This window comes from Sarcophilus harrisii, chromosome 2 (genome assembly GCF_902635505.1).
Source record: "Sarcophilus harrisii chromosome 2, mSarHar1.11, whole genome shotgun sequence".
NCBI classification, from domain to species: domain Eukaryota; kingdom Metazoa; phylum Chordata; class Mammalia; order Dasyuromorphia; family Dasyuridae; genus Sarcophilus; species Sarcophilus harrisii.
In genome coordinates this window covers 148,921,165-149,065,343 of record NC_045427.1, presented here as the reverse complement: position 1 = coordinate 149,065,343, position 144,179 = coordinate 148,921,165, and the positions used below count along the sequence as shown (strand labels likewise).

General features: G+C 33.9%; 2 protein-coding genes and 2 long non-coding RNA genes across 4 annotated transcripts; 1 reads left to right on the top strand and 3 right to left on the bottom strand.

The window, feature by feature from the left end:
- The first annotated feature begins 31,331 nt into the window (after window positions 1-31,331).
- XRN2 (5'-3' exoribonuclease 2) lies at window positions 31,332-133,193 on the top strand. The gene is made up of 30 exons (XM_031951037.1): window positions 31,332-31,557; window positions 61,203-61,330; window positions 65,093-65,204; window positions 67,319-67,430; window positions 69,610-69,668; window positions 69,744-69,833; window positions 73,256-73,328; window positions 73,420-73,470; window positions 74,623-74,780; window positions 75,648-75,722; window positions 75,813-75,946; window positions 76,041-76,098; window positions 76,185-76,292; window positions 79,570-79,614; window positions 82,440-82,571; window positions 86,301-86,419; window positions 88,373-88,508; window positions 89,924-90,031; window positions 90,126-90,215; window positions 90,840-90,912; window positions 93,166-93,249; window positions 94,945-95,042; window positions 95,124-95,203; window positions 97,862-97,918; window positions 107,503-107,571; window positions 107,689-107,820; window positions 112,002-112,126; window positions 123,695-123,758; window positions 128,617-128,752; window positions 130,804-133,193. Exons 1-30 carry the CDS (start codon window positions 31,483-31,485, stop codon window positions 130,864-130,866), a joined length of 2,844 nt encoding a protein of 947 aa, XP_031806897.1. The 5' UTR covers window positions 31,332-31,482; the 3' UTR covers window positions 130,867-133,193.
- On the bottom strand, window positions 131,858-135,190 carry LOC116421446. The gene is made up of 3 exons (XR_004231813.1): window positions 134,841-135,190; window positions 134,312-134,502; window positions 131,858-132,109 (listed from the first exon to the last, which is right to left on the bottom strand). It is a non-coding gene; the product is annotated as an uncharacterized LOC116421446 (long non-coding RNA).
- Window positions 135,191-135,506: 316 nt separating this feature from the next.
- Window positions 135,507-137,100, bottom strand: LOC116421445. The gene is made up of 3 exons (XR_004231812.1): window positions 136,961-137,100; window positions 136,818-136,879; window positions 135,507-135,708 (listed from the first exon to the last, which is right to left on the bottom strand). It is a non-coding gene; the product is annotated as an uncharacterized LOC116421445 (long non-coding RNA).
- A 62-nt stretch (window positions 137,101-137,162) lies between these two features.
- Window positions 137,163-141,395, bottom strand: NKX2-4 (NK2 homeobox 4). The gene is made up of 2 exons (XM_031951036.1): window positions 140,895-141,395; window positions 137,163-140,350 (listed from the first exon to the last, which is right to left on the bottom strand). Exons 1-2 carry the CDS (start codon window positions 141,388-141,390, stop codon window positions 139,680-139,682), a joined length of 1,167 nt encoding a protein of 388 aa, XP_031806896.1. The 5' UTR covers window positions 141,391-141,395; the 3' UTR covers window positions 137,163-139,679.
- Window positions 141,396-144,179: the final 2,784 nt, after the last annotated feature.

The following is a 144,179-nucleotide window of genomic DNA, read 5'->3' as shown; positions in this document are numbered from 1 at the left end:
TTTTCAATGGGATGAACCTTAAATATTACTCCAGTACAAGATTTCCAAATATTACTAATAAAAAGATCAGAGCTTAGTAGAAATGTATTAATACACATACAGGAGTAAATATAGACATAAAAAAAGTCAATATAAGTGAGGTACTAGAAAGTATTTCATAAAGATGAAGTGTACATTGTAATGAGGAGTTGGGGCATGAGATAAGTAACCCTTAAGAATTGTTAGGTCAGTAGGAGTCATAGAGGAAATCAAAATGTAGGGCCTATGAATGATTTTTGTTATGTTGTCATAATAACATAACATCTTAAAAGGAGAAAGGAAAGAGGAAAGAAAGATACAAAAGGAAAAAAACTAAAGGGGAGTACTTATTTCACATAGTCAAAGAATGAAAGTAAAATTGTATTTAAATGAGCAAAAAAGAGTATCACTTTGAACTGATACAGAGAGAAGTTAGTATATCATCTTGCCCAAAACTAAGGCTTTACCTTGTTTTGCCATCACTACCCAGAGTCTCCCTCCCCACTGATTTCTAGTTCCCCTTTATTTTCCTCCATTAAAAATTCTTCCTTGAAAACAGGTAATTTTGCCTCGTATTTGTAGAAGTACTATATCTGGCACATCTTGTTTTTCAGACATTTTAGTACTATGGGCTTTTGTCCATGGAGTTTTCTTGGCAAAGATACTGGGATGATTTGCTATTTCCTTCTCCTTGTATCTGTTTTATATGTATTCTTAATGTACCTACTGTGTTCATGTTGTTTCTTGTTAAAATGAAAGATCCTTGAAGATAGGGGTGATTTTTTGCTTTTCTATTCCCAATACCTAATACCATCCTTGGCAACTACTTAATAATTACTTGTTGTTTGATTGTATTATCTTAATTTTAATGGTCAGCCAGAAAATATAATTATTTCAAAAGAAAAAAAAATTTATGAAATAGCCAGATAAGAAAAGCAGTTAAGTAACAACTACTCATTTCCCCCTAAATCTGGCAGTCCATACCTTTTGATGCTGCAGGATCACTTATGTGTTTTGGTAAGGATTGGCTTCCTCCCTTATGGTATCTGCAGGATTTTGTTGAGATGGGGCTGTAGTCTACACCAGACATTGCTTTGCTAGATGCATAATTTTTGCCACATAATCCGTTGCCTCCAGACTCTGGCTCAAATGAAATCCTTACTAATCTTTTCCTTGGGGAAATATTGAGTGCTGCCCATACTCTTTCAGCCTAGTTAGAAAAGATAAGACATTCTTGCCTAGGACAAGCAAAAACAAAGCAAACAAAAACAAAATAAAAAACTCTCCTCTCAAGTCCTTTCTTGTTCCCTTAGTCTTTACTACTAAAATCTTTTTCTCTCTCCCCAATAGATTGCCAACAACAGGTGCTAACCTCTTCACAGCAAAAGTGCAGTTCTCATAGCCAGCTAATGACCTCATTCTTAGTCTTGGATTATTCTATCAAAAATCTCACTCTAGTTTATGATGAACACTCCATATATCTGCCAAATTTAATCTCTGAAAGCTAGACTATAAACCAGTTTATGGTCATTACACAGCCCTAGGTTTGAGATTCCCCAGACTTTTAATCTTAATTCTTTTCTTTCATATATGAGTGACTGCACAAAAAGCTAAGAATAAATACCAGGCCTTGGGTGCAAGGTCATTGTTTCCTCTTCATACTCAGATTTTTTTGATCCTTTTATATGCAAATGTGGCCAGCAAGCACTTACACATTTTTTAAAATCTTATTTTTAATTTATGGAATAAAACAAGCAACTCCATAACATAGTATATTTTTTAAAAAGATGATTACACATGAAACTGCAAAAATATTATATACAACTTGCTACTTCTTTTAAATATGTAATAAAGTTATTTGTAATGTTTGGGCTAGTTCTCTGGATGTCCTTCGGACAGGCCTTGGTCTCAGTAGGATAGATAGCGTAAGAATGGTCAGGAATAGTAGAGTATTCTGGCCCAGTCTTGAGCATACCGATTATGTGTGAACTAGAGAATCATTACATCATCCTGCTAAGTACTAAGTATATGTATACTAGAGAACCATTATCTTATCAATTCCACTGAGTTAACACCTTGTGAGTATACTTGTTTCAAGTATACTTTTCCAAAGTTCCAGCCCTCTACAGTTATTGTGTACATTTCTTTTTTCTTTTTTTTAAGATAAAGTCTATGACTTTTTTATATCTTCCCTCTTACACATGTTTCAAAAATTAGTCTCTCAATGAGAACCCTGACATGGATTTCCTTCATGTCTACTTGGAGTAGAACCCTGAAATAGTGTTGAGGGACCTGGGATCCCCAATCAAGGGTAAAAATAAAAAGAATGACAAAGAATTGTTTAGCCAGAAGTCACAGTTGTCAGTTACAAGAAACTATGAACAGCATTAGGCTGCTAGATAGGTGTATAGATAGATGAATGGAAGGATCGATAGATATATAAATATATAGATGTATTAATTAATTAATTAAGACTGAGCTCCACTCCAGCTAATATTTATGGACTCATCTTAGCTGTGAGCAGTGGATTATAGCCTGGGCTATGAAAAAAAGAGCTGTCAGTTTGTTCTTGCCAGGACGATTCCTTCTATTTGTTGTACCGTAGCATATTTTAATGAAGAGGAAGTAGATGGCCCTAAGCAGATAAAGCATGGTAGATTACAACAGAGATCACCTTGACAATTAAAGAGCCCAGAAGAAAACGTATGATACTAATGGGAGCAGAGAAGGCCCACAAAGAGAGAGACCTAACAGAAATGACAAGACTAATGGAGAGAATAAATGTGACACCAGGAGAGAGGCAGTGGGAGAGGGAGAGGGAGAAGAAGAGAGAGAGGAGAGAGAGAGAGAGAGAGGAAGAGGGAGAGGGAGAGAGAGGGAGAGGGAAAGGGAGAGGGAGAGGAAGCTTTGCAGCTTTGGAGTGACAGTAATGCAAGTTGCTTGAGCATGAGTATATTCTGAACAAAATTTTACTTGTGAATGTCCCTTCTCTCCATTCACCCTAACTAATATGTTCTGACCATACAGGCTTCTGGTATCAGCCTCAAGTTTCTCCCTACCACAATCAACCACTAAAGTGATTTTCTTGAAATATAGATCTATCCAAACTCCCATCCAAACATATACTTGATAAACTCCAATGGCTCCCTCTTGTCTCCAGGATCAAATTAAAAATGCTCTGTTTGATATTCAAAATCCTTCATAGCAGAGAGAGAACTATGGGAACTGAGTGTGGATCACAACATAGTATTTTCACTCTTTTGGTGTTTGTTTGCATTTTGTTTCCTTTCTCATTTTTTTCTTTTTGATCTGATTTCTCTTGTATAGCATATTTGTAGAAATATGTATAGAAGAATTGCACATGTTTAACATATATTAGATTACTTGCCATCTATGGGGAGAGAGTGGGGGGAAGAGAGAGAAAAAATATGGAACACAAGGTTTTGCAAGGGTGAATATTGAAAATTATCCATGCATGTGTTTTGAATGTAAAAATAAAAAAATTAGCTTTAATAAAAAGATCCTTTATAACTCAGTCGCTTTCTTTTCAAGTATTCTTTTACCTTACTCTCTACCATGTAGTCTTTAATCTAGTGATACTGGCCTTCTAGCTATTCCATAAACCTAGAATGTTCTCCTTCATTTGCTCTTACTACTGACCTCTCTGCCTTCCTTTAAGACAATGGTGCCTTCCCTATTTAATTATCTCCTATTTATACTGCATATAATTTGTTCTGTATGTATTTTTTTGTGTGTGGTCTTCCTCATTCTATTGTAAGCTCCTTAAAAGCAAGAACTGTCTGTTGCCTCTTTTTATTTCCTTGATGCTTAGTATAATGCCTGACAGAAGAAATGTTTAATAAAAAAAATTTTATTGAGTGTTTCTTTAGGCCTATGTATTCTCTCTTTTCTTAGAATGCTGTGACATATTTTGTATTCATCTATTACCAGCCCATGCTTGATCTTCTGTAGAAAGCTTTTAAAAATTTAAGTTGGTTTGTGGATTCCCTATGCGTGTACATTAGTCTTTTCAAATAAATTATGTTTTCTTCTTCATCAAAAGTTTCTTTTTGTATATTTCAAATTCCAAGTATTTACCAACTGGGGTAAGTACTCAATTTTTTTGTCTCTTTATTGTGCTAATTGATTCGTATCTATTCATTCAGCTTCTTTAGGAAATGGTGATAATCTGGTAATATCTAGTTTTCTGAATTTGACACTTTAAGGGGAATAACCAACTGGTTTAAATAAATGTAGTTAAATTTGCTATAATTGCAGAGCATATCTTCTTGTTTTTGTTGTTTCTTTTAAATTTCATATTTATTTTAATCTTTGCTCTCACAAGTTAGGGATCTCTATATATAGAGAAGTGATTAAAATGACTCACATGTCACTTATTCATATCCTGTTAAAACAGAATCAATTTTATATTTGACAATGTTATTTAGTGTTTGCCATGTCAAGCACTTTTCTTTTCAAAAAATTATTGATATATGGATACAGAGAAAACATGTGTCATAGGGGGATAGAGAAACTAGGATCTTCTGGATTCAAATCCTATCTCTGATTCCAGGGGTCCTCAAACTTTTTAAATAGGGGGTCAGTTCACTGTCCCTCAGACTGTTGGAGGACCAGACTATAGTAAAAACAAAAACTTTGTTTTGTTGGCCTTTAAATAAAGAAATTTCATAGCCCTGGGTGAGAGGGTTAAATGCTCTCCACTGTCACAACTGGTCCGCGGGCCATAGTTTGAGGACCCTTGATTATAGACTGTGTGGTCTTGGATTTGTCAATTAATTTCTCAATGTTCTAGGCAGTTCTCTAAAATGTTAATTTGCTAAGAAGGTGGTGACTTATATTGGTAGAAGAAGCCTCCTTACTTTCTCATCCCTGCCAACTGCTTTATTCGCTTCATTAGAGAGAACTTGTGAACCATCTGTCCACTTAGCTATTACTTCCTTTTGTCTTTTAATTGTATTTATAGAAAGAAGATAAAAATTAATATAATTTAGTTCCTTTAATGTTATTTCTGTTTGGGAACTGGACAAAGTTTCTACATTTAGAGTCAAGCTAGTGTTAGAAATGTCTTAAAACTGTAATTCCTAAGACTCTCTTGTCTTCTTTTCTGACATCTCCACAATCATTGAAGAAGTGAAAGGAGATTTCACAAGACTGAGGGCCATTTTGTATTCTTCCCCCCACATTGCTACAATATAGTATGGCTGTTCTCATCAAAAGACTAAATATGGAGGGACTTAAGCCCAGAAAGTTAGCCATTTAATTAATTTTTTTTGTTATAACAATCCATGAAATGAAATTAAGTACTTAATAAATATTTGTTGAATTGAACTACTCTTTGTGAAATCATTAATTATCTCATTGAAACATTTCAAGGAACCATTTGAGATAAACAATATGCCTTAGCTAGAGCCACCAAGACGCATACTCCAGATCTCTCCCGACCAGAACTTTGCCTACGAAGGGAATAAGCATTTATTAAGGATTTAACATATGTCAAACAATGTGCTAAGTGCTTTATAAATATTATTGCATGTGATTGAGAACCAGGACTTTAGAAATCAGGCTTAATGCTAATTCAGATCCTCACTACCTATTACATGGACATACAACTGTTTTTTTTTAATAGTATTTTATTTTTCCAATATATAGAGAATTGACTCAAATTTATAAGAATACAATCCATTCTTCAAGTGGTAAATGGTCAAAGGATCCTGAACAATTTTCAGATGAAGAAACTAAAACCATTTCTAGTCATATGAAAAAATGCTCTAAATCATTACTGATTAGACAAATGAAAATTAAGACAACTCTGAGGCACCACCATACATCTCTCAAATTGGCTAAGATGACAGGAAAAGATAATGATAAATGTTGGAGGAAATGTGGGAAAACTGAGTCACTAATACATTGTTGGTAGAATTGTGAACTGATACAATCATTTTGGAGAGCAATATGTAACTGTCCAAAGGGCTATAAAACTGTGAATACTTTGATCCAGTAGTGTCTCTACTGGGCCTGTATCTGAAAGAGATCATAAAAATGGGAAAGGATCTATATGTGCAAAAGGTGTTTGTAGCAGCCCTTTTTGATTTCAGAAAGACCTGGAGAAACTTACATGAATTGATGCTAAATGAAATGAATAGAATCAAGAGAACATTGGAGGAAGAAATTTATGGCCAAAGAAGAACTAGAGAACCATTTAAAATGCAAAATGGATAATTTTTATTATTTTTTTACAAACTGGAAACTGAATGATGCCCATCAGTTGAGGAATGGATGAATAAGTTATGGTATATTAATGTTATGGAATATTAATGTTCTATAAGAAATGATCATCAGGATGATTTTAGAAAGGTCTGGAGAGATTTATATCAACTTGTAATGGGCTGAAACTCAGAACAGATGCACTGGAATCAGACAACTGAGCACTTAAGGCTAATTACCTATTGAACAATACTCTGTTAGCATATGCTTGGAAAATGGCCTTTCTCACTATTCTGTGCTGGCTTGATCTTTTGGTATATACAGATAATTGTAGGAGGGATTAGGGGGTTGAGTAAGACAAGCCGGAGTCACTTTGGCAGTGGAGGAAGAGAAGGGAGGTTGTGGAGAGTTTGTAGCAATCTTGTCCATCCCCTTCACTTCTCCCCCTAAAGACCAAGAATATAGACCAAGGACTTTTGCTTATCCTGAGTCTGGCTGATTCTGAGGCCTCCAGGGAGCTAACCTGGACCTCACATTTGGTGCCCAATGTGTGAACCAAGGACCCTAATTTCAGTGAAGAAGTCCCCGGTGACCAGGAAATAGGGTGAGTATTTTAATAGACAAACAGGGAAGTTACTTTGTTAAGGGCTAAACTAGTAATCTTTTCTAGCTGAAATGGGGCAGATATTAGGAAAAGATTCTCCCTCTCCATCACCCCCACCCCCATCCCCACTCCCAACCCCACTCCAAAGGAGATCTACAGGAAGCAGACTCAGACTGATAAAGAGACAGGATTTAATTATGACTTGGGAGCAGACTGATGATTCCTGGATATATTAGAACGTACGTACCCTTGGTTCTTCAAGGAAGAAGAAATAGAAGCAGATAATTGGAAACTAGTAGGAGATCAACTATGTGAATACTACAACGATAAAGGTCCTGATTCAATTTCCAAGGAAACATTCTATATATACAACATAATACAATTGGCCTTAAAGAATCCTGAAAGTTATAGAAAAAAAAAAAATTTTAAGAACAGCCAAATGAGGAAGTGTGAGGAAAAAGAGGAAGACAAAGGACAGATGAATGGCAATATCAACAGAGGGTATGAGAATTTAAGTGAAGTTGAAAGTTATGGTAATTGTCACTCTCACAAGGCAGCTGTAACTCTGAAGCAGGTCCTTGACATGCCCCCATCAACTCCACCTTCCAGGATGGAGGGAGGAGGAGTAGTGGGAGGGGCAGTGATACCACCAGCACCTCCCCCCCCAGGAACCACCCTCTCCTATGACTAGATTGCAAAAGGCAGTACTTAAAGCCATAGAAGAAGGGCAGGATTTAGTTGATTTGAGAATAGGTATGTATCCTGTGATTCAACAGTTTAACTCTTCACGTCAAGAAAGTAGAAGATATAGTTCTTTTGATCTAGAAATCCTCAAAGACCTGAAAAAAGCTTGTACTCTTTATGGGGCTACATTATCTTATGTTAAGATGTTATTACATAATATAATAAATAGTAAACAACTGTTGGATAATTGTTTACACCTTAGTTTCTTAATCTGTATAAAGTATAAAGTATCTGTATAAAAAAAAAAAGATGTTATTACAGAATTTGGCTTATGAAGTTTTAACCCCTAAGGACTGAAAATCAATAGCAAGGACACGCTTAGAACCTGGACAAAAACTTGTTGTGGCTTTCTGAATATAGTGAGCTCTGTAGGATACAAGCCCAATGAAATAGTCATAGTAGAGTTAATCCTCCAATCACCTGTGACCAACTAACAGGTGTAGGCTCTTATGCAGACATTTCAGTACAGATTAATTACCCCATAGCAGCATATGAGCAAATTGCTGCTGCTGCTATCAAAGCATGGGGTTTTATCCCAGGTAAATAGGACAAAGAAGAGGCCTTTACAAAACTAGCACAAGGGCCAAATGATTGCTGATTTTGTGGGACGTTTGCAGACAGCTGTCATACGAACTAATGGTGAAAATGCAGCAACAGAAATTATGATAAGGCAACTTGCTAAAGAAAAAGTAATGAGGTTTGTAGAAGAATTATACTAGGATTATGCAAGAATGTTCCTTTAGAGGAAATCATAAGATGCTGTGCCACAGTGGGCACAAATGCCTTTTATAGCCAGGCTATGATGCAAACTTCCCAAGATCCCAACATGGGAAGACAGGGTCCCTTCTGGCAAGGGACTTCCAGAGAGAGACTCATCAATGCTTTCAATGTGGTAAAGTAGGGCATCTGAAAGCTCAATGTTGGCATAGAGACAGAGTGAGAAAACGGAGTGGGAGAACAAGACCCAATACCCCATATCCAAAATGCAACAGAGGCTTCCATTGGGCCACAGAATGTAGACTGATTCAGGAAAACGGGATGGGGGCCCAGCCCCAGAGCCCAAAACAAAAAACACTTGGAGCATGATGGCAGCCCAGAGAGTGCCTAGAAGTTCAGTACCCAGACATGACCAATCAGCCAGGAAGCCATATGATGAGAGAAAGGGATTACAACTGGGGAGAAGAGTTGTATGCAGTTGGGACAACTGAGATACCCCCTGGAGAGGTAAAATCTGTTCTTCTCCAGCCTATGGATCCCTTGCCTCCAGGCATAGTAGACTTGACCATTTCACCTCCTGAGAGTACAAAACTGTCCATTCACACACTGATGTGGGAAACTGGGGAATGTGTAGATAATATCCCAGTCACTAATACAGGTAGACAATGTGTTACTTATCACCTAGGAGAAGTAGTAGCATCAGGTTTACTGATATAAACTCCTAGTAAGCAACCTGATGATAGTCACCCAGATTCTGACTCCAAGCAACAAAATCCAGGAATATTTTGGACTGCAGCAGTTAGAGCTGACCATCCTATGCTCATGATCTATATAAATGGCCTACCATTAGAAGGATTGGTAGACACAGGTGCAGATTGTACAGTTATTAGAAGTGCCAACTGGCCCAGTCACTGGCCAAAGATTAAGGCAGACACCTACATGTCTGGCGTAGGAGGATCAATAGCAGCTGAAGTTAGTGCTACCCCTTTGAGATGGACTTTTGAAGGCAAAACAGGAATTTTTACTCCTTTTATAGTTGAAAAAATCCCTGTCAATCTGTGGGGAAGAGATATTTTATAACAGGATTAAAAATGAGCACTTCGGTTTTTTTAGGCAGGGCTGCTGTTGAAGGCCTGCCAACACTTTCACTTGTTCCTATCCAATGGAAAACTGATACACCAGTGTGGATAGAAGAGTGGCCCTTAGGTAGTGATAAAATTCAGGCCTTATTAGATATAGTACAGGAGCAACTTGACCAAGGACACTTACAACCTTCTCTAAGTTCTTGGAATTCCCCAGTGTTTGTTGTAAGAAAGAAATCTGGAAAATGGAGGATGTTGACTGATTTAAGAAAAGTAAATGAAGAGATGGAAACTATGGGAACTCTTCAGCCTGAACTTCCATCTCCTACTCAGTTGTCTAGAGAATGGCCTCTTTGGGTTATAGACATTAAGGATTGTTTCTATTCTATCCCTCTAGATAAGGAGGATATGAAAAGATTTGCCTTTTCAGTACCCAGTGTTAATTTAGCCGAGCCCTATAAAAGATATGAATGGACAGTTTTGCCACAGGGAATGAAAAACAGCCCTATTATGTGTCAAATGTATGTATGTTGCTACTGCTCTTATTCCAGTAAGAAAAGCATTTCCAAAAGTAATGTTATTACATTACATGGATGATATATTAGGATGTGCACGTGAGGAACAAATGTTAGAAGCATGTCTACAAAAGACCATAGAAACACTAAGATACTACAAATTGCACAAAGCTCCAAAAAAAAAATCAAAGACATGCTCCTTTTCAATATTTAGGATGTGAAATATACCCTAAGGTGCTTATAGTACAAACACTGTCCTTAAGAACAGAGAAGCTAAACACCTTGAATGATTTTCAGAAATTGATAGGAGATATCCAATGGATGCAACCAGTGTTAGGCCTGACTACCTATCAATTGCAACCATTATATGACATTTTAAGGGGAGACAGTGCTTTAAATTCACTACCCCAGCTTACAAAAGAAGCTCAAGAGGCTTTGAGAAAAGTTGAACTGGCTTTATCCAATGTGGTTGAAAGAGTCACTCAAAAACTCTTGGAAATATCAGTTTTTGCCACACAAGAGGCACCCACAGCAGTCCTTCATCAAGGAAACAGTGTGATAGAGTGGGTGAACTTCCCAGCACAACCAGAACAAAGCTTTACTCCTTACCCAGTGCTTGTGGCTAGAATTTTATTAAAGGCCATTAAGCAAGCAGTACAATTATTTGGGATAAAACCTGACAAGATATACACCTTTTATACTAACGCACAAATTAATGTATGCTGTGAAACCATCCCAGAGTAGCAAATTTTATTAGCCATGGCTCCAAATTTTACACATGGGTCTCTATTAAAGATAACCAGACTATTACATAATTGGCGATGGGTTCTTGAAGAAAAGATTTCTAAAGTTCCTCTTAAAGGACCAACTATCTTTACAGATGCATCCATACATAATATTTGTGCTGTATACTCTCATGACTTAACTATAAAGAGAGTAGTCAGAACTCCTTTTCAGTCTACTCAGCAGAATGAATTGGATGCCATCATTGTAGTTCTTACTTATTATCCAGGAGATATAAATATAATATCTGATTCAGCCTATTCAGTAGGTGTGGTACAAAGAATTGCCACAGCCCAAATAAAATTTGTAGCCTCTAATATATATCAGCTCTTTAAGGAACTTCAGGAGCAAGTGAGCAATCTTACCATCCAGGTAAGATTTATATCTTGCATGTCCACTCTCATAGTATACTTCCAGATCCTATTTTTGATGGTAATTCAAAGGCAGATAGACTTCTAACTATGCTGGCCAATACTCCTTTGTTTTAAGAAGCCCAAGAATCTCATTTTAAATATCATCAGGCTGGTATTGCAAAAGTGATTCCTGAAAAGGTGTCTATCACAACATGGATAAAAGACAGATGACCAAAAGATTTATAATGGGATCCATCCATTTGCCAAATTTCATTGGGTCTCAAACTATGAGGGTTCTTCCCTGGAGAGAGTGTAGGAGTGTGGCAAGGAAGGCAAGCTGTACAGGCTTTTACTATGCTCCTCTTTTATTACCCCAAATTGTAAAAGTAAAGTCGAGCAGCCTGATGATATTTCCATATTTGTCACATGGTGCAAGAAATATTAGATCAAAAGGGAAAAAATACAAGAAAGAAAAAGCAAACAAAAAAAGAAAAACAGACAAAAAAGATGAAAATACTATGATACTATGGTTTGATCCACATTCAATTTACATAGTTCTCTCTCTGGACGTGGATAGCATTTTTCATCCTAAGTTTATTGTAATTGTTTTGATTATTGAATTGCTAAGAAGAGCCAAGTCTATCACAATTGTTTTCCTGGTTCTGCTTGCTTCACTTAGCATCAGTTCATGTAAAGCTTTCCATATTTTTCTGCCATCAACCTGCTCATCATTTCTTACAAAACAATAATATTCCATTACCATAACTTATTCAGACATTCCCCAACTACTGGGCATCTACTCAATTTACAATTCCTTGCCATTACAAAAAGAGATGCTACAAATATTTTTGCAAATATGGGATAGACATATTTCTATTATCCCTGTTAGCAATCATCTCTTCCCATCTAAACTCCTTGAAAAAACTGTCTGTACTTAGTACCTCTATTTCCTTTCCTCTCACTTACTTGTAAAACTTCTGCAATAATGTTTCTGATCTCATCATTGAAATGAAACTGCTCTCTCCAAAGTTAACAATATTCACTTATTTGCCAAATCTAATGGTTTTCTCATTCCTTATCTTTCTTGGCTTCTGCAACATGGACATTGTTGATCACTCTTTTCTTTTAGATAGTAGGAGACATTATACACTTCAACAACAATACTGTATAAGGATGTATTCTGAAGTGGAAATCTTCGACAAAGAGAAGATCTAACTCAGTTCCAATTGATCAGTGATGGACAGAATCAGCTACACCCAGACAAAGAACACTGGGAAATGAATGTGGACTATTTGCATTTTTTCTTTTTGTTCCCAGGTTATTTTTATCTTCTGAATCCAATTTTTCTCGTGCAACAAGAGAACTGTATGGTTCTGCACACATATATTGTATCTAAGATATACTTTAACATGTATGAGACTACCTGTCATCTAAGGGAGGGAGTGGAGGGGGGGAAGGGAAAAGTTGAAACAGAAGTGAGTTCCAGGGACAATGTTGTAAAAATTATCTATGCATATGTTCTGTCAATAAAAAGCTATAAAATAAAATAAAATAATTCTTCCTTATACTTGTGATGGAGAGAGCCATCTGTATTTGGAAAAAGGACTATGGGAATTGAATGTGGATCATAATATAGTCTTTTCATCTTTTTGTTATTGTTTGCTTGCTTTTTTATTTCTCTTTTTTGATCTGATTTTTCTTGTTCAGCATAATAAATGTGGAAATACATATAGAAAAATTGCCCATTTAACATATATTGGATTACTTGCTGTCTAAAAGAGGGAATGGGGAAAAGGAGGAAGAAAAATTTTGAACAAGGGTGCATGTTAAAAACTATCTTTGCATATATTTTGAAAATAAAAAGCTATTATTTTAAAAAAAAACATTATTTTCTGTTTAGCTGGTTAAAAAAAATTTCTTCCTTATTCCTAGTATTCTACCATCTCCCCTAGTCATCAAGGTTAACAAACTTGACCTTCTTCTTATTTACTCACTCTCACCTGACATAGCCAATCCAGGGATCAACATTGTCATTTCTATATTCACATCTCTTGTATATAATTCCTTTTCTCCTCTCACATTGCCACCATTCTAGTAAGGTCCTTATCACCTCTTACCTGGACCTCAATTCTGACTACTTCAACATATCCTTCACAAAGAAGCCAAAATGATTTTTTAAAGTTTAGGTCTGATCATTTCATTCCTTGATCAATAAACTCTAATGGCTCCTATTATCTTTATTATCAAACATGAAGTTCTTTGTTGTTATTTAAAGTTCTTCACAACCTGGTCCCTTCCTATCTTTCAAGTCTTCTTGAGAGACATTTCCCATCATGGATTTTGTGACCCAACTATTCTGACCTGTTTACTATTGTTTACATATTATATACTCCATCACCTATCTCTGTGCCTTTGTATAATCCCCAGACTTAGAATGCTCTCCTCACCACCACCTCTTAGAATTTCTGGCTTCCTTCCAGATTTAGCTCAAATGTCATCTTCTGCAAATGCCTTTCACAGCTTCCTCAGCTGCTAAACCTTGCCCTCTAAGGTTACCTTCCATTTGCTGTGTATGTCATATATATGCCTTTTTACTTACAAGTTCTCTCCCCCATGAGAATGTAAATTTCTTGAGTGAAAGGACAGTGTTTTTACCTTTATTTTAATATTAGTACTTGGCACATAATAAATATTTAATAAAATTCTAGTTGATCGTTTAAATAGTTCCAAAATGATCTCCTTACTTCTAATATCCCTCTTCAATTCATGTTCTATACTTTTGCCCTGCTTATAGTCCTAAATGTATATCCCTTGTCTTGGATTGAGACAAAGGAACTTCAATAAGGTTCTAGTGTAATTCAGACCATTGAATATGCAATCACCAATTATTGATGAATCCCTACACCTAACCTGAGCTTCTTTTTGGATTAACCTCTTTTCTCTTTGCATTTGAAAGAATATAACTTACTCTACTCCATCAGGAGGGGACCCTATATGCTTAGAGTTCCAGTTCACTGACATGTACTTTGCTACCTTTATGATTTTATTCCCACATTTGAACCCACATGAAATTTCTCTCTTTTTTTTCTCTTTGGTTCAGTCCAAATTCTGTTTCCTCTTATCACCGAAGTGCAGTATTATGTCTTGTTTTTGCATCTTTCTTATACTTATTATTACTTATACAATCTTTTATAATCAATCAATAGTGGCTTATGCTATCTCTTCTACAATTGTCGACTGCTATTCAAATCTTTTACTTCCAAGCTACGTGGATTTTCATTGTAAGGACTTAATTATTATATTATTAAATAACTTTTTTCCCTTGCATGGTATTCAACAAATTTTGATTTATGATATTTAAAACTTAGATTGCCATAAAATGGGATTGAGAATATTGACTCCTGGAGACAACATAACTTTCTGTCACCCATATTTCTAAAAAGCAAAAGAAAGTGCTAAGGGACAAAGTGGGAAGGTATTTAAATATCATTATGAAGTATTTAGTCTCTTTCTTAAAATTCCTCATTTGGAAAGAACAAAATTTGTGTCACATAGGCAATACTTTCTTTAGGAAATATCCTCAATGAGAAAATATTGATATTTAGTAAAATAGAAGTTAGCCAAAGATTTCCTTTTTTTCCCAATAGGAATTTTAGCCATAGCAGCTAAATTTGTATTCTAGGTCTGCCAACACTCCCCAGAAATTGGGTCTCAGAATAAAACGCACCTTGACAAGTGGATTATAGATGTTCTAGTGAAAGGCAGATAAATGTCATTCATGTCACTATAAATAAAAGCCTGGACTTGCTTATCAGCTTGTAGGGTTGAGGTCTTACCTGCAACACTTCTCAGAGTGCTTAAAATTTTGTTATCCTCAAAATGATTGCTTTCCCCTACCTCTTTTCTATCTATGCCCCAGAGGAAAATTATTAAAAATTCTTTGAAGTATATTATCCTTATAACTATGAAATATAAGTTCTATGAAATTTATGTCTTTTTCCCCTTTAGATGATAATCCTATCTGATGCCTTAAATATCAGTCTTCACTAGGATTTTCTCAAAGACCACATTTAAAGTTATGAACCCCTCTACAAGGTTGAAATCAATGGAGAAGAGTAATATCAAAAAGTGTAATGGCAAGCTTTTATTGTAAGTAATTACATTTTGGGGAACAATATTTGACCCAATCCACATAATGATAAGCACTGTTGTAATAGGATGCTATTAGAATGAGTAGAACCACGAGCATAACTTAACTCATATAACATATTTATTAAATCTAACTTAAAAGCTGGGAAGAGTGATCATCAAGCACTATATCATTATATTTATTAACATTAATGTTTATCAAGCCCTTTTTAGAGACTCTGTGCTACATTGTGAGCCTTTATATATTGGGTCCATAGCTGAACATATCTGTTTTGTATTTGCTATATAGTGTAATGCATATTTGTGTACTTAATAGTACTATCTACTATTCAATACATTATAATATATTGATTAGCTTGTTTAAGCCAGGGGTTGAGAATAAGAGGAGTTTACAACAACTCCTAAAATTAACTTGATTCCTTCTTCAGCTTTAGGAAGTATAATATATGTGAAAAGTTTTGAGCTCAGGCACAATCACTCCAAAGTCCTAGTTAGGAAGGTTCCAAACATTTAGACAGTGGTTAGCCTCACTGCCTAAATTTACATTTACGTTTATTTCTTGTTAACTATTGGCTTCTTTGCAGTTATGGCACAAAAAAAAAGTTTACTTGGGTAACAAAATAATAAATTATAGTATTGTATCTGAGTAGATGAGCAATGGGAGAAGAAATTTGAGAAAAAGTCAACTTGTGAGGGAGATTTCTTTCAGACTATGTCTCATACTCAGAATTGCCCTGTAAAGTCAATGACATGCATCCATTTATCCCTTTTCTGTTTTTGCTATTACTTCTATAAACCATACTCTTTGTATTTCTCCTCATTCCAAAATACCCTCTTTTTTATAAAAATTCCTTAGGGTATGACCCAATCTCATACTATGGTTTTGATTGTTTCAAGAAGGTGTACAGGCCCTGTTCATATTTTGTTCTTATTCATATTTAGTTTGATTCAATCAAAAAGTGTTTTTATTTAACAAAAGTGATTATTTATGAGTAGATGGGGTAGCCAATTAAGCCCCACCCTTACATATAAGGGATATCTAATGTGTTAGGTGACAGAATCAGAATCCAAAAAGATACTGAAAGGCTAGATCATTAAGCTGAAACTAATAAGGTGAAATTTAATCACCTTATGAATAAATGTAAGGCATGCAAAATCCAACTTCACAAGTATAATATGAGGAATATATGGTTAGATAGTAATTATCTGAAAAAATCTGGAGAATCAAAATGAATCAACAATGTGATAATCAATAAAGCCAATGCAAACTTGGGTTGCATTAAAGGGAATAGATCTTAAAGCAATAGTCTGGTGATAATTCCACTGTCTTTGTTTTCACCAATTTTCATCTGGAATATTGTGTTTGGATCTGGTTGCCAGAGTTTAAGATAAAATTGAGAGTATTCAGAGGAAGGTAACTAGATGCTGAAAAATCTTGAATCTTATGAGGATAGGTTGGAGGAAATAGAGATGTTTAGATTGGAAAAAGGAAAACTAAGTGTTCAAAGATCTATCATGTGATTTGATTTGTTTAGCCCCAAAGAGGAGGACCAGGAGTAAGAATAAAAATTGAAACAACATAAGTTTAGCCTTGATGTCAGCAAAATATTCTTGACAATAAGAACTGTCCAAATGCAAATACCAAGGCAATGGAGAGAATTTCTATACCAAGAAATCCCTATTCTGCTTTAATCATGTATCTGGAATGAAAAAAGAAATTTGTGTTTAGAAAATTTAACCTCAATCAAAACATGTATTTCATATGAAAATACACTTTAAAGTCTAAAGCATTACATGAATGGAGATAATGAAAGTAAGACTACTGCAAACTATTGTCAGTTTTAGTCAGTCAGGCAGTTAGCATTTAGTAAGCAGCTTCCATTTTCCAGGTACTGTGCTAAGCACCAGGCATATTTAATAAAAAAAAAAAAAAAAAAAAAAGGAAAAAGGTAGTCCCTGTCCTTAAGGAGCTCACAGTCTAATGGGGGGAAGAAAAAAAGCAAACAAATATGCTCAAATATACGAGATAAATAAAAAATAATTAACAGAGGAAAGATAAAAGAAATGAGAGGTTAGGAAAGGCTTCCTGTAGAAGATAAAAGTTTAGTTGGGACTTAAAGTAGGTGAAGATAAAGAGAGAAAGAATTACAGGAATGGAGGACAAAGAAAGAACATGCCCAGAGCCAAGATATGTAGTGTCTTGTTTGAAGAACAGCCAAAGACATCTGTATCCCTGGATCAAAGAGTATGTGGTGAGGAATAAGGCCTTAGAAGATTGGAAAGGTAGGGGCGAGGTTGTGAAGGACCTAGAACATCAAGCAGAAGATTTTACATTTGATTCTGGAAGTAAAAGTAAACCATTGGAATTCATTGAGGGGTTGGGGTGACATGACTGGACCTTTAATTTAAGAGAATAATTTTGGTGAGTGGAGGATGGACTGCGAAGAAACTTGAGGCAAGCAGACCTGCTGGCAAGCTAATAACTTGGAATATAGTATCCTCTCTGAAATTATATCACTTTACTCTGTTGTTTATACATAGTTGTTTGCTTACTCTCCTCCCTCTACTTGAGACTATGAGCTCCTTAAAAAAGGAACTGGTTTCTATTTGGTTGGTTGTTTTTGGCTTTATATATATATATATATCTGGCACTTAGCACAGTACCTGGATCTGGTATAATGGCAGTATGTGAAGAAACAAGGGAGAATTAAATTATTTATTATTAAGTATGACAAGGTTATAAAAGATCTCTCAATAAATGATTGACTAAACTTTTCCTTAGCATTTACTAAGTAATGTGCTAAATATTGAGGATATGAATAGAAAAGTGAGACAAGTAGTACTCTCAAGGAGCTCCCATTCTTATAGAAGGAGACAAAACATAGGAAAGTTCAGTTGCAAGAGCAATTCCAAAGACTGTTGGTCATAGTATCAAAATTTTAGAGCAACTTTAGAAGTTATGAAGTACAACTCCTTCATTTGACAAATGAGTAAAGGGAAGTATAGAGAGATTGTTACTTGTTTAGAATCACATGACTGGTGTCTGAGGGATGATTTGACCTCAGGTCTTCCTGATTCCACATCTAATGTTCTATCTCCTATATGTTTCCTATTAGGGTTCATCTGTAAGGTTTGCCCTGTGGTTACAGAGGATTCATCATTATGGAACATAGCAATGTCAGGGATCTGAGCAATGTCAGCATGATAGAAAGACCCCAGCGTGCAAAGGATGCAATGGAACCATGTTACAATGGTAAAGATGAGAATGCTCAACATGTTCAATGATGTCCAAGATGCAACAGAAGAGTTTTTTTAATTTAATCTTCTAATTAATAATAACAAATGAGGAATAGCTAGGAATGTGTCTATCTTTACCCACCTTTCACCTGTGATCCCAAGAAGCTGTAGCGTGCACATATCAATACCCCGATGAACTATTTAGATAAATGGGCTAAACCAAATTGATGGTGACCAACAGACCTCAGGAGTCTGTCAGTGAAATAAGGGGATGTTTACCCTAAGCATGTGAAGACTTTCTGGAAGAATGAACAGATAAGAACAATTTGTTCCAGTGGCCATGAAGGAGACTGAAGCAGGGACTGGAGAGGGCTTAGAGCTTGATTAGGCATCAAAGATGCCCCTGCATCCCAAACCATCACCAGTTGTCTTGACTTTTGTTCTGATGCTGGACTTTGAGGGCTCAGAAAGAGACAGTGAGGCTGACAACTTTAAGCAACTCTGCCTCACTTAAATTCAATGTACTTGCAAGTCATTGGTTCAAACAACAACATCTAGCACAATACTTCAGTCAGTCAGTCAATCAATAAAGCACCTTCTATATACTAGGTACTGTGCTAAGAGCCAGATATATAAAAAAAGCCAAAATAAATCAACCAAATGAAAATCAGTTCCTATTTCATAATCTTAAATAGAGGAAGAGGGTAAGCAGAGAACAACATGCAAACTGTGTATGAACAACAGAGGAAATTGACATAATCTCAGAGAGAAGGCACTAAGATTTAGGAAGATGAGAAAAGGCTTCATGTAAAAGGTGATAATTTTTTTCTCTTTTCATTCATTTAATTATATAGATATATATTTTAATTTACAAAGCATATGCATGGGTAATTTTTCCAACATTGACCCTTGCAAAACCTTTTGTTCCAAAATTTCCCCTCCTCCCTACACCCTCCCCCAGATGGCAGGTAGTCTAATATACGTTAAATATGTTGAAATACATGTTAAATGTTGCTGCACAAGAAAAATCAGATTAAAAAGGAAGGAAAAGAAAAACTGAGAAAGAAAACAAAATGCAAGCAAATAACAACAGAGAGAGTGAGAATGCTATGCTGTGTTTCATCCTCTGTTCCCATGGTTCTCTCTCTGAGTGTAGATGGCTCTCTTCATCACTGAACAAGTGGAACTGGTTTGAATCCTCTCATTGTTGAAGAGAGCCATGTCTGTTAGAATTGATCATCGTATAGTCTTCTTGTTGCCATGTACAATGATCTCCTGGTTCTGCTCATTCACTTTGCATCAGTTCATGTAGGTCTCTCCAAGCCTTTCTGAAATCATCCTGCTGACCGTTTCTTATAGAACAATAGTATTCCATAGCATTCATATACCATAACTTATTCAGCCATTCTTCAACTGATGGACATGCACTCATTTTCCAGTTTCTTGCCACAACAAAAAGGGCTGCCACAAACATTTTTGCACATGTGAATCCCTTTCCCTTCTTTATGATCTCTTTGGGATATAAGCCCAGTAGTAGCACTGCTGGATCAAAGGGTGTGCACAATTTGGTAACTTTTTGAGCATAGTTCCAAACTGCTCTCCAGAATGATTGATTCAGTTCACAACTCCACCAACAATGTATCAGCGTCCCAGTTTTCCTACATTCCCTCCAACATTCGTCATTATCGTTTCCTGTCATCTTAGCCAATCTGACAGGTAGTGGTACCTCAAAGTTGTCTTAATTTGCATTTCTCTGATCAATAGTGATTTGGAGCATCTTTTCATATGACTACAAATAGTTTCAATTTCTTCATCAGAAAATTGTCTGTTCCTATCCTTTGACCATTTATCAATTGGAGAATGGCTTGAACGATTATAAATTTGAGTCAATTCTCTATATATTTTAGAAATGAGACCTTTACCAGGTCCTTTAGATGTAAAAATGTTTTCCCAGTTTATTGCTTCCCTTCTAATAAAAGGTGATAATTTAGTAGAGATCTGAAGGAAGTCAGGGAAACTAAGAATCAGAGGTAACAAGAAAGTGTGTTGTTCCAGACAGTCTACCACTAGTAAAAACGCCCACAATTGGGAAAGGGACTATCCCACCCAATCACATGGATTTTTTGGAGCTATTGATTTGTATATTCCTTCCAAAGATGTAGACTGCAATCAGTCCATGACTGATTTTCCATATAAATGTGTTCATGTATTCCCATACATTTGACATAGTGGGTTCACCCCATGTGCTGGAGATCTTAACTTTCCTCCCCACATTGCCAAGATAGCAATAAGACTTTTATTATCTTCCTGTCATTCATTCCTTTCAGCATATGACAAGCCCATTTTATTTTTTCAATCCCTTATGTTTTTTTTTTTTGACTTTTGTTAGCATTTTTACTCTTATACTGACAGTAGTTTGCTAATTGATGCACATAAATATGAAACTATATATCATTTTTCTTGGCCTCTAAACATCTCTCTGGCAATTTTATTGGGACAGTTTGAAAATTATAGTGGCAGACATAATCATATTGATGTTATATTGTTTCTTTCTTTAATCATAAAGTAATTATTAGGTTTTTTTTATTTAATAGCCTTTTATTTACAGGATATATGCATGGGTAACTTTACAGCATTAACAATTGCCAAACCTCTTGTTCCAATTTTTCACCTCTTACCCCCCCACCCCCTCCCCCAGATGGCAGGATGACCAGTAGATGTTAAGTACATTAAAATATAAATTAGATACACAATAAGTATACATGACTAAACCGTTATTTTGCTGTACAAAAGAATCAGACTCTGAAATATTGTACAATTAGCTTGTGAAGGAAATCAAAAATGCAGGTGGGCATAAATATAGGGATTGGGAATTCAATGTAATGGTTTTTAGTCATCTCCCAGAGTTCTTTCTCTGGGCATAGCTGGTTCAGTTCATTACTGTCCATTGGAAATGTCAATCCCTTATCTGTAATGACATCTTATTCCTGTTCTTTGAAGTTCTTCAACTGTTACATGTTGTTACTTGTTCTTATTTACCATATACCTTCCCTTTGTCCTAAGTACCTAGTAATTGTTTTTCCCATTAGGATGAGTACTCCTTGAAGACAGGGACTGTTTTTAACCTTTATTTGTTGTTTTTTTAATACTCAATTTTTTTTATTATACTTTTTATTTACAAGATAAATGCGTGGGTAATTTTTCAGCATTGATAGTTGCAAAATCTTTTGTTCCAATTTTTCCCCTCCTTCCCCACACCCCCTTCCCCAGATGGCAGGTAGACCAATATATGTTAAATATGTTAAAGTATATTTAACCTTTATTTGTATCCTAAGATCTTAGCACAGTGCCTGGAACATAAGTTCTTAATAAATGCTTATTGACTAAATGTAATATTCATTTTTCAATTCTTTGTAGCTGTTTTATTCCATTTCTTACCATCAAATAGTTTTTTTTGTTGTTGTTGAGAAATTGGAGTCATTATAAGAGCACTGGAGTTTCCTGAAGGCAATTGAATTACCTGATCTCCTCCTATCAAGAGACTATTTAGTTGGTTATCCATTTTTATCATCTGTCCTAGATATATACATTGATATACGAATTCTATAAGTTGCCAATCCAGCTGCAAGTCATAATCTGCACAATGCATCTTCAGCTAGGTCTTCTGTGTGTAATTGTTCTGTTAGGGTTTTGGGATTTGATAAAAATAGTATAATGCAAAGAGAATCTCTTTGTCTTGGATTCTACACTGGTTCTTCCCCTACACAGAGGTAAAAATTTTTGGCGAGTACATACATTCCTTTCTGCTTTGCTTCATATATCAGTTAATCATCAAATGAAGTTATCTAGGTTGTAAATGTTATTATATCTTTCAAGAAATCTTGGTGACTCAATTATGCTTGGGAAATAACCTTGTGCAAATGATAAGGTCTAGATATGGAGTACCTAAATGAAATTAGGGTTTGAGGTCTAGTGACAGGTTTGGGGTACAGGGAGTCAAATAGAGCTCCCCTGCAACCCCCTTGGATTCGGCACAAGGATAAGGCGGTAAATGGAGTCCAGTAGCGGCGTAAGTCCCCAGTAAAAGCATTTATGGGCCCGAAAGCTAGATTGATAAAAGAGATTTATTATGGGGTTTAGAAGTAAGGAAATAGGTAACGGTAGCGATAAGAAGGGCACTGGACAGAGAGTCCAGTGGACAGAAAGTCCTGACATGCCAGGTGTAAGGCTGCCATGTTTGAGACCGCTGCAAAGAGGGGGTCCCAGCTTGACCCTTTTATAATGGGAGATTTAGCTAGAGGAGCCTTTGGGTGTAGCCCCGAGTTGGCTCAGATCCAGATGGGAGCTGGGCAGATTCCGATCTTCTATTGGAATTCAAAGGGACCAGAATTTGTGAATCAAAAGGTAATTACATTAACTAGGAGGGGCTGGGAATCACAAAGAAAGGAATCTTAAAGGGATCACATCCACATCACAAAGAGAACTTTTAAGATGGCATTCTATTATATTGAACTTGTTTTTTTCATCAATAAACAAAAAACACAAAAGGATCTTATATTTCTGTATCTGTCAATCAATTACATGATGGCAAAGATTTTGCTCATCACAGAATACTGCATGTGAGACCATCTTTGTAATTAGGGCACATATAGATGAATCTCATTAATGTCTAGACAGGAAAATAGTCATATAGGTTAGTCATTGTTGATGTTCTCTGGGCCACTTTTTTCAATATTATTGTCTGAATTTTTTTTCCATGCCTTTGATATCTTCTTCTCCTTTTAATATCTTGGGAATAAAACCATTCATAATCTGATTTAAATCTACCTAAGTTTATCATATATAGTCTTCCTTTCATTTTTTCTATGATACAGGCAAATTGGCTTTCTTGCTTTTGCTCACAAATAACATTGCACCTCTCATCTCTGTGCCTTTGCACAAATTGTTGCCCTCCATCCCCATTCCCCCAATCCCTTTATGCCTTAATTTCTGAAATGCATTACTTCTTCACCTCCATCTCTTGGGATCACTAGACTTCTTCGTGGCTGAGCACAGATGATACTCTAAACTTAGTTTATAACATAAGTTCCCTGTAGGGCAGAGATGATTTCATTTTTTTGTCTGTGTAACTCCAGAAACTAACATAATACCTTGCACATGTAGGTGCATGTGCACTTAATATTTGTTGAATTGAAATGAAGGCCAAGGGTGGTGTCACACACCTGTAATCCTGCTTCAAGGGAAGCTGAGACTGCTGAATCGCTTAAACTGAGTTTGAGTATTGAGCTGCAGTGAACTATAATATTTGGGTGTTTGTATTAAATTTATTTTGGGGGGAAGGGGCATGTGAGGCAATTGTGGTTAAGTGATTTGCCCAGTCATACAGCTAGAAGTGTTGTGTCTGAGACTGGATTTAAATTTAGGTTCTTCTGACTTCAGGACCAGTGTTCTATACATTGTATCACCTAACAGCCCTTTGTATTAAATTTAACATTAATATGATGAACCCTCTGGAGGAGTAGCCACCTGGGTTGCCTAAGAAAAGGTAAACTGATCCAGAAGGTCAGAAGTTGAGCAATTCACAGCTCCTATGTCAAACAAAGGTGGGATCAGGCCCATATGTAGCTCTTATATTTCCAGCCTGAGCAAAATAAAGATATGCAGTTTTACACACACACACACACACACACACACACCTGTTAAAAATGAATTGAAGGGAGATGGGAAACATAACTGGAAAAAGTATTACAAGATGAATGTGTGAGAAAGGTACAAAACATTTCAGACCTTATTCAATAGGTAAAATTCTTGTATGGTGTTTAGCACAATGCCTGACATATAGTAGGTACTTAACATATATTTGTTGATTATTGGTTGGAGGAAGAATGTAGAAAATTTGCATGGATAAGGTGGCATATAAGTTAGACTTTATAGGAAGGGTAGGCATTTAACAAATGAAATAGGAGAAGGAAGAATATTCTCAACATGGGGAAGGCACAGCATGTGTTAGGGGAATACATTATAGTTCAGATTTTTTTTTTTTTTTTTAAGGAAGAGGGAGCTAGGTTTGCAGATATCAGAGAAGGAACAGGTAGATAGCAAGGGACTGAAGCTTGTCATGAAAAAGGGAATGAATTGTGGAGGCAATCTGCTAGAGGAGATGGGATCAAACATATTTGTATAGGAAAGAAAATTAGTAAGTAAAGTAAAATTTATATTTATAATTCATCTTTATGAATATAAGGAGAGTGAATGAGCTTCACAAAAAGAGAATATGAGTCAAGATGACTCTAAGAAACATTATGATTATTTACCAAAATTTTCTCTCGGCTTGTTTCCTTATTAGTAAGGTGAAGGCTTTGCTCTTAATTATATCTAAGTTACCTTTTTGTTTCAAAATTTTATGATTCTATTATTAAGACTCTATCGGAGGTTCTATTCAGTAAATGGCTAAGACTCAAGTTAACTTGCTAGGCAAATATAATCTGAAATGTGTGGGTATTCTTTTGGTCTTGGCCTGTGATTTCATTGGTGTAGGAACTGCTGAAGAGGAAGGAAGCCTTCTTCACCAATGCCTAGTCATTGAATTGTCAGTGTCAGCTCAAGTGATTTGCCAGTTACATTCACATGGCTGGACTTGAACTCTTTTTTTTTCTTTTTTCTTTTTTTAATTGATGCAAGGCCAGTGCTCTAGTCACTCTATCACTCTATCTTTCATAATCTTTTTCTATGATAGGTTCAAGCAAATTCTTGCTTAGAGATAAAATTATTTTTAATACCACATCACTATCCTATAAAATGCTTTTAGAAGCTTTATAGTTTAAAATAGTATGTCTAATAAACATACTAAAAATCTCCAATCAGTTATCAAAAAGTCAAAAAATATTCCTTTATTATAAAAACCATAGAATTAAAAACTACTAAGTATGATGATAGTTAAATGACTTCATCTGCTTTATATAAAAATTAATGCTCCTTGCAAACATATCAAGACTTCTTGCTATAGTCTTATTAGAGACTATAGAGAAAAGGTCTCCATGGTTACAGGTAGGCTTCATATTAAAGAATTAATATTAGCAGGAAAAACTGATGTTAAAGGTTAAAACAGATGCCATAGAATTAAAATGCATATTCTTAATTCTTTTCCCTTCACGTGAAAATACATTAAAGAAAAATGACAAAAGACCAAATGAGACTATGAACCAAACCATTTTGGAACCAAATGGAGAAAACAATTATCCATAAATCTTTAATTAAATTAAATGTTCTGTGACAATAATTAAACCGATGATTCCTGCAATGAAATTCTTTTTACAAAACCTCTTTGATACCTCTTGAAGGCATCATATATGCAAGTAAGTAATAACTTCAGGAAGATTCTAAAGAAACAGTTAAGGCTTACAAAAATTAAAATCCAAAGACAAATTTTAACCAAATTTTCTTTATATAACATTTGCTGTCAAAACCTTTTTTAGCATATACAGTTAGATTGTTGGAACCTTTATAAAAGAGATATGTTGAGAACAGCCTTAGAATAACAACAGGAGAAGCAGCTAGGTAGTGCAGAAGAAAGAGCACCAGCTCTGAAGTCAGGAGCACCTGAGCTCAAATCTGGCCTCAGACACTTAACACTTCCTAGCTATGTGACCCTAGGCAAGTCACTTAACCCCAATTGCCTCAGGGAAAAAAAAAATGGATAACAACAGGAGAAAAAAAGGCCAATCATAGTTAATCATTGCTGTTTTTACAACCCATCTCTTTTGGGAGAAGAAAAATTTTATATGATGTACATACTTCATTGATCTGAATTCTGATATTTATTTATTATGTATCCATAACTTCTCTGGGAGGTGAGTTTCTTATCTGTAAAAGGAATTTAATATATGTACTACCTACTTACCTCATGTACATATGCACACATACTTATATATACACAAATATATCATCATATATAGATTGAATTGGATTTTCCAGCCTACACATCCTCCTTGAGTGAATTATTTCTTATCTTATTAAAAGATATAACTGCTTTAACATTTTCTTTTAATAATACTTCAGTAGAAGCTGAGCAAGGATCTAAAGGAGAATGGCTTCTAAAGAAAGCATCTCCTCTTTTAAAATTTTGTTTTTTGATTGCATTTTAGGTTTTGAGTTGATTCCCTCCACATTGTTAATCCTGCAATAGAGAAGACCAGCATTTGACACTGATATATATGAGAATCCATATAATATATACTTCCATATATCAGTTCTTCCTCTGGAGGTGGATAGTATCTTTCTTCATAGGTCCTCTGTAGTTAATTTGAATATATATATATATTCAAATTAAATTTGCTTTTGTGATTAAAAAAAATTAAAATGCAGGGCAGGTATGCATGACAAAAAAAAAAAAACTCCGAAAAATCTACTTTTTAGAAATTGCAAGCATGTTTGCTTTTCTAGCCTAGTGGCTTAAGATGGTGACACAGTAGTGGGTAAGAACTTTCTAAAAACATTGTTAAACTATGATTATGAAGCTGGGTGATACAGTGGATAGAGCACTGGGCTTGGAGTCAGGAATATCTGAATTCAAATCCAGTTTCAGAAACTTACTAGCTGTGACTCTGGTCAAGTCCATAACTTCTGTTTGCCTCAGTTTTCTCATCTGTAAATAAGAATAATAGCACCCAAGATTCCCATACCATTGGTGTAAAGATGAATACATGTAGAGAATCCACTTGATTAGAAAACATTTGTAGGAAACATGCATGTTGAGGGAAAGACACATAAGGTAACTCAATTCTGAAGATATTGTTTCTTGTTTCCTACAAAGCTGCTAAGTATCTTTATTTTTATGGCAGAGCGAATACATTAAAATGGTTATCTTTCTAATAATCAAGTTTGATAGCACATCTGTTTGACCCAAAGATGCAGAGTTTTTTGTTAAGAGTTTAATTCTTATTTAGAACTCTGATTTTACATTCTAAAGTATGGAAATATCTATACCTTGAAATTAATTCAGAGTTCTCATTTGCATATATAGACTGACATTTAAGGTAACATGCCATCACTATAAAACACTATTCTAACACAAAATACTGCAAATTTAATCTATAGGAATTCTATTCTGTTTGTTCATCCTTCATAAAGCTACCAAAGTAGTTTTATGAATACAAAGAACTTGTTTACACTACTCTGAAACCTTTGTTGGTTTCTTATTTATAGGATTAAAGCACCTATAGATTCTTTAAGAACCTCTACAATCTAGTTCTAATTTTCCTTTCTTTTAAAACTTTAAATTTTATTTTGTTCTTTATTTCTGAATACATTTTCTTTTCCCTTTCCCAGCGAATTTTCCCTTATAACAAATATTTGAAAGGAAGAGAAATGCAGTTCACCAAAGGCAACATTTGTGTCTGACAACATAAGCAATATTCCACATTCAGTGTCCCATTTTTATAAAGAAGCTGAATTTAAATTAAATTCTTCATCAGGGCTAAGATCAAGGGGTTCTGTTCAGTTTTATTCTTTCCATTTACATTGCTGTACTCACTGTGGATACTGGTATTTTTGGTAACTTTTCTTGGCTTGTTTCACTTTACTCCTCCACATATTTTTACTATTTCATCAAATTGGACTTGTATTTTTCAGTCTTGTTATACTTGCTTTTAATTTTACAAGACATCTACTACTTCCAGAATGCACTCCTTTCACATCCTGGAATGGTGAGAGCCTCTTCTCCAAGGTTAAGCTCAGGTTGTACTTCCATCAAAGTATCTTCTCTGAAATTCCCCAAATGTTCTTCATTACTCTGCATATTTTCCTGGAATACTTAAATCTAGATCTGTCCTTGGCCTATTATAGTCTATTTTGTATCATATTTATCGGTATAATTGTGGTATGGTATTCTCCTTTTCTTAATCTTCATCCATGACCTCACTGCAGCCTTTAAAACTTGTTGATCACTCTTTTTCTGGGTATTCTCCTCTCTGTAAGTTTCCATGACAGTATTCTGTCCTAGTTCTTCTTCTTGTCTAATTACTCTTTTTCTCTCCTTTGCTGGACACAATAACTGCGAATCCCAAAGTGTCTGTTTTGGATCCTTTTTGTTACATTCCAATTGGTAATATCATCAACTCTCATGGTTCAATTATCTATACTGATGCTTCTCAATCTACTTATCTAGCCCTCCCGCTTTCCAACTGCCTAGTGGACATCTCAAACTCAATGTTAACTTTTTAAACTTAACATGCCCAAAATTAAATTCATTATTCTCCATTCTAAACCTTCCCCTCTTCCTCATTTCCCTATTATTATCAATCACCACCATCCTATCAGTCACTCAAGCCCCCAACCTGGATGTTATTCTTGACTCCCAGCTCTCTCTTACCTCATATTTAATTAGATACAAAGGGTTATCATAGGTTTCATATATGTTTCCTTCTCTCCTCTGACATTATCACCACCCTCATATAGGATGTTATCACCATAAACTAGTGTAATAGCCTACTAGTTGGTCTCCCCACCTCAACTCTCTCCTCCCAGTCCAGTCCATTCTCCACTTAATTGCTGAACTGAGCTTCCTAAAACACAAAAGTGACTGTTACCTACTATCCCTTTATCAATAAGTTCTAGCTCCTTATCACTTCTAAGAGCAAATAAAAAATTTCATTACTCAAAACCTTTCAAACCTATTTTTCTACCCTGTAAAGTCTTATCACACTTTATGCTACCAACCAAGATCTTGTGATCTAATGACACTGCTTACAGGTCCTCACACCACAATACTTCCACCTCCAAACTATGACATTTTCATTGACTTCCCTCTTGCCTAGAATGCTCCCCTTGCTTTCTATCTTTCCTGAAGTTGCAATTAAGAAGTTTTTCCTGAGTAGTAAGTAGTAACTAGTAGTAAGTAGTCACTTACTAGCAGAGTTCCCTCTGCTATCTTCAAAAGGTCCAGTGTATGTCTTGATACTTGCTGATTGACAATATACATTTGAATGATTGTTATCTCTTTTTTTTAATCTATCACTAGAACCCAGCACAGAACTTTGTATATAAAATGCTCCTCTTCATCTCTTTCTACCTTCCTTCAAGTCTCCACTAAAATCCTACCTTCTATATGAAGCTTTTCCCAATCTTTTTTTAATCCTAGAGCCTCTTCTCTTTATATTCGTTTCCTATTTATCTTGTATATAGCTTGTTTGCACATATTTGCATCTTTATTTCAATATAATTATTCATCTTTTTAATCTCATGCATTTTATATTCATATGGTTTCATATTTAATTTAATTTAATTCATATTTAATGAGAATTGGCTAAACTTAAAATTAGAACTTAAAGGAGGACCCCCAAAAGGTTCAGTTCTTTCAAATTCTAGTAATAAGCATTCATATTGATTTTGAGAAGGCATCAATGTATAGTTCACCAGTCTATCTGTCAAGATGGTCCATAACAAACCAAAGTTTAAGAACTCTTTTTTCTAGGTACAGAACTGGCCTGTTTCCTGTAAAATAAAGGGAGGTGTCCTCTATGATTTTAAATTTCCTTCCAATCTTAACAGCTTAGGCTTTTAATAGCCTATTTAATACCGGGTTTACCACGCATTTTCTAAGTGTATATTAAAAAACCCACTTCAGAAAGTGTAACGTATTTTAATTAACATAAATGAAAGAGAAAACATTTGTGATGGGTTAAAATGTATCTTCTTACCATAAAAACAAATATAAAAGGAACCAGTCATTTAAAAGTCTAAAGAAATTTTAAAACATTACATTTTTTTGGCCCAAACATTGATACCCTATGAATATAATTGTTCCTTGAAGATGAAAATTAATGATACAGCAGTTTTCGTGAGTGGGAAAAAGAAAATGTTTTCAAATTAGACTTGTTGCCATCAAACATGATTTAAATCCCAGCTCTTAGTACCACCACATATAACCTTAGGTAAATCACTTAAGTTCCTTGGGCATGTTTGCTTATTTTTTATGAAGGAGCTGAACTACTTATTCTCAAAGATGGTTTCCAGAGATACTCAATGCTGTTCAAAGTCTTGGTCCCAGCACCCTTTTGCATTCTTAAAAATTAGTGATTCCAAAGCACTCTTTGTTTATGTGGGTTATCGTTATCGATATTTAACCTAAAACCTATTATTGTGAAAGTAATGTCGAATTCCTAGACCTTCTGGAAGGGCCTGGGAGTTGGAACCCAGACCCAAACTTGAGCCCTGCTATAACTTAGGTGCGGCATTTTCCCCAAGTGAAGGGCCACAGAAAGGGTATATCCACCGCGCTATCTTGGACTTGGTCCACTCAGAACCAAATAAAAGCGGGAAACCTATACTTTTCATTTTAAATGAGTTCATTATCCTAGCGAGAGCACAGATCCCTTAACGTAATTTCTTAAAGGCTCCAGGTGTAACAAGAAGGGAGGCCACACGAAAAGGAGAGTGGGTTCCGGAGCTTTTAACACTCGCGCGGGCGGGCTAAACTGACGGACAAAAGACTACCCTTTCATGGCTCCTCCCCAAAAGCCAGATTCCTCAGCAGAGTTTGGTCCCACAAAGAAATTCCCTGCATTCGATGCGGGGTTCCAGCGAAGGCCTCGACGATCCCCGGGCCTCCTTCCCACCTGCGCCGCTCAGTCAGCGGCACGAGCGGGGAACAACTGACGCACTGGGCGTCGGAGTCGAGGTGCCCCAAATAGGCCCCGCCTCACCTAACGGGAGGCCTGGGCGCCAGGAGGCCTCTGCCCAAATGGCTGGGGGTGGGCGGCTCCCAGACTCCAGGCGGTCCTAGTAGTGGAGCGCAGCAGCGTGCGCCCGATTTCACTGGCGTGCTCGGCTCAGCAAGAGCCCCGCCTCAGAAGGATCACTTGCCCCGCCTCCTCGGTACCTTTTTCCCGCCATGCTCTGCAGCGGCGGCCGCGTGGCGTCACTTCCCCCCGCTCGGCCTTAAGGTGGGCGGAAGTGCCTGCCCTCCGCCGCCGCCGCCGCCGCCTGTCTCTCTGGTTACGCTTTTTCCCCCCCCCCGGGTCCGGGCTTGCCGACTAAAAAAGCGCCCGGCCGAAATCATGGGAGTCCCCGCTTTCTTTCGCTGGCTGAGCCGCAAGTATCCGTCCATCATCGTGAACTGCGTGGAAGAAAAGGTAAAGGAGGAGGTCTATGAGGGGTCGTTCGAGGCGTCCGAAAGAGGCGGGGGGCTCCAGGCGTGACTAGGCCTTGTGTCTCCCGCCGCCCCAGTTCCGCCTGTTGTCGAGTCTGAGTCGGGGCCCGCCGGCACCCCGGAGTCCTGAGCTGCCCGCGTGCGGGAGACTCCCCTCACCCTTTGGTGTAGCCCGCTAGAGAGTCCCCACCCCCTTGGGGATTCCCCGCGCTGAGACACGCGGTCGTCCCTTCTAAGTTCCACGGGCCGGTGGCCCTGCAGTGGGAGAAAGTAGCGGGCTTGCAGGAGGACGAGAGGGGATGGTCGGGCTCCGGACTCGGAGAGGCGGCGTGTCCTGTCTCCGCGCTGGCTCTTTTGGGTTAGCCTCGGGGTTGAGATCCACCCCCACACCCCCAACTTCTCCACCCGCGGCCACTTCCCGGTGTGCGGTTGTTACTTCGTGGGGGAGGCGTGACTGTAGGAGCCGGGAGCCTTCCGCGCCCTCCGCGCGCACGGACTCTTTCCTGTTTCTTCCTCTTTGCTGTGACTTACTGTAAACAGTCGTGTGCCTGAAGTGCACGGACCATAGGCCCGTGAAATCGGGAGTTTGTCGTTTTCTTTTGTGGTTACAAGGGTTGCGTGAATCTTGAGTTAAGTTTATTTTTTTGTTCAGTTACTGAAAATCTAACCCCTCTCCCCCGTCTTCCCGCGGGAGAGAAAGCAGTGCTACAAATATACAAAGTTAAGACCATAAACACCGTGCTTGAAAAGTAAACTTTTTAATCTGCCTTTTGAGTCTTTTGAAGGTGGGTAACAGTCATTATCATCTCAAATCACGATTGGTCTTGTCATTGAAGAGAGTTTTAAGTGTTTAAGAGTTGTTTATCTTTCCAGTGTGGTAGTTATTTTTTTTTCCCTTTTTTTTTTTTCTTCTCTTAATTCTTTTTTTTTTTTTTTTTAATAGCCTTTTATTTACAGGATATATATGGGTAACTTTACAGCATTAACAATTGCCAAACCTCTTGTTCCAATTTTTCACCTCTTACCCCCCCCCCTCCCTAGATGGCAGGATGACCAGTAGATGTTAAATACATTAAAATATAAGTTAGATACACAATAAGTATACCTGACCAAAACGTTATTTTGCTGTACAAAAAGAATCAGACTCTGAAATATTGTACAATTAGCTTGTGAAGGAAATCAAAAATGCAGGTGGGCATAAATATAGGGATTGGGAATTCAATGTAATGGTTTTAGTCATCCCCCAGAGTTCTTTTTCTGGGCATAGCTGGTTCAGTTCATTACTGCTCCATTAGAAATGATTTGGTGGATCTCGTTGCTGAGGATGGCCAGGTCCATCAGAACTGGTCATCATATAGTATTGTTGTTGAAGTATAGAATGATCTCCTGGTCCTGCTCGTTTCACTCAGCATCAGTTCGTGTAAGTCTCTCCAGGCCTTTCTGAAATCATCCTGTTGGTCATTTCTTACGGAACAGTAATATTCCATAATATTCATATACCACAATTTATTCAGCCATTCTCCAACTGATGGACATCCATTCAGTTTCCAGTTTTTAGCCACTACAAAAAGGGCTGCCAGTGTGGTAGTTATTGTACAAATGATTCTCTGGGTTCTGCTCAGTCTTATTTCGCATCAGATCGTACCTGTCTTTCCAAGTTTCTTTGAAGCCTATGTTTTCATCATTTATTAATGAATTATGATGATGTTCATAAACCCTTACGGATTTGGCCATTATCCAAAAAGATGAACGCCTCTCTAAATTTGCACTACAAAAAGAGCTGCACTAATTATTATTACTTTTTTAAAAGATGGGTTTTCTTTTTTTTTTAGTCTTTTTGGAGTTTGGGCCTTCCTTGGTAAAAGCATATGTCGTTTGGTAACTTTGGGAACATGATTACAGATTGCTTTCCAGAACGATTGTACCAATTAACATCTCCACTGACCATGTATTATTTTTACGATTCTTTGGAAACGTATCTGCAACTTGTTCTTTGATGCTTTTTTGCAAAGTTACTTAAGATTATTCTTGGCTGAGAATAAAGAAAAGTTAAATAATAGGGGGAAATAAGATTTCTTTAAGATTTTGAGTTGGAATCTTCAATTTTTTGAGTAGGGAGAGTTAAGCAGCCTCCCTTTGTTCCCCTCACCCTCATTTTCATATTTTGAATTTAGATAATTTTCAATTTTTTTTTTTTTTGCATTTTTTCCCACTGCATATCTGTGTTGCCAGACTTTTTTTTTTTTTTTTAAATCTTTTATTTAAAGGTAGGAAAAATATTATAATATCTTTCTATGTGAATAAAATTGGCACAGTAAATTGCTCTTTTTTTGCATTTTCAGTTTTAATAGAGCCTCATTGTTAGTTTTTTCACTTCCAGGACAGACCTCAAATTATGTTATTGGCATTGCCAAAATTACCTTTATTGTTCCTAAAAGAAGGAAGTCCCTTATTCGTTGTTCTTTGAGTTCCTTCACATGCACATTCATGTGTCATAGAAAATCAAGGTATTCATATAATCACAATAACGATTCACTGGACATGCCATGTTTATTATGCCAACATTGATTTATATATAAAGTACACTTCATTGAATTTAGGTTTACGTAAATTGGATTAATGCTTTAATGAGAATTGGCTAAACTTAAAATTAGAACTTAAAGGAGGACCCCCAAAAGGTTCAGTTCTTTCAAATTCTAGTAATAAGCATGTGTTGAATATATTTCTGGAGATCAGGTAAAGTAACTTTTAAAACTTTGTTATATGGCAGCTGTTACCCATATTAGTATCAGAACCATTAATAAAAAGAACCCCTCTCTCCCAGCTGTCAGACCCAGGGTCCTTTCTATTAGGTTGGGATAAGTCACTGGTTAACATTTCTGTACTTTTCACCACATAGATTTCTTTTGTGTTTCTTCTTCAATTCCCCAACTTCATTCTTTCTCTCTCGTTTTTCTCTGCCAAATCCTTTCTTTGCCTATGGTAATAATACTCATTTGAAAAAAGTTATTAATTGCAGTACTAGGGTAATAGTGATTATTTCTCTTTGGAATCAGGAATTCGTCATTTTATTTTGTGCTTCCAAAGATTAGGTAAATCACAAATTAAGTTTTATTTTTTCTTCAGTTACCAAAAGGAGTAACTGAAGGAAGGTAGATGGGGGAGGTGGTGGCAGTCTGCTCTGGAATGTAAATCAGGGGAAGGCTTCTGGAAGGAGTGAAACTGGAGATTTAGGATTTGGATTGGCATGGGGAAAGGTTGAAGATCCTTTATCTATTACTATTTTTTTTTTTTTTAAATTTCAGAGAAATCTGGGTAGCACTGTTTTGGTTGGTATGATATAGGAATAGAAACGTTTAATGTTTGTCAGCAAGTTTTTTTTTTTTTTTTCCTCCCTTAAATTAAGTCAGCACTGTGCTAAATAATTTGAGAAATTAAAAAAATCTGACAGTTTTTCCTCAACTTGTTACTATCTGGTTGGGCATTTACAAGATTAATGCATTCAGAAAAATGCATGACAGTATATGTTTGTGTTAAATTTATATGTCATAGATTAAGGACAGGGACTAGAGTTGTGATTTCATTGTGCTGGATGAGGTTGGGTACCTTCTTTGCAATTTAAAAATTTTGCTGAGAGTTGCCTATAGTATCAGGGTTAAATAACTTTCTCAGGAACCAGCATCCAGAATATGACAGAGCCTGCACTTGAACTCATGTTTTTCAGTCTTGGTGACCCACTCTTTGACCACTATTTTACTTTACCTTTTATAAGAATAATATTCATAGCTCATATTTATAAAAGTCTTTATTTGGGGGGGATACTTAGAACCCTTTGAGGATGAAACGAAATCCTTTGGGATTTAGTGTCTGGTTTTACAGGTGAAATTACTAATTGAACTTGATTTAGTGACTTGCTTATAGTCACCATTCTAATTAAGGTAGAATTAACCAAAATCTTAAGTTCTTTGCCCTTTCCCTTGTACCACATTGCTGCTCCAATGTAATGATTAGGAACGTAGAAAAAGATCATTGTCCCTAGAATCATTGGAGATATTTTCCAGAAGGAAGTGGGACTTCTGCTGAACTGTGGAGAGAGGATGGCTGATATTGGGATCCTTACTTTCCTTCTCTTGCCCAAAGTTTGCACTGAAGACTTTTTGTTACGGATTTGGTAGATGTAGAAGACTGGGAAATGGAAAATCCTTACCCTCCAAGTATCTTACATTCTATAAGATGAGACACCTCCCTATTTCCTCAGAACTATCAAGGTCATAAATGCCTTTTCTGCCCTTTCAACTGTAAGCTGATTAAAAGGAAGGAAGAAGGTTATTAGATCTTACTGAATCCCCTACTATGTCTCTTAATTTCTTTTTGACTTTTAGAGTCTAAGTTTCCTTACTGGTTAAATGAGGATAATACTTGTTTTATCTGCCTCACAAAATTTTTGTGAGAAAAGGAAGCTCTTGAAAAATAATAAAGGAAAAAAGAAAAATATTAAAGCATGTAAGGTATATGAGATTGATGTTGCTTACCTGTAGGTTTGAGCCCCTGGTTTCATTACTCTCAGTTCAATTAACCTCTTCCTCTTTCCTCTTCAATATTACTTTTCTGTGAATAAAATTTAAGTTTTCAGAATACTCTTAACTGTTATTTATTATGATCCTTACAATGGTATCTGTGAAATATTTAGGTTAGTTTTGTTCTTTACTGATGACAAACTAGAATCCAGGTGCTTCCTCAACTCTCTCTAATCTTATAACTCCTGCTGGAATTTCTTCTAATCAAATGATCTTTTAATTGCAATTTTTGTTTTTGTTTTATTAACAGAAAACCTTATTTAAGAGTTTTTCCTCTTAAAATACATAATAAATTCAACATTTAGTTGTTTAAAATTAAATTTTGTTCTCAGTTGACAAGTATTTGTCTCTTCTCATGTCTTCTCCCATTGGAGAAAGAAAACAAAAAACAAAATCCTTGTGACAAATAGGCAGTGAAACAAAACAAATTCCCATGTTGGGTATGTCCAAAAATGTCTCCTGAATATTTAACCCATCATGTCTCTGAAAGATGGGTAATATGCTTTGTAGGTCCTCTGAATTCATGGTTGTTGAGAATTCTTAAATATTTCTAAATTGTTCATTTTTAATGTTTAGTATGAGTTTGTTTATAGTATGAGTTTATATGTTTAGTATGAGTTATTCTGGTTCCACTCACTTCAGCATTTATTTCAATTCATACAAGTTTTTTCAGATTTCTCTGAACCTGTTCTTTTTGTTGTTTCTTATAGCACAATGAAATTCCATAATATTCTTAAATACCATAATTTGTGAAGAAATCCCCTCCCCCAAATTGGCAATCCCTTATTTTTCAGCTCTTTTTCATTGCCAAAAAGAGCTGCAATAAATATATTTTCTCCTTCTCTGATCTCTTTGGGACATAGGCATAGTATTGGTATCTATCTCTTGGTCAAAGGATATACACACTTTAGTAAATTTGGGGGCATAGTTTCAAATTTTTCCCAAAATAACTGGCGCACAGTTCACAGATATGCTAATATTGCATCAATGGTTGTTTTTTTGTGCAACACTTTCAAGGCTAGTCTTTTGGTGAGGGGGGCAGATTTTGCCCATTTGATGATTGAAACCTCAATGGCATTAATTTTCATTTCTCTAAATACTGGTGATTGGGAGCATTTTTCATAAAACTTTAGGAAAATATATTTCTTTTTGAGTACTATTTATATAGCCTTTGAATAAATGAGGATTGCCTCTTATTTTTATAATTTGAATCAATTCTTCATATATCTTGGAAATTAGATTTTTAACAGAGAACCCCTCAATGTAAAGATTTCCCTTCTCTTAAGTGTTTCCTTTTAAGTTTTATATTCATTGGATTTGTTTGCAAAAACTTTGAAATTTTATATTTTTATATATATATATATTTTTTTTTTTCCTATTTTATCTTTGTTATCCTCTCTATTCTTTGATCATGAAGTCTTCCACTGTCTGTAAATCCAAAAGATAAAGTTTTTTCCTTGCTCTTCTAGTTTGTTTATTACATGACTTTTTATATTTAGGTAATTTATCCATTTGGATATTATCTTGGTATTTGTTATATGTTAAAACATCTATCAGTCTGCATTCTATTTCCCTCAGCAGTTCTTGTGAAATAGCATGCCTTTTTATCAAATAGCTCATTATTTTGAATTTATCAAACACTAGGTACTAAGTTAATTTTTTCCCCTTTTTTAGTAGTTATTTTATTTTTCCAAATACATGTAAAAACAGTTTTCATCATTCATTTTTGTAAAACTTTTGTGTTGTAAATTTTTCTCCCCCTTTCCCTTACTTCCTCTGTCTCCAAGACAGCAAGTAATTTGATACAAGCTAAATATGTGTAATCCTTTTAAACATATTTGTTTAAATATTTGTCATGTTGTATAAGAAAAATTAGATCAAAAGGAGAAAAAAACAACAGAAGAAAGAAAAAAAACAAATAAAAAGGTGAAAATAACTATGCTTCTATTCACATTCAGTCTCCATACTTCTCTCTGGATTTTCTATCCCAAGTCTATTGGAATTGCCTTGAATCACCCACATCATTGAAAAAGAACCAAGTCCACCACAGTTGATCATCATGTAATCTTGTTTGTTACTGTGTACAGTGGTTGTTCTTGGTGGTTCTCACTTTGCTCAGCATCAGTGCATGTAGTTCTTTTTTATACCATAATTTACTTAGCAGTTTGTTAATTCCAGTTTCCAGTTCCTTGCCAATACAAATAAAGCTGCTATAAACATTTTTGCACACAGAGGTCCTTTTCCTTTATTTATTTTATTCCTTATTTATTCCTTTATTTATATGAGATATATTTATTTATCTCTTAGGAATACAAACTCAATAGTGAGACTGCTGAATCAAAGGATATGCAGGATCATTTCTCAATTCCACCAACAGTGTGTTAATATTCTAGTTTTCCTACATCCCCTCTTTTTCTGTCATCTTAGACAATCTGAAAGGTGTCTTAATTTTCATTTCTCTGATCAGCAGCGATTTAGAGTTTTTTCATATGGCTAGAAATGGTTTTAATTTCTTCATATGAAAATTGTATGTTCTCTCTCTGTTCTTGCTCCCATGTGTGTTCTCTCTCTCTCTCCTTTTCTCCCTCTCTCTTTCTCTCTCCCTCATGTTTACTTCTTTTTTGTAGTTTATAATTTGAGATCTGGTATTTCAAGGAAGAATCTTTACCTCCAACTTTTTCTATTTTCATTATTTTCCTTGAGATTTTTGAGCTTTTATTCCTCCAGATACATTTTGTTAGTTTTTTTTTTTTTTTCTATCTCTGTGAAGCAATCCTTTGGTTGGGTGATTGGTATTTTATTGAGTGAGCAAATTAATTTAGGTAATATTGTAATTTTTATTATATTTATATTAACTACTCACAGATATTTATCTATTTAGGTCTTTATTTCCAAAGATCTATTTAGGTCTTTATTTCCAAAGACGAATGTTTTGTAGTTGTATTCATAGACTTCCTGGTTTTTACCTCTTTGGTAGATGAAGTATTTCATACATTTTGCTATTATTTTAATTGATCTTTTCCCCTCCCTCCTTCCTATTGGTAGCATTTCCAACAATATATTATAGAGTGATGGTGCCAGTAGACACCTTTGCTTTGTCCTGATCTTTTTGGATAGGATTCTAACTTATTTCTATTAGATACTGTGTTCTCTTGATTTTAGAAGTATACTGTTTATGTTAAGAAAAGGTTCATTTAATCTTACGTTTTCCAATGTTTTTCACAGAAGAGGGTTTTGTATTTATTCAGACCCTTTTCCTGCTTTTATTGTTAGCATCATTTTTCTTGTTTTAATATGGCCACTTATATTTATAATTTCACTAATATTGAACTAGTTCAGCATTCATGCCAACTTGGATGTAGTGTATATTCTTTGGAATGTGTTGTCATTGTCTCTTTGCTATTTTATTTGTAATTTTTGCAGCAGTATTTATTTGAAATACTGGTCTATAGTTTTCTTTCTCTCCTTTGATTCTTTATTTTTGACTTTGTTTAGGTATCAAGACTTGATTTCATAGAAAGAGTTGAGGGGGAAAATTTCTTTGTTTTATATTTGCAAACATTTTGTGCTGGAATTCGTTTGTAATTTTCAAAGTTTACCTGTTTCTCTTCAAATGATATTTTCATCATGATAGTTCTGAGAATTATAAAAATTTATCATTTGCTGCAGTGGTAGATAGAAAAGTAGAGCATGTGATTCTATAAAAATGAAATGGCTAATAAACATTGCTTTATAGCAAGGTAAATAAATAATGTAAGTTTCATGCTTGTTTTATATATGAAGAAATTGAAACATACAATGATTGACTTGTCAGAAATCATACAGATAATAGGAAGTAAATTCAAGGTTCCAAGCCAGGTCTTCTGATGCAGTGCTTTTCACTATACCATGATTACACCATAATCATATTTGCAGAAATATCCTTAGATTCATAATATTACCGTTGTAAGAAAATTCACAGATTTTCTAGTTCAGCTTCAATGTAGAAATTGCTTTTAAATCATTTTTAACAGATAATCATTGACTTTAATTTCAAGAAATATAAAATTTTACATTTGGTTTTAGAAAGTTTTGGTAATACAGAGGAAAATACTACTACATAAAAAATATAGGCATGTTAGTAGTTTACAAGCTCATTATAAGTAAATCAGTAAGTATTTATTAAGTGTCTGTTATATGCAAAGCACTGTGCCACGAATTGGAGATGAAAGTACAAAGAATAAAACAGTCCCTACATGAAATTAGCTTATTTTTTTAATGAGGGTTAAGGGATGTGAGAAGTACATGTTTTAAAAAACAATAAATATGAAGTTAGTAAACTTCCAAAAATAGTAGTTTAATATGTATTAATATGGGATGAGCTTTTGTTGGGGGAAGGGGAACAAATAAAACTTCTTCCATAGGTATTGCATTGAATTGCATTTTAAAGGAAAGGGAATCTCTGAGACAAAGATGAGGAGGCAGTATGCAGAGATTTACAGGGAAGTCAAGAAGGATGAAGATTGAGAAAAGACCAATAAATTTGGCAATTAAGAGGTTGTTGGTATTTTTTAAGAGAAGAGTTTTGGTTGAATAATGTTTGAAAGCCATATCAAAAAGTTCAAAAAAGAGAGCAAAGGAAGTGGAAACACCTATCATAAATTGATTGAAGCTTCAAATGGAGAACGGATGAGGGATGTTGCCTGGTAGGCTAGTTAGTAATAATGATGGACAGATTAATTGAGAGGTTTTTTTTAGTATGGGCATTTTTATGGCAGTAGGAAAGTCTCCTGTCGACAGGTAGAGAGAGATGATAAAGAAGAGATTGGATATGGTATAGGCGAGATTCTTCTGAAATAGAAGGTATGGAATTATGGAATGGGATCACTTATGCTTGTAGAGAGGGGTTTGCTTTGGCAAAGAGAATGGTCTTTCAGTGTGTGATGAGGGAACTGCAACAGAATTAGTGTCCAGTGAGGTGGAAAATATAGGTTGGAGTGAGATAGTTTGTACACAAAATGCATTTATATTTTATTTTAAAGGTCATAAGAAGCCATTGGAATAGATTGAGTATAGCCATTATGATCAGATCTGTGTTTAAGAAAAATTATTTTGGCAGTAGTGAGTAGGATGTCTTGGAATGGTGAGAGATATTGAGAAAGGGAGATTAATTAGAGAACTATTATAGTAAACTAGGTGAGAGCTGATGAAGGCCTGAACTAAGATGGAGAGAAGGGATTGGTGCAAGAGATATTATAGTGATGCAAACAGCAGATTTGGTTCATTGACTGTCCTTATGTCCATAATGTTCCTCTTTTGATCCTGGCTTCTTTCAAGACTCAGCTCAAATCCCACTTTTTTGTAAAAAAGCCTTTCCTAGTATCAAGTTGTCTGCCTTTTCTCCCTCCCCCCCATTACTTACCATCCCCCCATTACTTATCATCCACATTGTATGTTTTGTATGTACAAAATTGTTTGCATTTTGTCTCCACTATTAGTATGTGAGTTTGAGGGGCTAGGGCCATGATTTTGCTTTGATTATATCTCAAGCACTTAGCATAATGCTTAATACATAATAAGCATTTAATAAATGCTTATTGACTTTATCAGCTATTTGGGTGAGGAAATGAGTAGTCTAGGGTTAATGCTGAGATAACAAACCTGAGGTGCTTTAAGGAAACTGTCAGTAGAAAATAGGGACATTAAGAAGGAAAAAGAAGGAGAAACATAAATGAATTAGTTTTAGATAATATTGAGTTTATGGTATCTCCAGGAATCCATTTTGAAACGTCTAATAGGCGATGGTTGATGTGAGGCTGAATCTCAGGGGAGATATGGAGCCTACATGGGAATCACCTGCATATCAATAATACTTAAACCCACTGGGTCTGGGCATTACCAAGAGGGGTAAGTATAACTGGAAAAGAAAAGACCCAGAACAAAATCTTGGGTTAAATGAATGGTTAGGGGGGTTTGATATTATTGTTGAGCCAGCAAATTTAATAAGAGTGATTAGGAAATAAATAGAGACTTGAATATCATGAAAACTCAGAGAGGAGAGACTATCTAGGAATAGGGTGTTGGTCAGTGGTTGTAAAGTGCAGGTAAGTGGCACAGGAGATAGAGCATTGGCCTGAAATTGGGAAGAGTTTAAATGTAGCTGCAGACACTAGTTGTGTGAGCCAGGACAAGTAACTTAATCTTTATTTTTCTCAGTTTTCCTGAACTTAAAAGGGTGATAATAACAGAATATACCTTCTAGGATTGTGAGGATCAAAAATATTTGTTGAATGTTTAACTAGTGTAACTAGTGTACATGATAGATGCTATATAAAAGCTTCTATAGCTTCCCATCTTTTCCCCCTTATCTTCTTAGTCTTCTTTTTCTCCCCTTCTCCTTTTCTTTAAGTCAGGAAGATTTTGGTCTGAGAAAAGACTATTAAACTTGGTAATTAAATTGATCACTAGTAACTTTGAACTATCAGTTGAGTGGTCCTTGAAACTGAATTGTAAGGAATTGAGAATGAGTGACAGTAGAAGTATAGCCAGCAAGTCTCAAAAACTTATTCAGAATTTAACTTGGGGTGGGAGGAGAGGTATTAGATAATAGTTTAAAAGGTGTTTAAGGTGTTCTTCCTCTTCCTCACCCTCCTAAGGGTGTGGAGCTTATCTTTGAAAGCAGTGCATTCTGAATAGGGAGAGTTGAGATTTGAGGAAGGGGAAAGTGATTGAGGATGAGATCTATTAGAAAAATTGAGAGGGCCTGAGATCAAATGTATATTTAGAGGTGTTGACCTTAGCTTATATTGTTGACAAGAGACTGGGATAAAGGACAATAGAGTGGAAGATGATGATACAACTAGATGGCATAATATATAGAATGTGTGGAGACAGGAAGACCTCAGTTGGAGTTCTGCCTCAGGAACCTACTAGTTATATGATCCTGGTCTTCACTTACCCTTTCTTTACCTTTTTTTTTTTTTTTTTCAGAATCAAATGAAATAAGTAAAATACTTTGTAACTTCTAAACTGTTAATTAAATACTAGCTATTATTATTTTAAAGAGTTTTAAGAGGAAGAGATGGGAAAAAAAGAGGCTTCATTTTTTTCAGGGTTATCAGTTCAGGGTTTAGTATGATTGGCTAATAACAGAAAATAAGTTTGGAATAGATTGAGGTGAGTCAAACAAAAAAAAGTTAAGTCAAACACTAGCAATAAGTGTCTCACATACAAAAAAAAAGAGACAAAAGACTGTTCTTGTTCTTAATTTCATAAATTGAGAGAAAAAATATGAAAAAATTATATATGAAACAAGATGCAAACAGGAAAAAAGAGAATTATTAGAGGGACAGCGCTGGCATTAAAAGGAATCAGTTAAAATTTTTCATAGAAAATGAAATTTTTGATGGGACTTTGAATGAAACAGGGGAATCCAGGAGATAGAGATGAAGAGAAAAAAGTTTCAGATTTAGGAGAAAAAAACCTGTGATAAATGGAGCAACTTGTTTGAAGATCAGCAAGGAAGTCAGTATCTCAGGGTACATGATAGTATGTAAGGTGTAAGAATACAGTAAGAGAGGAAAGGGAAGCAGATTATGAAGAGCTTTGAATACTAAACATGATTTTATATTTGATCATCCTACGAATCCCAACTTCTTAAACTGTGGGTTATGACTATGGGATTTCATTGAATATTGGGGTCACGAAATTATGATTTATTATCAGCAAATGATTGATTTGTATATCTATTTTGCACAGCTATATACCCAGGTCACATTAATTTCTTGGGTGAGAAGGGATCATAAATAGAAAAAGTTTAAGAAGCTCTGCACTAGATAATAGGAAGCCATTAGAGTGGATAACATGGTTGGAATTGTGCTTTCACAACTGAACAGAGGGTGGACTGGAGTGGGAAAAGACTGGTGTCAGGGATATCAGTCAATAGTAGTAGACTATTTCAATAGTCCTTTCATGAAGACGACTGGACCAGAGTAGTAGGTTTGTTAGAGGAGTGAAAGGAATGTAGATATGACTTGGTAGAAGAAAAAATAAACTGATCTTTGCAATAGATATGATGAGTGAGAGTTAGGGGTCAATATTGATCTAGGTTTTGTGTCTAGACCAAAAGGATATAGGTCCCCCTAATAGGGAAGTTTGGAAGGGGGAAGAATTTGGGGACAAAGATAATGAATTCAGTTTGGGACCTGTTGAATTTAAGAAGTCTATGGGAGATTCCACTTCTAAGATGTCCAATAGGCACTTGGAGATTTGAGATTAGAGATCAGCAGAAAGGTTAGGGTTAGATAAGTAGATTAGAAATTCATTAGTATAGAATTGATGATGGAATCCATAGGATTGATGAGATCACTAAATGAAATACCATAGGGTGAGAAAAGGTCCAGGACTGAGACTTGGGGAAGACTTCTTGTTATCAAACATAACCTGGATGAATGTCTAGCAAAAGAGTATCAGGAATGCAGTAGGAGGAAGACTAGGAGAGAGCAGTGCCAGGAAAACCTAAGTGAGGAGAGAGTAAGAAAAGAGCGTGCTCAACAGTGCCAGACTGCAGAGAGGTTAAAAAAAAAAAAATGAGAAATAAAAGAAGATCATTAGATTTATCAATTAAGAAAAGTAACTTTGCAGAGAGCAATTTCAGTTAAATGATGAAGTCTGAATTCAAATTGCAGAGTTAAAATAGCTAGAGGAAAGTGGAGGCATCTATTTACTATAGATGGAGGTTAGCCATAAAATTCAGAAGAGATAAGAGGGATGATAGCCAGAGGGGATATATGTATCAAGTGAGTTTTTTTGATCTTGGGGAAGGTATGGGCATGTTGATGAGTAATGGAGAAGCAGCTAATAGACTGGTAGAGATAGAAGATAAGTAAGAGGTTAGATATGAGGGGAGGAGGCAAAGTGATAGAAAAGATGGGATGGAATAGGATCTTATGAAAAAGTAGAGGGATTTGCTTTAGCTAGGACTAGGGCTATTTCATGTGAGATAGTAGTGAAGCAAAAGATGATGACAAAAGGTGATGTGAAAAGAAGTGAAGAGAAGAAAACTGGGCAAATACTTGCAATTTTTTCAGTGAAGTATGGAGGCAAGATCCTCAGTTAAAAAAGTGGGGGAAGTTTTAGAAGGGATGAAAAAATTTGGAAAAGTCACTGTGGTAACTTAATTAGGGAGCTTGAAAAGGGGATTGCCTTGGTATATTTAGAGAGATTAGCTAAGTGGCACAGTGGAGAAATCATTGGACTTGGAGTCAAGAAAATACAAGTTCAAATGTAGCCTCAAACACTGACAGACACTGAGTAGTTCACCTAACCACTTTGTGTCTCGATTTCCTCATCTGTAAAATGGGAATAATAAGAGCCTTTATCAAGATTGTTGAGGATTAGATGAGATAATATTTGTAAAAGATTTTACAAACCTTAAAACAATATAAATGCTAGTTATTATTATTAAGCAATCATTAAGTTGGTGTTACCTGAAAATTTGCCCAAGTATGATCCAACAGTCTTCTCTTACTCTATGTCATAGTTTTTTGGTAGCCAACATTTTAAAACTCCCCTCTTCTGATTTGCTATCTCCCCCTCTTTCATATGATTGGTTAGACAAATTCCTTTGGAATTTCATTTACTTAGATGGGTGAGTAATATTGCAAGACTTGATATAGGAACAGTGCTATCATCTGCAAATTTGAACATTTGAAGATTAAGGATTTGGATTTGGACAGCATATTTTTAGTGGCATCTTAGGTGAACCTAGAGTTCCCTCTTTTATAACTCATTTGATGTCAGTACTCAGTGTCAGTGTGTTTGTGTCTCCCCCCCCCCTTTCATGGGTTTTTTTCTTTCCCCCCCCCCCCCCCCCCCCCCAGGAATTGTTTTAAAAATTGGTCTCGAAAAAGGCTACTTTCGAAGTTCAGATTTGAGATGGTCTTGAAGGAAACCAGGTAATAGAGTAGAACATTCTAGGCATGGGAGACAGTTAGTGGAAAGGCAGAAATTGTTATGTGCATGGAACAAAAGTGTTCATGGATTACTATGAGTGACTTGTCATGGGAGGAGAGGCTGGGTAACTTTTTCTTTTAAAAAAAAGTTAATTTAAAAAATTTTTAAGGTATGCATGGGTACTTTTTCAACATTGATCCTTGCAAAGCTTTCTGTTCCAAATTATCCCCTACTTCTCCCCATCCCCTCCCCTAGATGGCAGATAGTTCAATATCTGTTAAATATGTTAAAATATATGTTAAATCCAGTATATTTATACAGTTTTCTTGCTGCACAAGAAAAATCAGATCAAGAAGGAAGGACAAAAAAACTGGGAAAGAAAACAAAATGTAAGCAAACAACAACAGAAAGAGTGAGAATGCTATGTTGTGGTCCACACTCGGTTCCCACAGGCCTCTCTCTGGGTGTAGATAGCTCTCTTCATCACTGAACAATTGGAATTGTTTTGAATCATCTCATTGTTAAAGAGAGCCACATCCATCAGAATTGATCAGTCTTGTCATTGCTGTATATAATGATCTCCTGGTTTTGCTCATCTCACTTACCATCAATTCATGTAAGTCTCTCCAGACCTCTCTGAAATCATCCTGCTGGTCGTTTCTTACAGAACAATAATATTGCAAAACATTCATATACCATAATTTATTCAGCCATTCTCCAATTGATGGGCATCCATTCAATTTCCAGTTTCTTGCCACTAGAAAAAGGGCTGCCACAAATATTTTTGCACATGTGGGTTCCTTTCCCTCCTTTAAGATCTCTTTGGATATATGCAGAAATTGACAGCCCTTTGAACATAGTTCCAAATTGCTCTCCAGAATAGTTGGATCTGCTCACAATTCTATCAGCAATGCATTAGTGTCCCAGTTTTCCCACATCCCCTGTAACATTTGTCATTGTCTTTTCCTGTCATCTTAGTCAATCTGAGAGGTGTTGTAATGGTATCTCAGAGTTGTCTTAATTTGCAATTCTCTGATCTAGTGATTTGGAGCATCTTTTCATATGATTACAAATAGTTTCAATTTCTTGGTCTGAAAATTGTCTTTTCATATCTTTTGACCATTTATCACTTGGGGAACGGCTTGAATTCTTATAAATTTGAGTCAATTCTCTATGTATTTTAGAAATGAGGTCTTTATCAGAACCTTTGAATGTAAAAATGTTTTCTGATTTTACTGCTTCCTTTCTAATCTTGTCTGCATTAATTTTGTACAAAAAACTTTTTAACTTAATATAATCAAAATTATCTATTTTGTGATTTTGTGATTATGCGTATTTTGTGATAGTTTTTCTTTGGTCACAAATTGCTTCCTCCTCCACAGATCTGAGAGGTAAACTATGCTATGCTCTTCTAATTTGTTTATAATATCATTCTTTATGTCTAGATCATAAACCCATTTCAACCTTATCTTGGTATATGGTGTTGTGTGTGGGTCAAAGCCTAATTTCTGTCATACTAGTTTCCAATTTTCCCAGCAATTTTTATCAAATAATGAATTCTTATCCCAAAAGCTGAGGTCTTTGGGTTTGTCAAACACTAGATTGGTATTGTCATTGACTATTTTGTTCTGTGAACTGGCTAACTCTTAAGGAGGTGAGACTAGCACTTTAAGATAATAGCTTGGAGTGAGGAGAAACTTGGCCTGAAAGTGCCAAACAGAAGGCTGTTATAATTGTCTAGGTGTTAAGATGATGAAAAAGGGGCATATATTCACATATGCACAACACAATTATGGGGTAGATGTTACTATATTCCCATTTTCCTGATAGGGAAACTGAGACTGCAGTGGTTGAGTGACTTGCCTAGGGATGTATTGCAAGGAGTCTGAAGGAGGATTGAAGTCAATCATGTCTTCCTGGATTCAAGCCTAGAGTTCTATCCACTGTACCACTTGGACACTCTGAAGTGCTAACCAGAATTTTTATAACTTTGAGAAGCTTTTAGTCTGCTCATCTTCAAAATCAACTTAATATCCCCTATATTTTGGGGCGGGGGGGAGAAGGGAGGAAGAATAAAACAAACACCTTGCCTTGATCTTCCTCTCCTCAGCATAACATAAAATCACAGGAATTAGAAGAAGTCTTTGGGGTTCACTTAAATTCAACCCTCTGAATTTACAGTTGAGGAATCAGAGGGCACAAAGAGGTTATTTCCTAAGGTCACATCAAAATAAATATCAGAATTAGAATTTGAGTTGAGTCCTCTTGATTCTGAATCCATACTATCTCCCAAAGTTTTTTATAAATTTCTTTGCTATCCTTTCAGAAAAAACCCCAACAACTTCATTATTCTACAAATTTGGTTTCTAATGCACATTTCTCTATCCATCTAGACTGATGCTCTAGCCTGAGCAATGATGAAAGCAGTTTGATAATGTATACGGTATTTTAACCTGATAGGCCCCATACTTCAGTCCACCATATAAACTATATATAAAATTTCAATGACCATTCAATTGTTAAATTCAATTGCAATGTAATGTTTCAGCTTCATCTCTCCATATTTATTTAGCAAAGTACATATTGTTGCATTTAATTGGATTACATTTCTTAATCTTTTGAAATAGTTACTCCAATATAATGAAGGCAGAACTTTCCACAACTTTATATCTGTTTTAGGATAGATGTTTAGATGAGTGCTAATTGAATTTAACAAATATATGATATTTTTGAGTGTATTTTTAAAATAAGAATACCTTACATTTAAGGGATCTTAATTTAGCAATAATGAGTGTATACAATATAGCTGAAATGTCATTCTAGAGTAGAGATTATAGTTTCAAATTATATAGTGCCTGACATACTCGATAATCATTTAAGAAAGAATATTTGCTTAAATAGGGCATATTAAATTATTTACTTTGCTAAGATAATTTTTTTGGTCCGTGTTCTTAAAACGGCTGAAGAAATAATAGTATTGAATTTGCCATAATATGCTCATATTACTCCTTTATAAGATCAACTGTAATATATTTTAGAGCTAAGGAAGAAGAAATGTATAAAGAAAATTCCAGTAAGGTATTGTTGAAGGAAGTATTTTAAACCTGTGATTGAGCAGGAATCATTGAAAGAGTAATTCAATTTGTTCTTTCTCTTGTGGATTCTAGGTGAATGAATATATTTTCATCACTAGAGTAGCTTCAGGGTAGTGGTAATTTTTTGTTCCTCTCCTGCTCCCTCCCTCTCTCTTTCTTTTTCTTCCTTCCCTGTCTCCTTTCTTTCCCTCTCTTCTCTTTCCTTTCTTCCCCATAGTAATTCTTAGAGTGATGATCAAATGAGATAAAGTATAAAGCACTTAGCAAACCTTAAAGCATTATATAAATGCTAGCTATTATTGTTATTGTTAATAAAACCGTCTATCAAATTTTGTGGAGTATAGGTATATTCTTTTGAAGGAAAGTAATTCCTAGAAGGAATGCTGGTGGAATTAAATAAACCAACATTTATTGAATTCTTAATGAAATAATAAGGCCAGACAATTATACTAAGAACTAGGGATACTAATTCAAACAAAAAGATGGACTAACAAACTCCTTGAAGTTTAGAAGTCTCGAAGTAGGGAGTAGAGATCAAGTTAAGCTAGTGCAGGGGCAATGCAGAAGTCTGAGACTTAAGACGAATGGACATGGCGAAATTGAGCCTTTTTCTTTTGGAAATTCTGAGAGGAACCAACCAGTCAGAGGGAGAGGAGAGGATTCAAAGTGAAGAACTTTCTGGGGCAATGTAGGTCTTCCCATATATAAATTACATATCCTTAAACTTCTGAAGTAGTCCATCTTGTAACTAAAAAAACAAATCCTTTTTTGTTATCTTTAGCTTTCTTTGACATCTCCTAAGGGCACGGAATGTTTTTCTTTCTTTGGGACTAATAAATTTTAAAACTATACAGTCACAAATTGGAAAAAAAATTAATTTCTGGTTTTTAATTTCTTTTTTTTGCTGAGGCACTTGGGGTTAAGTGACTTGCCCAAGGTCACACAGCTAAGAATTAAGTGTATGATATCAGATTTGAACTCAGGTCCTCCTGAATTCAGGGCTGGTGCTCTATACACTGTACCACCTAGCTGCCCCTAGTTTTTAATTCTAGTGGTGAACACAGTTACATACATCTTAAGACATTGATTTATATAAAGAATAGTGATTTTTAATTCACAATTATATTTTAAAAATTTAAAACAATTTAAATACTTATTTTCTCAGCTTTGTATTAAATATTAATATTGTTAAATATTCAGAGTACACACTTTGTTGTAATAAAACAATTTTTGTTTTAAATTATTATTTTCCTATACTCTGACAAAAATATTTCTCATTCCATGTTTATTTTATTCTCCTTTCTAATGATTTTTGTTTGCTTCAGTGAACACCAGTAAATAACCAAATACTAATTCAAATTTTTTTGTTGTAAATCAAATACTTTTATCCAAAGCAATTTAGTTTTTATTGATATTTTGATTTTTACATTACTTTTATATCCCAATATATATGTCCCAGAGAACCACTCCCTGACACAACCCCCACCCACCCCACCCCCCAAAGGGAGGAGTAAAGAAGCAGTCAGCAGTCCTAACCAGCATATTCAGCCAAGCTTGACTTTATATGTAATGTTCCATGCTGTAGAAAGCTAAACCTCTGTATGAATGTTAGAAATTTTTTCATTTGGGGTGTCTGACTTTTGTGATTACATTAATAACTTTAAAAAAATCTAATATTAAATATCAAATAGAGAGAAAAGAGACTATTTAGACTTTAGGGCCATTCCGTTGCCCTAATTGGAGAGAGACAGAGAAGGACAGGGATGGGGATAGGTAGGGAGAAGGAGGAAGAAGAGAAGAGGGAGAGGAAAGGAGAGGGAGAGGGAGGGAAAGAGGGAAAAGGGGGAGAGACAGGAAGGGGAGAGGTGATGAAAGGAGTGGCGAAGAAAAGTAGTACTTATAAGAAAGATCATACCCTCTTTATTTTCTCTTAATTTATGAGTTTATATCAGCTGAAAAGTTATTAATAAGAAGAGCATAATAACCTAGAGCCCCTAGTTAGGAAAATTAGTAACATTTTACAGGTTTCTGCTCAATAAAAGTTATGTTTCTCTTTAGCTAACCCTAGGCTCCTTGAGTTTGAGGCAAAAAGCTCAGGATTTAGGTTAGGACACAGCTAGATAAAAAGAAGTGTCACATATATTACAGTATTTCTTACTGGATGTGCAGAGAGGGAAGGTTGAGCAAAGAGCAGTATTTGTAAAATTTGGTACAAATCTTTCATTTCTACAAAGAAAGAATGGAATTGTCTTTTCATATTTAGCATATAGATTCAGTTTATTTCTTTCTATATACATTACTTTAGTCTTAATCATCCATGTAGTTAGGCATTTTCATTATGTATTGTCAAATCCTTTATTTTTTATTTTGTTGCTATTTGTCATTTGTTGCAAACCCTAACCCTGAATTGCCCCTACTGGTGTTTTACTGAATGGATCTTAAATGAAGTCATAAAGTGAACTGCCTATAAATTTATGATATCATAAACTATTAGGTTCTGTGCTCCATACAGCAAGACACAGCAAGATGGTTTAGTCCTTTCTAATTTTCCTTTCTAAATTTCTTTTTTAACTCCTCATAGTCTGTTCTAACTTTTCTTTCCTTAAACTTTCTTTTCCCTTACTGACTCAACAAAAGGATCTTGAGAAAAATCGAGGCCATTTGCCATAAGTTTCCTCTTCTTGTCTCAGTCTCATAATTCCTTAGTCATCTGATATTCATATATATATATGTGTGTGTGTGTGTGTGTGTGTGTATATATATATATATATATTTTTTTTTTTTTTTTTTTAGTCTCTGATAATAACTTACTTCAACATGTGCCCTTAAATTCATTCCTTCATATAGTCTCAAGCAGATCACTATCTTCAATCATTCCTCCCAGTTTTGGTTCTTCAGTCTTTATCTACTGGTTCTTTCCATTCCATATCCAAGATGCCTAAGTCTTACCCATCCTAAACTACTATTCTCCTTCACTAAACTACTATTCTTTCTAACTATTATCCTACAACTCTTAGCCATCACTCAGGCAAAGATCAGGGCGAAACTATTTCAACTCACTGATTCAGTTGATTAAGTAATGTTATTAATATTAAACAATGTCATTGTTTAACTGAAATTGATTTCCCTAAAGTCACCAAAAATCTCTTAATTTTCAAATCCACTGGCCTGAGTCTTTATCCTTCTTGACCTTTCTGTAGTAATCGACCTGTTGCTGAAGAGGTAGAACCAAGATGACATAGAAGAGAAGCACTCTTAACTTTTCCAAAATTCCTCCAATTTTAAAATAATGCCTCAAATTGAATTCTACAGTCTGCAGAATCAACAAAAGTTTGGTTGAGACAATTTTCTAGCCCATGGCAACTGAGGTGGTTGACAGGAAAGATCTGTCTCACAGGGTGTTGTGGTCAGGTGGGCCTATAGCACAGGACAGATATGTAGGCTATGCTTCAGCAAGCCAGCAGTGAACTTTGGAGGTGGCTGCATTGGTGCCAGCAGCAGCTTCTGGAGTTCTCAACTCATGGATAGTGTAGGGGCTAGGAGGAGAGAAGGAAATTTCAGCGGATGTTTTACTGGCACTGGTTCAGGATCCTGTTGCATGTCCATATACAGCTCTTGGTCATAGTCCTAAGGTCAAAAGAAGTGATAGTACTTATAGCCATGGAGGAATAGGAACCCTGATTGCAATTCTGAGTCAGAGGAGAGCAATCACAATTGTGGCTGCAGGAGATCATAGTTCCAAGATCAGAAGGAGTAAATTGGGAAGGATGATTGAAGGTTGTGATCCCAAGATTGTAATCTCCTTCTCTGACCTGATTCTGAAAATAGCATCAAGAAACTTTGAAGCTTGAGACATTGCTCCCTCCACTGCTTCCACCAGGAGCAGAGTCCAACTTTTAACATAAAGTTAAAAGTCAAAAAATAGGCTAGAAAAAAAAAAAGGCCAAACAAAAAAGAACTTCACCATAGAAAGTTACTATGATGACAGGAAAGATCATGATATAAACTCTCATAAAATAAAAATGGCTACATGAAAAGCTTCAAAAAAAATTGGCTGTAGGCCCATTAAAAATTCCTGGGAGATCTCAAAAAAGGATTTTAAAAATCAAATAAGAAAGGTGGAGGAAAAATTGGGCAAAGAAATGAATGATATAGGGAAGTTATGAAAAGAAAGTCAACAACTTGATAAAGGAGGTACAAAAAGCCCTAGAAGAAATAACACCTCAAAAAAACAAGATTGGCCAGATCAAAAAAGAAATACAAAAGCTCATTGAAGGAAAGAGTTTCCTAAAAATTAGAATTGGGCAAGAGAAAGCTAATGGTTCCATGAGATACCAAGAAACAATTTTTTTAAAAATGAAAAAAAATATAAGAAAATATGAACTATCTCAATGGAAAATAAAGGAGAGATAATTTAAGAATCTTCTTCCAAAGCCATCATCATAAGAAAGAGCCTAGACATCATCTTTCAAGAAATTATCAAGGAAACTGCCTTGATATTCTAAGGGCAAAATAGAAATTGAAAAGATACACCAGTCACTTTCTGAAAAAGATCCCAAAATAAAAACTCCTAGGAATATTATAACCCAATTACAGAATTCCCAGATGAAGGATAAAATATTCAAGACATGTTCAAATATCAGGAAGCCATAGTCAAGGATCACACATTTTAACAGCTTCCACATTAAAGGTTTGAAGGGCTCATAATATGATACTCTAGAAGACAAAGGAGCTAGGATTACAACCAAGAATCACCTACTAAGCAAAACTGTGTTTAAGTCTTTAGGAGGAAAAATAGACATTCAGTGAAATAGTGGACTTTCAAGCATTGCTTATGAAAAGACAAGCTATATAGAAAATTGAACTTTCAAATACAAACTGAAGAAAAACATAAAAAGTAAACATGAAAGAGAAATAAGGTATTTAGAAAGGTTAAACTATTTACCTTCCTATATGAGAAAGTGATACTTGTAACTCTTAATAACTTGGCATTATTAGAACAGATAGAAGGAATGTTCATAGAGGGGCCATAGATATGTTGAATATGATAAGATAGTTTTAAAAAATAAATTTGGGGAGAAAGAGGAATGCACTGGGAGAAAAGGAGTAAGGAAGAATGGGGCAAGTTATCTCACATAAAAGAGGCATGAAGGGAAGACGGGGAAAGGAGTGATGATAAGTGTTTGAATCTTAACTCTCATCAAAATTGGCTCAAAGAGGGGATAACATACAATTATTTGAGTATAGAAATCTATCTTGCTCTACAGGGGATTTAAATAGGAGGAAAAAGGAGAGGGGCTTGACTGAAGGGAGGGTGGTTTAAGAGAGGTACTGGTTAGAAGAAAAACAGACTTGAGGGACCAGAAAGAGGGAAATATACAATTAATAACTCTGAATGGGATGAACTAACCCATAAAATGAAAGCAGATAGTAGAATGAATTAAGACCCAGAGTCCAATGATAGGTTGTTTACACAAAACACATTTGAAATAGATATACTTAATGTTGTTGTGGTTCAGCTGTTTGTCTTGTCTGACTCTTTGTGATTCCATTTTTGAGAATTTTCTTGGCAAAGATACTGGAGTAGTTTGCCATTTCCTTCTCCAGCTCATTTTACAGTTGAGGAATTGAGGCCAACAGGTGTAAGTGATTTGCATAGAATCACACTGCTAGTAAGTATCTGAAGCTGGATGAATTAAAAAAAGATAAATCTTCTGGATTCCAGGCCCAGTGTTCTATTCAGTGTGTCACTTAGGTGTGTGTTTGTGTGTGTGTGTGTATAAAATAAGAATAAGAGGGCTAGAATAGAATTCTGCTGAAAGAAAGAAAATAGGGATAACAATCATGAACTCAGACACAGCAAAAGCAAAAAAAAATAGACCTAACTGAAAGGAATAAACAAGCAAATTCCATTTTGCTAAAAAGATACTAGCAATGATGAAGTAATACCAATATTAAACATAAGTACCAAATAGCATGAAATCTAAATTTTTTATATTTAATTTTATTATAGTATTTTATTTTTTCCAAATACATGCAAAGATAGATTTCAACATTCACCTTTGCAAAACCTTGTGTTACATTTTCTCCCTCTCTCAACTTCTCCAAGCCAGCAAGCAATCTGATATAGGTTAAATATGTTTCTAAACATATTTCTACATTTGTTATGCTGTGCAAGAAAAATCAGATCAAAAGGGGGGAAAACGTTGAAAATATTATACATCCATATTTAGTCTCCATAGTTCTGTCTATATTCAGATGGCACTTTCTTTTATAAGCCTATTGGAATTGCCTTGTTGAAAAGCATCTCATTGTTTGAAAAGACCCAAGTCCATCATAATTGATCCCATCATTTTGTTGTTACTATTAACAACAGTGTTCTCTTGGTTCTGTTTACTTCACTCAGCATCAGTTCACGTAAGTCTCTCTAGGCCTTCCTGAAATCATCTTGCTGATTGTTTCTTACAGAGCAATAATATTCCATAACATTTATATACCATAACTTATCTAGCCATTCTCCGGCTGATGGGCATCCACTCATTTTCCAGTTTCTTTCCACTATAAAAGGAGCTGCTACAAACATTTTTGCACATATGGGTCCTTTTCCCTCTTTTATGATCTCTGGTACCCAATAGAAACACTGATGGCACACTTTGATATCCCTTTGGGCATAGTTCCAAATTGCTCTCCAAAATAGTTTGATCATTTCACAATTCTATTAAGAGGCATTGAAATTCTTTAAAAAATACACACACACTCACACACCTTTTTATTTTTCAAAATTCATGCAGATAGTTTTCAACATTCACCCTTGCAAAACCTTGTGACTCATAATTTTCTCCTTCCCTCCGCCTTTCTTCCTTCCCCCAAAACAGCAAGTAATCTAATATAGATTAAACATGGTCTTCTAAACATATTTCTAAATTTATCATGCTGCACAAGAAAAATCACAACAAAAGGGGAAAAAAAGGTGAAAGAGAAAGCAAACATTCAACAGCTACAAAAAGGGCTACTACAAATATTTTTATACATGTGGATCCTTTTTCCTTTTTTATGATCTCTTTGGGATACAGACCCAGCAGAGACACTACTGAATCAAAGGATAAGGAATCTAAATTCTTAAAGAAAAAGTTAAATAAGTTACAGAAGAAAATAGACAATTAAATTAATACTAGTGGGAATCTTTAACATTCTTCTCTCAAAACCAGATAAATCTAAGTATGAAATAAATGAGAAAGAAGTTAAGAAGGTGAATAGAAAAGTAAGATATATTAAACCTCTGGAGACAATTGGATGAAAGTAGAAGTATACTTTATTCCTTTGCAGAAATTGACCAGTATTAGGGTATAAAGGTCTCAATCAAATGCAGAAAAGCAGAAATATTAGATGTATCCTTTTCAGACCATAATGCAACAGAAATTATTCAGTAAAGGGACATTAGAAACAGATTAGACATTAACTGGGAACTAAATAAATTCTAAAGAATATGTGGGTCAAAACAAATCATAGGAGCAATCAGTTTCGTTAAAGAAAATGACAACATAGCAAAATTTATTGGGATAAGTAATGTATTTAAGGAAAAAATTATATTTCTATGTGTTAGTATTGATAAAATAGAGAAAGAACAGATAAAAGAATTTGACATACAACTAAAAACCCTAGAAAAAATACAAATTAAAAATACCCAATTGAAAATTTTGAAATTCAAAGGAGAGATAATAAAATTGAAAGTAAGAAAATCATGGAACTAATTAAACTAGGAGCCAGTTGTATTTTTAAAAAAAGTCATCGGTTAATTTGATTATGAAAAATTATCATTATCAAAACAAAAAAATGAATTTACCACCAGTTAAGATGAAATTAAAGCAATTATTAAGAGCTATTTTGCTCAATTATATGCCAATAAATCTGATAGTCTAAATTAATCGGATGACTATTTACAAAAATATAAATTGCCTAGATTAACAGAATAGGACATAACAAGATACTTAAGCATCTTATTTTACAAAAAAATTGATGTCATAAATGAGCACTCCCCCAAAAAATTCCCTGAATCAGATGGATTCATAAATAAATTCTATAAATATTTAAAGAACAATTAATTACAATACTATATAAACTGTTTGTAAAAATAAGCAAAGAAAAAAGCCACCAAGTATCTTTTGTGATACAAATGTAGTGCTGATACCTAAACCAGGAAGAGTAAAAACAAGGAAAGAAAACCGAGATCAATTTCCATGATTTATATTTATGCAAAAAATTTTTTTTAAATAAAATACTAACAAGGAGATTACAGCAATATATCACAGAGATCATACAGTGTGACCAGATGAACTTTATACCAGGAATGCAGGGCTAGTTCAGTATTAGGAAAACTATCAGCATAATTGACCATATTAATATAGCAAGACCAACAGAAATAATATGATTATCTTAACAGATGCCAAAAAAATGTTTTTTGACAAAATACAACTCATTTGTATTAACACAAGAAAGTATAAGGATAAATTAAGCTTTCCTTAAAGCAAATAACATTTATAAAAAAAACCATTAAGAATTATCTAAAACCAGCAAGAAATATCTGTATTAGGGATAAACTAGAAGCCATTACAGTAAGATCTGGGTTGAAACAAAGATGCTCATTAATATCTGTATTATCTAGTATCTTTCTAGAAAAGTGGTCTATAGTAATAAAAAATAAGGAGATTGAAGGAATTAGAATAGGTAATGAGGAAACAAACTCATTTTTTCATATATGATCATATACTTAGAGAATCCAAAAGAATCAACTAAAAACTAGTTGAAACAATATCAGCAGCAAAGTTGCAGGATATAAAATACATCCACATAAATTATCAGCATTTCTATGTATTACCAATAAAGTCTAGCAGCAAGAGATATAGAGAAATTCCTTTTAAAATATTTGCAGGCAATATAAAATAAGTCTACTTGCCAAAGCAAACCCAGGAATTTTATGAACACAATTGGAAAATACTTTTCACATAAAGTCATTTAATATTAATTGTTCATGACAATTCTGTCTCAATTTTACATGTTCAGGGCCATACCAAATTACCAAAAGCCACCTATTTTATAGAGCTAGAAAAATACCAACTCCTCCTCTGAAAAAACAAAAGGTCAAGAATATCAAGGGCACTAGTGGCTTGGGGGGGTGGGGTGGGGAGATGGAAGAATGTGAAGATGATTTAGCAATACCAGCTCTCAACTTGTATTACAAAGAGGTGATTATCAAAACAATCTGGTACTGGTAAAGAAATAGAGTAGTGGATCAGTGGAAGGATCAAGTACACTATACATACACAGCAGTAAATAACCATAGTAATCTAGTGTTTGACAAACTCACATATTCAAGATTTTGAGACAAGAATTCATTACTTGACAAAAATTGCCAGGAAAGCTGGAAAGAAGCTTGGCAGAAAGTAGGTATAGCCTTGGGGCAAGTAGCTGGTGCAGTGGTTAGAGTTCTGGGAATTCAAATCTGACCTCACATACTAAGCTGTATGATTTTGGATAAGTCAATCCTTATTTCCTTAAGTTATCTCATCTGTGAAATGAATTGGAGAAGGAAAGCTACTCAAGTATCTTGGCCAAGAAAACCCCATGAAGAGTTGTGTCAGACATGACTGAAAACTGAATAACAAAACCGAATGCATGATTGGTCAAATAGTGAAGTGATTTAACCATTCTTTAGAGGAATTTGAACTATGCCCAAAGAGCCATAAAACAGTATATACCCTTTGGCCCAGCAATACTACTAGTAAATTTGTATCCCAAAGAGATCAAAAGAAAAGAGCTCAAGTTCATATCAAAAAAATGTTTCTAGCATCTTTTTTGTGGCGAATAAGGTATTAGAAATTGAAAGAATGCCCACCAATTGGAGAATGGCTGAATAAGTTGCAAATGATTATGATGGAATACTATTGTGTTGTAAGAGATGATGAGCAAGATGCTTTCAGAAAAACCTGTAATTTATATGAATTGATGCAAAGTAAAATGAGCAGAAATTGGAGAACGTTGTGCACAGCAATAGCAATATTATATAATGATTAATGATTTACTTAGCTATTCTCAGCAATACTGGGATCAAAGACAGTTCTGAAGTTATGATGTTGAAAAATGCTATCCATCTCAAAAAAAGAACTGTGGAGATTCAGAGCATATTGAAGCATACTTTTTAAACTTTATTATTCTTAGGGATTTTTTAATTTTTATTTTGATTTGGTTTGGTATTTTTGGTTTGTGTCTCCCCACCTTCACTCCAAGGCAATTGGGGTTAAGTGACTTGCCCAGAGATTATACAGCTAGGAAGTGAGTGTTAAGTGTCTGAGGCCAGATTTGAACTCAGGTTTTCCCGACTTCAGGGCTGGTGCTTTATTCACTGCACCAACTAGCTGTCCCACTCTGTCTTCTTTTGAAACATGGTAAATATGGACATTTTTTTGCATTAATATACATATATATTCTGTATCAAATTGCCAATGAAAGGAGGAGTAAAGTAAGGGATGGAGAGAGTATGGAACTTAACATTTCTTTAGAAATGAACGTTAAAACATTTTTTGTTTACATGTTATTGTTACATGGAGTGAAAATGCTCATTTCTACCAAGAAAATGATTTTCTTGACCATTACTTTCCCCTTTCTGTCTGTTTTCTTTTCTTGTACCTTCTCCCTTTTCTCATCACTTCCTGGTTTCAGTTTTCATCTCTATGCCATTTACTCCTAGGTCTTTCTATTCAGCTCTAGTCTCTTTTTTTTGAATGTTAGCATTATGTCACCTTGCCTGTTTGACATTTTGACTTGGATGTTTCTTACACACCTCAAATTCATTATATCTAAAACTGGATTCATGCCTTCTACTTATTTACCAAAATTCTATTTCTATTAAGATGGTATCACTTTTTCTAGTCTCTCAACTTTTCAGTTTTATTATAGTCTTTACTTCCTCTGTTCAGTTATCAACTTGTGGTTTTACTCATACAATTTGCAAGTGCCATCAAGGTTTGGGGCTAATCATCTCTTGTCTAGACTTTGCTTCTTCTTCCTAATTGGTCTCTGTCTCAAATCTTCCCACCACCCTAGATCTATCCCATTTTATCATATGCATATCTGCTCAGTGATTTACTTAAACACATATCTGCCAATTATTCTTCTCCTCTGCAAACTTCAATGTCTTCTTGTTCCTAGGCTTAGATATAAGTTTTAGCCTAACTTTATATTGCCTAAAAAAAAAACCCTTCACATTGTTACTCTTTCCAGACTCTAGTCTAATCAAACTGATCATTCTTCATCCCTCTCCCATTTCCAATCTCTATACTTTCAATTGGCCACCTTTCATTCCTGGAATGCACTCCTCTTCACCTTCTCTCCTGAGTCCCAACTTAAATAGCACCTTCTTCATGAATCTTTTTTTTTTTTTTTTTGATTCTTTTCTTTTGCAAGTACCCTTCTTCCTTTCCAAATATATGCATGTGGAGTGTGTGTGTGTAAAATTTATTCTGTATATACTTACATAAATATGTATTGTCTCATATGAGAGAATGTAAGTGTCTTAATGGCAGAAGCTGTGTCATTTTACATTTTTGTTTCCCAGTGTCTTGTTTTGTACCTGCCATATAGATGATGGTTATTAATCCCTGTTAGATGATTAGTTGAAAATCACTGTGTATGTTATTTTACTAGTCTTCCTTACTACATCAATTAAGTCAACCTTTAAAATAAGATGGCATATAAAACTTCCCTCTTTCAGTTGTAAAAGAGACACACACACACACACACACACCCCATGCAAAAACTTTTTGGTAGGGTACAAACTTAATAGATTTAGCTTTCTTGACTGACTTAAATAGTGATTACTGTCTAGAGATTAAAATCTTACTCTGTTGTTTTTATTTCCTGTCATCAAACATGTAACTTCCAGAAACAAATTATAAATTTCTACTTAGCCTTGGATCTAAATAATTTTTTAGAGTTGTAAATAAAACTTGTAAATTACTTTCTTATAGCCCAAAGAATGCAATGGCGTCAAGATCCCAGTTGATACCAGTAAACCTAATCCAAATGAAGTGGAGTTTGATAATCTATATTTGGATATGAATGGAATCATCCATCCTTGTACACATCCTGAAGACAAGTAAGTAATGGTGAAATTTCAGAGTTGAAAGGGGTCCCCAGAAACTATGTAGGCCAATCTGTATTTTAATAAAAGTCTCTTCTATAGAATTGCAGCAAACAGTTACTTAGGCTTTGCTTAAAGATTTACAGTGAGAGGAAACATCAACTGAGGTAGCCCATTCCCTTTACAGATCATATTAATTAGTAATTTTTTTCTTAGAACAACTCTAAATCATCTTCTTTGTAACTTCTACTTATTGTTTTGAGTTCTCTCTTTGGGAAGATCTTGAAGTCTTTCATCAAAATCTTTTTGTTCTCTACATACTTTCAGCTTATTCTTTATAAAATGTAGCATCCTGAATTGACCATGTTGCAAACAGATTTGGCCTAGGGCAAAATACAAAGAGACTGTTACTTCTCTAGTCCTAGACAGCAGGGTTATGTTAATATAGCATGTCTTTTGCATGTTCTTTTGACTTGTCAAGTTAGGATTCATAGTTGACCCTCCATGACATTTATAAAACAGATTCTGTAGCTATGTCTTCCTTATTAAAATTTTAAAATTGATTTTTCAAATTCAGGTGTTAGGACTTGGAAGTTTAACACAAATAAATGCTTATCTTATTATATTGGGCCTAGTTTTTTAGTCTCTCTAAGATTTTTTGGACTCTCACTTTATCTAGTATTTTGACTTTTCCTCCTAGCTTTTTTGTCATCTTCAAACTTGACAAGTTTGACAATTATCCCTGTATTCATTTGTAAGCATGATGATCAATTTGAGGTCAAATTCTGGCTCCTGGTGAGTGCAATCATTAGAGAGTAGTTGATAGTGAACCATTTCATGGCTCCTTTTTGAATCCAGTCATTCACTAAGTTTCTTGTGCATATAGCTGTACTATTGCCTTGCTTTCATCTTGTCCACATGAGTATTATGAAAACATTTATAAAATGCGTTACTACATCAGAGATAATCTCTACATATAGTAGTTCCTTGGTCTACCAATCCAGTAAACTTGTCAAAAAATATAAATGACACCTGGTTTCTATGAAATCCTTTCAGCTTTTTTGATCATTACTTTCTTTTATATATATTGACAAACTATTCCTTTAGCAATATGTTATAGAAATTTTTAAGTTAAATCTCATTTCCCTTTAGTTTGTAGTAGAACCTTCTTTGAAAGATAGGTCTTGGTAATGTCATATCTACTAAAGTATTTTGTTGTAGTTATTGTTGTATTATTAGTATACTGAGACCTGGTTTGTCTAGCCTGGTGATTTAAATTTATTAGGGTCTGTTAGGATACTTTCATTGTCCTTCTGCTTGTTTTGGGTTTCAGTTATTTCTCAGCCATTTTTAGTTTTTCCAAACCAAAAATTATTCTCTCACAAAAAACAGATACAAGTCAAGTATTGTATAGTTGACTTTTTTTGTCATTTTTTTTATCCTCCCTGAGTATCCTTCTTTCAATATCTTTAACTTAATATAGCTAAAATATACTCCTATTTGACTTTATTTTTGTGCACCTATGCATGTTTATTCTCAACTTTATAGCATCATGGCATCTTTTTGTATTCATTCTTCATTTCCTGTTTTTATTTCCATATTTTGCACAAATTTAAGTTTATTAATTCTTTGTGAACTATGATACCTTTTCAGATAGCTTATCCTTTTCCTTTTTCATTAGTATTGTTTTTCTTTGGGTCTTCAGCATTTCATTTACTTCTTTTGAGATTATTTCCCATTAAGAATTATCTCTAACCTCTTAGAAATTCGCTCTCTAAAAATTTAGATTGAGCTTTCTTCTTTATCACAGATTGTAAAAGAGAGTGATCATACTCTCTCTAGATTCTTATCATTTCTATTTTGTCATCAGTTTCTCCATTTCTGGGACAGTCTATCTTTTGATTTCTCTACCTTTTATAATTTATCAGTAAATATTTATTTAACACTTTCATGTGATAGATGCTAAGGATACAAAACCTGAAGAATTAATTTTTTTTCTACAGGAAATGCCACAAACATCAATAAATACAAAACAATGTACAGAGTGTACATGGTAATTTCAGGGAAATTAAGATAGTCCTTGTAAAAGAGGTATCACTCGAACTGAACTTTTAAGGAGGACTGGAATTCTCGTAGACTGAGGTGAAAAGAATATTCCAGATATGAATGATATGCTGTGCCAAGTCAGGAATGTGGGAAATAAATGTTTTGTGTGATGGACAATGAGAGGATGAATTTGGCTGGATCATCTGCGTTTGAAGAAAATTAATATATATTAAATCTAGGGCAGGTGGCACAGTAAATAAAGTGCTAGATCTGGAGTCAAGAAGACTTCTTTTCCTGAGTTCAAATCTGGTCCCAGATACTTGCCATGTCACCTTGGGCAAGTCACTTTACCTCAGATCCCTTAGCTATAAAAGAGCTAGAGTAGGAAATGGCAAACCATTCCATTATCTTTGCCAAGCTATCCTCAAATGGAGTCATAAAGCATTGGACACAATTGAAATAACTGAACCATAACAAAATTCTAGAAGACTATGTTGGTGCAAGATATTAAAAATTTTCAGCAACAAACAATATAATTTGTATTTTATTTTAACCAGTAAGTAAACATAGGAGTTTTTTTGATCAGGGGAGTCCATAATCAAACTTGTCTGTTAGAAATATTATTTTGACTTCTTCATGAAAGGTGGATGGGAGTGAGGAGAGATTAGGTTACTTGGGATACCAATTAAGAATATATTGAAGTACTGTAACTAGACAATGATGAGATACTGAAGTGGTAAGTATGGATAGAGAAACTGGGATATATATAGGAGGGATGTGAAAGGAGAATCAACAAGGCTTGGTGTGGGAAAATGAGGAGTTAGGAACGACTGAGGTATTTGAATTTGGATAACTAAAACTCTTCTTGACCTTGAGAGAAATAGGGAAGTTTGGAAGTTTGGTGTTTTTGGGAGAAAGATATCAATTAGTTCTGTTTTGGACAGGTGGAGTTTTAAGTTACTTACAGGGCATCTAGTGGGAAATGTCCTATAGGCAGTTGGTAATTGAGAACTGGGGTTTGGAGATGTTAGATAAAAATCTGAGTTATTTGCATAGAGATCATTGAACCAGTGGAAGCTATTGAGATCACCAAGAGTGTAGAGAGAGAAGGTAATAGAACTGTTGCTAAGACAAGCCAAGAAATAATTAGCCACTATGCTTTTGGCAAAGAGTAAATTTAAACAGATGTCCAATAAAGTCATTTCTCTCATTGTTATAGCGTAGCTTTGTGCTAGATTTTTGAATTGTTTTCTGAACTCATGTACTATTATTCTTGTCAACTTTGATAGGCTCATGTGACCTTATAGTCCTTTATTATAGTAACTGATAAAACCATATCACTTTTGTTTGTCTCTCCATTTTTACATAAATGGTCTCTGCTATTATCTCTTTACTCCTTTTAGTTCCTAGATTTCCTTGCATGAGCATATTTCAATCTATACTGCTATAAATCCCCCTCCTTTTTGAAATTTTTTCTTTTTGGATAAGTTATAATTTTTCAGAGCTATATTTCAGTCTTGAATCCTATGTCATGAAGTTATCAATGATACTTATAATGAAAATTTGTCTCCTTACTATCTTTGTTACCTTCTTATGCACACTTCTTGCAAAGTGTTCTATAGATGATCTCTTTTGTAATTGTAAGTCATGTCTATATAAGATAGTAAGATTATTTCTATATATTATCATGATCATGATATGAATATTTTTTTCCTTTGCTTTAAATTATAGACCTGCACCGAAAAATGAAGATGAAATGATGGTTGCAATTTTTGAATATATTGATAGACTCTTCAATATAGTAAGACCAAGACGACTTCTCTACATGGCAATAGATGGAGTAGTAAGTATTAAAATAATTTCATTCATTCATTGATCTATTACTAATGTTTAGGTGAAAAGCATACTGAAATACTGAACTTCATCTAACATGGTTTAAGAGCTATAAAACATTAATTAGAGAAAGGGGTAATCTTGATTTTTTTTGTTTAAAATGAAGATTTTTTTTTTGCAAACTTACAAATCAAGGCTATATAAATTAGGGCTTTTGTATAATAATACCAACTAACTAAAGTTAGAAAACATTGATGTAAGTAAGCATAACAAAAATTATACATATGAATAAGAATAAAGCCAGAATAACTATTGGTAGCTTCCTTGTTTAGTTTTGTTTTATGGCTTCAGTGTAATTTGTGATCTGCTCCTCAGGAGCTAGAATGATTTTAGTTTTGAGAATACAAATTGCTTGGATGTGAGAATTAACAAATATGCTCTAAGATACGTTTATTCAATAACAATAGTTGGCTGGAGTGAAAAAAAATTATAATTCAAATATTTAAGATTTTATCTATTATCTACTTATCATTTATTTAGATTTTAACTAATAATTATTACTAATAATTTATAATTATAAAAATAATTATTTTCTTGGATAAAGCAAAAAAAAGAACAGGAAATATTTTGTCTTCTGTTAATAGTTCATTTCATATTGATTTGAGTTCTTCCTACGGTTACCTTTCTTCTCACTACCTAATCTTTTATTGGGTTAATTAATGAAACCATTATCATATTTTGTTCTTAAATTCAATTGACAATACTTATTAATAGACAGTATTAAGATTTTTTTTCTCTTTTGAGGTCAGAAGAGGTACCTTCTATCATCATCTCAGACAGTTTTCTTTCTGCTTAGAATCTCCTTCTCCCAACTAACTAAAATGAAATCTCTAATAAATTATCCCACAACCAGAAGTGATTTCTGTTATCTTTTTCCCTGCAAAATTCTCATAGTACTTTTATCTTGTGCTTTAAAAAAAGTATTACTGAGTCTGGTTATAAACCTTTTGTGTTTTCTTTTGTTTTGGTTCAGACCTGGGATTTCATTGGGTAGGACCTAAGCACAGGTCATGTTTAATTGCATCTTATTTAGCGGCTTCAGAGAAAGTGTGACATAGCAGACAAATCATGATTGGGTCTAAAAACTATTATCTACCTCCCCGAATCCAATTTTTAAGTTCTATGGGAAGCTGTATAGTTTGTTATTTATAATTTTAAATGGTATGTTCTATTATTTATAGAAAATCTGTCAAATATTGGATTTATTGAATATGTCTTATGTTTTTCTCTCTACATCATATATGATGTTTATAAACTAAAATATTTTTCTTCTCTTTCCTTCTTTATGACTATCCAATTTTTATTGAGTGCTCTCACCCCCACCCCCCAGTCAGTTGCCAGATCTTGTAATGTTTTGCTCTATTATACCTGTCAAGTGTTTCTACTTTTCTACTGATAATGCCCACCACCCCAGTTCAAATTCTCATCCCTTCTTCTCTAAATTATTGCATTAGATATCTTATTGATCTCTGTGCTTGAAATCTTTTCTCCTTCAATTTAATGACCACTGAACTACTAACATGATTTTAAAAAACTCAAAAAACAAAACACAAGTGTACATGTAGAGTCAAATGCAAATCCTTCACAACCTGGCTCCCATGTATAATTTCCTTTGCAGGCTTATTACAATAATTCCCCTTTATATACTGTTTGATCCAGCCAAACTGCTCTTCTGTTCCCTATGTACCTCCTCTTTCTCCTTTTTACTTCATGTATGTAATACACTTTCCACTCAGCTCTGCATCTATCATATTCTGCATGCAGACTTTTCTTCTCTTTCTAGCTGATAAGATCTTCCTACTTAAAAAACAAAATTGTTTTGTATTAGGGTATTAATTTTGTATATTTTCTATATGCTTATACACGTACATATTGACTTCTCTGACAGAGTAAAGTTCCTTGAAGGTTGTATTTACATAGTTGTTTTTGTCTTTGAATTTCCATTACAGCCTAGTACTTAGAAGGGTACTGTGAGTGTTAACTCTCACACACTAATAATAACTAGTGAGTTGATAATTCACTGTGTGTTATCAATTGAAAAAATAATAAAATTTTTGTTTTCAGGCTCCACGTGCTAAAATGAACCAGCAGCGTTCCAGGAGGTTTAGAGCATCAAAAGAAGGAATGGAAGCAACTATAGAGAAGCAACGAGTCAGGGAAGAAATACTGTCAAAAGGTTTAATTTTTTTGGTTAAATTTCATTTTTCTTTTAGTTGTTTACTTACAAGAGGTGTTTTTTTTTTTTTTTTTTTTTTAATAGCCTTTTATTTACAGGATTTATACATGGGTAACTTTACAGCATTAACAATTGCCAAACCTCTTGTTCCAATTTTTCACCTCTTACCCCCCCCACCTCCTCCCCTAGATGGCAGGATGACCAGTAGATGTTAAATATATTAAAATATAACTTAGATACACAATAAGTATACATGACCAAAACATTATTTTGCTGTACAAAAAGAATCAGACTCTGAATTATTGTACAATTAGCTTGTGAAGGAAATCAAAAATGCATGTGTGCATAAATATAGGGATTGGGAATTCAATGTAATGGTTTTTAGTCATCTCCCAGAGTTCTTTTTCTGGGTATAGCTAGTTCAGTTCATTACTGCTCCATTAGAAATGATTTGGTTGATCTCGTTGCTGAGGATGGCCTGATCCATCAGAACTGGTCATCATCTAGTATTGTTGTTGACGTATATAATGATCCCCTGGTCCTGCTCATTTCACTCAGCATCAGTTCGTGTAAGTCTCTCCAGGCCTTTCTGAAATCATCCTGTTGGTCATTTCTTACAGAACAGTAATATTCCATAATTTTCATATACCACAATTTATTCAGCCATTCTCCAACTGATGGACATCCATGCAGTTTCCAGTTTCTAGCCACTACAAAAAGGGCTGCCGCAAACATTTGTGCACCTACAGGTCCCTTTCCCTTCTTTATAATCTCTTTGGGATATAATCCCAGTAGTACTTACAAGAGGTTTTACTAATTCTTAGCAAGAAAAAAGTTTTTTTCTTTCCTTAAGTTTAAAGTTTATTAAAGAGTAAACTTGAAACACCTCAGTCATACTTAGCCTTCAGGAATAAGTTGTATTGTTTCCTCTTTTCAGCCTATTGAAAATTTTTCATTTATTATTTCTACCTTATTTTTCACTGTACCAAAGTTAGGATCAGAACACTTGTTGATATACTGTGATCTTCTTTTGATGTGTTGAGAAGCTTTGGCAAATCTTAGTCTCTCTTTGTGTAAAGAAGAATCTGTCTCAGTAGTAAATGGTTATTTTAAATTCCTCCCTTTTTTTCAGATTGTTCTTTGTACAGACTATTACCAGCCACAATGATTTATCATATGTCTTAAGACCTGTAGATATGTATCTGTGTGTGTGCATATGAGGTATATAAAGTTCATTATATCAGACCCTACAACCTTAAGGAAAAGTTGATAATAAAGAGTGAGTGTATAGCTTAGAGGAAGTGAATATGGTAACAATAGTCAACTTAGAAATTTCTAAAATGTCTGCCCTCTTGTTTTGGGTTGTTCCTTCTATACTGCAAAGATCTATACCAGTATGTAGTTCTTTAAAAAAAAAAAAAAAAAGTATCTTGTTTCAATTTTCTTCACATTAAATTGCATGCCAGCTTTTGCTAGAATAATGTTTTTCACTTAGCCTTTTTGTATATGTAACAGTATCTTGTCATTTTATTGATATCTTTGTCTTAATGTTACACAGTTATTTGTTTTTTTAAAAAGAATATGAATTATGCATTTATAATAAATGAGAGAGCTGATTACTAGTATAGAAAAAGTCAAAAAGAAATGATATATTGAGGAATCTATGTGATGCAGTGAATAGAACATATAGATCCTGAAGTCAAGAGAATCTTGAGTTCAAATGCTGCCTCAGACACTAGCTGTGTGAATCTGGGCAAGTCACTTAACTCTAAATTCCTCAAAAAAAAATGAAATTAAATGATGTATTCAGACAAAATTATCAACTTGTGATTAACTCATCTTTTTATATTTGCTTGGTGGTATGCATTTAATCTGAATTTAATTTTTATAGCATGTAGATACATGCCTTTTAAGCAGAATGTATAATTTTACACAACATGAAGAATTTATTGATGTTATTAAATCTTTGAATTTTTTGTGTATTACATATTTTAACACAATCTGTCAGACGTATTAATTTATTTTTGATGGAAGTTTTTTTAAAATGGGAACTGTGACTTGAAATGAAGGGGATTTGTTTCTTTGGGTTGTACATTTTGTTCTTTAATAATTCGTTGATCATTCAGCTGTTCAGAACAATTTTTTTTAAATGTGGGAACAAAATGTTTCTCTTCCCTAGGTGGCTTTCTTCCTCCAGAAGAGATCAAAGAAAGATTTGACAGCAATTGTATTACACCAGTAAGTAGTCCTATACTTTTCTAACTATTGCTAACTCTAAAATAACAGGTTAACATTTTCTTCTGTCTCTTTTAGGGAACCGAGTTCATGGACAATCTTGCTAAATGTCTTCGATACTACATTGCTGATCGTTTAAATAATGACCCAGGGTGGAAAAATTTGACAGTAAGTTTCACATTTTGGTTATTTGAATCAAGATTGGGATGATTATAATTTGTGTTGTACTTTGGTGGGATTGAACAGAGAGAACCTCACTCTGTGTGTGTGTGTGTGTGTGTGTGTACTGAACAAAGAAAGATGTATTTGCTTGTACATATGTATTCTCTCTCCCCATCCTACCTCAACATTTGAATGATGTCAGAAGTAAGATAAAGTTTATGTAGTTGCTATAAATGGGTATTTGGATGGATAAGTTAGAGTGCTTTTTATGGGAAAGGTCAGAATTTCTATAATGAATGACAATTTAAATTTCTCTCTAAAGAGAAATTTCAACATCCTATCATCATTGCTTAGAGTCATTAAAAAATCCCATTTATTTAAAAAAATTACCTTAAAGAGCAATGTAAAGTAAAATATGAGGATAATGGAATTGCTTATTATTATAGACATAATAAAAGCCCATAAGATAGAGATTAGATTTTGACATAAGCAGATGCTATACTTTGATTGCCTTAACTTGCAATAACTTGTGGACTTTTTGATACCAATCTAATAAAAAAATTATGTTTATAAACTTTAATTTATGACCTCATAATTGTATACGCTTATATTTTCTCTTAGATTATACATAGGAATGAAGCTGTGTTTTAACTATATTTACTTTGAGAATCTGTAATTTAATTGTTAAGGTTATTTTTTCTACCAATAATGATAATAAGTGAGTTTTATGCAGTAGTTATAAATATTTTGAAAGGTGCTCTTCATCCATTCTCTCATTTAAACCTCAGATCCTACAGGTATTATCTCTATTTTACAGATATAGGAACTGGCTTAGATAAGGCCAAATGACTGCTTATAGCCATGTGGCTAGTGGCCGAGGCAGAAATTGAACTCCAGTCTTCCTAATTTCAGTTAATATGCTATAATCTCTTTCCTGTGTACTACTGCAAATTATAGCCTCTCTTTTGCTTAATAGATAGTTTTAATGGGTTGCTATGGCATGTTACTTTCATTTTTTGATTGCTAAGTCTGAAAGTTGAAAGTAGAAATGGATATTAATAGTCATCTTACATATATGAAAGGAATCTTCTCTGTAGCATTGGCAAGTAATTTTCTATTCTCTCCTTAAAGACCTTCAGGGAGGGTAAACTCTGAAGCCAATCCATTTCATTTCTGTATAATTTCAATTGTTGGAAGATTTTTTGCCTTAAATCAAGCATAGATTTTTCCTCTTTGTAATTTCTACCCATTACTTAGAATTCGGCCTTTTGGGGCCAAACAGAAAAATGTGATTCTTCCACATGAGAGCATTTCAAATACTTGAGACAGATATTAGCTTTTTTTCCTACCCTTTATTTCCCAATATCTTCTCATATTTAGGCTGAACATGCCTAATTTTTTCAACTGATTTTTTTTTAGACATGGACTCAGGGACCTTTACCATCTGTAATTATGATACCCCAAAATAAATATAAAACTCCAAATGAAGTCTCATAAGAGGAGAGTACAGTGAGATTATTACCTTCTTATTCTTGGAAGGGGTGTTCCCTGTAACACAGCCAAAGGTCATGTTGGTCTTTTGGAGCCATTATAACACACTCCTGATTGATGTTGTTTGTAGTCCACTAAAATCCCTAGATCATCTTCAGCCCAACTAGTCATCTTACCATGTTTCCTTCTTTCTAAACTTGTGAAACTGATTCATGTATTCAAATAAAAGACTTGCCATTCATCCTTGTTGAATTTCATCTTGACAAATTCAGCCCAATGTTCTAGTCTATTAAAGTCCTTTGTCATTAGTGTTATTCAGTGTTAGCTGTCCCTCCCAAATATATATCATGTTTAAATTTGATCAATATGCCTTTTTCCCAATCATTGATAAGCTTGTTAAACGTGACTCCGAGCACAGATCTTTGAGATCTTCCCACCTACTGTAGAGTGAGAGTAGAGACCACCAGTTTGATACTGAGTCAGAAGCACTTAACTCTTTTTTTTTTTTTTTTTTTTGGTCAGTGCTAGTTTGTTTTCTAATTACATGTAATTACAGCATTCATTTTTCTAAGATTTTTTTTTTCCCTCTCTCTCTTAACTTCTCCCTCCCCAAAATTGCAAGCATTCTGAAATAAATTATACATGTACAATAATTTTTAACACGTTTCCATATTAGGCATGTTGTGAAAGAAAAATCAGAACAAAGGGGAAAAACAAGAGAATGAAAGAGCAAACCAAAAAAAAGATGAAAATAGTATGCTTTGCTCTTCATTCAATTTCCATCGCATCCAAGTCTTTTGAAATGGTATTGGATCACTGTATTGCTGAAAAGGGCTAAGGCTATCATAATTGATCATTACATAATATTGCTGTCACTATGTACAATTTTCTTAATTCTGCTCAGTTCACTTGGCATCAGTTCATCAAGTCTTTTCAGGCTTTTCTAAAATTAGCACAGTAATATTACTCTTGTAGTCTAGCCCTCCAGTAAAATCCATACCCATCTAATTGGATCATAATCTAATTCATATTTTCAATTTTCTCCATCAGGAATAGTATGAAATATGAAATAGTTCTCAAAAGCTTTGCAAAAATACACAGAATTTCCTTCATTTACTAGTTTAGTAGTCCTATCGAAGAAGAATCTGAAATCGGCATACCCATCCTTTTTTTTTCCCCCTGCATGTTTTCCATTCATTTCTTTAATAATCCATTCTAGAGTTTAATTAGGAACCAGTCAAAATTGCCTGATTCTTTCCTAATTTTTGAAAATTAGGAGAGTGATCTTTTCTGAATCTTTTCCTATGATTTTTCAAATGTTGAGTGAACACTAGCATCCCATTCTTTCAGGATGAAAGGATATAATTCATTTGGACTAGAACATATAAAAAGAGCTAAAAATCAAGAGGGACATAGAATGCCCACTCAGGGATAAGGTGGAAAAGAATGAAGAGTAGAGTCAGAAGAGAGTTGAACCTCAATGGCTGGAGTCCATCATGACAAAGTGGTTCTAGGCAGGAACTCATCAATCAGGAAGGTTTCAGAATTAGGGTGAGAAGGCATTTAGTTGGTGAAGGGATGCCATGAAACCAAAGAATCAGTAGTAAAAGTTGAGAAGATATTTTGAGTAATGTGAAATGTCACTAAGTCGCCTAATGTAAATTAATTTGATCAAGAGAACAAATTGATTTAATTCTGAGTCAAGACTGTTTGCTGATGTCTACTTGGTCATATGTAATAGGTTTTGTTTCTTTAAAAAAAAAAATAGGATGGCATCAATTCTAAAAAAAAAATGTAGTTACCTTTTACTAAAAAGGGTCTAAATGATTAGAATTATCTTAGAAGTAATCAATTTAGACTAAAATGTAAATTTAGGTTTAATTCTGTTTTTCAAAGGAAAGAAGAGAATGGATTAATTATGTATTTTTATTTTACAGGTTATTTTATCTGATGCTAGTGCTCCTGGTGAAGGAGAACATAAAATCATGGATTATATTAGAAGGCAAAGAGGTAAAACCCAATTGTAAATGCTATATAAGATCATTTTATTGAAATGTTGACTGAGACTGATAAATCTGTAAAAAAATTTTATTCTCCCTAGCTCAACCTAACCATGACCCAAACACTCATCATTGTTTATGTGGAGCTGATGGTAAGTTCCTTATTGGATTTTTTTTTTTCCTTTTCCTAATCGAATCTTTGAAAGCTGATGGTTTTTTCATTTTTTTTTTTTTAAAGTAGTGAATTTTATATATGTGACTCATGTAGGCTTCAAATGTCTTCTCAAAACACATTTTAACTTTTACAATCTCTTTTTTTTAAATTTAGAAAACTTTGTTTTAAAGTAATCCAGAGTGGCAATTTATCTTTCAGCCTACTAAAATCACACTTTTAAAAGATGTACTTAATATTAATAGTAAACACATTCATCTTTCTGGAAACTGTCAGAATATTTTGTATGTTCTTTTTACTTTGATGTATACATAGAGAAGTGTGAAAAAGTACAAACCTAGCGCAAGTTGTGTAAGGCATGGTTAGATAGAAGTTTTTAAAAAGAAGAGCTTTAGTGAATGCCAATATTAGTCAGCAGTGTGAAGTGCAAACCAAAGAACCTAATGTGATCTCGAGTTACAATAAGACAGTTATAACTTAAATGATAAAGAAGTGGTTTTATTCTCCTATATTCTGCTGACGTCAGGTTGGAAAGGAGGGTTTTGTTCTAATTCTCTTAGAATGGGAGATTGGTAAATTGTAGAGCATATAGAGGAAGTTAAAGAGATGGTGAAGGACTTTGAAGCTCTCATATCCAATTTGAGCCTAAGGAAAAGAAGATTAAAGAGGAAGCTGATAGTCCTGTTTCAGTATTAGTATGGCTCTCGCGTGGAAAGAGGATTTGATTTGCCCTGTTTGATCTAGAGGACAGAATGAGTAGAAATGAACAGAAGTTGCAAACTGTCAAATTCATGTTTGATGTTGGGGAAAACTTATTAACAATTCCTATCCAAAGTAGAATAAACTGCCACAGGAGATAGTGAATTTCCCTTCATTAGTATTCTTCAGGCAGAAGCTAGAAGTTCACTTGTTGATTATATTATTTGTAGAGATTAATATTTGGATATGAATTGGACAAGTTTATTGATGTCCTTTTTACTGTAAAATTGTAAAATTCTGTAAATTGTTGAAAACTTTTTTTTTTTTTTTGCTATCATAGGGGGACAGGGATTTATTGTCATTTATAAATAATGCATACATTTTAATCATTTCCAATTTTTATTGGTTTTGTCTGTGTGTGTATGTTTGTTAGCTGATCTCATTATGCTTGGACTTGCTACACATGAGCCAAACTTTACAATTATCAGGGAAGAGTTCAAACCCAACAAACCAAAACCATGTGGTCTTTGTAATCAGCTTGGGCACGAGGTCAAGGACTGCCAGGGTTTGCCAAGGGAAAAACAGGGAGAGGTAAGGGCTTCAGAATTGTTTCTTTTCGGATTAGAAAAGAGTTGTTTGGACATCTCTTCTTCTATGACCACTCACTGAATTGTCTTTAAATGATTTACTTCTATGTTAATATGCTTACGGTCTAAGGAACTCCTACTAGCTTGATAATTTTGGTGAGGCTAAGGCATAAAATATAAGAACAAAAACATGAGGATTCCTAGTAGTTTACTAATTCCTGAGTGATTGTCCTACATCTTATAGCAGTTAGTTGGTATTTCTTCTCTCCACTCTTGCTATGCCCAAATTAAAAACTTATTGTTTTAAGGAGCTGCTTTTTATGCTTTTATTTTTACTGAAAGTTTGAGATTATTGGGCAGGGAGGGGTGTTTGTGTTAATGGTCAAATCCCCAAGCTTTGGCAGGGTTGCTCCTGACTCCAGTATTCTTTTCTCTAGCCAAATGTGCAAAGAGGAATTTGGTAACAGCCATTAACTATGTAGATCTTGCTAATAATAAGTAAGGCTTCAAACCATTGGTTAGGATTCCTCCTTTAAATGAACTATAGTGAATCACTGAGCAATAGTTTTAGTTAATTAAACTAAAATGGGTTTTGATGTCCAAATTCATTAAAAGGGAATTCTGCCACAATTAGGAACATATTGGCCCGTGTGTGCACGTGCACACAAACACACACAGCCTGTTACAGATTGCTTGCCATCTTGGGGAGAGGGAGAGAGAGATTTAACATTCAATCTTATAAAAAAATGAATTTTGAAAAATATCTTTACTTGTAATTGAAAAACTATTGAACTGAATGAATGAAAATACTATTAACTAAGAAAAACAAGATGAATATGTTTGAATTAATAACTCAACTCATTTCTTGTAGCATGATCAGTTTGAAGAAAGTCTTCCTGCTTCAGAAGGAGAGTTTATCTACATTCGGCTAAATGTGCTTCGTGAGGTATGCAGAAATAATCATTGGAATTGTAACTTGAATGATTTGTTTTTTAATATCTTTAATTGTTATTCTCTGGTTGGATTTTTCATGTAGTATTTAGAAAGAGAATTAACTATGGCCAGCCTGCCATTCACTTTTGATATTGAGAGGAGCATCGATGACTGGGTTTTCATGTGTTTCTTTGTGGGAAATGACTTCCTTCCACATTTGCCATCTTTGGAGATTAGGTATATAAATTTCAGTGGAATTACTTGAATTGACATTTTACATTTTTCAGGAAACATTGAATAAATAGTTCTAATACATGTTTTTTGATTACAGGGAAGGAGCAATTGATCGTTTAGTTAATATATACAAAAATGTGGTGCATAAAACGGGGGTAAGTTCCAAATTTAATAATTTCTAAAAATAAATATTTTTTCTTTGAAGTAGATAATTTTATATTTTTTTTTTTATCACTTTCAGGGTTACCTTACAGAGAGTGGTTACGTCAATCTACAGAGAGTACAAATGATCATGTTAGCTGTTGGTGAAGTTGAGGATAGTATTTTTAAAAAAAGAAAGGATGATGAGGTAAAAGTTTTTTTTGGTAGTATTTACAGTCCCTTATTATGCAATAGAATATATTTTGTTTTGCTTATTACAAGTGATTACATTTATAAAATGTGATGTGATGGAGTTTAATTTAATATTCATGCCACATGACCTCTTCAGAAGTTCACCTTTGTTTTAAGCTTTCTTCTTTTCACTTTTCCTGGTAAAAGAAAGACATATAATTATGTGAATTAAGAATATGGAATCGGCATTCAAGACCAAATCATAAGAAGAATTGTCCTACCAGTTAAGGGTCAGAGTATGTCCTTTATTGAACTGGGAGCAGAAGAACCTGAGCTGAAATATGGCCTCATATACTTAATTTGCTATAGGATCCTGGCCAAGTCATTTAACTTTCACTTTCCTCATCTGCAAAATGAAAATAATAGCATTCCCAGAGTTACTAAATGGGTCAGATTAATAATTATAAAATGCTGTGCAAACTCTAAAGTAATGCATAAATGCCAGTTATTTTTACAGTAATAATAGTATAACAGAGTCAAAGCAGAAACACCCATCAGGAAAGTTAGGAATAGTTACATATATTATCTGTATTTACGAAGGATCCTTTATGATCTTGAAAGTGTTAAAGTAGCAGTTTATTTTAAAAGATGGGAGAGAACAAAGTGTTCTATGAAAGGTGGCAGCTCTAATAGGATCTACTTAGCTTGGTTTAAACACAATCCTAATTTGTTAGATTTGATTTCATTTTATCTAGATGGTATGTTGTTTAAAAAGCAATTTTTCATAAAATAATTAAAATAACCTCTTTCTTGAAAAGGCATTAATTAATAAAAGTCTTTGACATTAACTTTTTAAATAGAATATTAAAAATTGGAAATAATTGGGAGACTTTTAGAGAAAAGGCAGTTGAAACAATACTATATGATGATCAATTCTGATGGATCTGGCCAGCTTCAGCAATGAGATGAACCAAATCAGTTCCAATGGAGCAGTAATGAACTGAACCAGCTATGCCCAGTGAAAGAACTCTGGGAGATGACTAAGAACCATTACATTGAATTCCCAATCCCTATATTTTTACCTGCTTGCATTTTGGATTTCCTTCACAGGCTAATTGTACAATATTTCAGAATCCGATTCTTTTTGTACAGCAAAATAACTGTTTGGTCATGTATACTTATTGTGTATCTAATTTATACTCCTAATATATTTAACATCTACTGGTCACCCTGCCATCTAGGGGAGGGGTTGGGGGGAAGGAGAGGAAAAATTGGAATAAAAGGTTTGGCAATTGTCAATGTTGTAAAATTACTCATACATATAACTTGTAAATAAAAAGCTATGAAATACAAAAAAAATAAATAAATAAATAAAAGAGAAAAGACAGTTGAAGGAAATGTAAGATACTTAACTTTTAATCAGTTATTTCTACTGGTGTTTTGTCTTATCTTCTGAAACTTTACATACCACTTTGTTGCCTAATCACTAGAAGAGAGGGAGGGACTTCAGAGGAATTTTAGGATTTAAAGCTGACTGGTCCTTAGTCTAGTCTAGGTCAACCCCTTCATTTATAAATGAGGAAACTGAATGTCAGACAGTGATTGTGAAACAGAGCAAGTGGAAAGAGAATCACTGCTTTGAATAGCTTCCTGTTGCCAGGAAAGAGAAGACACTTCAGAATACAGAGCAGAAGTATTGTCTTAACCTATGTTCTTTTCATGCTTCTAAGCTAGAATTGATTTTCCTTTACTAGAGGGAAAAGAGGTAGGCATCTGCCTAGAGCCTGTGATGTGCCACTCACCTTCTAAGCACTTAAACACACCTCATTTAATCCTCACAACAATCGAAATGCATAGGATTTTATAGATATTTCCAATGTATGGATAAGGAAACTGAGGCAAGTAAAGGTTAAGGAACTTAACAAAGGTCAAACAATGTATCCGAGGACAGATTTCAAATCAGATCTTCCTGAGCACTGTGCAAAATAAGCATTTGAAAGATAATACCTCATTTGATCTTCACCTCAGCTCTGGGATGTAGAAGCTATTATTGTCTTTATGTGACAGAAAACTGAAGCATACAGTTTAAGTACCTTGCCATGGATCACATAGCTAGTAAATTTCTGAGACTGAATTTGAACTTGGGTTCTCCTCTTTCCAGGTCCAGCATGCCATTCACCATCCATCCAGATGTCTCTAGGTTAGGTTGATTTCAGAAAGAAAAAAAGTGGTACTCTACTAATAACAAAAACTACTGCTTTGAAACTCATAATACATTTCCTTTTTATTTTCTAAGATTTATTATTGCAGTAGCAACTGGGGAGGATAGTGGAAGGGTTGTATTATGATTTGCCCTTTCCTAATAGCCAGAAGATAGGTATTAATACTATTAAGAAATAGTTTGACAATTTTTGACAAGTAGTATATAAATTTATGGCATAGGAAAGGTTTTCCATGTTTAAAATTAAGTGAGAGGACAAACTTCATCTGGGTACCATATGTCTCATGAAAAAAACATTTTAAAAAATGTACATTGTTATACTTAATTACTAATCTACCTTTTGGTTCTGCTATGTGTGCCTAACCAAATGTTATGCTTAACAGCTTTATGTACATTGCAGTGTGTATAAAATAACAGTAATTAACATGGATAATCTTTTTAAAAATATTATTTGTATTATAATTAAGTGAATTAAATCAGTATCGTTAAACATTTAAAGGGCGGTGCTAGTTAGATTTTGATTTTGATTAACAAACAAAGAACTTCTTAACTTTTTAGAAATATATATTTCAGAGCCCTAGTCATAATTTGTAAAATTGTTTAGACAGGTCAGTTTAGAGAGATCCTTATAGTTTTCAAGTACTTTTTTTTTTTTTAATAGAAGGAAAATGAGTCATGAATGCTTCATTTATTTTCCTATTATTCATTATGTGGCATCTCAGATGTATTTTGAAATATTAGGAAAGTCCTAAATGCCTCTTAAATTTTCTGTTTCTAATCATTTAAATTTTCAAGATTTGTGTCTTGTTTCTCAATTACATGAGCCATAAACTTCATAATCATTTATGCCATACTTTTCTGTATCTACTTAAAGTTGACATAAGAAAAAATTATGCCTGAGTTGAAATTTCTGACTATTACATCATCCAAAGCAGTGATTGCTAGGGAGCATTATCAAAGTCTCAGTATTTAAGATCTTTCTCTCTCTGTAAAATCCCTGAATTAATACTAATAATTCCAAATTATGCTAAGTAATAAGTGGAATGATTTGAATCTTATATTTTTGTTTTAGGAAAGTTTTAAAAGAAGGCAAAAAGAAAAAAGAAAAAGAATGAAGGTAAGTCTTATTAGGTTTCTTAAACATAGTATTGGCAGAAAATTAGAATTGTTTTTTCAGTAGGTATTAATGGCCCTTTCTGGCTAACAGCCAGAACTCATTTAAAGAAATATCTAGTGATAATCTGGATTCTCTTTTATTCTCTGGTGGATTGTTTACATATCTAACTGGTCTCCTCCATATCTTCAGTTTTTCTTTATCCTCTAGTCTAGCCTTCATACTATCATTGATTAGTCTTCCTTAAGTAATGATTTCATCACATTAATTCTCTGCTTAACAATCTTCAGTGGACTTTCTTGGGCACAGGATGAACTTTAAACTCTGAGTGCTATTCAGAAACCTCTATATCTCCTCACTTTACTTGTCTAGCCTCATTTTCTCCTATTTCCTCAACATGAATCTTTCATTTTAGTCAGGACCCTTTCCTGAATATTAAATGAATCCCATTCATTATGTCCTATCTAAATCCTACTTGACTTTCAAGATAATGATCTGTCTGTCCAGTTTTCTTGAACTATTCCAGTGTTTATTCATCTTAGTCTTTTCTGGTTAACAATGTATTATTGTCTCAATTGCCCATTTTATGTCTTAAATATATATTCCTTATATTATTATTTTTCATATATGGGTGTCTTGAGAGGCAACATAATGTAGTGGATAGAGATCTAGTTTTGGAACCCAGAAGACTTAAGTTCAGGTCCTGTGTTTGATTTAGCAATTACATGACTGTGGACTAATCTTTTAATCTTTCAAAGTCCTAGAGCAAGAATCTAAGTTGTAGAGCAGTTGTGCTTTCCATTAATAGAGGGAATTCCTTAAACTGATGAAATAAATTTATCCCAAGGACATTTAAGTATGAAAATGGAAAGAGAACAATAAGCTCAAGAAAAATGGAACATATCTGTAAAGATTTTACAGTCATTTCTTTTTTTATCATCAAGGAGAGTGGAGATATCTCTTACACCCCCTGTGACTATAATGTCACAGTTTTATAGGGGAGGTAGAAATGGTATTAAAGGGTATAAAGACTAGAAAACTTGCATCAAGAATTTATAAAAGATGTATGCTTACAATTATGAGGTGGTGAGGCATTATTTTATCAAGAATTACCCATATTCTATGCATTAAAGGAGAGTACCAAAGGAATGGTAAACATCTCAAACCTTAGGAATACCAAAAGAAGCATCTGAGAGAACATTCATTGTTATAGTGTGTTAAGTATTTATGAGTTGCCTGCTATGTGCCAGACCCTGTACCAAGTGCTGGGTGTATGAAGAAAGCAAAAAAAAATTCTTGATCTCACAGATCTCACAATTGAATAGGGAAAGAGAGAATACAAACAGCTTTGTACAAGTGAGATCTATACAGGATACATTGGAAATAATCCCAGCGATAAGGCACAAAAATTAAGGAAGACTAGAAAGGCATCTTGAAGAGAGTGGAATTTTAGTTGAGATTTGAAGAAATCCAGGAGGTTGATGATAAGAAGAATTTAGTTCCAGGCGTAGAGGAATAGTCAGGAAAACTGCTCAGAGTATGGTAGTATTGTGTGTAAAGAACATCAAGGAGGCTAGGGTCAGTAGATTGAAGAGCAAGTACATGGAGGCAAATAAGGTGAAAAAAGTATGGAAAGACAGGAAGGGGCCAAGTTATGAAGGCCTATATAAGCCTTTACAAAGGCAAATAGAGGGTTTTATTTCAAATCCTGTAAGTGATAAGGAACCACTGGAATTTATTGAATGGGAGAGTGTTGTAGTCAGATAAATTGAGTCCAAGATGGATTAGAGTGAGGGGAGGCCAACTAGTACAGTATTGCGGTAGTCCAGGTATGGAGTAATAAGGATCTATAGCAAGGTGGTCGCATTGCTGGAGGAGAGAATAGTTGGCATAAGGTTTTTGCAATGTGTAAATGACAGAACTTGACCACTTAATGGATATGAGGAGTGTGACAGTAAAGAATCAAGGATGATACTTAAATTGCAATCCTGGGTATTTGGGTGAATGGTGATATTTTTGACAGTAATAGGAGAAATAAGAGAGAAGGATTTGGGGTCGGTGAATTTCAGTTTTGGACATAATGAGTTTAAGATGTTTACAGCAATTCCAGTTTAATTTGTGAGATAGGGAGTTGAATATTAGAGACTCAGGAGAGGTGAGGAATGAACAAATAGATCTATGTCCAATTGAGAAGGTGATCACTTGAACAATAAGTTTTATAAGAAGAAATAGAAAGACTTGAGGTAACTATGAGGTGTAGATAATAATAGTATTGGCCCATATGGAAACCTTCAAGGTTTGCGAAGCTCTTTACATTTATTATTTCATGTAAGTATCACAACAGCCTTATGAGTTGGTATTGCTAGTATTTCATTTTAAAATGAAAAAACTGGGGGAGGGGGGAAGAAAATTGACTAATGGGGTATTTTATAGCAAAACATACAAGAGCACCCTTTTGAGACCCTTATCTAGAGGGTAAGACTTAGAAGGTACCCTAGTAAAAAAAAAAATTGTGGAAAAGACCAAGAAGATTTTTTTTTTTAATTAAAAAAAAAAATTTAAGGCCAGAGATGTGACCTGTTGTTGGTGCTATAAGTCTTTTTGTCAGTCTTTTGAAACATGGACTCTACAAAAGGTTTGAAAATATGTAAAACATCTAAAATTACCAAACAAACCAAATATGTTGAAATTTAGTTACAATTACTTACTAGTTAATTAGAAGTACAAGTAACCTTGTTTTAGAGTACTCTTTCTGTCTACTAATTATAAATTTGTTTGCTAATTTTTATTTTAATTTTAACATATACATATGTTTCTATTCTTGATAGAGGGATCAGCCAGCTTTTGTTCCTAGTGGAATTTTAACCCCTCAAGCTTTGGGTGCAAGAAATTCACATGGATCCCAAGTAGCCAGTAATCCAAGACAAGCGGCCTATGAAATGAGAATGCATAATAACTCTGTAAGTGACTATTAGTTTCCCTTTGCCTCATAAGCAAGTAGTAAATATATATATATGTAAAAATATATATAATGGTAGTTATTTGAAATTGTTGGTATAAAACAGATCTTACAAATTAAATTGAAGTTTTTCTTATTTTACTTAGTTCCCTACTTAGGAATCAAGTTTTCTTCTAATAGTTGCAGAGTTTTAATATAAAAATGTTTAATTGGTATGTTGTTATAACCTTATATAGTGAGAAGTAGTGTGGCAGAGAAAGAGCCAGTCTTTCAATTTAGGAAATTCCAAGTTCTCCTTCTTGTATACATTGAAAAATCATTTAACTTCTGGACAAGGCTACTTAAAAGCTCTAAGTTGAAGAAAAGTTACTGATATGTAGAGGAAGTTCTTAGGCAGCACTTTATAAAGATGAAATCATAATTCTAGTCTCATTCTATCCTGAATCAGATATACCCACCTTTTAAAGAGTATAACCCAATAGTTACTAATGAATTTGAACAGGCCACAATAAAATATATGCTATTGGTTGTCACCTCATCTTAATAGCGTATGGGGAATAGAGCAGTAAAGTTGTTAGCCTCCAATAACAGCAGAAAAAGGAGGTTTCCGTGCTTCTTCTGGGTCTTTTCTTCTTATTTCTAGGATTTCTTTTGAAAAAATTCATCACTACAAAGATATAGGATAACTGCTAAAATATTTTCTCTCAAAGTTTACTTTTCTGGGCGGAAAATGTTAAGTGTTCTTTAGGGGAAAAGTTCAGGAGGATGTTAGAGGGGTGGAGAATGATAGATGAGGGTCAGGAAAAGATATGTCATAAGATGAAAAAACAACTATTTCTTGCATGAGCTTTTGGCAAGTTAGTGTTTTCTGATCCAGATCTAAGAGTAGTGCTTGGATAAAAAAAGGCAGGAGGCGACATGTTTGAGCAATGGTTCTATTTTTCCAATTTTTGTCATGTAAGGTTTGAGCCTAGCTCCCTAAAGCTTGCCATATTTATGTTTAAGGCACATGCTTTAAAAAATAAAAGCCAGCATACCAAACTTTTTTGTTCTATTAGTTTATCCACTAATACTCTTAATGTTTCTTCAAAGGCTAGCTTCAGTATGGAGAACTTTTGACATAAAGGGTTATTAATTTTCTCTGTGTTCACTGATTCAGAATAGTTGTGCTCATAGTTGTATATTTCGGGCTTGTACCTTATCCTCAAGAGCAAGGGTCCTCAAACTTTTTAAATAGGGGGCCAGTTCACTGTCCCTCAGACTGTTGAAGGGCCGGACTATAGTAAAAACAAAAACTTTGTTTTGTGGGCCGTTAAATAAAGAAACTTCATAGCCCTGGGTGAGGGATATAAATGTCCTCAGCTGCTGCATCTGGCCCGTGGGCCGTAGTTTGAGGACCCCTGCTCTAGAACTTTAGAACTTGAATAAACTTTTTTTTTAATACTTATGAGACATAGCAAAGAGGTTTAAAAAATACCTCTTTGAGATACCTGGAGGTGATTAGGACAAAGCATTTTTTAAAAATTTAATTTAATTTAATTTTGTTGTTATAACTTTTTATTTACAAGATATATGCATGGGTAATTTTTCAGCATTGACAATTGCAGAACCTTTTGTTCCAATTTTTCCCCTCTTCCCCCCCCTCTCCCCCCCCAGATGGCAGGTTGACCAATACATGTTAAATATGTTAAAGTATACGTTAAATACAACATAGATATACATATCCATACAGTTATTTTGCTGTACAAAAAGAATTGGACTTTGAAATAGTGTACAATTAACCTGTGAAGGAAATCAAAAATGCAGGAGGACAAAAATGGAGGGATTGGGAATTCTATGTAGTGGTTCATACTCATTTCCCAGAGTTCTTTCGCTGGGTATAGCTGGTTCAATTCATTATTGCTCTATTGTAACTGATTTGGTTCATCTCATTGCTGAGGATGGCCAGGTCCATCGGAATCGATCATCATATAGTATTGTTGTTGAAGTATATAATGGTCTCCTGGTTCTGCTCATTTCACTCAGCATCAGTTCATGTAAGTCTCTCTAGGCAAGACAAAGCATTCTTTCCTTTAAAACAGTAATCCTAAATATTTTTTATTGAAAAGTGTACATTTTAGCTTTTTTCTTAAAAATGTAAAAAACATTCTTAGTTCATGGACTGCATAAAAACAAAAATATTTTTGACCCTCTGGCCATATTTTGCCAACCTTATTCTAAGAAATTGAAGAAAATGAGGATTGCCAATAAAGCGGCAGTGCAGTATAAATACAAATAAATAGGTCATTTAAAGAGAAAGAAAGCACTAATAACTTGAAGTGATCAGCAAAGCTTTGTATAGAAGGTTGCTAATGCATCTAATTTGAGCCTTGATTGAAGAAAACTAGGGATTGTGATTGTAAGGGATTATATTTCAGGAATTTGAGGCAATCTGACATAGAGATGTACTGTTGCATTCTGGTAATGACTTGTAGAGCAGCTTATTTGGAACTTATTGAAAGTAATGACAATAAATCTAAAAAGGCGAGTCCCACTCACATCACTAGTCTGTTTAATAGACTTATTTGCTTAATAAAACCATGTTTCTCGGGGAATCTTAAAAGCTAGAATCTTGAATGAGATTTGTTAAATGACTGGATAGTTACTAAGAATATTTTTCACTAAGTTAGATCAGATCAAATAATCTAGAGGCAGCAGTATCAGAGTGGAAAATGCACTAAATTGGAGTCAGAACTCCTGGGTTCAGAAACCTCTCTGCTACTTATTACCTTTATGTTATTAAGCAAATTGAAATACCTCTATGGGTCTACTATGTAAAAGGATTAATTCAAAAATTCTTAATTATGTGAATATCATAAAATATGAGATATTTAAAACATGTTGATGGGGGCAGGTAGATGGTACCTAAAATTAGTGCCAGCCCTAAATTCAGGAGAACCTGAGTTCAAATCTGGCCTCAGATACTTAATATTTCCTAGCTATGTGACCTTGGGCAAATTGCTTAACCCCAATTACCTCAGCAATTTATCATTTTCTTTCTGTCTTTTGGAAGTTTTTATTTAACAAAGGTATACAAATGTCCAATGTATAATCTTTGTTTTCTAAGTTTTACACATTTGAACATTTTGGACTAAAAATTATTAACATGTAAATTATGTTACTTGTGACTAATATTTTCATGAAATTAGAATTTTTACCACCTGTATTATATTTGTATTCTGCATTTCATTGTAGTGTGTTAATATTATTTTCTTCTTTCAAAGATCTTTTCATTGGATTCTGTTCTTAGTTGTTTTTTTTTCCAATGAAGAAATAAACTTGAATTTTTTTTAAATTTTTTTTTTTTAATCTATATTCTCTTCCTTTTTCAGATTCTTGTAATGGAATCATTAGTTTTCATCTAATTAGCTCTTTGTTAAAGGAAAAAATAATGTTCCAAGACTTGTTTCCTTCTTAATTGTGTTTTTTGTTCTGATTAACCTCAATTTGGGGGACTAAATAATAATGAATTTAAGGGTATTATAATTGCAACTGTGTGTGTGTGTGTGTGTGTGTGTGTGAGAGAGAGAGAGAGAGAGAGAGAGAGAGTGTGAGATGGAAACAATGTTAAGAAGACTTTTGTGAAGTTAATTGTATAATAAAAGTAGTAATACCTTGCATGTTTGTAAGGCTTATATTTAAAGTGAGTATTCAAACCTTTTATTTGTAATATAATAACTTTTGTCCCCAGAGTCCTTTAACATCTCCCAATACTAGTTTCACTTCTGATGGCTCCCCATCTCCAGGAGGAGGAATTAAACGAAAAGCAGAAGATAGTGACAGTGAACCTGAGCCAGAGGATAACGTCAGGTGAAGCCATTTTTTTGTAGCACTTTGTTAGCAAATTGCTGAAATAGATGCAGTCTAATTAATGCCATTTAGCTTAGAGCAGCAGTGCCTTCCGATGCTTTTCTGTGATCTTTTTATCCACCAGTAATTAATGTGGAGGGTTAGAATATTCCGTAAATTCCAGTGAGATGTATAAGCTATAGCTGTTAAACCTAAGTATCTAGATTAGTATGCGTGCAGGTTTTCGTCCTACAAGCCACTTCTCCCTTTGAGACCAGGCACTAGATTGGCTAGACGTTCAGTGTTTAGATTTGATTATGTGATCTGAATGTGACTGTTTTGAGATTGAATTTTTAAGCTGTTTAACCCATAAAGTTCAGTTATCCTTAGATACATAATATACATGATTTTGATTATCTCAGTAGAATAACTCTTTTAAAAAAAAAAGGGAGGGTACAAAATCATGAATTCTCAGAAGTGTACAAGTGCATAAATTAAAATATATATGACCTTTGAATTTTAATTCACAAATTGATTTATAAGTATGAACTTTGTTTTAATGAGAAGTTATTTCCTTGGTATATATTTAATTTTTAAGAATGAAATTTGATCAACAAAGTCTTAAATTTGAGAGTTTGATGATTGGCCTTGCTCTCAAAAATAAAACAAAACTTTGAAAACCTAAAGATTAAAAGGCTAATTTTATATTTCTTGGAAAATAAGTGAAAATTAAAAAAGAATAAAACCAAGAAATTGCCTTCATTTTTTATTGAACATGAAAGCTGAAATTTTTGTAATTAGAAACTTGTATGAAAATTCTGTCTTTTGATAGCAGACTCAGTATTATATAATTAGAACCATCATTTGCCACTTTACCTGACATACTAAGACCATTATTACTTCTCTTCAATGGTATGGTAGTGTCTTATAGTTAGTTCTCTGTCTGATTTATAGCAGTTCATCTAGTAAGCATCAGTGAGAGTTTATTATATAGTTTTAGCTTTAACATGAACATAATTTTTTAGTACTAGGCAGAAACTATCTTTAAATATCCTCTAATGTTTTAAGATAGGTCTTTTTTTGATCTTAGCCGCAATAACAACATTATTTCTATTTTACTTAGAGATGATAAATATTGGCCATTTGTCTTTAAATATGTAAAAATGTAAAAAATATTTGCATACAAATACTTTTAAATGTAGATATTAGAACAAAACATGCATGTTGTTGATTTTTGTAATAGATTAAAGTTTTTGGTTTTTTATCTTCTGAATTAAAAAAAAAAGGAAAAAAGAAAAAAAACAGGATAAATTGTATTTATTGGGTGCATTGACTTTCTGATTTGGTGCAGTGATTTAAATAAGTATACAGTGAATTGTCAATTGTACTTCAGTGCATTATCAGCTTTGAGGTATTAACTGCGACAACCTAAGACTCTCCTCATTCTTTTCATAACCTACAATAGCATGCCCCACATTAGCACTCAGTAATATTGGGATGGGGCCTATGATAGAGTGAATTTACTTTTTAACTCTGTTGTAAAACCACTTCTAAATTATTTTCATATGATTAAATATCTTGAGTTATCCATTCCTTTTTTTAGTCTATCTCTAGTATTATGAAATAGAAATTTCTTTTGGCATTCTTTTGTAACGTATTGAGCTTTGTATGATAGTTTTATATGCCAAAAGCAAATTTTGATTAAAAAGCCAAGGAACCTGGTTTGCAGTGTCTTTTATGGGTCTGAATGAAATAAAAGGTTGCGTTGTTTTCGTAGCCACTTTTAGGAGGATCAAATACTCTTGGCAGTGGGGATTTTTTAAAAATATGGAGTTAAATTTATTTTGGCATTGCTGCTTATACAGTATGTGTATCTACTCTTATGTTAAATTGCTTTGTTTTTGTTTTAGATTATTTAGACAGTTTTCAGAATTAGCACCATAATTGAGCATAAATTAACTGCTTGGGTTTTAGGTTATGGGAATCTGGTTGGAAGCAACGGTATTATAAGAACAAATTTGATGTTGATGCAGCTGATGAGAAATTCCGTCGTAAAGTTGTGCAGTCTTATGTTGAAGGACTATGTTGGGTTCTTCGATATTATTACCAGGTACTGAGATTTTTTTTTTCCCTTCAAATTCTTAAGACGAAACTGAAAGGTAGAGTAACTGTACTCTAAAACAAAACTTCAGGGTTTTTCTTTTAAGTTCCCTATTCCTGAATTTGAATCCACTGTTTTGAACAATATTTTTGCAAAGCTTTCTGGATTCCTGAGATAACAGTATATAAGCTACACACACTATTCTCTCTCTCATTCTCTCTTGGGTTAAAGGATTTCACTTCTTTTTCACATAGGATGATTGACTTAAGAGATTATTAAAGGTCAGTGTTCTTTAATTTGGAATAAAAATTAGAATGATCCAATAGTTAAATTAATTAGTTGAAAGTGACAAAATGACTTTACAAAGAACAAAGCATGCAATATACTAGTAAGAATTAGAAAGAATTGAATTGTGTCAATCTTCTCTATATAATGCAGTGATGTTACATGAAGTGCATTATAATTGAAGAAATCTGTGTCTGGTTTAAATCTTTTGATAATTGAGATGTCAGATTGGTAAGAGATTAGTTAGACATATTGGAGGTAGTAGCACTGATCGTTAATAACTGATTTCGTGTTCTGGGAGCAGAGGGCGTTTTGTGTGACCTGGGAGTGGATGAAATTTACCTACTAAGGAGCAGAATTTTGTGATAGTTAGTATTAATATTTGTGGGATTTATTCCAATTGATAACATTGCAAGTTCTATTTAATTTTAAAGCACTTAAACATTTAAAAGTTTATTTTAATGAATGCTGTTTTGCTTCTTGATAGCTTAAGATATTTGATTATTTTGTAGTAGTATTGGGAATCATTTTTTCTCTATTGGGACAGTATTATGTACTTGACATCTCCTTTATTTTGTTCAAAATTTGTGTGCTTTGGCCACCAGTTAAGAAAAGTTGAAAGTTAATGTATTTAAGGGATGACCATCTTATTTTGTCATGTGAGAAAAAAATTAGTTTTCCTTCCTGAAAGTTACCATTTAAAAAATTTTAAATTTATTTGAGAGTAGAAAGTAGATTCCTTGCCCACTGTGACCTCAAATATGTAGATTTGTCTAAGTGGATGGATGTTGAGTTGTTATCTGTAAAGACAAATATTTTTTAAAAGTATCTTGGCTGAGAGACAGCCTTTTAAGTCCATTAATTTTATTTCCTCAAGCTTCCTAGATCCCAAATATTTGATGATAGACTCTATTGTTCTTAAAAATGATTTAATAGTTTCTTATAATCCAAACTTTTCATGTCTTAGAAATCAAGGAGTTTTACTATATAAGTATAATAGACAAATTTACTAAAAGTATATGGTTGATATGTGTATGAGTTATATCCATTTTATTTGTATGCTAAAAATATTACTTCTGAAAGCAGTCTAATTTTAACTATATTGTGTCTATAATTAACATGATATTTAATACCTTTAGGGCTGTGCTTCCTGGAAGTGGTATTATCCTTTTCATTATGCACCATTTGCTTCAGACTTTGAAGGTATTGCAGATATGCCCTCGGATTTTGAAAAGGGTACAAGACCGGTAAGATTGATTGTTTAGAATCATAGCATTTGGAGAACATTTTTGGCAGCTTGAAAAAAAATTCACATTTTCTTCATTATTTGTCTTTTTGTAGTTTAAACCACTGGAGCAACTTATGGGGGTCTTTCCAGCTGCAAGTGGTAACTTTCTACCTCCCTCATGGCGGAAGCTTATGAGTGACCCTGTAAGATTTTTTTTCTTATTTAAAAAAAAAAAGAAAAAGTAAATATGTATGGAAGAATTACTTTTTTTTTTTTTTAATTTTTATTAATTTGAATTGAGCTCACTATATCTTTTATTTTTTATTTTAAATGTTATTAGTGAGAATAAAGTTAATTGAAATTTAACTTCAGCATACCTAATTTCATTGTTACTTGTCCAACTTTAAAAAACAACAAAAAGCTCATCCTTTGTATGGATACTCTAACTTTAATTATTTTAATTTGCTTTCTCTGGCCATGATGGCTTCATGGTGACAGAATATAATCTTGAAATAAACTTTGAACTGTTCATTGCCTTAATGTGATGATTGGTGTGTTAAAATATATTACAAAAACAGATTGGTATTTAACAAACTAAGTTCATGATTTTCAGTTTTAAAATTTTGTCAGCTGTATGTTTGTCAGTCTTTAAAATACAATTAAAAATATTCATTAGTAATAGAATTGGCTTATTTCTCTAAGTGTATTAATTTTAATAGCTATAAAAATCATAATCTGAATAAAAGATAAAACATTTTAAAGACCAAGACATAACAGACTTTCATAGTTGCTTTTAACATTTTATTTTCATCTTATTTCCATTGTAGGAATCCAGTATAATTGACTTCTACCCGGAAGATTTTGCAATTGACTTGAATGGGAAGAAGTATGCTTGGCAAGGTAATATATATTCTCTTATAAAATATGCGTGTGTGTGCATACATGCATGCATGCACTTAACATATTTATACACACATAAATAAAATATTTTAATTATATTTGCTTTTTGTGCTATACATAAAGAAAAAAAATCTTCAAGTGAAAGTTTGAAAAATAGAAAATATTGAAGAATGAACTGGGATTTTGCACTTAACCCAGGATTTATTCTGTTTAAAAATGGTAGAAAAAAAAGCAATATTACTTAATAGTTTTGATATGTAATTAAATCTTTTGTCTTTGTATTAATCAATTAATAAATCTTATTCTGTTCACTTACCACACATTAGAAGGTGAGTATTGCTGAAAAAAAGAACTTACAGGTTCTGATTTGGGCTTTGCTTATATAGTTATGAAGTAGATGCAGTATTTTAGATACTTTTATATAAAGTTGGAATGCCAGTTTCATTTATTCTTTAATGTCTTTTTCTTCTATTTTTCCTCATGGCTTGCATTAGTGTTTAGCAAAAAGGTCACTTCATAATTGTGACTTAAGTTCAAGACACATTCATTTTTAAAAATTTAATTAACATTAAATGTGGTAACTAAATATGTACTTGTACTTGGGTGAATATCTCATATCTCTGTTCATAAAACCTGACTTTAACCAATAATTTAAAACTTTTTCTCAGTCATACATTTTATTAGTGAAGCAAGGAAGTAGTAAATATTGATTGACATCTAGTACCTTTTCTTTCCTCTGATGGTTTTTCTCCTTGGTGCTAATGAGCAAGTAAAATATCAGAAAAAAAGGTAGAATTAAAAGGCATGAATGAAACAAAAGCAAGCTGGGAAAAATGTAAACTGTTACTTTGTAACTTAATTTAGGTTTATTTAAGGTAGGTTTTTGGAATATAGCTCATGATTATGTGACGCTAAATCCTAATCAGTGATGAAAATAAGGTATAGAAACCAATAGAAGAAAAGCAAATGTAAATTCTGTATACGTGTGTATATAAAATTTTGTTTCATGCTTTGAAAGATAAGACATGGATAAAAAAAAAGTTGGAAAGGAGAAATTAATAAGAAAATGAGAGTACTTTTCCTGATGGTTAATTTTAAAGACAAATTAATTTGAATCTTTGGATTATCAAAAAACCATGTTAAATAGACAAATATTAAATGGTTAAAATAATGTCTTCATTGCTACTCTTAACTGAAATCTGAAGCCCTGTAGTTTAGTAGAAATAAAGTACATAGGAAAAATTACATAAAACTTACAGAACTTTAAAATACTCCTGCTCTTAGTACATCAATTATTAATAGCAGTGATTATTCTTGGTAGTTCTGTTGTGATTTTGTTTGAGGATTGATCTCTTTGGTTATTAGAAATGGAAGGCTTTGATTTTTATAAAGTTTTTAATACATAAGTAAATTTACTAGAATGATTTGAATAATTCTACTGTTAGATTATAGTCATTAAGATACCAGCAAAATATGTATATTTCTTAAATAGTTTTTAGTGATATAACACATATCCTTTTCCTTGAAACATAGTTCAGTTTCTTTGAAAGAATCACTGTTCTGAATGATGAAAGAAGACAAATATATGGTTTCTTAGCATTTCCATTATATTGTATGCTTTCCCAGAATTATATATTTTTGTGTGGCATGTCCTTTACGTTAAGTGCTTTGTGACTTCAGTGCTGCTAATAGAATTCCAAGTTTCTTGCTTAGATTTTTATTTTATTTTTTTTTTTTTTTGATTTTGTATCAAACAATATATTTAAATAAGTTTGGTCTTGTTCTTTATATTTCTATCTTTTAACATATATCCTTGGAATTAATTTTCAAATAATTCAGATGTTATGTTGAAAATTTTGCTTTTTTGACTTAATATAAAAATATTGTTACTAAACTAAAATTGTTCTTATTATAAATTTAAAATATTAAATTACAGAAATAATGACATGAAGCCAAAAAAGTGAAAGCAACTATACAGAAGAAAGGCAAAAAGTAGTTGTAATAGTAAAAACTTCAAAATTTCCTTTCCCTGCCATTTTGATTTTTCAAAGCCAAGAATACTTATTTTCTAGTGTGAAAAGTTAATATTAATAATGGTCAATAGTTTTTTAATCTTTCCCTCTTCTTTTTTGGTTTTTGCTTCACACATGGTTTTTTGGTTTTTTTTGCTTTACTAGCAGGACACTTTGATTAGAAATACTGATTTAAACCAATGATGACAACATTTCGCTGATTCTCATTTTAAAATACTAGGTGTTGCCCTATTACCATTTGTTGATGAACGCCGTCTCAGAGCTGCTCTGGAAGAAGTTTATCCTGACCTTACACCTGATGAAAGTGAGAATTATATTTTAAAATGTTAGGTGCTGAAAATAAAACATGTATTTAAAATTTCAGTGTTAATTTTTTCTATGTTTTATTTCTAATCCATTAATTGTTTTTTATTTTTTAAAAAGTGACTCAATTCTCTTATTTAAAAATATCAGTTTTGATGTTAAATTCATGCTGAACTAGCAGCATTTTTAGACTTTACATCAACATATATATAATATCGAGAAGAAAATCACAAAACTAAATTCTTTTTGAGAAATGTATATAATGAAATTATTTGTAAGAATATTGATTTTTACAGTGTTCCAACCTTTGGCAAAAGAAAAAAAATGGTTGAAAAATAGCTTTTTTAAAAGAAAGGTGTCAGTGAGCATTTAGTGCCTAGTATGTGCTCTTTAGGCACTGTGCAAAATGTTGGGAACACAAAGAAAGGTACAAGACATGCCCGCCCTCAAGGAATTCATAGGCTAATGGAGGAGACAACATGCAAACAACCACATATAAAGAATTTCTTGACAGGATAAATTAGAGATAGTAACAAAAGTAGTACATGAATGGGGCAACTAGATGGCTCAGTAGATAGTATGTCAGGCTTGGCATCAGGAAGGTTCACCTTCTTGAATTCAAATATGGCCTCAGACATTTGCCAGCTGTGTGATCCCAGAGAAGTCACTTAACCCTTTCCCCCTCAGTTTTCTCATCTATAAAATAAGCTAAAAAAGAGAAGGAAATGGCAAAATACTCCAGTATCCTTTGATAAGAAAACCTTAAAACTCAGGAAGAGTTGGACACAAATGAAAAAATGCATTATTGGTAAGGGGGATTGGGATTATCTTCTTGTAAAAGATTAAGATTTTAACTGTGGCTTTTATGAAACCAATGAACCCTACAGGTGGAGATGAAGAGAGAAAAACATTCCAAGCATGAGGAATAGCCAGTAAAAATGTAGAAAAATTAGGGGCCACTGTTAGAGGGTGAAAGGGTGAATGAATGGGCTTTGACAGAAGACTGGAAAGGTAGGAAAGAGCTAGTTTTGAAGACCTTTAAAAACTAAACAGGATTTTATATTTGAATTTGGAAGTTTACTGACTAGAAGGTGACATGCCAGATCTGTGTTGTAGGAAGATCAAGTTGACAGCCGAATGAAGGAGGTAATAGTGTGGGAAAAGATTTGAGTTATGGAGATTGACTACAGAGGGTCCATACTAGAGCAGTGGTTGTGTCAGAGAAGAGAAGGGGCATATAGGAGAGATGTTATGAAAGTAAAAATTGACAAGACGTGGTAGCAGATAGCATTACTAAGATGAAACCATACATTATACAGTGTTTTGACAACACTGATGATATTTGTTAAACTATACAAGTTAGAAATTAAAAATCCAGGTTTTCTTGGACAATTATTTTTATATTAATTTTTTTTAATGTAAAAAGGAAAAAAAAACCCTAGAAATTTTTGTGTCTACTGTGTTTATCAAATTCTTCTGTAGTCTCTTTTATTTCATAGTTCTTTAAACTTAAAAAAAGCCACTCTTCATCTATATTTAAATAACTTATAGAAAGTTTTCCATATACGTAAATTATTTTTATAGTTTAAATTCCTGATTTCTAATTGAGCTGCTTTAATTAAGTTTTTAAAAATGGTTTGACTTAGCTCTTCTTTTCTTCTCTGTTTCTCTATCCTTTTTCCTCTCTTTTTCCCAGCTAGAAGAAATAGTCTTGGTGGTGATGTAATGTTTGTGGGGAAACATCATCCACTTAGTGACTTCCTTTCAGAACTGTATAAAACAGGTTCCACAGAGGTAATTAATACCAGTATCCTATTTGTTCTAACATTATAATTATTTTTTTTTCTGTTAAATTCATCATACATTTCTTCACAGGCAGTAGATTTGCCACCTGAACTTTGTCATGGGATCCAAGGAAAACTTACTTTACATGAAGAAGCCATTCTTCCAGATCAGTGAGTATTGGGATTTAGACATCGACATCTTGGGTATAAGACTGAAACAAACCTTAGAGCTATAAAGACCCATTTTCCTCTTTTTCTAGATATGCAAACCAGTGGCCAAAGAGGTCAAATGACATATTTAAACAATAACTTAATTCTGTAGTTTTGTGGTGTTTATTTTCCCATATTTCTTAAAGTTTAAAAAAGATAATTTTTAAAATAATCATTAATTTTGCATATTAAAATTACTAAGTTTATACCCAAATCTTGAGTATACTCCACTAGGTAGAATATCAAGTTATTATAAATTCATTCCATGTGCTCCTTTTCTCTTTGGATACTATAATTCTAGTTCTTTGTTTAAGTAAGATTCATTTTGGTGACAAAAGTCTTAAAATATCAGGATTCAGGAGGCATACTACAATAATAATTATAGTCATAAACAATTTCTCTACTTCAAGAATGGTTTGTTTTAGTTGAAATCAGCCTATCCAATTAGTATTGCATATCATGTTATTTTCTTTAAACAGTATTCATTCACAGTATAGCTTTTCGTCCAGTATTCTTGAACATAAATACTCTCTACATCATGTTAAAGAAATAGCTTTTGCTCAAAGACTAAATGAGGAGATCATCTTCCTTTGCATGCCATTCTGTTTTCGGATAATTGTTAAGAAAATTTTTTCTTCTATTAACTCTAAATTTACTTGGAAATACTTTTTGTTGCTTCTTTTTCTGTCCTTTGGGGCATGCTCTCCCATGTGGCTGCTCTTTTAGATTTTTAAAGATAGCTATCATATCCTCTCAAAGTCTTTTTTTCTCCTGAATCCAATATTCTCAGATCCTTAAACCATTCTAATAGACTATGAACTCAAAAAAGTTTTCACTGTCCTGGTTGCCCTGTAGTAGACATACATCAGCTAATCAAGGTCCTTATTGCTATCTTTGTCTAGTACAAAATCCTCTTTTTGGCTTTCAAAATAATTTACAACCTTGCCCAATTTGATTGTAATTTCCCATTGATTGTCAGTAATTTTGTGTTGTTTTGTATGAGACATTTTTGCTATTCCTTGGACACAACTTTCCATCTCCTGCCGCCTTATATTTTCCCCTGGCTACTCCTGCAAGTCTCTTTCCCTCACCTCTGCTTTTCACTCTGAGCTCTTCTCCCTCATAAATCAGCCCAAATCTTACCCTTTGTAGCCTCTAGCAAATCAAGTGCTTTTTTTTTTTTTTTTTTTTTTTTTGGAGAAACTGCCCAGTTATGCTCTATGTAGACATGTTTTCTCTCTCATTAGACTGTGATCTCCTTCAGATAGGGAACGTTTGTGCCTTTCTTTGTATCCCCACAGCTTATCACAGGGCCTGACACATAGTAAGCATTTGATATGTACTGACTGATTTTTCAAAATTTGGCATCCAGAATTGAGCATTTTTCTCCAGCTTTGAGTTGATTGCAATTTCATTGAAACTGTCACTTTGGAAATTGTTGCTTTTCATGAAACCTAAGATTGCTGATTCACTGAACTTTCCTATTAAATCCCTAAATCTTCAGGTGAACTTATCTAACCATGTCTCAACTTTTTGTACTATAATGCACTATACTGATTTTTGTAAGGCAGATATACTTGACATCATTCTTAAATTTCATTTTAATAGATTCCACCCAATGTTTTGTCTTGTCAGATCCATTTGGATTTTGATATTTACACTGTTACCTAGTATGTTCCCTTTGTTATAGTTTCAGATATCATAAGTGTGCTTTAGTTATGTCAGTAATAAAAATGTTACATAGGATGAACCCAAATTCATATCCTTGGGGCATATTACATATAAACTTCCCAAACTGACATAGAGCCATTAATGACTTCTCCCTGCATCTGGCGTTTTAACCAGTTCTGAATCCATTTAATGATATTGTTGTTTAGCCTTTAACCTTTCATTCTTGTTCTCAAGAATAGTGTGAAAAACTTTGTCAACATTTTGCTAAAATTTTTGCAAAGTTTGGGCTTCATTCCAACATAGTAACTAGGTAACAGTATAAATGTTTAATTTGATATATCCTGTTTTCAATGAAGCCTTGCTGAATTTTTGTGAAATACATTTGTGTATATGTGTAGTTTTTTACATTTAAAGTTTTCCATGTGTTTCTCTTGCACATCCCAGAGAGTCGTTCCTTATAATAAAGAACTTTTTAAAGAGAAAAAAAGCAAAACAAATCAGAAATTCAGCAAAAACTGTTCAATACCTTGGGGGGAAAAATGGCATATGTTATGTTGCATACCCTTATCCCCCTCCCCAGAATAAATGTCTTCTTACATCTCTTCTTTTGTGGCTAGCTGATTCTAAGTTTTCAGCATTCATGTTCACTTGTTTTGAATCACACAACTGTTCTTTGTGTTCACATTGTTGACATTGTGTAATACTGCTTTCTTGACTCTGCTTGCTTCACTTTCACATCAGTTCATAGATTTTTATGCTTTTTGGTATTTATCATATTTATATTTTATAGCCAAATAATATTCTGTAACATTAGAAAACAAGCACCATGAGATTTAAGGCAGTCTTCTTTGTCATTCATTGTTTATCATGGTCCTATCTACCTATCAACAGCTTCTGTTTATTCATGTAGAACAAGTCTTAATGTTTTAAATCTTTTTTCTTCTTTAGAATAGTGTATTCTCCTGTTCCAGTATTGCGAGATTTGACACAGAATACTGCAATCAGGTAAGTGATCCAAACTTTGTTAGTTAACAAGTAGAATTCCCTTCTTATCTTTGGATGTGCCTATTCTGTAGTATAACTGGCCTGGTTATTGTCTAGCCTTTGGTTGAAGACCTCTAATGAAAAGAAATTCATTACTTTTAAAGACAGCCCATTCTTTTTTTTTTTTTTTTTTTCTTGAGGCAATTGGGGTTAAGTGACTTGCCCAGAATCATATAGCAAGGAAGTGTTAAAATGTCTGAGGTCAAATTTGAATTCGGATCCTCCTGACTTCAGGGCTAGTACTCTATCCACTGTATCACCTAGCTGCCCTGAGACAGCCCAATCTTTAGGATAACTCTAATTGTTGAGAAATTATTAGTTCAGTCCTAAATCTATTATCATTACAGTAGCCATTCATTGCTCTTAGTTCTGCCTTGTGAAGGCAGTAGAAGTAACCTAATACTTCTGCAGAAGCATTTTAAACTTCAGAACATTTTAAATCAGCTATTCTATGTTTTCTGTTCCATGTGAAAGTTTGCAGTAAGGGAAAAAGACAGAATTCTCTCTCTCTCTCTCTCTCTCTCTCTCTCAACAATAGTTTCAAAGCAATTTAATTTAGGAGTAAATCAGTCTATGCACCTCATTTGCCCTTGGGGGCTATTCACTATAGCAATTAACACTTGGGTGGTTTGCCATCACTGATCTAATTTTCTGGGAAATTTAATTACCAACTTTTTGGGGATATTGTGGGAGGGATTTTACTTTCAGATTTGAGTTAGAATACATGACATAAGAACTCTCTTCCACATCTGAGATTCTGTGATTTTAAGAAGTATTTAAAATATGCTCATAATTCTATGCTTAATAAGCCACATATCAGCAAAGCTTGACTTTAAATATTTGAATGATGTGATCTTATCATGAGTATTCACTGGTAAGATCAGAATCTATTCCTGCCTCATACTGTCATTTTTATTTTTGTCCAGGTCTTCCCATAAGTATTTCATAGAGGTTGCTTAATCATGCCAAACATAATCCCCATGTTTTATTTTATACCTTGCATCCCTCACACCTTTCTCAAGAGGTGGATAGCATATTTTATCAGGCCTCTGGAATCAGGGTTGGTTCCATTTTAAGAAATTCCTAAAGATTCAAGAAAATTCCTGTAAGCTTATGATGAAAAATCCATCTCTAAAGAAAGAACTGATAGCATCTGAATGCAGATCAAAGCATATAATTTTTTACTTTTAGGTTTTGTTTGTTTGTTTTGGTCTCTTATCTCATAACGTGACTTATATGGAAATATATATTATAATACTGTATATGTGAAGCCTATGTAAAATTGTTGACCATCTAAAGAAGGGAAGGGGAGGGAGGGAAAGAATGTGGATCTGAAATTTTTAAAAAACAAATGTTAAAAAATTGTTTTTACACGTAATTAGTAAAAATCAAAATATTAAATAAAAAGGCGCAGCATTCCTAAATATTTCAAGGATATTTTTCTTTATAATGTTGTTAAAGTATAATGTTTCTGTTTTGCTTAGTTCACTTTGCATCAGTTCATGTGAGTCTTCCTAGGTTTTTCTGAAATTAGAATTTTGGTTATTTTTTACAGCACATTATTATTTCATTATATTTTACATATCACAATGTGTTCAGCCATTTCTCAATTGGTTGGCATTCTTTTATTTTCTAGTTACTTGCCACTACAAAAAAAAAAAAAAGCAAATGAACACAACCTCCAAACTGCTTTTATTATTTTTGTATACATGGTTCCTTTTCCTCTTCTTTGATTTCCTTATACTTTAGGTCTAGTCATAATATCAGTGCATAAAAATCATGCATGATTGAGCCATTGAATAATTTTTTGTTGATTTCCAGAATGAGTCAACTTATAGTTCTATCAACAGTGTTTTAGTGTGACTCTTTTATCATAGCTCCTCCAAAGTCATTTACTTTCCTTTTTCATTATCTGCCAAAAAGATGAATGTGATGGTGAAACCTCAGAATTGCTTTAATTTTCATTTACCTAATTACTGGTTATTTGGAACTTTTTTTCATATAATTGATGGCTTGGATTTATTCTTTTGAAGATTGCCTGTTTATATCCTTTGACCATTTGTCTATTAGGGAATGGTTGCTATTTTTATAAAATTGAATCAGTTTTTATTTATCTTGAATATAAGATCTTTATCTGAGAAACTTTCAGCAAAAATTTTTTTTAAGCTTACCTATTTTCCTTTTTATTTTAACTACATTGGTATTGCTTATTTAAAAAAAAAAAACTATCCCTTGTTTCTTCCTTTTCTCCTCTTGTTTGTTATAATGTTACTTTTACATCTAACTCGAATATCTATTTGGACATTATCTTGATATTTGGCATGATATTAGTTTATGCCTAATTTGTGTTTAATTTTCAATTTTTCTATCAATTTTTGTGAAATAGCAAACCTTTACCCTAGTTGCTGCAATTTTTAGGTTCATCAAACACTATGCTACTGTGTTTATTTGCTTCTGATTATAGTATACATAATATGATAAATCTTTCTATTTTTAACCAGTTCTGAATAGTTTTATGATGACTTTTTTTTTAGTATAATTTGGAATCTGGAACTGTTAGATGCATCCCTTCTCCATTTTTCGTTTTTTATTTTTTTCATGATTTCTCTTGATTAAATAGCTGAATTTATAAAAATTTATTTTATTTAAAAAAAAAAGAAAAATGATAAGTGTTCTTTCAAGTAAGCTTCATGGAATTATTTGTCCATTGTTGTTTCATCCATTGTGAAAATTATTTCTTGCTTTAAAATGATATTCTGGATATGCCTTTGGCTTTATTTGATATAAAGTTATAAATGACAAACAAAAAATTATTTTATATAGTTCTCTAAAATAGTCCTTTGGTATGGTGCTGCATAAGTAAATTAATTTAGAGTATTGACATTTTTATTATATTGGCACCCATAAATATTTCTCCAATTATTTAGATATGTTTATTTTTCCAAGCAGTTATAATAATATAGTTCCTGGGTGTATCTATTTAGATAAACTCCAAAATATTTTAGGCATTCTAAAGTTATTTTGAATGAAATTTCTCATTCTGTCTCTTTTTACTGGGTTTTTTTGTTGTCAGTGATGTACAGAAATAGCTAGAGATTTATGTGGATTTGTTTTCTCTTCTGTAATTTTTCTGAGATTATTTGTTTCAGTTGATTTTCAAATAACTCCTTTGGCTTCTCTAAATAACCCATCTGTAGGGAGTGATATTTTTCTTTCCTCTTTGTTTATTCATTCATTTATTTTTGTTTTCTCTCTCTCTCTCTCTCTCTCTCTCTCTCTCTCTCTCTCTCTCTCTCTCTCTCTCTCTCTCTCTCTTGCAATTGGGGTTAAGTGACTTGCCCAAGGTCATACAGGAATTGTTAAATGTCTGAGGCCAGATTTGAACTCGGGTCCTCCTGACTTCAGGGCTGGTGTTCTATCCACTGTGTCACCTAGCTTCCCAGATTGTTTACTTTCTTGACATTTTTTCTAGTCTTATTGTTATAATTATTTTTTGGTGTGATGACTATTATTGTTTTACTCCTGTTAATGTTGCAGAGTGGTTTGTCAAATCTTTGACATAAATTTTAAAAAATAATTTTTCTTACTATGTTTATAATTTTCCTTTGAATTGGCCTTGTGTTATAACTATAACTCTGGTTATAGTATATACATTTTAATATTTTATGACCTCTATAATTTATGGTTTTTTTTTAATCTCATTGTTCATTAATGGTAGTGTGTCTCATCTTTGTCTTTCGTGTTAAGACCTGGTTTGTATCATAGAATTTGGAAGTGTTGGAATCAGTCATTTGAGTTTGTTTGTTTCTTTATTTCATTGGTTTATTTTTTTTTTCCTGAGGTAGTTGGGGTTAAATGACTTGCCCAGAGTCACACAGCTAGGAAACGTTAAGTCCTGAGGCTGGATTTGAACTTAGGTCCTCCTGACTTCAGGACCAGGGCTCTATCTAGCTGTCCCTGGATTTTTATTTCTATAAAATACTTCATGCAAATGATTACCTATGAATGTTTGATAGAATAAATTTGTAAATCCATTTGGACCTTGGTTTCTTTCTGTTTTTGATTTGTTCAGTTTCTTTTTCTGATGTTGAGTTAATTTTTTTATTCGGTTACTCTAGGTATTTACATTTAAGGTTTTTTTTATGTTTTCAGTTTTCTTGGCATAGAATTAGGCAATGTAATTTCTGATAGTTTCCTTTATTTCCTCTTCAGTTGTGAATTTTTGTAAAATGTTTATACAATTTAGTTTTCTCTTTTCTAAATATCAAACTAGCTGTTTATTTTGTTTACTTTTTTTTTTCCCAGAAAGGGGGACTTAGTTTTATTTCTCAGTTACTTTTTTCTTTTTTGTTTTCAATTTTGTTAATTTGATTGTTAGAATTATTCCTTGGTATTCACTTGGGGGCTTTTAAAAATGTACTTTTTTACCCCCTTTTTAAGTTGCATGCCCAATCTGTTCTTTCTTTTGTTGAGGAAAGAAGCATTTGGAGATGTAAAATTTTTCCTAAGTATTGCAATAGTTGCATGTCATGCCATACGTATGGATTTGATAGCTGCATGTCATGCCATCCATATGATTTGTTGTCATTGTTGGTATTTTTCTTCAATAAAAATTTCTTTGGTTTCTGTGATTTGTTACTTATAGTCTTTAATCAGTTTTTAATTCTTTTTCCAACTGTCTTTTATAAAAATAGGACTTGTATTATGATCACTTAAAGTTGTGTTTAATATTTCTGTATTTGTCACAGGTTTATGCCTCAGTACATGGTTAGTTTTTGTAATGGTACCATATATCACAATATATAGGTAGGACATATATCTATATCATATCTAAAGAATATGTAAATTCTTTTCTGATTTACTGATATTTATTTTCATCTCTAATTTTTCCAAAATTATATTCAGGTTCTTAATTATTTTCTTTATTTTATTGCATAGGGTTATTTTGAAGGATCTTGTAAAAATATTAAAATGTTGTAAATATAAGCAATGATGATGAGTGATGATGTTGTTGATGTTGTTGTGTCTCAGGTTGCCTAGACGCTAGGTTGGGCTTGAGTTACCTGGCTGTTGATCTGGTCTGGTTCTTTCTCCTTTTGTACTTTGGTTGCAGATTGAGTGTTGGATTGGCTATGTCTCCTGCTAGGTGTTTGGCTTGGTACTGCCCTGCTTGTAGACATTGTACTAACCCTATATCCTCCTGCTGTTCAGGCTCCCCAGTCACCCTTTGCTTTTGGGACTTGAAGTGGCCCAATGCTGTTGACTGATTGACTCTTGTCTCTTGGTTTCATTTTCATTTGTCTGGCTTGTGTTTATTCAGAGCTTCCATCGGATTCTAACAGTTCTTTTGCGTGTGCGCAGTCCTGGATAGACTAGATGGAAGATTTGTTAAAGTTCTTATTAAACAAGAACTTTGTAAAAAATACCTATTGTTACATATAATCTCCATGAACTGTTTAGTAATAAAGCCTGGGGAGAGAAAAAAAAAAAAAAAAAAAAAAACTTTCAGCAAGTAGAGTTTCTTATAAAGACATTTAAACTATTTGGTTCAATCTGGAAGCTCAGAGTTTCAATCTTTTTATTTTTAAAACATGTAAATAAAGATAGTTTTAAATGGAAGTTTATAGATAAGCTTGATAGTACTAATTGTAATACTATTTGTTGATAAGTGAAGAGTTAAAAAAAACAAACCCTCGAGGAAGTATAAGATGAAACTTACATATGGTAGATAAAATAAAAATGTAATAGTTTAAAACATTTAGTAGGATTTAACTTTTAGGTGCCTATAATGCTTATGGGGCTATTTAATTGGGTACTTGCTTTTGACAGAATAAGAGAAGTCCATAAGCCCTAGAAACTGCCTTAAAATGACAAGTGTATTGTTCATCATATCCTTTTCAACATTAATAAAGGATAGAACTTGTATTTTTAAAAATTATTCTGAATTGTGTGGCATAGTGAAGATATAACTTGATATCTGAAGTTTGCTCCTTTCTCTGTGATGTATATACCAGGAGCCCCAGAATAGTACTTTAAAAGACATTTCAAAAGATAATTCTTAAAGTGAATTGAGTTAGAAAAATGTTTACTCCACTTTTATTTTCTATTGAGGCTTCAAAAAAATGTGTCAGAGCATTTCATTCTTGGGGATATTGTTTAAAGTACTACTTGTAGTACAAATGAAAAATCAATTTAGCATTCTCATCTTTAGCACCCTCACAACATAAACTTTACAATACTAGTGACGTAATTGTATGATTGAAGTAGCAGGTTACAAGTCAAGAATTCATTATATAATGTTGTAAATGCTGTAAGTCTGAAGGTATTGGACATTTTATAGTGTCTTAAGTTCATGTTGTATCTTTCTGCAAATGGAAGTAGCAGTTATTCGACTAAAAGCACTTAAATAAAATCTGAGTAGAAAATCTTGGCCATTAAAAATAGAAAATATATTTTATGTTATGAGGTGGTGAAACTTGTATTTATTTGTACAAAATCACTTCATTTTGAATTTCAGGAGCACTTTATCTTCTATTAGTAGAATTATATTCAAAGTATATTTTGGATGAAACTATATTAAGAGTTAAATAAGTACAATATCATTTCAGTTAACCTGAATCCTAGGCAATATAAGGTTGTTCTATTGAGAGGTGTATGTGTGATCTCCAAATTTTATAGATTCAGAGCCAGAAAGGGACCTCATGGGGAAACTAGTTCAGTCCCTTCATTTGAAAAACAAAACAAAACAAAACAGTAAAGGCTTATTAAGGTGAAGTGACTTGTCCATAGTCACAGAGGCAGCCAGTGGTAGAGCATAGTCTGTCCTTGAAATCCAGGCCTCCTAACATCAGATCCAGTGCTCTTTCTACTGCCTTATGTCACATGCTATTCTAGAAATGTTTTCTTTCTCAAGGTTCTTAAAAAAAAAAAAAAAAAAAAAAAGAATATTGTTATTAGTAATAAAAAAGAGACTTTGGGGTAAAAAGTCTGCCTTTAATTTTAAAAATACATCCTTTTTTACCTTGCAAAAATGGAAAATTATCAGTTATGAATTATTATGTTTGAATTTATATGAATTTTATTCCTTGAGATTAATTATACTTAGAAAATTTTAAGTCATGATATGATGAAAAAGTTGAGGTAACACGAAAAAGTTGATTTGAAAAGAAAATCAGTAGTACTGAATTCTATTATGTACCGACAACAGGAAACTTTACTAAAATTTTAGAAATTGCCATATTAACATCAGGATTCTCCAAGAATGGAATTTAATAGGGAAGGCTATGTCCCACCTCTGTTCCCTCACTCACCCACATTATTGCATCATTGTTTCAGAAATTGATCTATAGTAACTGATCTATGGATCTATAGAGTGATCTATATAGCCTCAGTATTTTCATTTGTAAAATAAAAGGTTTGAACTTCATGAATTTTGAATTCCTCTCCAGCTCTATATTTATGATCTCATGATTTTAAGGGTAAATAAATTCTTTCTTTACTTTCTCTGGAATAATAGGATGTTTAATTAATCAATGGAGAATAGCAAAGCATTTGTTAAATAATAGAATTATTTAAATACAACCGTTTAGACATTTTTTTTTTCTTTTACCTATCTTATAATGAGAGAAGGAACATAGTGGGAGTCTTGTAGTATATTTTTCCCATTGTATTAGAGGTTGGGAATATTGCATGAATAAATTGAATATTCTTTCAATCATTTGTTAAAAAATAAATATACTCTTCCATCAGGCTGCATATTTAGAATCTAGCTTTTTTGTTGGTTTCTTATTTGGTAGTCAGTTATTTCTATTTAAAAGCAGATTTTTTTTTTTTTTTAATGAACTTAATTACATTAACCTTCCATGTGTTAAAAGTGTTAAATTCCAGAGGAGAATTGCAAGAAGCCAAATTTCAAAACTGTATGCTACCTCTTTCATGGTATATACTGGATTTGATTTAAAGTTCATTCTTAACCAAAATGCTGTGTTACTATGACCATAATGTAAACTTGAGTTTGGAGAAAATATACCATCCTCAATTCTTTGCAGAGGTGGGGACCATAGGTGTGGATTACTGCTTATGCTGTCTGTCAGATTGTTTGGGTTTGGCCTTTTTTCTCTTTTGTTCTTTGTTATAAAATATGGTTTATTTGTTAGAGGAAGGAGGAAAGGAAGATGTATTTGGAAAGGAAGGTGATGTAAGAACAAAAAGCATTAATACAAATTATTAAATAGTTATTTCTTAAAACATGAGATATACTTAAATGGAAAAAATACATTGAAAAAACATACTTGTCCATTTGGAATTGTTCACTGTGTTTTTATTATTTCCTATCATTACTGCAAATAGTTAAGAATAGATTTTTAAAAGTTAACAAATTTGCTTTCTGGTTTCAGGTTTGTGTTTTTTTTTTGGCTGTGGATAAAGTATAGTGGCCAATAGAACTCTAGAGGAAAGGGAAGAGGGATAATAAAGGAAATTAAATAAGCTTAGACTGGGTTTTTTTTTTTTTAATTTTTATTTTTTATTACCTTTTGTAATATTCTGAAATTAGTTATCACTTATCCCAGAAAAGCTAGCTGCCAATAATGGTACTTATATATTAAAATGAGAGCAATTTTTTCAAAATAGACCATTTCTTTTTTTCATTATTGTACATAAACTGCCTGTTTTATAATCGAATGACTTTTGATCATACTTAATCTGAACTGTTCAAAATGATAAATTCTTTAGTAATCAATAAGTTGTTAATAAATTCCCACTTTATAAGTGATACTGCCTTACCTTTTACACAGACTGAATTTTCTGACCTTACAAATAGACATACAAATCAAATTCCCTTATAGTGAGAGATGGACAATAAAACAAAGTTTTTCTTTAAAATACAAAACTTTAAAATACAAACTTTGTTTTTAAACTACTTTTTCTTTAAAAAGAAACTACTTTTTCTTTAAAATCAAAAATTCCAGTCAGTTGAAGACTTTTATTGCAATGGGATTTGACGCCTATTAAATGCTAAAGAGAGATCCTCACTATATATATAAACAGATCTAAAGATTTGTTAACATTTAAAGAAGTTTATCCTGTTTCCAATATAATAATGGATTTAAATTTTAAATTATAAACATCTTTATAGCATCTTTTATTACTCTGTAATTTTCCTATCCTAGTGCTCTTGACACAGTAGACAGTAAAGAAATACTGTTGACTGGTATCAGTTTGAAAAGGAAAGTACCAGGAGCAGCTTAGGTAGTGCAATAAGATAGAGCACTGGTCCTGGAGCCAAGAGGATCTGAGTTCAAATCCAGCCTCAGACTGTGATATTGCTAGCTGTGTAATCCTGGGCAAGTTACTTAACTCTGATTGCCTCAAAAAGGAAAATGCCTACAAAGGTCAAGCAAATGGAGAAATAGTTAGCTGGAAATTTAGGTATCTATGAAATTCAATCACTCATATTAATACAGCCATTTGAGAGTTTAATTAAATGATTTATAAGTTGTCCTTAATCTGGCCTTTTCATTAGGTACTTATTTTCTCTTTTTCAGTATTAATTTTAAAGATCCACAATTTGCTGACGATTACATTTTTAAAGCTACAGTGCTACCAGGAGCAAGGTAACTAAGCTTTTTTTTTTTTTTTTTTTTTCCTTCAAAAACTATCTAGATTTTTCATAACAGTAGTTAACTTGTATATAAGTAATTAAGATGTATGTTGAATTTTCAAATGTTCAGAAAACCTGCAACTGTACTCAAACCTGGTGATTGGGAAAAATCCAGCAATGGAAGGCAATGGAGACCACAGCTTGGTTTTAATCGAGACCGCAGGCCAGTTCACTTAGATCAGTCAGCATTTAGGACACTAGGGTAAGTAATGCTTTGACCATTTCCTTATATACTTTTCTTCCCCAAGTCTTCTTTTTTTTTTAAACCAGAAAATAATAAATAATCTTAGTAACTAATGCTTAATGGTACTCAATAGTAAAATTATTTTAAATTTACCTTTAAAAATTGATGAAATATACCTCAAAATCAAATACAGAAAGAAATAATAAATACATTTTTTTTCAGATCATGATGCAATAAAAAGTTCATGCAATAAAAGGCCAAGGGAAAATAGACCAAAAATTAATTGGAAATTAAATAATCTAATCCTAAAGAATGAATGGATAAAACAACATATCATAGGCACAATCAGTAAATTTCATCCAAGAGAATGACAATAATGAGACATACCAAAATTTGTGGGATTTGACTACTATTAAATGCTAAAGAGAGATCCTCACTACATATATATATATATATATATATATATATATATATATATATATATATATATACACACACAGAGATCTAAAGATTTGTTAACATTTAAAGAAGTTTATCCTGTTTCCAATATAGTGTAATAATGGATTTAATGGCTACAGCCAAAGCAATTATTAGGGGAAATTTTATATTTCTATATTTCTAGATATTGTAGAAAATAGAGAAAGAGAAGATCAATGAATTGGGCATGCAACTAAAAAAGTTAGAAAAACAACAAATTTAAAACCCCCAATTAAATTTGAAATTCTGATAATAAAAGGGGAGAATAATAAAATTAAAAGAAGAAAAACGATTGAATTAATAAATAAAACTAAAAATTGGTTTTATGAAAAAAAAAGACAACAAAACAAACTTTTGATTAGAAAAAGGAAAGAAGAAAATCAAATTGTTAGTCTCAAAATGAAATGGGAGAAATTTTCATCAATGAAGAGGAAATTAGTACAATAATTAGGAGTTATTTTGCCCAGCTATATGGCAATAAATTTGATAATCTAAGTGAAATGGAGGAATATCTACAAAAATATAGATTGTCCAGATTTACATTAGAGGAAATAAATTAAATAGACCCATTTTAGAAAAAGCTTTTAATCAACTCCCTAATAAAAAAATCTCCAGAGCCACATGGATTTAAATATGAATTCTACCAAACATTTGAAGAATAATTAATTCCAATACTATACAAATTGTTTGAAAAAATAGGAAAAGGAGTCCTACCGAATTCTTTTTATGACACAGATTTGGTGCTGAAACCTAAACAGGGTAGGGTGAAAATAGAGAAAGAAAATTATAGATCAATTTCTCTGATGAGTATTGATGCAAAAATCTTGAATTAAATATTAGCAAAGAGGTTACAGAAGTCATCCCTAGAATAAATACACTATGACCAAGTAGGATTTACATCAGGCCTGCAGGTGTGGTTTAATATTAAGAAAACTATTAGCATAATTGACTATTAGTAATCAAACTAACAAAAATCATAGGATTATTTCAATAGGTGCAGAAAAAGCATTTGATAGTATCCAACACCCATTCCCATTAAAAACACGGGAGAGTATAGAGTAAATGGTGTTTTCCTTAAAACGATGAGTGGCGTTTATCTAAAATCAGCAAGCATCATGTGTCATGAGCACAAACTACTACCATTCCCAGTAAAATCAAGGGTGAAAACAGGGTTGCCCACTATCAACATTATATTAGAAATGTTAGCTTTGGCAGTAAGAGAAGAAAAGAGATGAAAGGAATTAGAGTAGGTAATGAGGAAACCAAATTATCACTCTTTGCAGATATTATACTTAGAGAATCCTAGAAAAAACTACTAGAAACAATTCACAACTTTAGCAAAGTCACAGCATACAAAATAAATCCACATAAGTCATCAATATTTTTATATATTACCAACAAAGTCCAACAGCAGGAGATAAAAAGAGAAATTCCATTCAAAATAACTGTTGATAATATTTGGGAGTCTTATCTGCCAAAGCAAAGTCAGGAACCTATATGAACAACTACAAAATATTTTCTACACAAATAAAGTCAGATCTAATCAATTGGAAAAATATCAAGTGCTCATGGATAGGCCGAGCGAATGTAATAAAAATGACAATCCTACTTAAATTAATCTACTTATTTAGTGCCATACCAATCAAACTCCCAAGGAATTATTTTACAGATCTAGAAAAAAAAATAATAACAAAGTTCATCTGGAAGAACAAAAGGTCAAGAATTTCAAAAGAATTAATGGAGGCAGGGAGGAGAGGGAAACAAATGAAGATGGTCTAATTGTACCAGATCTAAAACTATATTATAAAGCAGTGGTCATCAAAACCACTTGGTATTGGCTAAGAAATAGTTTTCAGTGCAATAGGTTTGCATCACAGAACAAAATAGTCAATGACTGTAGTAATCTAGTGTTTGACAGACCCAAAGACCCCAGCTTTTGGAATAAGAAGAACCCACCATTTGACAAAAATTGCTGAAAAAAATTGGAAAGTAACTAGTATGGCAGAAACTAGGCATTGAACTACATCTAACACTGTATATCAAGATAAGATCTGAAATGGATTCATGATTTAGACATACAAAGTGATACTATAAGCAAATTAGAACAGGATAGTTTACCTCTCAGATCTGGGGAGAAGGCAGGAATTTGTGATCAAAGAAAGAAGAACTGGAACTCATTATTGAACACAAATAGATAATTTTGAATGAACAAAACTAATACAGACAAGATTAAAAGGCAAGTAATAAATTGGGAAAACATTTTTACATTCAAGAATTCTCATAAAGGCCTCAATTCTAAAATACCTAGGAAATTAACTCAAATTTGTAAGAATTCAAGACGCTCTCCAGTTGATAATAGTCAAAAGGATATGAATAGATAATTTACAGATTAAGAAATTGAAACCATCTCTAATCAAAGAAAAGATGCTCCAAATCACTGTTGATCAGAGAAATGCAAATTAAGACAATTCTGAGGTACCCACTACACACCTCTCAGATTGGCTAAGATGACAGTAAAAGATGACTGATGTTGGAGGTGATATGGGAAAACTGGGACACTGATGCATTGTTGGTGAAGTTGTGAACTGATCTAGCCATTCTAGAGAGCTATTTGGAACTATGCTTAAAGGGATATCAAACTCTTCATAGCCTTTGATCTAGTACTTTTTCTACTGGGCTTATATTCCAAAGAAATCTTAAAGGAAGAAAAGGGACCCATGTGTACAGAAATGTTTGTGGAAGCTCTTTTTGTAGTGGCAAGAAACTAGAAACTGAGTAGATGCCCCTCAATTGGTGAATGGCTAAATAAGTTATGGTATATGAATGTTATGGAACATTATTGTTTATGAGAAATGAGCAACATTTTCAGAGGCCTGGAGAGACTTACATGAACTGATGCTAAGTGAAGTGGTGAGCTGAACCAGAAAATCGTGGTATATGACAAGAAGATTGTATGATGATTAATTCTGATGGACATGACTCTTTTCAACAGTGAGATGGTTCAGGCCAGTTCCAATGATCTTGTGGTGATAAGAACCATCTACACTCAGAGGAGAGGACTGTGGGAACTGAGTGTAGATCACAATATAGCATTTTCACTTCTTTTGTTGTTGTTTGCTTGAATTTTAGACTAGTTTATGAAGAACTTACACAAAACAAGTGTTCACACAGAGGTCAAAAAAAACAATACAAAGTCTCTCTGAAGAACTTTGGTATCGTTGTGAAACATAAAAGATACTGGCATAGGCCTGCACAGCATGGTGTGCCTATGTAAAAAAGGCTCTGTGCTCTTCCAGTAAAACAGAACTGCATTAGCTCAAAAGAAATGGGTGATGCACAAATTTAGAAAGGAATCCCCTTCGAACATTCGTATAGACTTTTTGTGCTTGACTATAGAACCTTCCAAGCTGGTATTGGTCTGATTAGCCATAGTTAGATGCATCATCTACCTTGACTCCAACGTGGTGATGTTATTTTGGTTCCTTTTGAGCACTAACAATAACATCCAACCAACAAGATGGCCACTTTGGCTAGATCGTAGAATGCTTGAGGTGGAATGATGTATATTACAATACAGAAAACTAAGTTGGATTAGGTTCTTAAGAGTTTGTATTTGATCCTTGAGGTAGGTAGGGAGTTCCTGGTTAAGGGATTTGAACAAAGTTGCCATTTATGTTTTAAAGAAATTTTTCTAATTTTAAATATTTTTTTGTACATTATAGCCACGTCATGCCAAGAGGTCCAGGAGGTGGACCTTATAGCAATGCTGCACCACCTGGAAATTACCAGGGAAATTTATACAGGCCAATGATAAGAGGACAAGCACAGATTCCAAAGCTTATGTCAAGTAAGTTGTTACTTCCTTCTATAATTTTATTTTTAAAGGAAGGTTTTTCTTATTTTTTTCGCAAAGATAATTTTACTTTTGTTTAGCAGTCACAAATTGGTACCAACAATTTATTAAAAGTAGATGTAAATCTTTAAAGGATCTATTATACAAATGCTGTTTTTGGTTTCTGTATTAGGATTTTAGCATCAGTTACATATGTATAATTGCTGTTGAATAGGCTTATACTCAATTTGTTTTTCATTTAACATAATAATCTGCTTTTGAATTTTTAGAGATAGTATAAGAATGTTTTTACTTTTCCTTTATTGTCAAAAAAATATATAGTTGGCACATGACATCTAAAAAAAATTTAGTAGGATCATAGTTACCAGTAGTTCTGTTTTTCAATCACTTGTAGCTTACTTTTAGTGCTTTATATTTCTTTCATTTGCAGAAATTTGGGGGGCTGGTATAATGAATTAAGACATTCATTGAACTGTTCTTTGGATTTCATATCATGATATATTCATCAAAGTGCCGTTTTAAGAAATATATCCTACAATAGAAATTTTGTTTGTTCCCATTCCTGATAGCTGTTTGATCCCATGTGTTTTATTTACGTCCCTTAATAGTCTTGTGTTCACTTTCATGGGTTTCTTGGTTTTTCACTTGCTTTCTAAAATACTTTCTCATTTTATAGAGTATTAATATGCTTGCTTTCCCAGGGCTCCTTCGATATTAGCTATTTCACTTTTTTTTTTTTTTTTTTTTTTTTTTAACATTTTTGCCAATTTTCTGGGTATTAAGCATTTTTCTTACTAAAGTGTTAGTTGGAGTAGTCATTCATGTGCTTGGTAAGTTTAATCATCTATAAAATGGGGATCATTAATAGCATTTACTTCACATGAATTGTGAGTATTAAATGAGATAACACATGTAAAATTATTTTCAAACCCTTTAATGCACAATTTAAATTGTAGTTCTTTTGAGCATTTAAAATTACTTTTTCGTTATGTAAAGGAAGAGGAAGACATGATATAAGGTGTAGAATGTTTGAAGGGAAGTTAGGTTTTTTTTTTTGTTTTGTTTTTAAGAATAGTTGAGGCCCTTAAACTGTTTTTAGTCAGATTAAAAGATGGTAACAGAAGAAAAGATTATGGACTTTTCGTATTAGAAAGAAAGACTAGACTAGGTGATGATACTGAAAATTCACAATAATTTAGCCTATACTTTTTGAGCACCAGCTGTGCCAGACAGTGCAAATACATAACAAGAACAAAACAGTCACTTCTCTCAAGGTGCTTATATTCCTTTGGGAAGGGGGAAAGAAGAAAAAACAAAGCTTGTAGGAAATTAAAAAACATACGAAGTAATTTCTGAGGGAAGGAACTAATTGAGCAGAATAGAATCAGAAAAGATTCCTATATAGGATCACATTTGTTAGTTCAAACTTAGTTGTTTTGAAAGAAACGAGAGATTCTGTCTGTAGTGAAGGGAATCAGAACAAGTGCATTTCAGACCTACCAAGATAGCAGATATCAATAGGGATATCAATAAAGAGGCTTGTTTGCCTAGAACATCTAATAGGTGAAGAGCCTGTATAGGAGTTTTAGAGAGGGAGGCTAGAACTAGAGGGTGAAAGACTTCCAAAGTCAAACAAGAGTTTGTTTTATTTTAGATATAAGAGGAAGCTACTAAAATTCTCAAGCAGACAAATCACATGATCATCCCTGTGGTTTCTGATGATCAACTCTGCAATTGTGTTGAATATACATTAAAGAAAGAAGTGACTGCATGTAAGAGGATCAGTTTTAAAGGCTATTGCTTTATCAGCACAAATTTATTAAAGAAAAGCAAGATTTTTATCCCCTCTTTTTTTCTATAATCTGTTGTCTTGTAGGTCACCGTTTTGCTTTTCTTAATGATGGCCTCACAAAGTTGAGTCTTACCTTACAGTCACTTAAAAGTGAAGGTTTAAAGAGTAGAAAAGCTGAAATCTAACACTTTAAGTCCATTAAGGAGATTAGTCTAGATCTTGTAGCACTAAGTGTATTCAATTGCATGGTTTTTGGGGTGCAGCTGGAAACTTGAGGGACAAGTTTAGAGTATTGTGAACATTGGTACAGAGAATCAGTACTTACAAAAATAGACAGTTGCTGAGCAGTAGTCATTGCCTAATTTGGCTTCTGCAGAAATTTTTTTTTTTTTTAATAGCCTTTTATTTACAGGATATATACATGGGTAACTTTACAGCATTAACAATTGCCAAACCTCTTGTTCCAATTTTTCACCTCTTACCCCCCCCCACCCCCTCCCCTGGATGGCAGGATGACCAGTAGATGTTAAATATATTAAAATAGAACTTAGATACACAATAAGTATACATGACCAAAACATTATTTTGCTGTACAAAAAGAATCAGGCTCTGAATTATTGTACAATTAGCTTGTGATGGAAATCAAAAATGCATGTGTGCATAAATATAGGGATTGGGAATTTAATGTAATGGTTTTTAGTCATCTCCCAGAGTTATTTTTCTGGGCATAGCTAGTTCAGTTCATTACTGCTCCATTAGAAATGATTTGGTTGATCTCGTTGCTGAGGATGGCCTGATCCATCAGAACTGGTCATCATCTAGTATTGTTGTTGAAGTATATAATGATCTCCTGGTTCTGCTCATTTCACTCAGCATCAGTTCGTGTAAGTCTCTCCAGGCCTTTCTGAAATCATCCTGTTGGTCATTTCTTACAGAACAGTAATATTCCATAATTTTCATATACCACAATTTATTCAGCCATTCTCCAACTGATGGACATGCAGAAAAAATTTGAAAGGTGACCAAGAATTTTTTATTTCTTTTCAGTTAGGGAACAGATTTCTTTTTCAAGTGGATAGTCATACTACTCAGATTAGCTCAAGTTATAGATTCACCAAGCAGGGGTATGATTAGAGGTTAATGTGGCTAACGAACCATTAAAGTGACAGATAATAGGATCAGAATTGGGTAGAGAAGCCAAGTCAGAATGGACTTACTGGGAAAGTATAGGTAAAGTAAAAGTCTTCATGAAGATAAAAGAGCTCATTTTTCTGTGAGAAATAAAGAGCTTTTTGGGGAAAGATTGAAGGTCCAGGTAGGTAAAAATTTTAAGTTGAATACTTTAGAAATTAATGCAGTTCTTTGAGATTGAGTTAGGAGGTGTGTCTAATGTGGGGGTAGAGATTGGAGTTAGTTACAATTGTGAACATAAATGAATTATGGTAAAGATGTTAAGAGGAATTAACAGCATGAATGTGAAGTCTCAGATTTTGGCAGAAATGGGGTAGAGTGAGATTTAGAAACATGATAAAAGTCATAAGGAATTTTATATAGTGACTTGGAATCATAGTAACAGAGATAAGGAAAAGCATTTTTTAAAAAATATATATTATGAACATTGGTACAGAGAATCAGTACTTATAAAAATAGACAGTTGCTGAGCAGTAGTCATTGCCTAATTTGGCTTCTGCAGAATCATTGTAGTAACTTTTTAAAAAAATAAAATGTGGAAATCAAAGAAAACAATGGGAGTACAAATTAAAATATGGGGATAGAGTTCTGTCCACTGTACAACAGGAGAAATTTTTTTTTTTTTTTTAATGATTTAAGATTTAAAATTATGTGATTTTTGCATTTGTCTTTTGGCATCATGTGTCGTATTTTAGTTATCCTGGAAAATTTTATCATTGGAATTAGGATTTTGGAGTTAAATAAAACCTTAGAAGTTCATTGACTTTGTTTTCCTTATTTTAAAATGATTCATTTAAATTACATGCCTTTGGTACTGAGGAGACACCAAAAAGTTTTTTTTAATATATAACATCTCAATAGTATTTTCTTTTCTTTCATATTCAAAAGAAATCTATACAGATAGTTCTTACTTCATATAAATTTACATTAATGCAAATTTGACTTTACATAAAAAATTAAAGAGATCCGTATTTAAAAAAAAAAAGTTACTTTTATTACATAGTGCTGTGTGTTCTTACAAGTTTTCTTGCTTGTGTTATCTCTCTCATCTTTTTCTCTTTGTATCCCCTAAGCTTCACAGTCACCCTTCCTCAACACTCCCTCCCCCCTCCCCCTTTTGGTCAAGAAAAAAAAATCTAGAAAAGAACAAAAAAAAAACCCAAAACCTCCAACTAAAAGCAGAGGAATGGACAAACAGAGCAGAGACTACTTCTGGTTCAGGGGCTTGCCTTTAGATTTCTGGTATGAAGATAGGAGACATTTAATCACTCCATTATCCTGTGTGTCTGTTTTCTGTTGATCAACCTTCAGATCCTACATGTCTGTCCCTGGTCCCTGAACATTCTCTGTCCTCCATTATTTTTGTTCATGTCCAGCTCCCACAGTTTTGCCCTCAGGATATTCTTCCTCTCAGTCTTAGCCAGGTGCCCATGTGGCTGAATCAACCTCCCTCCTCCCCTCTGTGTGTTCCCTCTACTGCTTCAGCTTCTCTGACTCGGATTTCTGTAGGTCCTTGAACTTTGTCCTAGCTCCCTCCTTCCATAGGCTCATGGCTTTCTTCTTCTTCTCCCCATATCTACAGGCAAATTCTTAAACATAAAAATCATTTTATATGTAGAGGTGTGCAGAACAGTCCATTTAATGTAAAGTAAGCATTGCCTACCTCTCTTGCAAGGTTTCAGAACAATTATGCATTTGTCTATAAGGTTTTTCCTGATGCCTTTTTGATTCATTATTGTTAGTATTACAGATACATATACATTTTAAGGATGTTGTTTTGATCCTTCATCCTCAAAGAATACCAATGACATCATGAGGGCAAAATTTTGACTTGTGTATGAATTGGATTTAAATGAGACAGACATCATCAGCCTCACTGTCTCCTCCAGAGTCAACAAAGTCCAGTGGCAAAACAAAAGTTAAGAATGTTGTTAATGGCTCAGGATGCAGTGGGTGACCTTAGTCTTTTAGAATTAAGTTTTTCCCAGGTCTTAGTTTATCTGAGCAGTGAAAGCCCATTTGGTGACAAAGGACTAGGTGAGAATTGAAACAAAAGATTTACCATCACAAAACTATCACTTTGGGAGAGTTTCTATCCAGAAAATTCCTATTTAGATTCACTTTAAGCCTTCAAAACCTAAACAATGAGCTACAGAGGTTGGAGGGCTATTATTGACCATTCAATGAGACATGCATAAAGATATTTATAGAACTAAATATTAATATTTTCCTTCAGCCATCTTAACATTATAATCAATTTCAGAATTGAAAAGTTCCCCAGAGATCATCTAGTCCAAGCTATTTATACCTGTATCCAAAAGTAAACAAAAAGTTAAAAAAATTCCTTAAAAGATTCCTTTCTGGAGAAGAGCCCAATATTCCTTCCTTACCAATCACTTGTCCACTGTGAGATAAGTTAAGATTTAAGAAATTTTTCCTCATATCGCCCTAGATTTGCCTTTTTATGACTCATACATCTCAACAGGTTACATAAGGGGACTGAACAATAGCAGATAAGGAGACATAAGCAAATCTAAAGTTAGACATTTGAGGAATGGTCCCAATCAGGGGATGTTGAGCCCTGATATAGGGAAGAAATTTTGGGCTTCATCATCAGTTCTTCTTGGAAGACAGCTGTTGATTCAATAATAAATAGAAAGCAATACCCTATTTCTGTTGCAAACCTGCAGTACTTTGGCACTTTTGATCACGAAATTTTGGGAAGGACATGAAGAGAAAGTGAAGAGAGAATTTAAATGATCCAAGGTACTTAGGTAGCTGTACTGTTAGAATAGACTCTATAAACATTAGTACTTCAATCTGTAGACAGAGATAGAGAAATTATATTATTTATACTGTAAAATCAAGTTCACTATTCAACAGAAGCCAGAACAAGAGAATTCTATATGGTGTTTTAAGAATAATACTTTTTAAGATAGAATTCCAAATTGTCCCATAGCTGATATCTTGTCAGAGTCAAGTATAGTCTTGAGGATCAGTTATGAATGGCATATTTGGTTTTTGCAGTCACCAGTGTCTGATTTAAGACTTTAATTTTAAATCAGTAAACTTGTCACTTAAATGAATTTGAAGTGATATTGAAGTTAATATGAAATCTTTGTTATTGCTACATTGCTTAGATATGAATTGAAAATATATATAGGTTCAAAAAGTGTTTAGATATATTTAATTGGTTATTTGGTAATAGATTATAGGAAAAAAACTAGAGGAATTTAGGGAGACCTAATTTTTTAGGCCAGCATAATAATAATTGACCATTTATTTGGAGCTTTAAGGATTACAAAGTAATTTGCATGCATTATCTTTGATGAAATATGTAAAGTGTTTTCCAACCCTTAAAGCACTATATAATATTAACTATTTTGCTCTTATCTCATTTGAGCTTCCCAACAATCCCATGAGGTATAGGTACTATGGGTATTATTATCCCTATTTTACAGATGAGGAATCTTAGCACTCATAGGTTGTCCATGGTATACAACTAGTAAGTATCAGAAATGGGATGTGAACTCGGATTTCTCCTGACTTCAGGTCCAACACCCTCTCCCTTTTGCTACGTTGTATCTTTTAATGAAAAGTAGCCAACCCAACACACAAATCATTCCTTTGTTTCCCACATAAAGATAAAATCCTGGGATAGAGTGGACTTTAAGTCTAAAACTTTATTACTTATCTATTTTACTATGTAACACAAGGTAGAAGTACTGATAAGGAAAGATGATTTCTCCGTATTAGACCTCTTTCCTTAATAATGCTTCCTTATTACTATTTATTTTGAGTTTCTTTTAACCAGAATCTTTTCTTCATATTTATATAGTTAATTCTTTAAGGGTACTGATGGGGACTGGGCCTGTGATTTCATTGGTATAAAGAAATTCCTCAGTGAGTAATAAATTTCCCTCTACAATTGAAGGTTTATACCTATAACTTAAAGATTGAAGGTTGTTATCAAGAGCAGAGGCAGCATCTTTATAAATATAGTTAGTTTGAAAGTAGATATTTTAAATTGGAAAATAGCATGGTGCTTTATGCAAAAAAATGTTATTTAATCTATTCTCTTCTAGTTAATGCAGTTTAAACTGTTCTGAAAATTTCTGTCAACACTATAGATTATTCTTAGGAAATTTCAAATTTATACTGATTTGCTAGTTCTTTTAAATATCTTTAGTGTCATAGCTCTGTGGGGTTTTGTTATATGATCATATGAAATTGTGCTCAAGAAGGGCAGTTCGGTCAATCAAGCTGCCACTCTTTTTCAAGTGTCGGTTGTGGGTGTTTCTTACTTTTGTTCTCTGATTTGACTTTGATGTGCCAATTTTTAGCTGATGAATAATTGTTCCTGTGCTGATAACTTGGAGTCAAGTACAGTCTCCAGTATTCATTGCAAATGGCATATTTGGTTTTTGCAGTCTTCAGTATCTGATTTTTTACTTTAATTTTGTCAGTAAACTTGTCAATTAACTGCATTTGAAAAGTGATTTTTTGATTAAAGCAATCAGTAAACACGAAATCTTTTCTTTGATTGCTACACTGATTAGGTAAATTGTTACTTGAGAAGCAACTGAAGAAGCCTTGCTGAATATGGCCTTTATAGTACTAGGAAAGGCCTAACTTTAAAAAAATCAAAAGAAAATATTAACTGTCATTTTTTCTCTTCTGTCTGAACCTTTCTCAAGTGCAATTCACTATCTCACCATGTTTTTTTCTTCCTCTCAAATTGATCTTCTTTCAAAGCCATACAAATGAATGGTAATAAGTTTGTTTTAAATTCTACTTCATTACTCATAAGACTGGATATTTCTGCTTATGAATACTTAAGGACTATATATGTTCCTCAGAGCTGCATAAAGAGATTTGATTAAAAGTATCCTTGGCGTTTTCTTTTATATCCTGTTTTTTTCCTTTGTATTAGAAAAGAATGCTTAATAATTTTAAGGCAGAATATTTTAAATGTAAACTTTATTTTCTGGTGAATTTGCAAATGTTTGTAGTTGGAAAAAGGACACATTTAGGTTGGGTTTTGGGGGATAGAGCAATGAATAACTTTTCTAACTAATCAAAATCATATCAAGACAAATTGTGTAGGTAATCTAGACCAAAGGTTAACCTGAACATTAAAAAAAAAAAAAGTTTTCATAATTGCATTTAAGTATAATTGGTTTTCTTTGTAGCCTTATGTATTTTTTTGTGTTTTGTGTATTTTCAAAAACAACAACAATAATAATATTCTGAGGACTCATAGATTTTACCAAATTGAAGTTCATAATATCAAAAAGATTAAGAACCCTTGCTTTTGTTTGGTAAAGAAATATCTCCTTAGTAAAACTTTACACATTTAAATACCTTTAATTAGACTTTTTTTTAAAGATACAGCAACTTAGTAAATATATATTAATATTAATATATGTAATTAGTGTTATTCTGCAATTTTGCTGTAATGTAAATGGTGGTGTTATCCTTCCACAAACAAGAAACTTTGCCCAAACCCTCCCAATGCTAGTGTGATCCCTTCATGATTATCTCCATTTTCTCCTGTATATATCTTACCTATAGTCATTTCCATTAGATTATGAGATACTTGAAAGTAAGTAATCCTTCCTTTTCCTCTTCCTTTTTGTCCACAGGATTTAATAACACAGTGCTAGAACATAGTAGATGCTTAGCAAGTAGTGGCTGACATTAGCTTTCTAAGTACAAACTCCTTCATCCCCCTTCTCATCATTACAAATGACAAAACTGAGATTCAGAAAACAGTTATACAACTTCCCCAGATCTTACAGTTAGTGATTATCTGAGATGGGATTTGAATATGAATCTTCTGAATTCACATCCAACACTGAATTCAGTAGCTAGCCATCTTGCCTCTCTGGAAGCTTTTTACAGATACCCAAGAAATAAACATTTCCTAATTTTTTAACATACAGCATGCAAAAAAGACTACATGAACCACAGTTCTTAAATGTAAAGGAACATGTCACCAGGTTGATAGCAGCAGTATATTGACTTCTGTAGATGTGAGTCAAAATGGCATCAAGCTACATTTTTTATCTTTTGTCGATATTTGCATTATGTGTATTTGTACTCCATAATAAACAGTACTAAAAGAACTGCTTTATTTATTTTATTATCTTTGTTTATAAGAATACTTAATAAAATGCATTTCTTTGTAGAAATCTATTGGTATTGACAGTTTTTATAAAAAATTGAGATACTTAGCCCAAGGGTCCCTGAACTTATTATTCTTTAATAGTTTGCTGAATTTCAGTATAATTTTCTTTTGCAGTCCTGTGCATTTCAAAATTCTTAGAAGGGATGTGCCACAGACTTCAGCAGACTCCAGAGGTGTGGGGATCATGGCAGAAAGACCCTTAGGAATTCCTGCCATAGAAGAAAAAGCCAATTAAGATTTCTGTCATGAAGGGAACGTATTAGAAACTTTTCCTTAGCATCTTTCAGAAGAGTACTTCATTAAAAGGAACTTTAAAAATATTTTAACGTGTTCAAAATTTAATGAATTTACCAACAGATTTTTTAAATAGGATTCTTTTCCTAGGTTAGGTATTTCAAAACAAAAAAGAAGTATAATGACCTTTTTCAATCTTAGCTTTTTAAAGAAAAGTTGCTTGATAATGGCATTCATCATGAGTCCCTTCACCTTTTCTCTATGTACCTGTCATAGCTTTAGCTTTATACTTAATACAAGTGATATTATGAGCAAAGTTTATGACTTGATAAATTGGCCCAGGTGTTTATTTAGTGGAGACTATCTTGGCCAGACTAGAGCATCTATCACAGATCCATTGATAAAATATTAAATATATGATCTTGAGATAAATATGCCTATTGAGATTACCAGTAGGGAGAAACCATGGTGATTAAGTGGTGGTTTTCAAAAGCTTTAATAAATATATATCATGTAATAACAATTTTCTATTGATGTAATGATTCAAAAATGTAGGCTTTTACATTGGGAAAACATACACATATTCTATTCCTATTTCCTGTCATTTATGTGGTGACTAGCTTTTTGGATTCAAATTTTGGGTGTCACTGTTTATTTAAGAAGGTTGATAAACATTGGCAAGTAGAAGTTAATATTCTTATATCCCTGATCATTCTTCATTATTCTCTTATGGCAAGAACTTTGTTTAATTTGAAAATTAATGTTCTACTTTTGGTCACTAAATGACATTTTAAATTGGAGAAAGGTAATCTCTTCTATTAACTATTAAGGTTCAGGTTTAGATTTAGTTTTAAAATAATACAAATGACAAAGGTCAAGAATCCATGATCTGATCGATTTCAGTAATAAAAATAATCTAGTGCTTATACTAAATTTTATTCTGCCACACTTAGTTGGAGCAAGAAAGAAGAAAGTCAGTGTCTTTCTGTTCCAAATCTAACGATATGAAAACTTCAAGTTTGGCTTTGCTCACGTCTGCTCCACAATGTATATTTTGTCCACATTTAGAAAGCCCTCTTCAATCTGGCATGCTTAGCTTGTGTTTTGATTGGAAAGAAGCCTGAGATAGAAGTAGCAGAACTGCTGAAGATGAAAATGTTGAACTGGAAGAATATTTTGAAAGCAAAAGCACCTACTTTATGTTATCATTCTTTGTCTTGTGCTGTCTTTTTAAATTTTTCCTTAGTTTTTAAGATATTTGTTGGGATGGGATGTCCTTTGTTGGCTCGTTTATTTATTTTAAGGAATAAAGATTCCAGTATTTTTAATATATATGATGCATGTGTGGTTTGAGAAAAAAGAAAATATTAAATTGTAGCTTCTGTTTTCCTTAAAATGTGAGCCTGAATACATTATGTTAAAGCCTTGTTGTCAGTTGCATATTGCCAGTTTTAACAGGATGTTACAAACATATCAACACAATGCTCTCATTAGACAACTTCTGGAACCAGCTGTTTTAATTAGGTCACACTTAAATGCCATTGAAGATCATCAAAGATGTCACTGAAACTTAAGCTTTTGATTGATACACAATTTGCTGAGTGCTGTGAACTGACCGGGGAGCTATTGATTAGTTGTTTCTTTCATCCTGTTTACTGGTCAATTTGTTTAGAAGAACAGCAGTCATTTAATTGTGTCTTGCTAAAGCAATGTTGTTGCTACTACATCTTTGTATTAGCATTGGGGTTTGACTACAAGGGAACAATAGAAAAGTGGGTGGTCTTTATAATTTCTTCGTTTTTTTACTGCCATGTGTTTGAGAAATTTTATGGTTTTTTAATGTAATGATATCTAGGTAAATAAACTTTCTTTTCATTTTTACATGCCCAAGGGAGGATTTCAGACTATTAAGCTTATTTTTTCACAATTTTGCATATTAACACAAATGACCAAAACAAGAGAATTAAATATTTTGCCTAACAACGTAAATGCAAATATAAAGATTAATCTTTTAGAGTTCTTAAAGTATGTATTTGGGTTTTATTCAATGCCTGTTATATCCCAGGTATCATTTGAAAGTATATACTTTAGCAGTGACATGTGTTTTGTGCTCCTTTTTTAAACCTTTATTTAAAATTTTCCATCTATTTTATAGACATGAGACCACATGATTCCTGGAGAGGTCCCACTCCCCTTTTCCATCAACCAAGATTTGACAGGTAATATTATTAGAAAGATTTTGTGTCCACTTTTTTTTTTTGTTGTTGTTTGTTTGTTTTTGTTCTTTGTAGGGGGTTATGGAACTTAGAAACTAAGGTTCTTATGGTTTGTGAGATATATTTTCTTAATCGTTTAAGAAATACTCCTTTGGATTTATAATTTAGGAAAGTATGGTTTGTGTCTTAAAAAGAAAACACAAGAATTTCCAATTTTATGTACGTGTTAATGCTTTTTTACTTTCTTAGTTCTTTTTTAGATTATTGAAGCGATTGAGGTGCCATGAAATTCAGCACAGAGAGCTTTAAAATTGCATTAGATTTTGGACAGGCTAAACAAATTTCTTTTTTTGGAGGGTTGTGGAATTTAATGAGGCATAACTAATGGTGTTCCACTTTTATCATTTCTGTGCTGGTAGCACAGCATTAGCACAGACCAACCATTGATTCTTGCTACAAACCTCTTGAAGTCCTAATCAGCTTCTTTGGTACAACTTTTTCAGAGCTGACAAGCCTATTGTAGGGCAGTGTCACTGTAGGTCAGTAGTTATTAGTTGCCACTGAAAACAGTTTCTTTAACTACTTAAGACTGAACTGAATTAAATGCAGAAGGGACTCAGAAGAGGATTATGGAATCTGCAGTCTAATAAGTACCATGGAATAGAAAGAATGTGACATGGTTTAGTAATAAGGGATGTTTTACATGTGTTCCTTCATTGATAAGTTGTATGCCCTTAAGTCAGACTATAAATGACAAGCTATGAATGTTATGAATAATTATATTAATATCTACAGAATAGCTTGAAAATGAATAGTTTATGTTATACTTGGCAACATCAATAAAATCTAAGGAATTTCCTGCACAGGTTTGTTGAAAGATCTTTTTTCTAACTACATTTTAGTTTTTATAATTCTGAATTCTTCAATTATTTTATTTCTGTGAATAAGTTATATTTTATTTAGGATTATAAACTGCTATCCCATTTGAGCAAAACTTTACTAGGAATTGCTTCAGAATTAACATACTTTTATAATTTTCATGACCAATTTTAGTAAACTGACACTTTGTAAAAAATTATTTTTAATAATGTCTGTGACTTACAATCTCAGAAATACCAACATCAGTTACATAATTTACTCTATGTTCTGTCCTTTTATAAGTAGTTCTTTTGTTTCTGTATCAATTAATTTCACATTTTATTGCCATCTCCTTTGTTCTATCAGTATCCTTGTTTAGGGGAAAAAACCCAATTTACATTTAAATGTGCTGAATGACATATATAGCACTAAAATACTGTGCAAGACTTTACACTGATCATTAAAATTGATTTGGACCTGATGTTTCCTTTCCACTGTTGCCTTTCTAGAAAATCTGCCCCTCAAACAGACTTTTCTTCATTCTCATGATTCTGTCTTTCTTTACCTTGAAACTGTTTTTAGCACATTTAATAAACACCTACTTCATGACTATTATACTTCGGTTACAATTACAAAGAAAGAGACAGATCCTGTCTTTTGAGTAGTAACTATGTTCAATTCATTGGACAAATTATATTCCCTCCCTTCCTTAGATAACCTCATCAAAATTTAATTTCTTTCCAGAAGATTTTTGCAGTTTCCCGGTTTTGCCATTTTAGTCTTCCATTTTTTTTCTTTTATCAATCTTATTTTTTTTTTTCTTTAAACCTAGTAGACAGTAATTTTCCTTTTTAAAAGTGAACTTAGTTTTCTAATCCTACCTAAAAAATAATTTGTGAGGGTACTAGAATTCTTACTCCAATATACCATGAAAACTAATTGCAGAATTAGCAAATAGAAAAAAAGTTGAAACTTGATATTCTTAAATAGCTTAAACTATCTATATCTTTGAGTAATGTACAATTAGAGTTATGTGTAGAATTTATATGGGTATAGTTGAATACTGTGGTTTGCAAGTAAATGTAATAGGTTAGAAAATCTAATTTATTTCCTTGCTTTGATATTTCATTTTATTCCACATTTTTAAAATATGATTTTCCGAAATCCAATGTTAATCCTAAACCAAAGATTTTAATTGCTTTAATAATCAGAAAATCTAATGCTAAGATTCCCATGGCAACTTGAACTCTGCCCCACTCTATGTTTACTTGCAAATGGAGGCTTTCATGACTCATTTGTATGTAACTGGGCAAATATTACAGTAGAATTGAGCTTTTAATATAAACTCTCCATTAATTTTTTTTTTTTTTTTTTTACTTTGTAGGTTTCATTTCTGATCTAATAAAAGATTTATTTCTGGTTAATAAACACAAAGAGATAATTCAGTCAAAACCTAAACTGCCTGAGAAATTAAAGTATATAAGTAGAAAAACATAAATTAAAACTCATTTTACTCAACTACATTTTCTGTTTTGCTTTGCTGTTATTTCACAGTTTTAATCAGTCTTTAAAAGTCTTCAAAAAAGAGGAGACTTAAATGGACAAAAATTCCTTCTAAAGACCTCTGAATAATAAATAAAAATGTTAAAACTATCCACATCAGACTATACTTTACCTTACTAGCTATTGGTGATCTGTAATTTGGATGCTTAGAATAAGATGGGATTTTTATTTCTCTTAAGTATGTAGCTTGCATAATTATTAAATTAAAAGTATTAATTTAGACTAATTTCAGAAATTGCCTTATCTGAAATCTTTAAGCTCATTTACAGATTGAGGAAACAATCTTCATAAGTATCAAGACTTTCTATAGATATATTTACAAATAGTACAATATTGATAATCCTTTATACAAAATAAGTCACTGAGTGACAGTGCAAGAACACCATATTGCACTTCTGTTCTTACTATTTAAAGATTTTTGTCATCTCAGTATGTAAAAACACCATAAAATCATGTTAATCAAAGACAAAATCTGAGTAAAAATTTTAAACTTTAATTTTGAATTTTAAGCAAAAATTAGAATTCAACCTATCATGAGTTTTGCTGTAATTTTTTCTCAGACCAGCAAGTTTTCTTGGAACTTGAATGAATGCTGTCATACTGAAATAATAAAATGTATACATGGCACTTTTATCAAAACTGAATTGTCTTACTATATGAGCCTTTTCTCAGAAAGAAAGCAATTTTACATATCCCTTGTTTTGGTATACAGTATTAATGTTGCTTTATTCATTTATTCAGCACTATTCTTGTGTTTATTGAATTAGGGGCAGATAATAATTCATTGCCTCCTTGAATTTATTTGAAAAAAACTGAACCAGAAAAAAATTTAAACTTAAAAACAACTTTGAGTGTTTTTCTGCATCTTGGGATCTGGAGCTTGTTGTTTTTAATTGCTTTATTTTTAGAACCATTATAATAATACATTTGTTAATTAAATTATGGTTAAAATTATTGGCTAAAAATAATCTTAGCCATTCTGAAAGTTCTCCAGAAAGCAGTCCTTTTCCAGGCATCATACAAGAATCATTATCTTTGGTGTAAAAACAAACCCTTAGAAGTTTTTTTTTTGTTTTGTTGTTGTTGTTGTTGTTATTTTTAAAGTTTGGAATAGGGCAGGGAAGCTGTATCCAGACTTGAGTATGTAGTTGTCAAAAGAATATTTTAACTCTGCAAACTCTAATTTCTTTAAAATATGGAAAATGAAATTGAAGCACTCATCTGTTTATAGTTAAATTAAGAAAAATCTATCTGGCTAGGACCTGTTTGTGGATATTATATTCTATTTAGTTCCTGAAAAATGCTTCAATAAGACAAATTGTGACATCAACCCCAATTCCTATTTAACAGGCTGCAGTATAGCACTTTCTATTCTTAAAGGGCTGCTTTCTTAAAAATAACAACTTTTTACTTTTATCCCTTGGAGTAAATGTTCTATAAAAAATAAAATCGTGTTTTAAGTGAAAGAAAAATGTCTAAAGGACCGACTATCTATCTATATCTATATATCTATATATCTATATATTATATATATATATATATATATATACACACACACACACACACATACATACATTAATTGTTGCTTGCTTTTAGAGGCTATATCATTGCTATATCATTTTTCATTAAAATTTTTAATTAAGCCATGATTTAGTACATTATACCTGTTGCTTTATATCCATAAAGTTAAAATAGACACTTGAAGGCAATTAAAACATTTCTTTCTGCTAGTAATCTGGGGTGACAAACTGGGTTATAATAGATGTTGAATTTGTGTTCCCATATAAACTGTACACCAAATGTCAGTCAGTCCATGCCAATTAGTGCTTATGTTGCTAGGTCACCATGGTCAATTGAAAGCTGCATCAATAGAACTTGAAAAGGTTTCTTCCCGATCAGACCTTCTGACATATTGAGCAGAATAATGGATGGGAAAAAACAGCCAAGGCCCCTACCCTAGATTCAAAATACTCAGCAGTAAGAATTCATTTGCAACCTGCAATTAACTAGGAAGAATGGACTCCAAGAAAGAGTCTGGACATTTTAGAAAATAAAGCCTCATTCTCCTGTATTTTACATGTTTACTCTTTGCATAGTGTCTTAGACATAGCTAACTTGATCTTTGGATCTAAATCTATATTTCAGGTTGCTGAAAATTGATTTACAAAAAAAATTCATTGAACAAAAAACCTTCTAGAAAAGTCAAAACTTTAATTTACTCAGATGAATTTGAGATTTTATTTTATTTTAATGCTATTTACTGAATGTCATACTGAAGTGGATATAACTAATAAATGTTCCTATTTATGATAATGAAAGTTGCTCCTGACATTTCTGTGTTGTAAAGATGAAAAATTGATTTACCTGAAATAATTCTGGAGTTTATATAAGGTTTTGCACTTAGATTTTTTTTCTCCTCCCCCACCTCAACCACATTTAGAGCTGCAGCTGAACCTCTACTGCCTTGGAACCGTATGCTACAATCCCAAAATGCAGCATTTCAGCAAAATCAGTATCAACTACTAGGGGGCCCAGGCGGTTATCCACCAAGACGTGATGATCGTGGAGGGAGACAGGTAACTCGTAATAGAGTAGTTTCTGCTAGGCTTCTTATACAGCTTAAAACTAGTTTATATGATAAAAATCCCTGGTGCTTTTATGTTTAACTGTACTTTAGAGATGAATAGATGAATATTATAAATGTTAGTTCAATACCACTCAACTGAACTTGGGTGAAGATTATGTACTATTACTGACAGTCTAATATAAGCATCTGTATATTTGAAGGGTTGTCTGGTTACCAGCACACTTAAGAAATTGTATAAACAAATAAAAATCCATTTAAATTTTTAGAAATTAGTGACCACATTACAAAGAATCAAATGCTGCTGATACAAGTGATTTGTTTCAATTCAGAAAGAAAATGAGGATTTTGAAATATGCTTTATATTAGCTAAAAGTATAATGTGTCTGAAACAACAGAAGTTCCTTTTCATGAATGAAATTGAAATTCCTAACATTTATATAATCTTCATTTTGGAGTGAATTGTTAGTTTGGGATTTATAATGATATGGAATATTTAAATAACTTACCTGGTATATCCCAAGGCGTATTTTAAATATTTTTAAATGTCAAATCGACATTTTCCTAGTCCTTTTTAAGTTTGCTGCTATTGTCCTTTTATCCCTATTATTTTTTGTCTCCTAATAGCAAAATCTTGTTTTTCTGTGTTTAATTATTAATAAATATTTCCCTTTAAGTTCATAAACATATCATAATTCCTAATAATTAGAGTGATTATTTGGTAAGATAACCCTGGTTACATAGTTGTACCAATTTTTAAAGAATTTGTTACCGTGACCTATTAAAAATCAGTTTGTAGACTTTGTTGTTGAATATTGTCATCCTAGGGTTGTTGATATACTAATGAGTACTATAGTATATAAAGATGAGTAATGTGTATTATTTTGAAATCATGACATTCTTAGAACTAGAAAAAACTTTTTAAGGATCCTATGGTCAAATGCCTCTATTTTCCAGAGAATAACCAGAAGCCTTAGAAAACTTTTAAGTTTTCAATCATAGGCTTAACAATTGGGATTAGAACCCAAGTTTTTGGTTCATACTTCAGTGGTGGTCTTTCTATTGGATTCTAAACTTATTGACACTCTCAAATCTGTTTTGGATAATGTTCACAAAATTCTTTTTCATACAAGTGATTTGAAACCATAGTCCAATTTAGAATAATCAATTTAAAATAGATGTTTGTTTTGCATTACAAATTTCTTTCCACTTAGGTCTCTAATGAACTATTTCATAATTTAAAATTTATGTCATGAATTCTGTGGCAGAAAATTGTTGTCACATAATATTATGACTTCTTTTCATAATCCAACAAAGACCTTGGCTTACATTGTAAAAGCAAGCATTGGTATATGATCTTGTTATTAAAATTAATCTACTTCACTGATCTGAGTGGAAGTAAAAAAGCATCAAAAACTGATTTGGGATCTCTATTTCAGAATTCTAGAGTCCTGAAAAATGGGAGTAATAATAAATGTAGTGACACAAATTTATCTTGTGTTGTTCTGAAATTTGAAAGGGTGATTATTTGCAGGCACATCAAAAGTCTGAAATTTAATTGTTTCATTAATAATTACTCTGTAGCATTGGTCTTTGTGACCTAAGAGGATTGTTGAACTTCCCATTGAATCATGTTATGTTAGGAAAACAACCTCTAAAATTAACTGGCCCCTTAGTTAAGATAGTTCTCAATTGCTTATTTATAAAACCTCATAGTTAACCTGGTTGACCACCAAAAGGTGTATTTAAGTTTAGTGTTCAATGAAGCCTATGTCAACACTGAATTAAACTTCTAAAATCAGTTTTCAATAATTTCATTTTTGCCAGCTCTAAATCTTATCCAATAGTCTACAAAACTTTTTGAATAAAATTTACTTCTAGGAGACCCATCTATATAGACTGTTAAGACATACTTAAGCTTTTTCTTTGCTGCCTTTATCTGCAAATGTACTGTCTCATAATTTTTTAAGTAGAGCAGAGAAGTTAATTTATTTGTAAGGATGTTAATCCAGAAAATAAACTGTTACTTTTGTTTATTTACAGGGATATGGTCCTGGAAGGAATTACCCTTTGCCACCTCCCTCAGGAAGATACAACTGGAATTAAGCTTTTGTAAAGCTTTCTTAAATCCTTTCATCATTCTACGATTTTATGCTGTTTGTGGAAAGGAAGCATCTTTATCAAACAGTAGTTTAAGAACTACAATACTTGATGTATTTGTTTTAACCGTGTATATTTCTTACAGATCTGATTTTCAGTGTTTTATGTTGCTTTCCAATTGTGTAATGCATAATACAGTGGATTTGAATTTACTACTTTACTTGTGAGAGACATTTGATGAATAGAAAAGTACTGGTTTTTTTTAATCGTAGTTAAGAATCAAACTGTATTACTGTGAATTTCAAAACAGTGTACACTAGCTCATCCAAAATACATACTGATTTTTAATTAATGCACAAAAATTAGGTCTGAACACTTCAGGTAGAATCTTCAACCAGCTAGAAAACACATGTTTAAGACAAGCTACTGTTCAATATTCCTTTGAAAATACTTCATTATTGTATCTGTCTGAGAATTTCTGGACCACTTTAGTAAAAAAAAAAAAAATCAACTTTTAAAACTCTTGGTCTCTTGTGTTCTTTCTTTTCTATTTTTCTCCAGCATTTCAGCATTTTTCTTTTTTATGTGTCTATAGCAAAGTCAGAGTGAAATTTTTTTTGTTTTTGTTTTTTAAGCACTCTCTTGCAGAGATGATAATTCAATTCTCTTATTAGAATAAAAGAATCATTATTAAAGGTGTAGACTAATATGGTTGGCATTTTATAATTTTTTTTAAAATTTGGATCCAACCCAAGAAATTGTTTTTAAAACATAATCTACAGTGCATTAATATGTCAACAATATTAGCTTGACTGCCTAGGTTTTTTAAATTGTGATAAGTAACTTTTTAATGTACCTTTTGAAATCCATATTTATTTCTCTGAATGTTTCTGCATTGTCAGAATTGAAGAGGAAAACTCTGTTCTTAATTTGTCAAGATTAGTTCTAAGTCACTACAAAAATAGGAGGAATTTCAATAAAAGTTAGGTATTCTTTGTTTTTTAAATATTGCCACTTTTTTATGCATAATCCGGATTACATTTTTAGATTGCACATTTCACTTTCATTCATTTCCTTATTATGAATTATTTCACCTTGCCTTTTTTTTTAATTAAAAAAAATTACAGTCCTTTGAAGCTTTCCCACTCTTTTTCCAGTCCTTGTCTTGGATATCAAGAAATAATTTCTCTTGGACCATCTGGTATGGGCATTTTTAGTTCATCCATCTTCAAGGGCACAGATTTTAATCCTAGTGAATAAGGAAAAAAAAAAAAAAACACACCACCTTAGCCTTGAAAGGAAGATATTTTGAAATTAAGCTTTTTACTTCCAAAGGAAGATATTTTGAAATTAAGCTTTTTACTTCCAAGTGATAACAAGAACAGAACAAAATGTTTTGTGCTAATTTTTTTCATCTATGTTATTGATATGGTAACCATCATATTTTAGTGCACTAATGAAATATATAATAGAACATATTAAAATTGATCTGAATTGTTCTTCCATGGATAAGCTGAACATTAAATTTTTTGTGTGCTGTTCTTGTTCCATTAAAAATTCCTTGCCATCTAAAATTTTGCAAAAACAATAGCATGTCATCTAAAGGAAACACATTAGTTTCATCAGTGCACTTACCTATTTTGCCTTAGATTTTTTACAAGTTATCTTTTTTGTGTGTGAGATTTCATAGCATTTTTTCTTAAAAATAGAATAATTTAGGAAGTTTCATTATTTCATCCAACCAAATAATAGTTTTACATATAAGCTAGAACTACATTGGATTTTTAAATTTCAAATCATTGTTTTGGAGACTATTTTCTCAAAACATTTTTTTCAGGAAGAAATGAAACTCTCAAAATCCATACCATAAAAGTCAGTAAGGGACCCTGTTCCTGTTCCATGAGTGATGTGGTAAAAATCGTTTTGGATGTTGAATGAGAGAATCTGGATTAAAATAGATGAGTCTGGGGCAAGTCAGTTTCTGAGCTTCAGTTATCTTGTCTATAAAATGATAGTTGGGGAGCAGTTGGGCTAGAAGATATTTAAGTCCCTCTAGTCCTAAATTTTATTTCTGAGTAATTATAAAAATTAAATGTTTAGCTAAACTATCATTGTTGCTTCAAGGAGATGTTCATGTACTTCCTTGATGCTTTTTCTTCCCCATTTCCTTACTCTTAATATGGTCTATTCGTATAGGTGGTATGCATGTCTTTTATAAACCCTTCAGGGAAGTTGTTCCCTGCCATTTCTATATAGAAAACAACAACAAAAAAAAGTTTTGTAGTTTTAAATATGATGTGTAATAAATACTGCAAATAAAAATGGTGTAAAAATCAAAACAAAAATGTTAATAGTTCATATAAATATTTGTATAGAAAATTTCTCAAGAACTTGGTAATTTTGTTTATAAATTTTAATATAAATAATATTCCTGGAAGCAGATGCACCTTTCAGCTTTGAGGCCTTATGCATGCATGTAAATAGCACTTAGTTCTTAAAATATTTTAACTATAATTTCAGAAAGTTTGGAGTGGAGAGCTTTGTGGGCTTTGTTACTCTTTACTCTGGCTAGTTTTCTCTACAATGAAAAATAAGCCTTTTCTAATAGCTTAGTAGCAGAGCAGGCTGCTTTGGTTTTTCGTAAAAAATAAATTATATAACTTGATTACAAGGTGCATGGTAAAAGCAATTGTTTTGGAAACTTCTTAAGGTTTTCCAGCTTCTTGAGTGAATGGCTTTGGCTTAATCAATTGAGAGGTGTGGAGAGACAGAGGAGTAACCGGCAGGCACAAATGTCCTGGTTCCCAAATTCTGAAGCTTGTAGTTGAAGCAGTTATTAAGAAAGCCTGATATTCAATGTGCATTCTTTCATTTCCATTAAATAAAATGTTTTTCTAATGCCTAGGAGAGAACCTAATTTTGAATGAAGATAGAGAGATGTGTGCTCTGCTTTACAAATAAAGAACCTTTTCAGTTCCTTGCAATATTGAGTTTCAGTACTCTTCCCCACCCCCATCCCGTTTTCCTTCTATTGTGTTGTCTTGTACTCCTCAATTCCACTGCTTAAGGACTTGGTTCCTGCGTTGCGCCGTGGTCCCTCGCTTCCTACACTGATCTTGCCTGAAAGCTTCATATTCTTTGTGGGTGTGGCCTTTAAAATGGCCCACCCACAGCTTCTTGGCTTTATGGAGCACACAAGTTAGTTGTGGGGGCTGGGAAGCGTCCCCCGGGGAGGCAAAAGTCAAGTAGAGATTTGACATCAAAACACAGTTTTCTTGAAGTACTACGAAGAACTGAGAATAAAGGGTATTATTTTTACTCTTTTTACCAGATAGGGATTGAAGGAGCAAGTGACTCCTTGGTGTGAAAGCTTTCAAGTATAGGGAAAGCAATGGTGTAGAGTTAGCAGTGTTCGTGCTAGAAGGGATAGAAATAATCGACCGTGTCCCACCTTGTCTAAACCGGGAGGAATAAGGCAGGAAGGGGGGAAAGTCTTAGGGACTATCGATTTGCTAACACTTTCCTAGGTCCGTCTCCTCTCATAGCAGCCCTAGAGCTGTATTCTAGAGCGCAGCTCCTGCTTCCTATTTTTTTCTTGCTTATCGTGGCACCCGCAGCATTAGAGCTTCTGTGTAGGAAAACCTAGGAAAGAAAATGTAATATGAAATCCTTGTTACACGTTTTCCAAGTTTAAGTCCCTAGTTTGCTTATAACAAGATAAAATACATACATATATGTCCCACATGATACGGCTATCCTGAGGAAAGCAGACCTCTGTACCTGAAGTACCCGAATTGTGTTGGGCGGACTAAACACTTGTAATTGGGTATTGGCAGTCGTACAGTAACAGCATTAGTTTAGATATGAAAAGAACACTTTAAAATGTCCTGTTCCCTACTTCCACTGAAAGGGGACATCTTCGCAGAAAAAAATAAACTCATCAATGACATTTTCTAGCAGCCCGACGTTCACCTATTTACCTTAAGCACGTTTAGAAAGTGTTTGCCTCGACAAAATGACCGCCTGCACCAGGCTGAATTGCGAGTCTAGCTGCCCTCCCTCTTCCACTTCAAGGTCTGGGGCGGCATAGGTGAGTAGAATGCTTGCTTCCCCCAGTCGTGACGTCACAAACACTGCGGTCTTCCCTCCTCGGAGGAAAGGTTCAGGGCTCTAAGAAAGGAAAGAAACCTCCACAAAAGCCGATTTGGTTGTCCAAAACGTAAACTGAAATCCAGTGCTGGGTACCCGTTTCCCTCAGTAACTACTTGGCTATTCACTAACCCCAAACCGCTGTTGCCCATAAGTTTCTGTTAGAGGCGGTTGATAACCCGTTTGGGGAATCTTTATTGCTTACAGTTTTTTGCATACAGTTTTCCCCCTGGAAACCACTAATCTTAAACATGCAAACTTTATAATCTTAAGCACGATCATTTGATTTTCATTTACAAGTAACTACTCCGCCCTTCTGCATTCTATTTCCTATCTACTGAGGCGCGTGGCACTCTTAAAAAACAATGGCCCCCTCCCCCACCCCAAGCCCGAGCCTGTCTTTTAGATTGTAAATTTGAAATCTGGTCTTCTTCAAAGTTTCAAATTAGAGTTCCCTTCCTTTGATTTCATTCCCCCCCCCCCCCGTTCCTGTTCCTGTTGGGTTCTCATCTCAATTATTAACTAAATATCTCAATTTCTTTCTGTGTCCGTACAAAAATGATCGTTGATGCCTTTCGATTTACTTCCTTTTATTAGCTGAACCGAGAGGTTAGTCCGTTAAAAGAATAACTTACTCTTTGTGAGTTACAGTCCATTAGGAGTTCAATTCCCAGTACAGTTTACTTTGTTTATTGTATCCTGTCAGATAATTATGTAACCAAGAATAATTACTAGATATTGGCAAATTTGTCTTTTAAGTTGTTACTTATTAATGTATGAATGTAAAGACATACACATATGCCTGCAAAATATATGCATACACAGACATAATTCAAATTCAGACAATTCCAGTGGACAATATGCGGTTTAAGAGTCAACTTACAAAAAAATCAACTTAAAAAAAAGTAGATTTCTTAGGATCCAAAAGGTTGAAAAAACAAACGCGACATTTTACGGATAGGAGTGGAGTAGAACTTAAGAAATTTTAAGCCTTTTTGACAGATTTACTTTCTCTAGATTTTAATAAACATGAACACACTGGGCATTGATCTAAAAATGAATCTCTTAGTATCCCATTTTACTAGGAACACCTGCTTGACAGGATTTTTTCAATCTGCCTATCTTCTTCAGCCCCTCCCTCCGAACCTTACCAATTCAGCCAAAGCAGGGGGTTTGTTTACATTCTCTTTTTTTGTCCCCCTCCCCTTTTCTTCCTTTCTCACTCAATTTTGAGGGGGAAAATATGAGGCATTTCAATGAGACTCAAAAAGTTAAAACTGCCCATTAATATGCTTTGCTGTTCTTTGTAAGCAATGGAAAAAAAAAAAAAAAAAAAAAAAAAAAGCCAAAGACTCTTATCCCACACACTGAATCAATAAAATAGCCAACACTATTTCTCCCTATCATGGAAATTCATACTATAAATCAGATTTCATGGATCTCCCCTACTATTAATTTACTTCACAAATATTATCTGAAAATGTCATCGTAAAGTATGTGGTTGATTGTATATATAAAAAGTACTCAACTCATTTCTTTTTATTCACTCTAAACTTGACAGTGAAAACTGGTGATTAATGGAATGGAATTTGATTTAAAGCATTTGTGTAAACATTTATTTTTCTGACCATAATATTTTATATCAAAAGTCAAAGAGGAAAAGTTAAAATCAGCTAGCTTATCTCCAAGCTCCCATACACAATTTACTGTACTTGTACTTTCTTCATTTAAAACATACACACACACACACACACACACACACACACACAATTTTAATTTACATTGCAGTTCTGATTTCAGAAGTGTACCTGCAATCCCAGCAGTTTCTTCTTTTTAACACTGAATCCTCATTTGGGTTTCCATTCCTTAACTGGAAAAATAAATTAGATTTTAAGAAATATCTAGAAAAGATGTCTGTCTGCAGACTTAAGGATTCTGATGCCATTTTTACCTTCTGCCACTGCTAAACTTTGTGGTGGCTTTGTTCCACTTGGACTCTTTGGTTATTCTTCCTGGTTAGATGTGAAGATACTTATCCTCTTCTTCAGTTAATAGGTTTCACCTAGTTTGTACATTTGTATTTTTATATAAAGATCTGCAAAGTTCAAAATGAACCAAAAAGTTCTAGGTTTCATTAAATCAGAAACTAATGCTCTATAATCAAAATATTTTCTGTTTTAATGTTTCAATTCTTAAATATATTCCACGATATCAACTACCCAACTCCATGTAGAATTTTAAGTCACAGCAATTTTTTAGTGTTTTTTTTACTTGGGAGAAAAAAAAAAAAACAGTTGTCTTAAGTACATTTTGAGAAAGATCCTTAAACTGAAAGCTTCATGATTACCTCTTAAGTGAAGTTCTTTAAAATTTTTCATTATTTCTGAATAAGTCTAAGAAGAAAAAACAATGCTCAAGTGGATACATTTTTGTTTAAATAGATTAATTGGACAGTTAGATTATTTGGTTCACAAATCAACGAGTTTTTAAAATACTGAACCACCCAAAAAGTTATCTTTACAACATAATTTTTATAGTATGGTCAAATCTAGAGATACATATTCAAAATTATGACACAATTGCAAGAGACTTGTGTTACACACAAAAAACCACATCTAAATACAGAAAAGTAATTAGAAGTAATGCTCTTTTGGCACACATTTCCTTAGCTAATCCTATTTATACTCACTAAACAAAAGTGTAAATGTTCTACAAGGAGCTGTGATTCACAATTTTTTTTTTTTGTTCTGTCCCCAAATCAATCTTTGTAATGCATAAAATTTCATTAAAAATTTTGAAGCTTATTGACTGAAATTACAGTGTTGTAGATCCTGCAGTTTGCCATGGTTAATCTAACTATTCTGTCAAAAGGGGTCTTCTTTCCTCTCAAATAAGACTAAAATTTATTTGAAACTTTTCTTATAAAGAACCCCCTTTTGCAACCTGGAGAAAGGAAGAATTTATCTTCTTAACCAATTTCCAAAGAGATTGTTTTCTGTGATCAAGAGCACATGAACAAAAGAACTGTCAACCAAACTCCTAAGTCCCAAAATGTCATCCTGAAAGCTCAAATAATCAAAAAACAAAAAACAAAAAAACAAAAACAAAAACTTAGGGATATCCTTGGTAATTTATGTAATTTATAGATCACACTTTGTTAGTGATACTGATTTTATTTTTCATTATTAAATAACACACTTTCTTTGACTTTCTTTGAATATGTTTACTCCAGAAATGACTTATTTAAATTTTTGTGTAAATTGAGGTTTGTAGCAAACATCATGCAAATAGTGTAAAAAAACAAAAACAAAAACAAAACACACCACCCTATAAAACTTAATCAAACAGAAGTAACCACTTAATTTTTTTGGGGAAAAAGTATTCAAGTTTTTGGGTTTTTTTTAAAGTTATACCTAAAGATAAATTTGAGGGGGGAAAAGTAGAAATTTGTGTATTAAAGGGGAGATACAATGATTACAAAAGAAACAAAATTTTGAAGCAACTCCTTCCAATTAATGTGCTTGTGAAAATGCTATTAGAATAATTTTGATAACACATCTTGTTTATCCTAATTTTTTCACTTTAGTCTTGACTTGATTAACATATTAGCTCTTGTCAATTATACCATTTTTATATGACTAGCAGAATTTAGAAATAATGATACCTATCAAGGTACTGAATCTACAAGCCAGATGTTTAAAGGACGAATATATTAATTGAAATGTAGATCTTAAAAAAAAAAAAAAAAACTTGCCTGATTTTTAAACAATGAGATCATATTAAAAAGGTAGTTTTGAGAATTTCTTTAATAGTGTTTTACCCCATAATAAAATGGGACATATATGGGAATTCACTAAATAATAGCAGTGAATAAATAGCAAAGCATTAAAAATCTAAAACTTATTTGGTACAAAGATCTTTAACGGATATAAGCGGTGTTTTGATGACCTAGTTGTTTATTTTTTCCTCTTTTCTATTAAACAGTTAAGGAGTCCTCTCAGATATCATTGCTACGTGCCTTGTCCACCCTGAATTACAATTCAATTTATTTTAAATCAAATAATAATGAAATTGCACTTAAGGGGGACCCTTATAAAATTAATTTTTCTGAGATAAGTTGCACTTCAGAAGGTTTATTGTTAAAACTCAGTTAAATTTATAGATATATAACAACCAACACGATTTCAAACTAAACTAAAATTCAGTTAAGTGTCTCGTTCGCATTGCAGTAGTCAATCCAGTCAATCAAATGTGATTAATCACCTCAAATTTGTAATGGTAATTCACAATAAAAAGAAACTAACTTAAAGACCATGGCATACTATTACAATGATTATTTGGTCCCTTTTTATACCTATTTTAAAAGGGTTTTTGTTTTTGTTTTTGTTTTCAGAAGCGAGGTCTCGGCATTTTTTTTTTTTGTTTGTTTGTTTGATCGTTTATCAGCATATACATTTATTTGTCCAAGGAAGTTCAAAACGATAGTTGCTGCTTGGTTTTCAATTGTTTCACGCAGTTTGTTGCACTTCATTCTGGGGGGGGAAAGAAGGAAGGTGAAAGGAGAGATAAGTAGGAATACACTCCAAGAAAAGGTGGGTAGGCAAGCGAATCAACAGGTGAATCCTGTTGATGGACTAGGTAGAAACACAACCCAAGGCAAATCCACCGTATTACCATGTCCTGCCATAGAGCAGGTTCGGGTTGACCATGCCACTATTGTAATCGACAGTGGTCGCGTCCATCTGAGCCAGGTTGGTGACTTGGTTGTGAAGAGAAGGCGGGCTGGGGGACATCTCTTCCAGGTCGGGTGCCTGGGTTAAGGAGTTAACTTGTGGGTTCTGGTGCTGATGGACAGCGCTGTTGGATGAGGGAAGCACACCGTTGGCCCCGCCGGGCGCCGGCGGCTGCGGCCCGGGCTGGCTGGGCGTCGGGGTATTGGAAGTGTTCTGGCACGGTTTCCCGTCCTTCACCAGCACGGGCACGGCCACTCGCCGCGGTGACTGCTGCTGGCACAAGCTGTTCTCCTGCTGCAGCTGCTGCGTGACTTTGTCCTTCGCCTGCCTTTTCATTTTGTACCGGTGGTTTTGGAACCAGATCTTAACTTGTGTGGGCGTGAGGTGAATCATGCTGGCCAGATGCTCCCGCTCCGGGGCTGAGAGGTACTTCTGCTGTTTGAACCTTCTTTCCAGCTCGTAGACTTGCGCCTGCGAGAAGAGTACTCGCCTTTTCCTTCTTGGAGCCGCGTGCAGCGGGGCCATGGATTTGGCGGCCTCGGCGATCCCCGTCAGCGTCCCCATTCCCGTCATGTTCATGCCGGTGGACGGCCCCATGAACCTGGAGACTGGGAGCGTGAGGGAGGCGAGCTGTGAGCTCACGTCGAGGGGCGACGACCGAGCGTTTTCCAGGCCGTCGGCCGCAGCATGCCCCCTCCCCGCCGCCCAGCACCCCCCCTGGGAAACCCAGCAGCACCCCGGGGACAGTGGCCTGGAGAGGCTCAGTTCTAAGGCCGGGCCTCTCTCTTCACACCTCGTCAAGTGTGATGACCCAGCAGGGAGAGAGTGGCGTCAGGTCGGTCCTCGCCGGAGGCACGGACAGAACGACGGCTCATCCCCTCGCGGTCTCCCGGGAGGCGGGAGCCCGGGCACCCGCCTCGATGTTGCCCAGGGGGAGGGGAAGGGGTGGCGCGTGCTGGCTGTCCTAGCATCCCGCGAGGCGCCCTCGAGCCACCAGCCTTGCTTCCATCACTCGGCCAGGAATCTGGCGGGAAAGCGCTGCCCACTCCGTTCCAACCCCCTCCCTTCACCTCCTCAACCCCCAATTCTCCAAGAGCAACGGTCGCCTTCCCTCCCCTCCCCCGCCCCCGCCCGAACTTGCGCCCGGCTCACTTGTGGAGTAGCGGGGGTCCGGGTTGGCCCCGTACCAACCGGTGGCTGCGGCGGCCGCTGCACTGCCCCTCATGCCGTCCGGATAGGCGGGGATGTCTCCCATGTTGCCGATCCCCCCGTTGCAGTAGCCACCCATGGCTCCGTGGGGGAACTGGGAGACGCCTGGAGGCATGTGGTAGGTAGCGGCGGCCGCGGCCGCGGCCGCTGCCGCCGCTGCCGCCGCGGCCGCGTTGTGGCCCGCCATGGCGTGGGGAGGCGGCGGTTGCATTCCTGCCGCGGCGGCCGCCGCCGCCGCCGCCGCCGCCGCCGCCTGCGAGGAGGAACCCGCGGGCTGCTGCCGGTAAGCTGCGGCCGCCGCCGCCGCCGCCCCCAGGGGGGAGCCCAGGTTGGGCGGCGCGCCGTCCATGGCGCCGCCGAACTTCTTGTAGCTCTCCTCGATGGGGCTTAGGATGTCGGACACGGAGAAGGGCGTCGTGTGCTTGGGGCTCAACGACATGGCTCGGCGGGCGGGCAGGTAAAGGGGCCTGGGGGGGGGGAGGGAGGGGAAAGGAAGGGAGGGAGGGAGGAGGAAAGGGGGGGAGGAAAGAGGGACGGCCGCGGAGCTGGGGGGGGGAGGGGGAGCCGCGCGAGCCGAGGGGGTGGGCGGGGGTGGGGAAGGGATAAGGACACGGATGAGGATGGGGACGAGGATGGGGATGGGATGGGGATACAGATGGGGATGGGGGAGGGTCGAGGAAGGCGCGAGATGCTGTTGGCAAGGTGCTCCCCGCCCCGCGGGCTGGCTGTCGGACGTCCCGGCGGGCCACGGGGCAGAGCGGGTTGCAGAGGGCTAAGCTGCGGGCGCGCAAAGGAGGCGGCGGGCGAAGCGGCGGCCCGCTGGGGTGCGGGTACGCGGCTGCCCTGGCGCGGGGGCTGAGGATGCTGATCCTGCTCCCGCTCGGGTCCCTTCTGCCTCTGCCTAAGCTGAAGGGATCGCCTTGGCAGGAGGAGCCAGAGGCGGCGGCGGCGAGCCCCCTAAAGCTCTCTTATCTCGGGTTTATTTTAGTCCGGCGCCAGGTTTACGACAGACTTGGGGGGCGGAGCAACATCCAAAACGAGCAAACAATGGTCATTGACATCTCTCCCCCCCTTTCCCCGTAATGGAAGCAAAAAGAGGGGAAAAAAGGGGGGGCAGTTTTCGTTTCTCATTAAAAGATCCCCGGGCATCTCTAGTCCTTTCTTCCACCCCTCCCACACCCCCAGCTGAGGCCGCCACCCGGGTCTATCCCATCCAGCTATCCCATTACTGGAGCCCCAGAAAGCTCCGTCGACTCTTCGAGGGGTATTTTTCTTCATTCTTTACCTTTTAGTTTCATGAAGTGACTTAAATTAACTGACCAGTGGCAAAGTCGGAGCTAATTGAGGGGAATTGTGCGGTTAAGTTTGGTTGGTTTGGGGGCTTATATCTTCCTCTCTTACTCCCCAGTCCCCCACTTGCTCCATCATTTAAAGTGTTTAAAAAAAGACACTCTTCGGATCCCCACACGAGAGCACAGAAAAAGAATAGGTACAATGACCGTACTCTGCCATTGTAGAGCTACCCAATTTATGTATGCATCTTTAGACCTTTAAACGCATTTTGTGGACAACCAAACGTGCACTTCCAAATTAACTCAAAGTACCAAAATCCCAAGAAGGAAAAGACACACACGCACACGCGCACACGCACAGGCACGCACACCATAGATCTTGTAAGCATTTATGTTTTTACGTAGTGAAAGTGGTGATTAGAGTGGGCCAAGCAGATGTGTTATGGGGTTTGTTTGTGTGTTTTGTTTTTTAACTAAACTGTTTCCAGTTTGATTTATTAGGTCTGGAGTGATGTGCTTTAATTTTTATCATTCATCCTCACCATTCTAAACTGAAAACATATACAAATGACCCAAAGTCTGAAGAATAAGGGGGAAATTCATACACTACTGATTACAAAAGCTTAACACATTTAGTGATCTAAAAAGCCTTCAATATACAAGAGAAAGTGGAAAAATCGTTTGTTTCTTTGGAAAATACAAAACTTTATTTAGACAGGAAAAAAAAAGATACTTACTTTTCATTTTTGGTATGTATATCCCTATTCACCTGTATGGTAAATAAGAACTTGTAAGCTGTGAGCACCACGAGAAAGGCTAAAAGCTACAAGAAGGAAGTATCATAAAAATAATATTGTGTATATAATTGAAGGGAATAATAAGACTAAATAGATCTTGAAAAATTGTTAATGCTAAAGGTTAAGAGAGGGGTGTGGATTGAAAGAGTAATAATTTAAGAAATGAGGAGGAATGAGAGAAGAAATGGAGATTTCTGTTTCAAGAAATGACTTCCTTGAACAGGTGAAAAGGGAAAACTGATGATTTAAATTTGATAGGGAAAACCCAGATAATGTAATACCTTCTATTTAGCAATTGCAGTTTGAATTCTTGGGATTACCTTTAAGACATATCTTGGTAAAGCTTTGCTTTGATTTTTGTCTAGGGTGAGTCCTTCATCTCACAATCCCACCCTTCACCAGATACATGAGAAACTTGACAAAAGTGCAGGTTTGGGGAAGTTGTCTCTAAAACGTTAAAAAGATAAAATAAAAATATCTAAAATTTTTTTTACTGATATTATTTCCATAGTCAAAAAGCATTGCTGCAATTTTAACATTTTGTTAATTTCACAGGTTCTTCCTGAAGTCGGAAACCTGCATGTCCTCGCCTTTAGCTGCATTCTCCTTGTCTACTTTATTTCTCACAGCACAAAGAAATTGTTAAGCTTCTGTTGGGATTCTCCTGAACTATAATTTGCTTTAGATCTTTGCTCTGATTCAAGTTTTTCATTCCATTTATTATGTCACTTTGAATAAAAACCAGTTTGAAAAGTCTTGCATTCCAAACTTCCTTGAACACAATATACCACGTTAAAGCTGTTGTACTCAAAATACTGTGGATTAAAAATCACTTGTAGGCAAATAATCTTTCTTCAGCCCGAAGGTATATATTATATATATATGTCAGAGATGAACACTCCAAATATAACTATATTTAACTCCATGTTTATTTCCATATATAATAGAAACATTAATTTGGAAATCTTATCTTCTCGTAATTTACAGAACTGCTTATATATTTTTTTATTTTTTTCACTTTTTTATCCATAGAATTAGTGATTTGTAATAAAAATTATTACCTTAAAATTGCTTCCAGATCTTCAGCGTTTTATTTTTCAATAGAAATTAACGTGAAGTTGCTGGCTTGTGAGAACTGC

Coding starts and splice junctions, on each gene's coding strand:
- NKX2-4 (XM_031951036.1), bottom strand. CDS start 141,390: ATGTCGTTGAGCCCCAAGCACACGACGCCCTTCTCCGTGTCCGACATC. Junction 140,351..140,894: donor GGACCCCCGCTACTCCACAA/GTGAGCCGGGCG, acceptor TCACGCTCCCAG/TCTCCAGGTTCATGGGGCCG.
- XRN2 (XM_031951037.1), top strand. CDS start 31,483: ATGGGAGTCCCCGCTTTCTTTCGCTGGCTGAGCCGCAAGTATCCGTCC. Junction 86,420..88,372: donor GAGCCAGAGGATAACGTCAG/GTGAAGCCATTT, acceptor CTTGGGTTTTAG/GTTATGGGAATCTGGTTGGA. Junction 107,821..112,001: donor TCAGCATTTAGGACACTAGG/GTAAGTAATGCT, acceptor TGTACATTATAG/CCACGTCATGCCAAGAGGTC.